Genomic DNA, 106,935 nt, shown 5'->3' with positions numbered 1-106,935 from the left:
GAGCGGGGCGGGACTCGGGGCCGGGCTGTGGGAGCGGGGCGGGGCTCGGGGCCGGGCTGTGGCCGTGTCTGTGGGAGCGGGGCGGGACTCGGGGCCGGGCTGTGGGAGCGGGGCGGGACTCGGGGCCGGGCTGTGGCCGTGGCCGTGACTGTCTGTGGGAGCGGGGCCGGTCCCGCCCCTCACGCACCCGCCGCCCGCCAGGGGGCGCCCCCGCGCTCCGCCCCGTGACGCGCCCCGCGCGCGCCGCCGCGGTGCATGCCGGCCGGCGGCGGGACCATGGCGAGCGATTTCTACCTGCGGTACTACGTGGGGCACAAGGGGAAGTTCGGGCACGAGTTCCTCGAGTTCGAGTTCCGGCCCGACGGTGAGAGCGGGCGGGGAGCGGGCAGGGCCGGGGGCGCCGCGGGCGCCGCGAGGGACCGGGCCTGCGCTGCGCGGGGCGCGGGGCTCGGCCCGGCGGGGTTTAACGCGCGGCCTCTCCCCGCAGGGAAACTGCGCTACGCCAACAACAGCAACTACAAGAACGATGTGATGATCCGCAAGGAGGTGAGTGAGCGAGCGCTGGGTTTCCGTGCGGGAATGTCCCGTCCTGGGGTTGGATTTCCATGTTGGAATGTTGTGTCCAGGCGTACGTGCACAAGAGCGTGATGGAGGAGCTGAAGAGAATCATCGACGACAGTGAAATCACGAAGGAGGATGACGCGCTGTGGCCGCCTCCTGACAGGGTGGGCCGGCAGGTCAGTGCTCGGTGTCTCCTCTTAACTGCTGTTCTGATTTCCATGGGGAGCTCCTTGGGAGCATAACGGGCCTTGTCCCTCAAGGCAATGTTGTTTGCAGCCAAAAGGGAAACAAACTCGCCTTTAAGATCTGGGCACTGACTCAGAGGCATCTTAGTTGTGGGAATTAATATAATTGACAGACCTGCTGCATTCAATGTGTCTGTAACAGAAATTTGTAAAAGAAAAATAAAAATCATCACCCTACTGAAATATTTCTGTAACTTATACCATAAAGCAGAAGAGTTCCTATAACCTTTTATATTTCAGGAGCTTGAGATAGTAATTGGTGATGAGCACATCTCCTTTACCACGTCAAAAATCGGTTCACTCATCGATGTCAATCAGTCCAAGTACGTACCCAGCTTTTTTAAGCTGCTGCTGTTTTTATTCAACAATCTGTATTAAACTTACTGGTTACTGGGGACCTCTCAAGGTACAGATCAGTTCCTGGGGGCACCAGAGCTCAGTGTTGGCAGTGTAATGTACCAACTGCCTTTAGATGTGGCATTACCTGTATGTTCAAACTCACCTTGCTGTAGGAACCCTGTTAGATTTGTTATAGCCCAGACTGACCTGCCTGCACCAGTGTCTTTGGAAGAACCAACATTCCTGCATTTCACCTAAGCTGAAAGGACTGGCTCTTGGGGGGTTATTTGAAATCCTAAATGCTGTTGCTACTTTGCTTTCATGAAAAAATGCACACATGTTAAGACTTAAAATGTGCAAACTTGGAGCAGAGAATGTTTTATCAACCAATGTAGAATGAAAAAAAAATCTGTTAATGGCTAGGGCACCTCCAGAAAGTCTCCCTACAGGCTTTGGGTTTTTTTAATAGTTTATTTCTGTAAACTCTTCTGTAAGAGCATCAATCTTAAACTGCTCTTGTTTTCTTTCCTCCTGTTGTTCACTGCAGAGATCCAGAAGGTTTGAGAGTATTCTACTACCTGGTCCAGGACCTTAAGTGTCTCGTTTTCAGTCTTATTGGACTCCACTTCAAGATCAAGCCAATTTAAATCAGACAAACTGAAGTTTGTATTACATTCTGTACGGGGGAATGGGTGGGGGGAGGATGCTGTTCCAGCCTGTCACAATTTCTGGTCTGGAGCTTTTATGTATTTCAGATTTTGTTGTTGTTGGTAAAAACTATCAGTGATTGTCCTTAATAAAAGGATGAGACTTGTCTTTTTAATTTCTGAGTTGTGGTGAGAGACTGACCTCCTAAACTTTCAGTGTGGTGCACTCAGGGTGTATCACACACCCCCTCTGTTTCTCTGTCTGCACAGCAGTAGAAAATGGAATTTAGCCTGGCTCTGGGAAGTGACACTCTGGCCAGTTTTTGTGCAGCCCAGATGTGCAAACCTCTGCAGGCAGTGACTGGTTAGAGCAGACACACCTCCCCTTCCCTGTCACCTGTGCTCACCTGTTTGCTCTGGGCACAGGTGAGAGCCCTCCAGGATCTTCACTGATGCTCCCGTCCAGCTTCCTAAAGGCTGGAAAGCAACAGAGAATGTGTTTAGTGAATTCTACTCTAGCAGAGCTCTGGGACAGCACAGGTGCTGTGGGGAGAGGCTGAGGGAGCTGGGGGTGTTTAGCCTGGAGAAGAGGAGGCTCAGAGGTGACCTCAGCACTGTCTAGAACTGCCTGAAGGGAAGTTCTGGCCAGGTGGGGGTTGGTCTCTTCTCCCAGGCACTCAGCAATAGGACAAGGGGGCACGATGGGCTCAAGCTCTGCCAGGGGAAATTTAAGCTGGAGATCAGAAAATTCTTTCCAGAGAGAGTAATCAGGCATTGGAATGGGCTGCCCAGAGAGGGGGTGGATTCCCCATCCCTGGAGGTTTTTAAACTGAGATTGGCCGTGGCACTGAGTGCCATGATCTGGTAAAGGGACTGGAGTTGGACCAAGGGTTGGACTTGATGATCTCTGAGGTCTTTTCCAACCCAATCAATTCTATGATTCTGTGAAAAGTTTGAGGGGTCTGAGGCTCGCCCCAGGCTCTGCGGGTTCTCCCCACGGCAGCGTTGCCAAACTGTACCCTGCTTTCTCTAGCACCTCTCTCTGTTTTAACCAAGTTAGTACTTAATGCGATTTGAAAAAAAACCAAACGGTTAAATACCTTTTTAAAAGGTGGGAACGCCCCTTAGCCGTGCCCGCCATCTTGGCTGAGGGCAAGCACCGCTGCGCCTCGGCTTCAGCCCGGCAGGGAGCGCCGGGCGCGGCCGCCATCTTGGTTGCGGGCACGGCTCAGTGGGGCGGAGCGAGGGCCGCACTGAACCCCGGGGAGCGGCCGCGAACCCGCGGACATGGGGGTGCGGGGATCAGGGGTTGTGGGGGACAGGGTGGGTGTGACACGGGGGTGCGGGGGACACGCGGGTGGCACTGCGGCCGGACACTTGCGGCCACGGGGGTGGGTGGGACGCGGGGGTGGCCCGGCGGCCCGGCCGGGCCGCCGGGCCACCCCCGCGTCCCACCCACCCCCGTTTCGGGGTCCCCCCGCTCTGACACCGCCCCACCGGCCTCTTCCCTGCAGAAGATCGCGCTGCAGCTCCGCGCCACGCTGGAGAACATCACCCGGCTGCGGGCAGAGGGCCAGGACTTCCGATGGTACCTGAAGGTGCGGAGGCGGCCACGGGTGCGGGGCTGGCACTGATCCCTTGAGCACGGACAGTCCTCACTCAGCTCTGCGGGTTCTGTTTTGCAGCTGAAGTGCGGGAACTGCGGGGAGGTGTCTGAGAAGTGGCAGTACCTGCGGCTGATGGTGCGTGTGCCCCTGGAAGAACAAACGGAGCACAAGAACCTGCCCCTCACACACGTGTCAGCAGCAGGAATGGGACAGCTTGGGCTTTGCATGGGATAGTTTTTCAATAGATCATAGAATGGATTGGGTTGGAAAAGACCTCAGAGATCATCAAGTCCAACCCTTGGTCCAACTCCAGTCCCTTTACCAGATCATGGCACTCAGTGCCATGGCCAATCTCAGGTTAAAAACCTCCAGGGATGGGGAATCCACTCCCTCTCTGGGCAGCCCGTTCCAATGCCTGAGCACTCTCTCTGGAAAGAATTTTTTTCTGATCTCCAGCTTAAATTTCCCCTGGCAGAGCTTGAGCCCATCGTGCCCCCTTGTCCTATTGCTGAGTGCTGACTGCCTGATTGCTGTCCTATTGCTGACTCCCTATTAAAAAAAGTTTTGGATATTGTCAATTCAAATATGCCATTGCAGTGGTGACTGTTGGTGAGAAAGTATTTACATCTTTCTAAAACACCTTTCCATAAAAGTAAGATTTGAAAGCAAATTTTGAAGTAGCGTCAGAATGCAGCTGTGCCTGTACACATTTCTCTGATGCTGATGGAATGCTTCTGGAGAAATTTGGGTAATTCGAGGCAAGCTAAGCATGCTAAATTAGCTTTTGGGAACTGAAAAAAACAGGATAAAAGATAGGGGAAGGGGTTTTTCCTCCAAATGATGGTCCCTTTTTGGTTGCATGCTACTGAGTGGTAAGAATGGATTTTGAGGAATTAGTAGAACATGCCTGTATGGATAAAACATAACCATCCCCTCTTCCCTGTTTTAGTCTAAACCAGAATTATTCTTTGAGAATTGCAGCTTCTTGAATTACTAATCTAGTTTAAAAAAAGCCTTCTTGTGGCAGTATTTTAAAAAGCTGAAGAGCACTGTAAACAGTCCATTACCATTGCAGAGGCTTTCCAGGCTGCAGAGCAGTTCCCAACTCTCTCCTCGGTGGTTTCTAGGACAGCGCTCCCCTGAAGGGCGGCCGAGGCAGCGCCACGATGGTGCAGAGGTGCAAGCTGTGCTCCAGGGAGAACTCCATCGGTGAGTGCTCTCACACTGAACAGGCACCACGCACTTGGCACTTTTCCTCCCAGGTTTGTTCGGTTTAGTCCCCATTTTGGTTTGACACCCTTTGTAAAGGGCATTCCCCAGGGGTGATTTCCCCTGCACCAGTTCACAGCAGGTATAACCTGACATCACCCTCAGGAAGGAGACAGTGAGGCCTCCTGGGGAGTCCAGGTTTGTGCATGAACCAAACTCACCTGGAATGTCATTTTACCAAAGCGTGCCATGTTTTGCAAAATGGTAACAAAATGGTGCAGTGTAAACTTCAGGAGAAGGGAGAAAAATTGAAGACCAGGAAATGTTTGGTGACTTTGTTTCTTTTACTTTGTATAACCGAAGTTATTTGAAAAAAGAACCTGGTGCTTGGTTTCTGCTGAATAAAACTGAAGACATAAAGCCACTCACTTTTATACTTTTTTTTTTGTTTTAGATATTTTAAGTCAGACAATCAAGCCTTACAATGTAAGTTTGTTTCCTTTTATATAACAAGTGAGAGATAAATAAGCATTAATAGTATTTTGAGTATTTGCTTTATCATCCTCTCTGAAGAACACAAAAAGCTAGTATTGTTCCCTGTCAGAAACTGTCTCTTGTAGACTCCTCACACAGTCTCAAGTGTAGAATAATCTGACACATTTCATAAGCCAGCACAGAACTGTATCACTCAAATTAGAACTGATTACATTATGCGTCTATTAGTTTCCTTTTGAAGAGTTCCTTGTGGCAGATTAAGAAATTCTAGTTAATGACCACCTATTAAATGAGATTTTGCTGTCACTTGGGGAATCAGAGATGATAGTACTGCCTTTAAAGCAATCCATTCTTAGACTAATGCTTGTCACTGTCCTTATTAGGTGAAAACTAATGGAATTCTGACTCAATTACAGGCTGAAGACAGCGAGAAATTCAAAACAATAGTGGAGTTTGAATGCCGAGGTCTGGAACCAGTTGACTTTCAACCACAGGTGAGTGTACATTTGTGATTTGTTTCTCAGTTTTTAAGAACACTTCTCATGGACTCTACAGTGATAAAATACACACTATTCAAAACGGTTCTGGAACATCCTAGACCTCTCTAGATTCCCATCCTCTCCACAGGATTCCCATCCTCTTTTTTCTACTTGATTTGACTCCAAACTAACCCCAAAACCTGTGAGCAGCTACCACTAACAACTCTGGTATTCTTTGTGCCAGTCAAGTCTCACATAAAGCCCACCTGGGCGTCTTACTGGAACTGCCTTACAGGTGTCTCAGCACTGCTCACCCGAACTCGCCTGAGAGGCCATCACTGCCCAGGTTGGTGCAAGAGTCTTTCCCCCAGGGGCACTGTGTGAGTGCAGCATGAGAGAGAGCACCACTGTGCTCCTTGGTGTGTTACAGAGAGTGCAGGAAGTCCAGGGTGTGCACAGGACTCAGTGGATGTCCTCTAAAAAACAAATTTTCTTGGGGATTTGACGTCACCAAAGCCACATGAAATGAATATTGGCATTTTTCCATGTAAAACTGCACCAGACAAAGGGTGTAGATCAGCAGCAGTTAAAAGCTGTTGCAAAGCACACCTCGAGGTTCAGAGTTAAAGGATTTCCTCAGGGCCAGGTCAGTCTGCAGTGACTCATCTGCCTGTGCATGGTCATGCTGTATGCCCGTTAACTCCCTGCTATATTTAACCTATTATTCCAGTTGGATTAGGTGTAAATACACTGACAAATATAAACCTGTCTTATCCTTCCCTCAGACTGTGATGCTGGGCTAAGAAAAAGCCCAAAGCAGCCAATCCTACAATGAATTAGGTATAAATAGAACCTCCACTGCAGTGAGCTCCACTAGGTCTTTATCTGTTTATTTAAGTGAAGCCCATCTCTCTCTGAGGAACAGAGTGGTTATCAGTTTATCCCTGTTTGAAAGCTTTGTAACCAGACCTAGGAACTTGCACCTCAAGAAAAATTTATGGGAAAACTACAAAATGTAGATGTTTATAGCTCTGCATCCCAACTGTCATTTTTATTTTTATCTGGAGAAGAAACTTCACAGCTGTAATAAAGGGTTTAATTTAATCTAAGTTTGGTCTCTGCACTTGGAGTGTATAATTGAATCCCTAAAGAGGTCTTTTGGTGAATTTTCTGATGCCTAAATCAGCAAATAAGAATTCTCTGATGCCTAAAGGACTTTTGGAGCTCCAAACAATTCTATAAACTGCTTTATATTTGGCATGACCCAAGCCAGCCTGGCTTCTCCACCCCCTTGCATGTGGCTTTTCATTAGCACCAAACATGGCAGATGGCCACAGTATTCCTGTAGCTCCTTTTTTTTTGGTAGACATAATACAGCCACACCTGAAGTCAATTTAAAGTGGCTTAATGCTTGCATGTCTTGTTTAAATTGTACTTACCCAAAAAAGCAAGCAGAGAAAGTATCCTGTGATTCTCCGGATCTACACTCTCTTTTTAGACCTAGTACAGGTACAGCTTGTAATTCCAGTCCCGTGGCTCCTTGTTCCTTGGAGGGCTGGTGAATGGCTCCAGGTGGCAAAAGCAGGGCTTCTTTTATTTTTCTAGTGCTTGTTCTGTACTGCAGCTCTACAGTTTTGTCCCACGTTGCTGATGTTCCTCTCCACCCCAGCAGTTCCCTTGATGGGCTTCTGAGAGCGACAGAAAGGACACTGTGCCCTGCAGATCACTCTCCTCTTGTTAGACCTGACACACTCTGTGGTTTGTTTAACTCCTAAGTGCTCAGCCTTCCTCAAACCCTGAAATATTTTAAAATCACGTGGCTTACTTTGCACATTATTACACAGCTAAATGTCTGAGTGGCATTAGTGAGGATTTCTCTATCAAAAATGCAAGTGTAGATCCATTGCAGAAAACAAATAAGAAGCTTCTGTAGATTTTTAGTCATGTATTAATAAAATTCTGTAGTTAGAAATGGCAGTGTAAGAAACCTTCCTGTATGCTGCAGAAGTGGCACTTCTCTTAAAATTAATAAATCTGAATTTGTGAACCCTAAAATGAGAGCTGTTCCTGTAGACAATAAACTAGAACATCTTCCAAGGGCTGTTCTCAGTCTTAAAAAAAAAAACAACAGAAGTTAACAGTGAATAACTCTCTCCTTTGAAATGATTGTTTGGGGACACTAATCTGTTCACTCAGCCAGCTGATCCTCCTTTCACACAGAGCTTGCTTGTCACTTCTGAACCTAAATCCAGTGCAAGCTGCTCCTTCTCCTTCTAGAGTGCCTTGGATTCTGACAGTATTTAAGCCAAAATTATTAACTGTCTTCCACATATTCTTTCTGTTCTTTTCCCTGCAGTGAAGGTGTTATGAAGCTATTTTGTACGATGCCTGTATGGATCCTGAACATAAAACTGTTCAGTTGCTGTTAGGAGTAGTTGGATGCTGCTACATAAACTTAGAAACTAAAGTTTAACATTTTCTAGAATACTTGGAAATTTCTTTTTTGCCAGCAAAAATGGAGGAGCAGTATCCCCTCATTTTACTCTGGCTGCTTGGATTGAATTTTCACAGTTCACAAGGAGAGTCACAGCCTTATATAGACCTTAACTGGGCAAGAGTTTGACCATTCTTTCTACCTAATTTAAAAGAAATACAGTGAAAATTTTGTGCTGAGTTACTTTCTTTAAACATGTTTCAATGATTATTATTTACTTGGTACTACATATTTTTAAAAACTTTCTGCAAATGTGTTTGCAGGCAGGGTTTGCTGCTGAAGGTGCAGAATCTGGCACACCTTTCAATGACATAAACTTGTTAGAAAAGGTATGTGGTCTTAGTTTCATTAGTAAATCTAATTACTTACCTTGCTTTCCCCAAGTCACTACTTCCAAATTCACAGCCTGGACTAGTTTAGCTCTTCCCTGTAGCCATAGGAAGGTCACAGCTGGAGAGAGAAACTGCATCAACTCTGAGCAGCACTCACAGTGTCATTTTAGAAGTATGTACTTGCTAACTTAGCAGCTGGCAAAGGTAGAAATGTTATTTAAGTCACCCAAGAATTCCAGAGAGCAGGAACCTGGAATATTCAATGGCTGGGGTTATGAGAGTGGTGACTGGATTTTTCTAGGAAGATCCCCACGCACTTTCCCATGCACAGAGATATTAAAAGGTAATACAGACACTGTCCTTCAAAGCTCAGAATAATGACACCAGCACTGCAAATCTTCCTTGGCTGTGAGCAGGAATCTCAAGGTCAAATCTGTTCCCTGGTATCCTACTTGGCAGGGATCTGCATGTCTGCTCACCCACCTGACCAGGGTATTGTAAATGACAGATAATCCTTTCACCTGCCATGGCTGCTGTCTTGTCCACTACAGGCTGTGGACTACACATGAAAAAACCTTCCAACGTTATATAAATAAAAACACTGAGACTGGAGCTTATTTAATTTCAGGCCAGTGCTCTTGCTTCTCTCACCTGTCAGAACTCGGTGACTGCACAGGGTGTTCCACAGAAATCTGCCACCCAAAATTTGAGTAACATTTCGTTTCAGTTTGAATTCCAGTCTGTATGCACTCTCTCCTGTGGTAACACTCTGAAATCTTACTTCCTCCAGGACTGGAATGACTATGATGAAAAAACAAAGGAATCTGTTGGAATCTATGAAGTTACCCATAAATTTGTAAAATGCTGAAGTTCATCTCCCAAATAAATCTTGCCATGCTTACTGATGGAGGAGCTGAATCCATCAGATGCATTTTCCTTGGAGTTACTTTTCACATGCCTGCACTTCAGAAATGGAAACAGACCCATGAAGGTTGGAAAAGACCGCCAAGATCACCGAGTCTGACCTTTGACCAACATCACTAAGTTGTACTTGCTGTTCCCAACATTCCCTAATAAAGTATTTTCCTCAGAGCACTTGGAGATGGCCTCAGTGCAAACTGGAAATAGTACCTACATCTGACTGAACTGTGCCATGTTCTTAATGCTTTTTTAAAATATATATGGATGTGGTGGACTATAACAACTACTGTATACAGTGACTACTTAGACAACTTACAGCCCTGAGGTTTGTAAGAAAATGGCTGTGTGTTATGAAGGGTCTGTGTTCACTGTTCAAGGGAACAGGTACACCTTTAGTAGCTTTCTGCCCCCTCAGTAAGGACACTGAGCTGAGTTTACTGAGAACACTTCCTGAGCTCGACTGCTGTTGACATTTACAGAGTCACAATCTTCAGAAAATCAAGTTATCTTTCCAAGTATGTCATTAAGTAAACCCCTTTTTTAGTTGAAGACAGACTTTGTACTCCTTGTGGAGTGTGCTCATGATCTTGCCACCTGTTCTTACGTTTGAAAACAAACAAAAAACCCCCAAGCCACCAAGCAAACCCACAAAGGAAAAAAAAAACAAACAAATTTTTAGTGAAACCTTATTCAGACTTTTCCTGATACATTATTTCCTTCATTTTCCCAAATGATCACCTTCCTTTCTTTGTTTAAATGAGCAATAACAATCATGATAAGTTTTAAAGTTAAGTTTTAAAATTAGGCTTTTCAAATGAAAGGAACAGCATGTTTTGAGATGCCAACAGCCCTGACTAGGGAAAGTTCACAGGCCTATTAGAAGTTCATTACCTGTTAAAAGTATTCCTCTCCTCTTCTAGCACTTGCAGTTCATAATTCCAAGATAAGCTATTGCTTCCACTGTGATAGAGGAACAAGGCACTGGGAGAGCCTGGAAGCTGAGCTATCAAAAGGGAGAGTAAAGGCAAGGAGGTTTCTGAGCCTCTGAACCTGACCTGTCCCACCCAACCAATATGCTCACACTTTCTGTTCTGCTGAACAGCTTTGGTTGCCCAGGACAGGGCTGTGCTGAAAAACATGAGCTGCATTAGTTTCACACAGATCACAAAGGCAAGTTCTACTGTGCTGTTCAGCCCAGGAGAGACTCATCTTTCCAGAAGAAAAAGAGTGGAAGTCAAGAGGCCTTAAAAGGCAGGAGTTAAAGTTACACATTTCATGTGAGTGCAGAATGCCTTCAGCAGTGTTCTTCCCAACCTTTATAAAAACATGAGCTGTTGATAAAGGGACTGCCCATGCTGTGTGATTTAGATATGGCAATGAAAGAACTTGGTGGTTATTAATAGACAGCTTTATTAAAATACAGTCTTTTCCAGACAATTTAACATCCCATTTGATGATTGCAGATCACTTAAGGCCTCCCACTTCATTTTTGTTTCTCTAGAAGTTGTTAGAGTGGAAAGGCTTCAAGCAGTTGAGGCACTATCAGTTCTGATAAAAATTCAAGTTTAAAGAGAAAAGTAAGTGTGACAAGTTAGTAAGCAAGCTTACTGCAAGTGCAAATGGAACCACTCATGTTCAAAATGATGGCTTTTTTTAAAATCTTAACAGTTTAAGAGTAGTATCACAGTATTGATTCGAGTGTCTGAACACTCGTGGAACACAGATGTTCCAAGTTCATAAACTCTTTAATTGAGATAATGTGTTTGAAGAACACATGGATCTGTTGAAACAGATGGAACTGTTACATCATTTTACATTGTGAGTGCTTGTATTTCTTTAGATAAAAATTTCATAGTGAATCTGACAGGATTCAAGTTCAATGAAGATACATGGAGCCAATTAAGCTGGGCAGTCTCAGTCATGCTGAAAACTGATGTCAATTAGACATAGTCTGCATTTTGTACTGCAACTGTGAAGTGTTCCAATGTCTTTATTGCCTAACTACCAATTTTCTTGCCCTTTAAAACATTAAAGATATCTTCCAGTGACTTGTGTATGCACTGAAGGAATTCTTTACCATTCCTGCTTGGGTAAGAGGAAACATTACAACCTATCCAGTCATCTTGTACCTGATACCCTAATCCAAAGCCATCTGCCACCACGGGGCCAAACCCCCCCAGCTGCACAGCTGGGCTCACCAAGGTGCTGGTGGAAAGGATATTGTGGTTGATCTGAGCATAAGCTTGGTCTTGATAGAAATCAGGCAGAGCGAGGCCTCTGGACAAGGCCAAATAGCGGAGGCCGAAGAGATGGCGGTCAAACCCCTGCCCTGGTAAAGGGAAACAACAGGAATTAGAGATGGGTAATTCTTGGGGGAAATTAACTCATTTATGTTCTTCAGACACAAAAGAGGTCTATGGAACTGGGGTTTATTTTTGTATTCGCAGGAATTCTCTTTCAGAACCCAGACACTGTGCACTTCTCACACACACACCCTGAGGGAAGAGGGTTTCACTGCAAGCCTTGACCAGGATCATGACAGTGCACAGAAGTGCAATGCTAACAGAAAACTTTAATAATACATCACATTCTCTGATTAAGTATTTATCAGAACATATGCAAGTTGTTTAAAGCAGAAAAATGTTTTCCTAAAACTGAAGAGGAAGAGGATCTTGCATCAACAGAAGGAGGCAAATTTTAGACTCTATGGGGTAATGTTCAACAGTCTGTTTTACTGAAACAATACAAGTTCTACTTCTGGGACAATTAAAAAAAAACACTTTGAAGAATGCCAGGAGTAGCCCAGCCAAAAAATCAGTTTGATTTGGAAATGTTAAAGCCTTTATCCCTAGCAGGGATACAATAGTAACTCCTCAGACTTAAGCCATAGTTCTCGGTTGCCTTGGGGAGTACAAGTATTTACCAAATCTTTCAATACCTCAGCTTTTGCCCTGAGGAGAAAAAAGGTTAAAAAAATCCTGAACACATTAACAATGATGTGGAAATCAGAGCTGTTCCTCTCCATCAGAAATTAGTGTTACAGAAGGCACTTTAAACTGCAGCGTTTGGCTACTGTTTTTGTCAAGTTTAGATTAGCATCAGGCCTCCATCAAAATTAAATTTGAGTGCACAAGCAGGGATGCCTGATGAGCTCCTACTTACCCATAGCAGCCTCTTTGGTCAAACGACCGTGGTATTTGGAGCACTCCACCACCAGCTTGTGCAGCTCTTCTGTGCTATGTTTGGACAGCTCCTTCACAAAAGCCTCTGAGCATTTCTTGGTATGGACAGAGGCAGGACGGATGGTTTCTGTACGGCCGTGTTTGAAAGCTGCAGTGCTGCAGGACTCGTAGGTGGCAACAGTCTGGTTGTACTGGCGAAGGAAAGCCATCTGGAAGGCCAGCTGAGCCACGGCATCTGGGCTCACCTTCTTCTGCTTCAGGAGCTCCTTGCCCCCTTCTTGGAACTGGATCATGTTAATGGACAGTGATTCTACAGCGGCATCAAATTTCTGTTTGGCTTTGGTAATCCCTGCTTTTAAGGCATCATTCAGCCTAAAGTCAAGTTTCTGCACTGCTTTAGAGGAGTCTACTGAAGCAGGCTGGGACTGGGGGCTGATGGCTGGTGATGTGGTGCTGTCTTTAAAAACCTCATTCTGGAACCTGAGCACAGCCACACCATCTCCCCAGGAATGCTCAAAATTGATTCCTGCAGCGCCATCCTTAGTTATGATCAGATTAAAGGATTTGTCATACCAGCGGTTGGCACCATCTCCATGCAGCATGGTGTGGGACAAGTGCACAAAGTCTTTAACGGGAAAATCATCTAAACTTAAACAAAACACAGCAGAGTCTACTTTTTGAAGAGCTTCTTCATTGCCATTATCCAGTAGGTTCTTTCTCAGGGATGCCCACGTATCTCGGTTTTCACTGGAGAGGTAACCAAGGGGGAACTCTGGGGCTGCACTGTTGTCACTAAGGATGTATTTCAAGTGTGCTTGTATTTCTGAGGGCTTCACCATATTTCCATCTCTATCAACAACATCAAACACATAAAAATTTCCCTTTCTCAGTACTAGCAAATGCTTTGCCTTTTCATCTGTATAAAGCTCATCCTTCTCGAGCTTGGGCAGCCGTGTGGAGTTGAAAAGCCTGAAGTACTGAGACATATCGAGGGGGTATGCATTGACCATGTAGGCACCAAACCAGGACACAGAAGAAGGCACAAATCGGATGATTTTTTTAAAGAGCTCAGTGTCACTTTTTTCTGGATTGAGGTGAAAAACCTCTGGTTCAAGATAACCAGCCCTGAAGGTCTTCATAAAACGTACAGCAGAAACAGTCATGTTTGTAGCTCGTGTGAGCTGATCGTTATATTCCGGTTTGGGATCAGGATTAAAAGACATAAATGCATTAAAATTCAAAACAACAGGCTCACGTGCTTTTAGGTACATGTCAAACCAGGGACCTGGAAATGGAGAGTGGAGAAATAGGTCAGGACATGGAAACAGCTCCCTGGGTCAGACCAGAGGTTTGTGTAGCTCTGCTGTGATCATGAATAAACACACACTGAAGTGCCTACAAACAAGACAAACACACACAGTTACTCGCCCAACACTCCTCCCAACCCCCAGTTATGATGAAGGGTACGGTTGGCTAATTGTAACGATACTGGGTTTGGAGTCATCCATATAAAGGGTTTTCTACACGTCTCAGTGATAAACCACAACTCCCCTGACACACAGTGCCATCCCCAGCACTGAACTGTGGTGCACACCTCACGTTTGGAGTGGTATGTGCTTTTAGCTACTCTGAATTTCTGCAACTCTCTGTCTCTGAGGTTGAACCTTCTAGCTGGGTTATAAGAAGGGCAATGGGTAGCTCAAGGACCTAATTTGCAATTTTAATTACAGGTTCTAACAGGTGAGTAACTAGAATTCATCCATGGTTTTAAAACCACATCTGTCGCCATCACGTAGCCTTTTAACCCTGGACTGAGTCCAGGGTGGAGGCAACTATACATACTTGCAGAAACCAATTTCAAGTGGAGCAGGTCCTCTCTGATGCCTGAAGAATAATAACTAAACATAAAGCAACAGAGACACCCATTAGTTCAGAGACAGAAGGCAGCATACTGATTAGCACTGAAAACCAACATAAAGCCACCAGTTAAAACCCTGGATGCTGTTCAAAGTGAATGGAAAGGTAGGTATAACAAACCACACAGCAGGTTTTGTGAAATAATCTGGTACTCTTTACACAATTTCTGGTAGCTAACACTTTTATATGAACGAAGAGCAAGGATAGAAGGGCATTCACTGGGCAATGTGGCAACTTCTGCTTCTGCAGGTATTTGAGTATTTCCAGCTCTGCTGGTATCTATCCAATACTTCCATGAGCAGGTACTTGTATATGGAAGTCAGTGGAAACAGAATAATAAAAAAAAACTATCTGCATGCTCTCCCTCTCCTAATGTGTTTTTCCTCATTCTCATTTTCCTCTTCTTGTCGCTCCTTTTCTTTGACTCTTTAAAAGAATATGGTTTTGTAGTTTTAGGGGCTTTTAAGTCCAGAGCACTGACCACTTCTGCCTCCCAAACTCAGTTATATTCTCTGACCACTCTCCTTCTTTAGAGTTTAGTTTTCTTGCTAAATAACGTGGAATTATTTGGAAATAATTGCTTAAGTGAGTTACTAGATAAGCTCCTCTTTAACCTAAACCTAAACACACAGCAATGTAAAAAGGTAAACCATACTGACTGATGAAAAATACCACTTTTCCAGTATCTATCTACCCAGAATTCTGGTGTATGTAAGTTAGATGATGGGCATTCTTCTTTCCATCCCCCAGAATTTGCTCAAATACAGTGTTCACAGGATGTTATTGCAAGTTTATGGATTACTCAAGCTTTGCCCTATTACATTTGTAGCATGATGAGCTGTTACCAAGCACGATGATCTACAGATTCCTTCAACACCCAGCAGACCAACACACCTGTAATGTAACTAGTATGTTTGTTCTGATTGTCTTGAGCCACCAGCTGCTCATGTAGCTCTCTGCCAACTCCCTTTTCAAAGGCATGAGCCAGTTCTTCAGTTTTCCTGCAGCAATCACAAAACAGACAAAATGCTGTCACAGTCCTACTTTTTATCTGCATCACTTGGCTTTGAAACAGCACATGACACTGCAGTGTGTGTTTGTCCGTACCTGAATCGGTCATCACTTAAAAGTGGTTTCTGGGCGTTCAGGTATCTCATAATTGTATCTTCTAGTTTGGGAACAGGCAGCCTGAAGGAAGTGGAGCACAGATACATGCACTTTGTGAGAAAGAGTATAAATGAAGCCTGAGTTTCCTACACAGTTGTCTTTCTTTGCCTCCCTTCTTCCCTGTCCTTCCTAATACTATTACATACAGTATTATATGCTACTATGTATATTGTATATATGGTAAATATATCTTTGCATAACATTTATGTGTCCATATTATCCAAGTGCCTCATAAATTTCTTGTGCAAAAAGAGAAGTAGGGGAATAGATGGGCACTGGTCAGCAAAGCATAAGATTCTTGGAAAACAAGACAGAAAAGCAACTTGACTTGTTACAGGTGCTGTGGTGATGGGTGTTAACCCCTCCCAGGGTACACAGCGACAGGAGCCACTGGCAGGAGGAGCAGCTCTGAAGGAGTATTGGGCTGCCCGCCCTGCCTTGGGCCCACCCCTCACTGCCGGGGCTGCACATCTCCTCTTCCTTACAAATGTCCCATTCCGTATCTCTGCAAACCTCCTCTCAGCCTAACCAAGAAAACATCTTTCTTACTCTGAAACACTCCTGATACACACACGGGGTTCCTCTGCGGCCGAAGGGGATGTTTCAGTAGTAGGCTTATAACCATATTTACACTTTAACCCCCAGCCAGCCCCGCTGCCCCGCCGGGAGCGGCGCGCAGGGCACGGCCCGGGCCGGGCGGGCACCCCCGAGGCCGCCGCTCCCCGCCGTACCTGGGCAGGCTCCTCTGGTAGTGCATGGTGGGCACGATACTGCGGTGCAGGAACTCCGCAGCGCCCGCGGTGCTGTACCCGCGCCGCCCGCGGCCCGGGGCCACCCTCAGCAGCTGCCGCGCCGCCATCACGCCTCAGCACCGCCAGCACCTCCCGAGGCCCGCCCGCTCCGGCCCAGAGCCCGCCCCGGGCCCGCCCCGGGCCCGCCCTCAGGACTTGCCGCGCCGCCATCAGCGCCTCAGCGCCGCCCGGGGCCCGTCTCACTCCTGCACAGCTCCCTCCCGGGGCCCGCCCCGCTGCCGGCACTCGCAGCATCGCTTCCGCCTGGCCAGTCCCGCTGCTGCCTCGCTCCCCTCCCGTCGCTCCCCTCCCCTCCCGTCGCTCCCGCTCCCCTCCCGTCCCTCCCGCTCCTCACCCGCGGCTCCCACCGGCGCCCGGCGCTGTCCCGGGGAAGGAAGAAAGAAAAAGAGTCATTTCCCTCCCACCCCGTTATTATTCTATTTAGAAAATCGATTCGATATCAATGTAGCAAAGTTATCAGTGTGTTGGAAAGTGTCTGGAGCAGGGCGGTTCGATAACATTCCTCTTTTACATATGCGTTAACAAAATTTTCATTGATGAAATTTACACTAATGAAACTTGCACTAATGAAATTTGCACTAATGAAATTTCCATCAATGAAATGTACATTAATGAAATTTGCATAGGTAAATAATAAATGCAATATTAAATAATAAAATTGTTAATGCATTAATAAAATTTTCTGCTATGCTCTTGCTTTGACAGCGCTCTTGTTCAACGTACAGACTCCACTTATTTTCCCTCTCTCTCTTTTTTTTTCTTTAATTGTATCCATATATACTACTCCCTGTGCAGGATTCAGATCCTGCCCCCAAAGAGAGCAGTTTAATATCACTTCAGCTTTTTCCTCATACCTGAGTGTGTAACCACAACACTGTATCATAGTTTAAAATGTAATATTGTGAACACACAACTGTTGTGGAATATATTCCATTAAAACACCAAATAATACTAGAATATCCCAGAAGCTGCAGAAATGCTCCTGTGAGAAAGTGTGGCAGGGTGAATGGTGATGGTGGTGTATTTTTATCAGATACTCACCAGCAGAAAAATCAGTGCTGGGATTGAATGCGGACACAGCAAAGGAAAGGAAAGCAATCCCCGTGGCTTAGTCTCATAATCCTCTGAAAGTAAATTGGCCCTACTCTAATCAACATAGTGGTTGGAAGAAAAGTGAAATTGTTTCACTTCCAAGACAATAAATGCCGAATGCCTGAGGGTGTCCTTGCGTGTTTCAGCCTGTGGCTGTTTTCTGTTCGATGTGTGTCTCTTACGCTCCTCATTCATCCTTTTGTTTGGCCATGGAAACGAAACCCCCCAGCCTGCTTTAGTTAATGAAGCCCAGTTTCACCTAGCGTGCCCTGCTGTGATAGTCCTGTTCAAAATGTTACCTGCCCTGCCCTTTAGGAAAACTGCAGTCCTGTTCCTGTTCCCTGACTGAGTGCTGACTCACAGTGTTCCCTTTCCGGGTTTGGGTGTCCAGAGCCCAAATTCAGAGACTGCATAACGTCCCTCCTTTCTCCCAGGAGTGTCACTTTGTTTTGAACTAGTCTTGTTTTAGGAATACTACTGCATTCTGTTCTAATTTTCCAGAGCCCCCTAATCTTCTTCCAGGCTCTTAATGATGTAGTTGATAATAGGATTGTTGGTATTAATTTGGAACAATAATGCCAGCTGCTTGCTTGGTGGCCATTGGCAGAGGGGTGACCTTGCAGGTCAGCTAAGCAGAACTGGAAGTGCTTTGATCTGATCTGCACAGAGCCAGATCTGTCCACCCGAACGAGAGGAGCCAGGGAATTCTCTGCCCATGGGATGCTGATATTCTCCGCGGAGCAGGGAGCACAGCATGGCGGTGGCTTTGGATGCAATCCTCGCTCGGATCAAGGATGTTTGTAAAAGGAATGGGTTGCTCATTCTCTCCGTGTTGTCCGTCACCATCGGCTGTCTCCTGGGATTCTTCCTGAGGACGAGACGACTCTCCCAGCAGGTAAGAGTGGCCCGGCAGCAGCACCGCGGAGAAAATACCACCCTTACGTAACAAAACATATGGAACTTGTGCAACTCCAGCGTGGGCTTTGGAATGCAAAAAGCACATATATAGACTTGCTAAATTAGTTTAATTTTCTCTGGTTGTTAATCTATGCTGCTCTTTGGGTCCTTTCACACATTCTCAAGGAATACATTAGCAAAAGGTTCTGGTCTCTAAGACACCTGCCGAGTGTGGCATAAGCACATTAGAATGTTGCAGGTATGGATAACAACAGTGGACATTTGAGCCAGATGAGATGTAGCATCTAATATAGACCTGCAAAAACTGGCAGTGCAATATATTGGATATATGTTATTTAGGAATATATACATCTAAAGAAAACACAGGGAATATTTTTCAGCATCAGATGCACAGAGGTGCAGGTGTTTTATGACACCAATGGCATTTCATATTCATAAATTTAAGATTTCCCATCGTTAGCAGACCATGTTACTGAAGTCACCTGGGGATCACTTCAACCAAGCCCCCTGTGGGGGCTCATTTCTGCTCTGTCAGTCGGACAGGCCGGACAACAACATGCATTGCTGAATGCATTGTCTGAGCACAAAATATAAATCTCAATTATGAAATATGGCATTTAGTAAATGTGACCAAACTAACCAACTCTGTGCTCTGTTACTGCAGACTGCTGTCTGAGCATCATTTATGTCCAAGCAGTAGCTTCATACACATCCAGGAAAACACATGAAATGCAGAATGAAGCAATATGCAGAGCAGCCAATTAACAGCTGTCCCCAAGAGATGGCACATTTCAGTGCTGTCTGCCCTGTAAAGGAACAAACCATGTAGGGTGTTTATTGAATACATATTATGTAATCTAATTAATTTTAAAATTGTCTTTTGAAGCCTGCTGTCTTTGCCACCTTATATACAAAAGCTGCAGATTTTACCAATGTTATCTGATCCCCAGCCTTGTCAGCACTCATGAAGGCAGTTAGTCTTTAGCTCAAAACAATAAGCATCTCTCCATGTATTTCTAGGAAATTAGTTACTTCCAGTTTCCTGGGGAGTTACTGATGAGGATGCTGAAAATGCTGATTCTCCCACTGGTTGTCTCAAGGTAGGTGAGCACAATGATATTTCCAATAAGTTCTGGAGTTTCCTCAATGAGACTTGTTGCCACTGTTTCAGTTGTGACTGAATTGACAGTGCCAGAGACATCCCTGACTGCCTGTTGTACATTTGTATTTATAGTGGAGCCATGAACACGTTTTTTAAGCAATAGGATCATTCCTGCAATACCTCATAGAGGTATTATTTGTTTTAAAATTAATGTGTTCTTTTAAATAATTTTCTTTTTCCCTTGTAATCGAACGCTTTATCCTTTAAGCTAACTAGAAATTAAATATATGGAATAAATAATTCACCTTATCAAAAAACCTACCTCAAGGCTAAGTTATTGAAACAATATACTGCACAAGTAAGATGAAAGAGCACAGTTAATTTGTCGGTCCTGCAGTATTTTGAGGGATGTGCTGTAGTGTGATGAACACTGAAAAAACCCTGTATCTCCAGTGAACCCATACATGGTTGGCTTCAGCTGGGAGGGAAAGTGATTTCTTAGTACATTAAAGGCAGAACCTTTAACGGTGCCACTTCACTGGCAGCAGAATTAAAGATCCAGATCCTGTGCTGATGGATGGTCCATGGCAGTTTTCTTTGCAGGGGGAGGGCAGAGCTCAGGGCAGGTTTGTCTCCCTTCTGAGTCTGTTTTCCAAGCACCTACAGTCACGCACACATCCAGCATTGCTGGATGGACAATGCTGAGTTGTGTGCCCAAAGCTTAGGGAATATATAAGAAGAGATGGAGAGTAACAAAGATAACTTTACCAGACCTGAGAAAAAATTATTGCAGTATTTGGTGCCTTTCCTTTAAGCCTCAGTTTCTGGAACCTTATACAGACATCAAGACCTCATCTTCTGCTTTAAGAAAAAAAATGTTTGTAGTCTTCAGATGGCTGAAAGTTGCTGAAAATTAACACAGCTCAGCATTAATTTTATTTTTTAATAATCTACCTTTATATCTGCCTTCTCATGGTTTTTCAAAGAACAAAGCCAAGTCATGGTGCTTTGTTCATATGGCCACAGAATCACACCTGGTTCTGTTCCAAGCAGCAAAAGAACATCAAGACAAAACATGTTAAGGGATTTTTTTTCTTTTGAGAGGTGAAAAGAGAGTTTTTCAAAGAAAACAAGAATCTCACAGGTGGAAGTGACGTGGTAAGGAGGAGAGAACAGGGCTGGAGCAGATTCACATGCTCTTCCCTAAGTGTACAGCTCTTTAAATCCTCTTGTATCTTTTAGAGATGTGAGGAAGAGCTGCTCTGGGGTTACCTGCAGATGTGTCAGGAGGGAACCTCTGAGCCTGACAAGAAACTTTACAGACCCTCAGATGGATTAACTCTCCTTGCACAACAGTGTGAATCCCTCTCCCTGTATAACAAACTATCACTTGCTATTGTACACTGAAATGTCAAGAAAAAACTAGTCCAGATGTAATTACATGCATTTCATAAACTCAATAAACTTGTGCTCTGTATTTTTATCAATCTGCATGAACAGTCAAGCTACATTTCTTTGTGGATGTGGAATATTCTCAGCCTGTTCTGCCAGAGCAATGGGATTTAAATTCTTTTAAATTACTCTCTATTATTGTTTACAAAAGCCAGAGGTACAGCACCATAAAAAGAGCTCTAAATATTGTTCTCCTAGTTGAGATTGATGCAAGTATTTCCATGAACACACAAATAAAAAAATTACTTGTAAAGAAATAGAAATAGAAGGAGAAATAGAAGAAAAAGGACTGAGTGCAAAATACCCCATGTCCAAGTCCAGAGTTTCTTTTGAAGGGTTGTAGCAGAACTGAAATGTGGTAACTCTGTGGGTCAGAAGACTGACAATAGAGTAGAAAATCTTGCACTTACAGCCCCCTAGCACAAATCCAGCCTTTCACAGAAAATTTCTACTCTTCCTCTTGACTTGATAGTTAGAGATAAAACAGGAACTTTGCAGCTTGTATCCACTGGGAATGAGGAAATTATTATATAGTCAGGTACCTCTGAATTATGTTTATTTTAAAAGTTCCTTGGAAGCAGAAGAAATCAGTTGAACAACAGGAGACTGTTTCTTCAGTGTACAGTTCCTTGTTTTATTCACCTCTGTCCCAGCACCTGGAATTGCTGTATCCCATAGCTCCCATGCCCACGTCACCCATGGTCTCACTTTTTCTTTTCTCACAGACAGAACAACCTTGGAAAAACAATCACCACCCACTCTAGCCTGCCAGTTTGAGCCCTGCATGAGCTTTGGGGTTTGTTGTGGCCTGGACTTTTATTAAGGATGGGAGCTGATATTATTTCAGTTATCTGGTGAGATAAACAAGCTTCACAGCATCACAGAACAACTCTGAATTAAGTTTATTTTAATTGCACCCATCCTCTGCCTGAGCTTTAGCCCTGCTCATACCTGTCAGTATTCCCCGTGTCTCATGTACAGAGCTTGCTTTTCTCAGTGATGAGAACAGGTACCCACACAGCAAAGGATGCCACTTCTGTTAGCAACAGAAATTTAAAATTCTGTGACAAGTAGTCTGACAGTTTGTGCCTGCCCAGGGGATGCAAGATACAGTGGGGTGTTACAAAATGTTAGACCCTGCAGTTACCAGATGCACAGTGCTTACTGTATGTGTAAACATAGGAGACTACTCTTAACCCTGGGAACGGGAGTATTGAGAGCTTGGAGAGAACAGGAGCCAATTCTGAGTTCATAGTTACACACTCAGGCAGTGCCTGAGCTCTTATTGCAGTGGGACAAGGAGATGTCCTCAACAAGCCTGGAAGATGGGTTGCAGTTTCCTGACTCTCTCTGGGACAGCAGCTTCGATCCTCAGTTGACAACTGCAATGCAAATAGTGTATTTTCTTCCTTACATGTGGAAGGTTTCAACACGTATCTCAGGTTTTCTGTCAGGCACACATATACTTGTCCCTGGCAGAGGTGTCTCTCAGTGCATCCTGCCCCGAGAATTCTGATATTAAAAAAACACGGGGCCGGGTCTGCAGACAGATCCCACTGCTCAGCTCTGTTAAACTTTACCCTGGCACCTCCTGCACCTGCCGGCGCGGGCGGCGGCTCGGGCTGCGGTACCGCCCGCGGGCACCAGGCGGCTCCGCTGGGACACCGAGGAGCGGCATCCCTGGGACTGCCGGTACCTCTGCTGGGATCCGACATCCCTGGGACTGCCGGTACCTCTGCTGGGATCCTGCATCCCTGGGATTGCCGGTACCACGGCTGGGATCCTGCATCCCCGAGGACTGATGGTACCATGGCTGGGATGCTGCATCCCTGGGATTGCCGGTATCATGGCTGGGATCCTGCATCCCTGGGATTGATGGTACCACGGCTGGGATGCTGCATCCCTGGGACTGATGGTACCACACCCTACCCAGAAAGTAATAAACCCCCTACACTCTTTCACTATGGTTAATTATAAACTTAAACACACAAACACACAGTTCCTTCACCTGCTTCCAGGACAGTTTGACTGGCAATGATACCCTTGTATCATTTTAGGTTCTCAACTTCCTAAATGCTTGAAGTTGTCAAATCTGATATCAATGTCTTTGTGCTCTGAATGATACAAAAAACCTGGGGGAGGAATACTCAACTTTCCCACTATTATCTTCTCACATTTGTTAAAGGTAATATAGACCCTCTGACCCCCTCCTGTCTGTGCCAGCAGTGCCAGGCATGGTGCAGGCTGTGGCACAGGCTCAGCCATGTACTGTGCCACAACCCATGGGATGTCACCTCCCTTCAGAGCATCTTTGTCCTTGTGCCCATTCCCTGCCCCACTGAGCTCATCTCATGTTACCAGCTTTGTACTGAGCAGTGCCCAGTGGGCCAGAAACCTGATTTTCAGAAAGCTGAAAAGCTGCATTGACTGAAGTTTTTTGGGGAGGCCAGTATTGAAATTGTTATCTGTTACCTTGTTTTGCCTGGTGTTTTAAGATGCTGCAAACTTTGACAGAAGAATTTAGCCCTGCTGAGGTATTTCTAATGCTGCTGTTTGGTGTGGGGTCCGTGCAGTCGGCAGAGAGCTCACCTTCACCTCTTCCTCTCTGTTCACACACAGCAGTGCTGATGAGCCCACAGGGCAGGGGGAGTGCTGGGTCCGAGAGCTGCCGAGCTCTGGGCAGGCAAACCCATCACGGGCAGCAGCCCCAGCTGCAAACATGTGCTGCAGAGCTGGGAGGAGGGCTGGGCAGGAGGCAGGGTTTGCAGCCCCTCGCTCTTTTCAAGCCCACTATAAGCCCATACATGATTCCTCTCCTGCATTCAACCAAACAGTTTCACAAACCTTACAGGTCTTAACTCTCTCTTTTGGAGCCTTCCATCCCCTCTGTGTAATTTCAGAGAAAAATGAGTGTTATCAGTAAGGCCTCTCACACACAGAGGGTTTGACTACACAAGCCTTGCTTCTTCAGAAAAGCAGGCTGAGGCCAGAGTTACACAGGTTTACACCAGCAGAACCTACTGAGGTTTTTGTTCTGTATGTCTACCTATATATGTAATAGAAAGCTGCATCCTTTGTTTCAACACCCTCCTTATTTATATGCTTAAGCTTTTAACTGGCCATACATACAGGGCTGAGTTTTCTACGACTGTGATTAGCAGTAAGCAGCGAGAGTGTTTGTGGGAAAGAATTGTCAGGACAGACTTCAACTGTTTCACTGTCGTAACAGGCTGGTTATCCTAGTGAATATTTCCTTTGGAAAAAGCAGTTTGCTCTACTTAAGCTTAGCATGATTATTTCATTTTGCATTTAATTATCATCAACCATTTTCTAGATATTTAAGAAAAAATGAGTAGTGAAGACTTGATCCTTTTCCATGTGTGGATCCTGTTAAGGAAATACTGTCCTCTTTATAGTCAAAGCTAAAAAACTGATTTGACCTGTATTTTTTAAATTATAAAGCTTATTCCTCTGAGTATGTTGTATCAGTATGTGATACAAGCAAGTGTATGGGAATAAAATTTTATATTTGTTTGAAGGCTCGTTTAGGGGCAGTAATAAATATTGGTTACTGTAGTGGTTTTGTTGATGAATTAAATACGATATGCTAAATATAGAATTGTCTTTCTTTAAGGGGATTCCTGTCCATAATGCCATCAGTTCTGGTAATCCTTCATCCTTCTGCTCAGATTCCCAAGTTGGTGATTCTTACTCATGCTGTTAAAGCCCAGTATTTAGAAACTGTTTTGTTATAATACTCTTTTCCCCATATTTTTTTCACAACTCTCTGATTTGGAGAACACCGTGGCATTTTTACATCCTGCTAACATAAAATGTTGCTCAGTGTGTTCTAATGGAATGCTGCTGTTGTTTGGCTGTACTGAGCCATACCAGATTCTGCCTCTCAGAACTCACCAGTTACATCTGAAGAGCTGACAGTTGTGTAAACCGTGCAAGAGGGATGGGGATGCTGTGGGTGCAGGATGGAGGTGCTGTGGGTGCAGGATGGGGAATGCTGTGAGTGCAGGGTGGGGATGCTGTGGGTGCAGGATGGGGAATGCTGTGGGTGCAGGGTGGGGATGCTGTGGGTGCAGGATGAGGATGCTGTGGGTGCAGGATGGGGATGCTGTGGGTGCAGGATGGAGGTGCTGTGGGTGCAGGATGGGGATGCTGTGGGTGCAGGATGGAGGTGCTGTGGGTGCAGGGTGGGGATGCTGTGGGTGCAGGATGGGGATGCTGTGGGTGCAGGATAGAGGTGCTGTGGGTGCAGGATGGGGATGCTGTGGGTGCAGGATAGAGGTGCTGTGGGTTCAGAGAGCTGTAGCCCCCAGCCCAGGAGCCAGCCTGTGCAGGGTGGTGCTAGCCCTGTGCTGGAGGCCATGCTGACAGGACTTTGTGCCTGGGCTCCCTTGCCAGGGACTGATGGGGCCACACAGCTTGTGGACCTCAGAGCGAAGGCACAACCTTCCATCATGATAATAAACCAGTGCCTGGTATGGTCAGGATGATGTCCCTTCTGAAAGAAAACAGAGATGTCCAAAAGACTATGAGATCTACTTTTCTTATGTATCATTATATTTAAATGAAGAGGGCAGCCAAAATTAATTCTCCCAGTAACACTGGTTTTATGTGAATGACAATTTGTGCACCACTATTTCTTCTTAGAAGTCTCTGGTCCTAAAAGGTACTTTCTGTGTTGTCTCGATAAATTCATGTAATTTACCTGAAGACTGAATGGGAATGGATAGATAACATCAGCTTCTGGTCAGTTTGGGCTTGGTCTTTTCTGCTCTGTGTGAGTTAAACTATTCTCTCTGGTCATTATTTTCTAAATACCAGTCACTGTCCTTGTCCTTGTGCAGGATGTGGCACTTGGGGACATTGTTTAGTGGGACTTGGCAGTGCTGAGTTAACAGTTGGGCTTGGTGCACATTATTGAACTCTGGACTTTTCCCTGTGTTTCACCTGTGATAGAAAAATATTGGCACTTGGGAACAGGCCTTTCCCAACAGAGGAAGTGTGCTGGGTTAGTATGGGAAAATAAGGAAAATGTGTGGAGTACCTGAAGGGTAATATAAAGTGTCCCGTTTCTGCACTACTTGTCATGTCTGCCACACAATGCAGATCACAATAAAATACATTTCACCCAGTGAGAACAAGCTGTTAGCCCTTTCCTGGGATGTATGATTTGCAGTCCTTACTCTGGAGAAAGTCATTCCAGCGATGTGAGAGGGGATAAATGTATTTACTTTCAGAGTGAAAAGCAAAACTGCAGGTGGATGAAACTGAAAGAGAAGGATTACCCAAAGGGAAGAAGAACTAGTCAGAAAGCAGCCTCACTTGACACCATTATAGTACTTTAAATTCTCCATGTTGCTGTTGCATTGCAGAACTGATGTCAGATTACCCCAAAAGTCCTCCTTTGGGATTGCTTCAGCTTCTTAGTTAAACCTTATGAAGAATCCCTCCCTCCATGTCTTCTTCAGAGTTTTCTCCACATTATCACCTGGAACATCATCAATGTTCTTAATTGTATTAAGAAAGATTGAGTCTAATGGTGAGATTAAATAGTGTTTTGTTGTGTTTTCTTTCACTTGTGCAACCTGAAGGTCCAAACTGTTCCAGTGGAAAATGACAGGTTTCAAACATGCATGTGGTAATGGCAAAATTGGACCAGCTCAGCACAAATTATTTAAGGATCTAGTGATGTGGTCACAGAGTGAATGGGTGTGGAAAGCACTGAAGTGGTAACAAATGGAACTGCTTGTGACCTGCCAGAATGTTCCTGTTAGTCCTCTGAGAGCTCTAAAATACTTGGTGTCTCACAAAGGAATGGGAATGACATGAGGAGCTTGAGGGGCTGGCTGGATTCCTTGTTTCCTTAGGACAAAACCAGCCAAATAAATCTGACATTTGTTTATAATCAAAATCTGTGCTTTGAATGCTTTTGCTCTTTTCTTAATCTAAAAAACATTTGAAAGAGCTGACAGAAGAGAAAAATCAAGTCTTATTAAGATTCTTGGCTCTTTCCACCATGTGAAGGTGCATATCCATAAATAGATAATTTAGTTTTGTTTGCATCCTGATCCTTGCATTTAGGAAATACCTTTTATTTTATTAGAACAGCTAAAGTCAACCAGCCAGCCTGGACTCTGCACAGACAATACCACAATCTGTATCAGTCAGTGACCAAAGGTTGCAGTTCATCCCTCCAGCACTCAGAGATGTATCCCAGCAGCCTCACATGTGCAGGTGACAGAGCAGCCACTGGACATCAGCCTTCACTGTGTGCTGCACAAAGTCCTGCCTTGTTTACACTAGTCCAGAAAAACAGATTTCCTCCTGCACACGCAGCAAATACAACACACAATGTGAATTCCTGGCAGGATTTTTGCCATATGTGTCAGTTTGTCATTAATAGTTACAAGTGTGAGATGATAAGGAAAAGGAGATCTCAACAATTTGGGTGAAAATAAAACTTACTGTTTTATACAGCAATTTGGAAAGCAAAATCTCAAAATGTTGCATTTTATGATGTATTAGAAATGCAGATTGGTTTCTTTCTTTGCATTCAGCTGTAAAATTAAACACAATCACTGCAAACAGTGTATTGCAGACAGTGAGATCTTCTAACATTTTCCATCAAGAGGCAGATTTTCCATCAAGCCTGACACCTTTGGGCTTCCACTGCGCTTTATCCTGAGGCTCTGAAAGTTAAGTCACATTTCAAGTGCTATTTGTGGCTGCTAATCTAACCACACAGAAACTGCTGCAACAGTCCTGTTTGTTTTGGTGTTTGGCGATTTTTTGAGCTTAGACATTATTTCATTTACATAAAGTTAACTGAACTTTTAAAAAGCTTCTTTGCTGCTACTTGATTTGCAAAGGAGATCTTAGTAGCCCCCTGGATCTCCAGGAGGGTTCCAGGCTTCTCAACTCCTTTGAAAATTGTGCTGTAATGCTATGAAACCTTTAATAATACCTGGCATTGTGGATCACTGCCCTGACACAAGTGACAGTGACAGCCCCTGAGCTGTGCTCAGATCAGCACCAGCCTGTCAACACTCCATCAGCCTGCTGAATTGTTGGAGCCTGAGGAAAATCCACACAGAGCCCAGGTGTCGTTTTATTGCCTGTCTGGAAGGTACAAAAACACACCTGGGAAGGGGGTTCACCTCTCTGAATGGGTTGCCCCAGCAGTCTCTCAGCCATGTGCCCAACATTCACCCAGTGCCACCCAGTTTGGGGGGTGAGCATGAAAAACAGACCTGCAACACAGACCATGTATCAGGGGGAAGCAGAGACAGGGATGCTCTTCCCACCACTACCATGGTCACCTCTCTACTGCAGCCCTGGCAGGAGCTTTCTCTGCAGGTATTTTTTGTGTTAGAAGAAAGCAAAAGTATATCTGGGAAAGAAAAAGTCATTCTGAACCCTCTTTCTCACTGCTGAGGTAATTTTACTGGAGACTAAGAGCAAAATCAAGCATGAAGCTGTAGAGGGAGCCAGAGAAAGTTCCCTACCTCATTATTACACTATTATTTCCTATGTTGCAAACTGTTGCTCCATAAATGGTGCCTCCATGGAAGTGAAGCTTCCTGGTACGAGAGCACAGATGGTAAAGAGAAGGAAAAGTGTGACAGTCCAACGCCATACAGAGATCACTTTGGGTATATCTTTCTTCACTGTAAATGGTTTGTCTTTAAATAAAGTGCCTTAATTTCTCTGCTTCCCCATCTGTAAAATGGAGATGCTGCTTTCCTGCATGGGAGGAGGCTACATCAGTAGGGCATTTTAAGATGATTAAACGGTCTGTGCCATGGAAATGCACATTATTATGATGTGGAGAGTTTCAGGCAGTGACCTTGGGAGCAGGGTGAGGGCCAGCCCTCCTGCAGCATCAGGGAGGGCAGCACTTCACCCTCGGGATGCTCCACTGTCACACAATCATCGCTAATGTCGCTGCTGGAGGCCCTTCCCAGCCCCACTCCCTCAGGAAGGTCTTTTTCAGGGATGCAATTACAAAATGAGAATGGGAGGGAGGGACGGGATGAATGAAAACAAACATCATTCTAGGAACAGCGGCTGGTGCTTAATACTTGACCATTACTTCTTGACAGGATTAATGTCTTTCTAATCACACTAATCCCTTCTGATAACTTTATCCATAATCCATCTATTTCAAAGCAGCATCCAGATGGCTTCTGGTGGAGAGGAAGGCAAAATAAACATGTGGAATGGGGTCTCAACAGCAGCTTCTTGTATTTTCCCCTCCTGGAGATGTTGGTTTCGATCCTGAGACAGGCCAAAAAATGGGCTTTTATTGGAGAGCAACAGAAAAAGCTGTGGAATTGCAGTGGAGATAGAAAGTTCTATTTTACCTTGGAAATAAAATACCTCATAGGTACTCTGATGCTTATCTGTGACAGCCAGAACAAGCCTAGAGGTGCTCAAAAGGGTTTAGCTACTTGTTTGCTTGGGACTAATTAGATTTCCAAGATATTGGAAAGAATTCCCTCCCCCATTTACATCAAAAATTCTGTATTAGTTTTGGGGGTTTTACCCAGATTTCTCTCAAAGCAGACATGAAACTTGTTTTGTGATATTACCAATATTTTAAACAATGTACTAACTGACTCTATATTTTTAATTAGTCACATATCCATTCCTGGAATTGATGAGGCTCCCCCTTCCCTTTAGGATTGACAGGGTTTTTTCTATACAAGCTAGAAAATGGTGTCTGAACATGAAATTCCAGTTTTATGGTCTTTTTTTTTCAGACTAATTAAATGAGATACACTGTAATTATTCAGAAAAGCTGCAGATTGTTTTTTATTGTCCTAATCCTGTTTTGTCCACTTGGCAATCACTACAACATGTTATGTATGCTACACATGAATCACACATGTGGAAGCTGCTCAGCTACACAGCAGCTCAAATGATTCTAATCTATGAATCAAATATCTGTCCTGTCAGTTCCAGCCTAACCAGACTCTGAGGCTTGACAAGAATTGAAGGTGGGCTGTTTCTCATTCCAATGTTTTTCATGAGAGTCCAGTGGTGGAAGCCATGGGGATATCTTTGTTCTGTCTTAGAAGAAGCTTGGAAGTTGTTAGGAAAGTTTGTATGTAGCCAAGAGTATCTGATGAAAATTAGAATTAAAGGGAAAACCTGAACAAGACACAGTGATCCTAATTTAAACCATCTGGAAGCTTATTCTGGCTTTCCTATGCCCTAGGAAAAAAGAAAAGTATTTTTTCTTATAATTCCTTGACTACACTGAGTGAGTGTTAGAACTCTAGAGATCAACAGTGAGAGATTTTGTGATATAACTGTGTATCACTTGCTTCATACAATAACTGTGATAATCAACATGCTTCCTAATCTTTGTGTCTTCTGTCCTGTGCTCTCTGACATCAAACATACAAAAAGTCAAATGAAAAACAGTGATCATTGTCTCATTTAAGTTACAGGCAGTTCTTTCTGGAATCACTCAGGACATTGCCTAAAATGACAGGTCTGGTGTTACCCCCCAGCCTTTGGAGAACTGGTTCCAGTGGTTCCTTCCCAAACCCGAGCACTGCCGTGGGAAAGGCCGGGCTTTGCCTGAGCCCAGCCCTCTGTCCGTGCTCCTGCCACACCACAGTCACCCCAGTGCACCTCACAGTTAATTACTTTTGAGGACTTTCTCATCACACTGAGCATGACTTTATCTGGTGACAGGATAATCTCATTACAGATGATGATCTTGTTAATTAATATCCCCAAGACAGAGCAATCTCATTATTAGCCCCCTCAGGATTTGTCACCTAAGAGCCAAGGTGTGAGTAGATTTTAACTGCACAACATCCTCCCAAATCCTGAGGCCCTGCACCCTGAGGCTGCAACCCTAGAGGCACAGGAACCACTGGGCATATTTAATTAGGATTTCTGTCCCTAAGTACATCTGAAAACACTTCTCAGGTGAGCAATCGAGACAAGGTTCAGCTCTCTGTTCTGCAGGACAAACATGACGCAGTGGCATCGAGTGCAACAGGAACAGTGTGGCCTCACCACCCTGGCAGTGGCCTCACCACTCTGGCAGTGGCCTCAGGGCAGTACCAGGAAGGGAAATGAGCAGCCTGTCCCCTTGGAGTGCCCTCCCCAAGGGATGTCTCTGCCTGGTGTCCTCCTTATGAGTGACAGACCTGCTGCTCAGTGGTCAGGGCTTCGTACCACTGATGTCATTGTCCTGCAAAGAACACTGAAAATTATTACCATGGAAAACACTCAGCTAGTTAAAAATCAACCTGAAATTAGTTTTTCATCCTTTCTTTTCCCTGGGAAGGTTATGTGGGGATGGAACAGTGCTGAAGCCCAGCACTGTACGGGTATCTACTCTGGGCAGAGCGAGCTGTGGAATTGGCTCCGTGGCCTGTGAAACCTCAGCCTGCAAGAAGAGTTCAGCCTAGAAATCTAATCTGGTTTTTGACAGGAAACTAATACTATTTTTTTTAGATAAATGTATTTCACTCAACTTTTTAATCAAAAAAGTGGTTTAGAATATTTACTCTTCTGTATGGACCCATCCAAGGAAAATTCCAAGGAACTAAGTATCACACTAAGCATCATTCCTACTGCTGTATTTGTAGTATGTAGTGCTGTGTTTGTGTGTACACAGTGCTTTTAGACACACAGAAAGGCAGAATTTTTATCAAATGCAATGACAAATAAGAGCACAAAACAAGGTTACTAGAGAGAGAGTTCCAGAGATGCTCATTTTCTGACTGATCCAAAGCACAGTTACATCTCTGCTCCTACAGTGTTAACAAAGCCCAGGCTGGATGAGAGACTGGCAGTGCAGGAAAGCAATACATTTTCTTAATTAATCTAGTGGATAGCAGGAACCTGAACACTAAATCCACCCACTGGATTTCATTAAATCTACTATAAAGGTTAAGCTGCACTTTAGCACTGGCTCCAGACAACCTCACTCAGCAGAGGGAGGACAAGGAGATCTCAATCAAGGAGGTGCAGCTCAGTAAATGCTGATGAGAAAAGGCCTGCTTTGATGAAAAAACTGGACAGTGGGACACACCAATTAGTAAATGGAGTGTTTTACTTCAGCTGCACTTTCCCTGAGCATGCTTTGCTTTGGAGAGTTCACAGAGAATTGTTTGAAGCTAAATCTCAGTTTAAAGCCCCAAACAACACTGGTGTCACTGGGAAGCCAAACCTCAGACTGGAAACAGTGTCAGGGTCTATGTCAGAGCAGCCTGCAGCAAGGTCTGGGGCCAAACAATGCCCTGTACCATTTGCTGCAAGAGGGTCAGTGGGAGCTAAAGCACTTGGTGCAGAGTTGGAAGGCTTGGTACTGACAAGCTGTCCAAGCCAGAGGATGGCCACTGGTCTGGCAGTGGTGGGCATGGAGGGTGGGCATGAAGAGGAAAGGAAAGGTTGAGTGACCATACATACCATTTTCTTTTCTCCCCACTGTGCAGCCACAGCTGCCATGGAGGAGGTTCCTCTGCACGCCATGCACTGTCCCCACTTAGGCTGGAACACTGAACCACAGTCTGCTCCCCAGTGTGCCCCTGGTGAGGCAAAGATATATTGTGCTTTGAACTGATTTAGAAAGGAAAAAACCCAAGATATTCTTTTAGGTAAAGAAAGGACTGTATGACAAAATTGCCCTTGGTGTTTTTAATTTCCAAGTTGTGGTCCTCCCTCACGCAGGAAGGGGCGAGGGGTTTCATCAGGTTTCCCTCAGAGGTCACTTCAAATCTGAATTATTCTATGATTCTGTAAAATTATGTGTAGAGTTTCACACCTAAGTCTTCATGACTGACCAGTGCCACTGCTCCTGTGGACTGAGCCATCACATCTGTAGCTTATGTTAAACTGTCCCCCAGATTTCAGGGGACAAGCAGTAGGATTTAGTCCCCACAAGTTCCTTCAAGTAACCAGGAATTCACATGAAAACTGGAAACACTCTTTTAGGCACAGAGGATACAGTTCAGTGCTACTGGCAAGCTCCTGAAAGCACTGGTGTGTGGGCAATCCTGAGAGGAGCAGACAGACTGGAGTAACTGGGAAATGAGGCTTCCAGCTGTGTCAGTGTGGTGCACAGGGTAACAGTTCCTGCTGTGTCTCCTCTCTCTCCACAGCCTGATGTCCGGGCTGGCAGCCCTGGACGCCAAGACCTCCAGCCGCTTAGGGATCATCACCGTCACCTACTACCTGTGGACAACGTTTGTGGCCGTCATTGTGGGAATCATTATGGTCTCCATCATCCACCCTGGGGGAGCAGCAGCAAAGGAGAGCACTGAGGAGGGGGGAAAGCCCATCATGAGCTCTGCAGATGCTCTGCTGGACTTAATCCGGTAACGACATTCATTCTTTCTGCTTCCTGAATGTAACAAAGGCAAAACCTTAAATATAAGGGCTGAAATCCACCCTTTTCAGAAAATAATTCTTAAAAATGCTGTTAGAACTGCTCATAGCAACTCTCAGAAAAAGGACATGATTAGAAAGACCATGTTGTGTGGTTATTTTGTTTGTTTTATTTACTGTTTCTGGCAAAAGGGATGGTTGTTCTTTTAGAGCAGCATTAGGGCACTGCTGGATTTTGTCAGGCTGGCCTGAATATCCCTCCTTGTCCCAACATTCCAGGTGCTAGTGGGATTTGTTTCCTCACTGAACATGGAATGTGCCTCAGATTTATTCTGCTCCTGCAGAAAGGCCAACCCTTGCCTTTGTTTGGTAGCTCCTCAAGTCGGTGACCTCACACCACAGTGGGCAAGGGCTTTGGGGCCAAGTGTGTCTGTGCACCACAAAGAATTGTCTTTGAAGCTCAACTTCCTGAAATTAAAAATGTTTCACTGTTTGTCTTTCAAAAACCCAAATTCCTGATCCTGACAGAGTGTCAGCACACAAAGTACTTTAATTAGATTTACTAGGACCTCAAATCAGAACAAACTGGGAGTAAAAGCTTATAAATCCATTTTTCCTCCACCAATTTGCACTTAACCAGGCCACCTGTATTGTATCAGTGTCTTACTGAGAAAGGGACAAATGATTTTAATCGTGGAGCAGCAGCTGAGAGCACTCTCTTCTGTAGCTTTCCACAAAACCACCATCTTCATCTGCAAAGGGAAGATGCCCCTTCATGGCAGCTGTATCTCCCCAGTGACTCTGCCAGGATGGAAATGTGCAGTGGAATTCACATTATTCTGTTTCTGCTCCAGACAGGAATTTAATTCCTAATTCCTACCCCAAGAGAAAGGCCCTGAGCAAGTTACTGGAGCTTCAAATCCCTTACTATGACAGAATAGCACAGAGAAGTAAAAGAGGATCTAAGGAAAGTGTAACCCTGCTGGTTGTCTCCACAGTGGCAGAGTTTGGAACCCATTTCTGGTGTGCTGGGCTGTTCTCAAGGCCTCTGTGTAACACAAGTGGGACACCTGGTGCAATGTCACTTCCAAACTGACCCTCCAGCTCTGTCTGCAAAGGGACTCCCTCCCAACAGGTTCCCATCCCCCTTCTCACACCACACAACTGCCTTCTGAGACTCAGAGTAAGTTTGTCAGGCAGATGAATCAGATGGAAAGTAATGGCGGTTTTTAAAATCTAAATGAAATTCTAGAGTATTGTATTTGCATAAAACAACCAAATCTGTGACTGGCACCCAGGATCTGAGTTACAGCCTCATCTCTTTGCCTGTCTGATTCATCCCTCGACACCAGGGGTGTGGTGGGGAGCTCTGGAACTCTTCATTCCACTGAGCCCCACTGCAGGTAAAATACCATGTCCTGATCTAAACATTTGCAAATTTCTTCTGTAATTTCTCTCCCTTCAAACATTTACTTGAGCAAATGGTAAAGGCTTGCACACACATTTCAGGTATTCAAGTTTCCAACCAGCCATGTGCTTTTTAGCCTGCAAAACCTTGAATTCTTGACTGGTTTGGGCAGGTGCCAACAGTGACAGGTCAACAAGCCACTCTCATTACCAAAGGTTAAAAAGAGATAACAAAGCTCAGTCTCCTCTCGCTGTGCTGAGCAGCTGTCACAGCTGCAATCCCTCCACCCCACGTGCACAAACGGATGGGTTTTATTCCTCCACTACAGGAAAGAGCCACGTTTACTAAATAAATAAATAACTATCCCAACTGTGGGGAATGGGCTTCCAGCCTAGGCAAACACTGTGGGTGAAATTCTGGCTCTGCTGAAGGCAGTTGCAAAACTCCTAAATATCTCTGTGGAAGTCTGGATTAAATGTAATGATGTATCTGCTGGTTTGAGACAGAAAAGCTGATCCTTCAGCTCAGTGATAAATCACTTCCATTCACAGCTGGACACCATCTCACTGGGCCCAGATTGGCTTATCTTCTCAATTCATTAATTTCCTCTCAGTTTATCAATTGCACATGTGCCCAGAAGTTTACACAGGAAACATCTGGTATTCTGCAAATCAAGAATGTACAAGTGGAGAGATGATACACGTGACATATTGTGGGGTTTACCCTGAAAGCAGGAGTGTTGGCACAGGGACACCTGTGGTCACCCTCACTGACTTCAGATCCGAAGCCACATTATTATTTCTTGTGCTGTTATAGATGACATCGTCAGGTCTAGAATTTTTGGTGGGAAGGATGTTTCTGGAAATTGAATTTCTTGAATTTTTGAGTGAGGATTTTGCTTTTAGACATGGTTTAAGCAGAAATTAAAGAAGGTACTGACTCAACAATAAATGAAACAGAAAAACCCTTGTGCAGACTGCCATGGTTATCTCAAGCACCTGCAGCACTAATCAATAACCACATTATCATTACTATGCAATATTTTGCAGATGGTGCTTCTCTGTATGGTTGTCCATTACGTTAAAATAACCAAACCATCAGTAAGCCCTGTAGTGTGTGTGACTCGATGAGCAGGTGACAGTGACACTGTGCTCACAATTCTGAGATGGCCCTAAACCTCACATCAACCAGGAAATACATAATCTCCTCAACATCCTGAATTTCATGCCTCAGGATCTGTATTCACAGGTGAACCATCTTTCCCCACTCTAAACAGCAGAACTTGAATGACTTCCTTTCAAAAGGGCACCCCAGGGGATTGGGGACAAGACCTGTGGATGTGAACCTGACCCTCCTGATTTCCCCTCGGTTCATCCTGGGCAGAGGCCACTGATGCAGCACAACACAAGTGTTTCAACATTAAATTAGTATTTACACCTAAAATCTCTGGTGCTGCTCTGGCCTTAATATCTGGATTCCTGCTGTGCCCTGATGCCCCTTCAAACCAAGCCCTGTGGAAGATCCTGTGAAGGAGCTCCCCCTCATCCCTGTGCAGGGGATGCTGCTCTGAGGATGCTCCTCTGCAGCTGCCACTTTACCCCCACATTGCGACAGATGTACAAATCTGCCCTAATTTTATTCAAGGGTCCAGGTGCAAGAACTGCAAGGCCTGTGAAAGTATAGTTTCTTCTATATTTAAAGCTATAAATCCTCAGGCTAAGGATCATCTTGTTCTCCTTAAGCACCTGGTGCTTTATACATTTTTATGGATTTATTCTCATAAAAATATATATTATATATTATATATTTATACACATATATTTAAAAATATATTTGTTACCATAAAAATATTTTTCTTCTATATTTAAATCCATAAATCCTCAGGCTAAGAATCATCTTGTTCTCTTTAAGCACCTGAGCTTTATAAATTTTTATGGATTTATTCCCATAAAAATATTTTTATATGCAATATATTATATATTATATATTTATAAACATATATTTAAAAATATATTTGTTACCATAAAAATATTTTTCTTCCATATTTAAAGCCATAAATCCTCAGGCTAAGCTTTATCTTGTTCTCTTTAAGCACCTGATCTTTATAAATTTTTATGGATTTATTCCCATAAAAATATGTTTTATATATAATATGTTATACATTTGTAAACATATATTTTATAGATATATATTTGTTATAATAAAAATAATTTTATTCCATATTTAAAGCTATAAATCCTCAGGCTAAGCATCATCTTGTTCTCTGTAAGCACCTGAGCTTTATAAATTTTATGGGTTTATTCTCATGGTGTGCAGCACTTCTGTGAGGTAGGCAAGGACCACTTTCCTTTCCTACAGGTAGAGAACCAAGACATATGGAAAAAGATTACCTCCCTGAGTATTGTTCAGAAAAATCTGTGTGGGCAGAGGGAATATTCCCAGCTCACAGGACCCAGTTCTAAGATTGTGCCTTTTGGGCTCCCCAGTTGCAACTGCAGTGAATCAACACACAATTTTACCTTCCTTTTCCTCTGTGAATTATTGAAATTAACTTTGTACTATGTCCCCAAAAATAAAAGAGTGATATTTTATTAGCCTCTCATCAGTTAAGGAATTAAGAAAGGCAAGATATAATGTTTTAAGTAAATCGGACTTCAAGAATTTTATTAAAAATGACAAAAAGGGACACACTGACAGGAATAGTGTTCAATTTAAACTATTTTGTTTGTTTAGTTCTGTAGCATATATTCACCTGACTAGGAGAACAAAAATGCCTATAATCTGGGGACAAAACATTTGTAAAACTAGATCTCTGGGTCAGTTAATATTTCATAGAATAGAATCACAGAATCGATTGGGTTGGAAAAGACCTCCGAGATCATCAAGTCCAACCCTTGGTCCAACTCCAGTCCCTTTACCAGATCATGGCACTCAGTGCCACGGCCAATCTCAGTTTAAAAACCTCCAGGGATGGGGAATCCACCCCCTCTCTCTCCATTTCCCTTTGCTTCAGAAGGGGCAGTCCTGCTGCAGCTCAAGTCAGATCACCTGCATTTGCCAGCATGGGAAACCAAATGTGGATCATGAGATAGAACAGGCGAGCAAACACCACAGACATCCCGCAAGGAAAGAAATCCCAGCAAAACTGGTGTGCCCACCCTGCTGGTTCATACAAGGCTGGCTGCAAATCTGGCACCAACAAGTGCAAGGTTAATACACGTTTAGTTTTTCTCAAGCCTTGCAAGTTTATTCAGTCCAAAAGCTCCAAACAGTGAATTCAGTCAGGATCAAATCCCACTTTAACCCACGACAAATAAATTTGTACATTTCTGAAGCTCCCTGGAAGGAGAAGTCAGAGCATTTTATCACTGAATACCCAGGAAGGATTGCATCCAATTTAATAGCAGGTACCCGGACACTCCATCTGGCTTAACCAAGAGAGGTTTTATTTTTATACCATTAAGAGTTAGAAGAGGATATAAACACTGTAGAGGATTTATGCTTTCATGGGAATCCTGAGCACTCTTTAAAATCACTTCCTTTCCCTTTTTTCAAGCTAAGGACTATATATTCTATTTTATTGAAATTGTGTTTCTTGAAAACGGGGCAGAAGAAAACAAGTATCTGCTGTAGTTTGAAACAAGTCCAGGCTGTGCACTACCAGAAATCACATTTTAAAACATTTACACCTGCACACTGAGTTGTATATACACACAGTAATATATTTCACAGTGCATTAAATGATCCCTACATTCACATCTTTTGCCAAAAGCCACTGTGTACTATGATAGAAATATTTATCTGTCCCTTATGGAAAGAAAACAAGGTTTTACTCATTTCAGGTTGAGTTTTCTTTCACGTCCCCAGACCAGCCTGAGCCAGCACTGCTCTGAACTGTGACCAGATGGTTGCTCCTGGTTAAAAAGAGTTCAGTTGGCACAGAGCCTGAACCTCAAGTGTTTACAAAGGACTCTGAAGCCTCTAAATATGGGGGTCCTATTTGGCAAAACAAGAGAAACCAACATGGAGAAAAGATAATTCCGTGATGAAAGCAACAGGGGGGAGGTGTGCTATGAGGCAGATTCTGCTCTCTGTCAGGAGGCCTTAAGCACAGAGGGAAAGGTGCAGGAGTCAAAACTCATTTAGGAAAATTTCAGCCTTGAAGGGACATAAATTGTCCATCTCCTCACAATTGGTCTGGACATCATCCAGTGCAAACATACACCTGCTATGAAACAACTCTGCCCTGCCAGTGGAAGGCCATCAACCTTTTATATGATCCAGCCTTTTCAGGATTCCTGAAGGTGTGATGGCCTTGTGCTTACACTCCAAGGAATGGTTTTCTTAGAAAGCCAGAGCCCTGTTGGGGCTGTGCCAGGACCTTTTCTTTCAGAGGAACCAGAATAAGGAGGTTTACCCTCTCCCACTGGAACTGAGATGCCATGCAGGCCTCAGGACAGATGAAAAGTCCATGTGTTTGGCAAACTGTTCCACAATAGGAATTTGCTCTGATCTTCAAAACAGACAAGCAAGACAAAATGGCTGAGACCTGATTAGTGATTTTTTGCATTCTATTAATAATTTTTATCATAATCATGAGGAATTAAATGCCTCATTAATTCTGCAAAAGCCTTCTTTGGTTCTGGAGGAGGTAGCATGATGAGTCCTGTGAAATGAGATGAGGCACTGGAGCTGGCTACTGACGTGCAAGATGCTTTCTCACAGGGGCCCTGATATGAGTCATTTGTTCAGCCTTGCTGGATTAAACTTTGCCCTCACTTTCAGGAGTGCAAGCCCTGCTGGAGCCCCCTGACACCAGCAGGAAGGGGTTGTAGGTGTGTATCCATCTGACCAAGGGCAGCATTTGTGGCTCACATGTAACAATAGTCAGGAGTCTGCAGTGCTGCTGATGCAACCATGCAGAGGACAGTAGAGCAAATGAATCCTTGAGATTAAGATAATGCCCCTGAGAAGGACCTCACTCAGCCTGTAGCAAGTGGGAAGCACAGTGCTGTTCTTTCTTGGAAAAGCTTGGAAACTTTCCAGTTGTCATGTGAAGCTATTCAGGCTCTGTTTTCACTTTCTCTGTACCCTGGCTGTGTAGGGTGATGGGGTAAGGCCTCAAACACTCAATGTTAGAATACTGTCAAGTTTCCAGCCTTAAAACAATGTTCGTGCAAGCTCAGCTACCCCAGTTCAAATCTGAGAGCAGTGCCCAAAGCTGCTTCATGCCCAGTGCAAATATAGGCCAATAAATATTTTGAGGACACGTATGTAGCAAAGCCCCAGTCTGGTGGCTTTAATTCCAGAGCGTGGGAGACTGCAGCCAGACTGTCTGCTGTGGCAGGGATTAGGTGCTGATAACATCAGAGTCTGAGAGCAAAACCAGATTGCTGCTGCAGAGCTCAGTGTGCCAGAGGGAATGGGTGCTCTGAGTCAAGGAAACATCTGCTGTACCTGGGGCTGCTCCTACGCGACAGCCACTGGCCTGATTTCCTACTGAAGAGATCTGCTAAAGATGAATGCCCTGAGTTAAGAGATGCTGTAGTCTAGACTCAGAATGAGTATTTCAGAGACTCAGTGGTTTTACTGTAACCAGAATTGGGTCTGTTATTCGTAACAGAAGTTAAGCAGGAGACATGGAATGGGCTGCAGTACCAGTAGCTGCAAGCTGATGTTCTGGGGATAATTCATCCCAGTAACACAGCTGAGCAATGCTGGTGTTTGTATCACTCCTGTAGTTCCCAGAGCCAGCCACCTTCTGAAAGAGAGGGAGAGGGCTCCCATGTCCTGGGGGCAGTGCCAAGGCATCGCCTGAGCTGAAAAGTGACTTCCTAGCACAACTCAGCTTCCTAAAGCAGCTGAAATTTAGGGGAGCAAAAATGGTCACTTGTGTTACTTCAGAGGTTAGTTGCTGGGAGACAGTAGGGACGGAAAGAGGACCTCCTACTTCTGGCAGTGGGAAGGTGCTGAGTAATCCTGTGTGTTCTGGGGAGCTGCCCCCTCAGACCTGCTGCTCACACCAGGTGCTGTCTACACCTGATACAAGCACTTTGGATTTTCTCAAAATCCATGGCTACCAAAGGGCAGAACACACTGTCATAGTCGTCTGATATTCCATACACATACGTTTTTAACTGGATACATCTCCATCTGAATCCCCTTATCCCACACAGAGTTGGGGAAGGCCTCCAAACTGCACTGGTGGAATGCTGAGCCCGTGCATGGCAGCAGAGCCTGATCAGAGAGCGTGTGTGCTGCTGCCACAGCAGATCCGGGCTGGGCACCCCGTGCCAGCCGGGGCTCAGCAGCTCAGGGCTGCAGCACGTTCACTGACCTGGCACTGAAGTTTCCTGCACAGTCACCCTTCAGCCTGTGTGCAACACTCCTGCCCTGTCTGGCAGAGTTCCTGAAGCAGAAGATGCTCTGGGAAGCATCTTTCAGGGCAGGCAGACCTCATCACTGTCTAGAACTACCTGAAGGGAAGTTCTGGCCAGGTGGGGGTTGGTCTCTTCCCCCAGGCACTCAGCAATAGGACAAGGGGGCACGGGCTCAAGCTCTGCCAGGGGAAATTGAAGTTGGAGATCAGAAAAAAATTCTTTCCAGAGAGAGTGCTCAGGCATTGGAATGGGCTGCCCAGAGAGGGGGTGGATTCCCCATTCCTGGAGGTTTTTAAGGTGACCTTGGCCGTGGCACTGAGTGCCATGATCTGGTAAAGGGACTGGAGTTGGACCAAGGGTTGGACTTGATGATCTTGGAGGTTGATTCTATGATTCTATGATTTAGCTGTTAATTTTTTATGTCACCAGAAAGCCTATGTCTCAGTTTCTGTTTTACAACCATATCCTTCTCTTAGACCTAAATTTATCTACGTTTGAAACCAGCCTCGCTCACTGTTATGCACTAGATTTAATTCCCTACTATTATGTGAAATTATTTCTGCTAGGAATGCTGAATTGTGAGCTGAGGCTGGAGACAATGTTGCTTGTACTAGAGAAATGAATCCCAGATCACTCCAGGTTTCCTGCTCTGTTATTTTGTGTGCTGTGTCTCGGAAGCAATCTGAAAGTAATGCTGGAACTTTAGAGTTGGTTGATCTGCTTAGCTTTCCTAACTGAATAATCACAGTAGCACTTAGAGGTGGTGACAGCAATGATTAGTTCAGTCTGAATTATTGCCTGGTGAGTGCTGCAATACCTCTGGTTCAGTGCAGGTCAGTGACACACACAGTGCCTGCTCTGGGCAGAGACACAGCCTCACTTCACTGGTACCGGATCCATGCGGGTGCATCTCCATCCCATCCAGAGCTGCAGCAAAGCTGGCAGAGATGTGCAGGGGCAGTGTGATGGCAGGCTGGGTGCCTGGCACAGAGGTGGGCAGAGACCAACAGGCTGCAACACACTGCTGCAATTCTGTGAGGAGTTTGGGCAGTGCAGGTGCCTGGCTTGGTGCAGCCGGGCTGGCAGCTGAGAGGCTCCACCTGCCCTCCCACCTCAGGCACACACTAATACTCAAATCCTCCACTACCACTCTCATCTCAGTCTCTTGTTCTGAAACATTCCCAGGAAATCCTTGCCAAACATCCAGCTCATGGCTGGGAATACCAAGGTGCAGCAAACAGATCCCTCAGGGAAGGATTTCTCCAGGTGTTCCTGAGGAGGCCTGACTGAGCCAACAAACCCTCCCAGCCATCCCCCAGCTCTGGGTGACAGTCTGATACTTTCTTCTCATTATTTGTCTTTAGTCCATTCAAATTCTCATCTACCAATTGCTCTCTTAAATGTTTTTAATTAACAAAACTCAATTTTGGCTAATACTGGATTTTCTCAATCCAAGTAAACCAGCTTAAAATAAAAAATAAGCCGAGGTTCTGGCAAAAACATTCAGGTCAGCCTTTCACTGGATAAATTGTGTAACTTTGGTAAGGCTGGTCTCAAAGACTGGATCACAGTGCATAATATATTAAAAAACATTGGGAGAATTCCAGCATCTAGTATTAAGTGGGTAGTTGTAATTCCTGCAGGATAAAGAATGATAAAGAAACAAAATGCTTTAATCCTCTACAAATTTGTCTAACATTTAATCTAGCTACTAACCATATGATATTTCCTTTCTCAAGCAGTCTTAATTGTTCCTAATTCTACTAATTAGGACTATAAGGGAGAAAGTGGAGACCATCAGCAATTAAATTCATGTTTCTGTGTGAAGCCACAGCTCCTACTGGAGGTGCATGTTCAGAGCTGTGCAGGAATCCTCAGGGTGGATCTCTGCTTTTGGAATATTTCACACACTCACAGCAGCTCAGAGCACAACCATCACACTGACACTGTGCACTCCTGTAGCACCTTTCAGCCCATCTTCCCAAATCACAAAACAAAGGTGATTTAAGATTAATGAAGCCTCTAACTATCTGGAAGCAGAATTCCCTTATGCAGCACAGCAAAGCAGTAACCATTTCTTCAGCTCAGTCCTTCCAGTGGAATGAAGCTGTGCACACACAGCATTCTTTTCACCAAGTGCCCACTTGTGATCATTTCCTCATAGAATCATAGAATGGATTGGGTTGGAAAAGACCTCCGAGATCATCAAGTCCAACCCTTGGTCCAACTCCAGTCTCTTTACCAGATCATGGCACTCAGTGCCACGGCCAATCTCAGTCTAAAAACCTCCAGGGATGTGGAATCCACCCCCTCTCTGGGCAGCCCATTCCAATGCCTGAGCACTCTCTCTGGAAAGAATTTTTTTCTGATCTCCAACTTCAATTTCCCCTGGCAGAGCTTGAGCCCATCGTGCCCCCTTGTCCTGTTGCTGAGTGCCTGGGGGAAGAGACCAACCCCCACCTGGCTAGAACTTCCCTTCCCCTCCTGTGGAAAGATGGCCCAGATGGCCTTTGAAGGTCCCTGTCTCTGTGACTGTGTGGCCAGAGCTGCTGCCCTCTGCTCTCCTGTCCCTGCAGAGCACAACCCCCACCACACTGGGCTCTCACCCAGGGCTGGTACGATGGAAGATGCTGCAGGGCACAGCACAGAGCCCACTGCCATCCCCTGGGAATGCCAGGTCAGCCTGCAGGAGCCTGGTAACCTGACCTGTCTCACCTGCCCTGAGGTGAGGGAAGGTCAGGACAGCCAAAGAAGATTTACTGAAGTGCTGCACATCAACCTCATCCCTTGGCTGTCAGTAACTTTGCCCCACTGCACCAGCTGTACCCAAATTACCTAAGGTGCCTTTTTGTGACTCATCTGCTCTCAAACAAAACCATCTTATGTCAGTCTTCTGTTTCAATCATTACACAGCACTGCTACCCTTCAATCCTCTTCCCTCTGTTTTGACCTAAAAGGGATAATTATCTCTTTGTAGCAATTGCTCTCAGTGCCTGATGCTACTGATGCAGCATCTACCTTGTACTTTTAAGTGTGACCATAATGTCATATTCTGAGCCCTTAAAACAGGAAAAACATTGTTTTTCCTAAGCCAGTGCTGCCCAGAGACTCCATTAGCAGCCAGGATGTGCTGCTGGTGCAGAGAGGATAGCAGCTCTGGACAATGTCTCCATCAAGCCTGCATTTAGCTGGATTTGTACATAGCAACTCTCTCTGGAACAAGAACAGGCTCTGCACATCTATTTCAGTGTTACTCTGTTTGGGGGCTTAAGCAGGACTTTGAATTAAAAGTAATTTTGTTGGAGAATTCAGGAGTTTCTCCCTTCATATGTATACGAAAGCAGTTAATTGGGTCATGGGCTGTCACTGTCTTCTGCCCCCAGGTTCAGAAGCTTAGGGTTGGAAATGAATCAGTCCTGAAAATGATCCTATCAGAATCATCACACAAATCTTGATCTCAAAATGCTGTATGGAAATATATAGCTTTTTAGATTTTTTGCCCAATTATATTTTGATTCCTCTTTGAAGCCTGTAGAGGGTGTGCTCTCCATTTTAAATTAGGATTGAGTGTCTTTCTGCAAAGTAGGAATGTAGCTCACTCTGAAGTTATAAACTAGCTCCAGATATTATTGGGTGAATTGTTACAGACTGAGACACAGAGAAAGTCAGAAAAGGTGACATATAGAGCCCCTTTTGGAATTAAGTGTCTCACTGCAGATCTCTCAGCATTTGGCCACTGTCTTCCTCTGTAGCTCAGCAAAAAGGAGCTGTTGGCCTCATTCAGGGTCTCACTCTGAATTCTCTGAGCCATATTAGAGTAAAATGTAGCAGAGACTGTACAGCTCTAAGCTCAACTCTTTGAATCAGGAGTGAGATCCTCCTTTTAGAAGGCAAACTTTCCTTGACCAAACCACTGCAAAGTTTACACCACTTACCATTTCAGTGGTGAGAATGTATCAGGGGTACTACAGTTTATGAGTTAACTCACTGGAGTGCTCAGAAGTCCTAAGGGAGATTAAGCACCCAGGGGTCTCAGGAACACATCCCTGAACACTGACTGTGTCTTGAACAGCTCATTATCTAAGTAGGGAAGACAAAATATGGAATAAAGGAATATTCCATGCCCCAGTCAGTAGATGGGGGAGGGAATTATAGTGACTATATTGGCCCAGTTACAACAAGGAGACTGTGGCAGAGCCACAAACTGAGGCTGGAGCTCCTGGGTGTCTGTCCAGGTATTTCGAGACAAGTCCCAGGACTTGAGTTCTGAGGAGCTGTCTCTGGGTTGAGCCTTGCTCCCTCGGGCACAGCTGGATGGCACGAGCAGCTCTGCACCCTCCAGCCCTGATTTATCATGGGAGGCCCAAGACACTGAAAACAGAAGTTGGTTTTGGTTCCACAGAAATTATTCTTCTGTTTGTTCATTTTTAGGAACATGTTCCCAGCCAATCTTGTTGAGGCCACATTCAAGCAGGTAAGTGGCTATATTCCTTTTCCTGATGAAAGAGATGAGCAGCATGATGGAATGTGTATCCTTTGGAACACAATCCAGACACAGACATGGCATATTGCTTCAGATCCTGTCAGCACCTGGAGCAGTTAGGAATTAACAAGGCCCTTTCCAGCAGCCTCAGCAGCCTTGATATGGGAAGGCAAAACAAAGAAGCACCAAGTGCTCCCTGGAGTGAGAAGGGCACACCTGTGTCAGCTCCACCTCCCCCTGAGCAGAGCTGCAGTGTCTGTAGGAGCCCCCAGTAACACCACACAAAGGAAGAACAGGACACCACCTTCAATTAAAGGAACAAAGGAGCATGTTTGTGAATGATCTAATTACTCAGATTGTAATTTAGCCAGAAAACCTCATCTAAAAGTTCAGGGTGAGCAGGAGGTGTGGCTGTAGTTATTTCATCCGGGGGAATAGTTGATGGAAACCCTGCTCTGGTAAGACAAAGAGGAGGGCACTGAGAACCTGCAGGGAGTCATTCCCAATTATGTCTTATAGGGAAGCAGCTCTGCCAGGAGGCAAAGTGTTTGCTGCTCAAGGGTCTGACCAGAGGAAATTCTGGTTTTGTTATGCTTTTCCAAAAATTCAACTGCTTTTACACATTTTAGCAGCAGAGGGACAGGAGCTGTCATTCTTTTCATGCTTGTCCCTTTAACATGCAGAAACAGAGCACTTAGGAGGTCTCATTAAACTAATAATTCCTGCTGGGATATTAGAATAAAAACTGTTTTGTTTTCTTTCAGTATCGCACCAGGAGTATTCCCATCATTAAATCCAACAAAGCCTCATCGGAAAGCACCACTCATCGCATCATAATCTATGGAGTCCAGGATGAGAATGGATCCAATGTCCAGAACTTTGCCTTGGATATCACCCCCCCTCCTGAAGTGATTTACAAATCAGAGCCAGGCACAAGTGATGGCATGAACGTGCTGGGGATTGTGATATTCTCTGCCACAATGGGTAGGTTTCAGACATCTTTGGTTTGTAACAATCTAAGTATTCATTTAAGAGAGAAAACGTTGGGGTTGGACTGCTTGGTTTATTAATTCAGCTTTTTATCTGTTTCTATCTAAACTTTGTGGGGAAAAAGGGAAGACTGTTACAGACCTGTGTGCCCAGCCTTCCAAAGACAAATTTTCAAAGCCATTGAGGACTTTTGTTCCATTCAGTTCTGTTTTGGTTCGTACACTGACTTTTTTATTGTTTATTTTTTTCTCCATTATTTGGAGCTTTTACTTAGGGATCGCTTTTTGCTGGCTGTAGGAAACACTGACATAGTGTGCCCAGGGAAGGCAGGAATTACTGTGCCAGGTCAGACCCGTGGCCCCTTTGCCAGCATTCTGTTCCACTCTCTGGAGAGCAGAAAAATCCCAGACAAAGTTTCAAGTAATTCAGAAATAAACAAGTCCATAGCACACTTTCTTTCCAAAGCCTGTGAGGTCAATACACATCTCATGCCCAGAGCTTCAGGTGCTGGTTTACAGGATAAGGGGCTGCAGGTGGTGCAGGGGATCAGGCTGGGCCACCCCTGGCTGAGCTTCCTGGCTGGATGTCCCACCCCTGGGGCTGGAGGCAAAAAGAAACCTGTCCCAGACCAACTCCTTGGCTGAACTTCCCCTCACCAGGCAGAAAATGACCTTAGCCCTGGAACCTGCCCTGTCTGCTGTCCTGACCACTCTTAGTGCTGTTTTTCCACAAGATTAGTGAGAATATGACTGGCACTGTGAGAGCCCAACTCAGATAACGAGCCTCAGGGATGCCTTGAGTAAGTGAGCTATGAAGATATAGTGGTTTATGAGCTTTAAATCTGGATCTTATTTGTTATTATTGAAACTTCTTGGGTTCTTTTTTGCTCTCCTGCAATGCTGAGACTTATATACCATCCAGCAGCTTGTCACAGTGGACTGTAAGAGCTTCTGTGTGGCTTGTTTATTCAGTTTAACTTGCTGGAGGAACTCATTGGTGCCATATGTGTTATATTGTGTTTGTGGATTTGGAAGAAGAAATTTAAACAAACATGTCCTAGTTAATCATAAAGTTCTGATGTTTTTTATAAGAAAATGCTGATCAAATTTTCCTTATGTAAATTTATTCTTGGAAGTTAATCTGGTCAGCAAAACCTCTTTGCCTGTGTTTATTATGTTTCATACCAGCACAAGGGGTCAAGATTCAAGCCTTGAATTAGCAGATTTGCCTCTGGTTTTTTTTAGTTTCTCCATGGATGGTATGGATGATATGGATGGTATTCCATACACAACCCTGCTGGAAACTGGCTGTGTCCCAGATTGTAGGGTTTTATAGTGAATTTCCAGAGTATAATGTCACCACAAACACTGTTCCAGCCAGAATGTTGGATATGAGTGAATGAATTAACTACATGTACTTATTAGAACCAGGGGCAATTTTATCCTTCTGAGCACAGAGGATCATTCATTGTGTTCCCAGAACTGACTGTGTGACTCTTGCTTGTCCCCTCATCTTGCTGGGCTGGGGCTCCAGAGAAGGCAGCTGAGAGCTGGTTTCCTCCTGGCTGATGCACAGCAAACACAGTCCCAGCACTGTCATGTACAGCACAGTCCTGGCTGCACAACCTGGGACTGGGTCAGCCACAAACCCACCTCAGAACTTGGGGACTGTTTCAGTCTGTCCCTTGAACAAAGGATGCAGCCAAGCACTCATCACCTGCTTCAGCTTTCTGGACCACTCCCCAAAATGAAAGCAATGAGACAGAAGACATGTGGCTTCAACCTCTATGAAAGAAGAGCATCCTTCTCAAGCTTCTCTTTAGTACAAAGAAATTTATATAGGCCTTGGTGCTTTGCAAGTTTTGATCACTTTGGCTGAGTCTTATTTGCAAAAAGATCTTTTTACACCAGAGGAAAACAGAACTTGGATGGGTATGAATTCTTCTTACAGCTTCTTTAAGGTCCTTGAACAGCATAATAGCATAAAGGGGCAAGCATTTAGACTTGAGCAAAGTGACTTTTCCTGAAGCAGGAGGTGAATTGTTTAGTGATCTCCGTCCAGGAGTCCATCCTGTGTGTGAAGGACTGGCCTGCCTTGCCAGGCATGCAGTGAAATGGGCAGTATTGGACAGGCAGGGTGTAAAGCCCTGCTGTGACACAGCTGTGATCAGCTCCACTGCCTCTGCTCACACCGTGTACAGGGATTTCTGTCAGCCCTGAGGGCAGTGGTGAGCACTGAGACACCTGACCTTCCTGTTCTTGGCGGAGCACACATTATTGATTCGTTACAAGGAAAATGCTTGCTCTGAAACGAGCCCTGGGACTCGTCCTGCAGACAGGAGGCCCAGCCCTTCCCACGTCCCAGTCTGTGTCCCCAGTACCCACATGCCTGGGCAGCACAGTGTTGGAAAGAGCAAACTACAGTTATTCCTGTAAAATTTTAAAAAAGGTATTTTTTTTGGCATTATACAGATATAGAAAATGAGACTCTTGTAAACTGCCACTGCCCATTTAATGTCCTCCAACACGAGCAACATGCCTAATGAAAGACTGCTGTTTTCTGACCTGAACTTTACAGCTGAGATGAATATTAACACACTTACAAACATCTTGAATGCCCTATTATTGTGCAATCCCTGGCCAAAGCAGCTGACAGGCTCCCTCCCTGCCCCAGCAGGGAATTGCCCTGCAAGGCAGACGTGGCTCCCAGTGCAGCTGTGGGGCCAGAGGCTCCTGCCCAGAGCCAGGACTGGGCACACCCAGAGCCAGGGGCAGCAACACCCCCCTGGCCGCCCCTGTGCCCCTACACAGCTCCCCTCAAAGGCTGTCTCACTGGGTGCAGTCTGTTTTGAAGTGCTACCTTGAGCAATTAACTCCATCACTTACAATCCTTTAGGGGAGGGATGGCAGATAATTAACTATAGGACAATGTCATCTATTTATATGCCATTAATGGAAACTAACACTGCCTGGAGAATACACTGTTAGATGACACACCCCAGTATTCATTTCCTTTCTGAGCACTGGGTGCACATGAATGGATTTTATTTGTTTTCTTCTTTACTTGTTAGTCTTTATAGCAACTTGTCTTTTTTCCCATAAATTTGCATTTCCTTACCCTCCCCAGATCTGCAAAGCCTGACTGATTATGAAGGTTGATGGCAATTATGTAGACAGATAACTATTAAAATAAGATGGAGCCTTCATTACCAACTGCCCATTGCCAGAGCAAACCTCAAAGCCTGGCTTTGCCTCCGAAGGGCCCCATGGGTGCTGTCTGGTTGTACACAGCACACAGGGCTGAGGCAGAGACAGAGCCTGCGCTGGGAAATGTTTCTGTTTTTCTCCCATGGATCACTCAGAGCAGGCAAACCCTTCTCAGTGCTCTATGAAAGATAGTTCAGGACACAGGATTGCTACCAGGGGCTAAACCTGCAGCAGGGAAGTTTGTGCCTCCACAGGGAAACTTCCAGCGAACTCCCAAGGAAGAGAGCCTGACTGGAGCCACAGGGCTGTGGGCCTGGCTCCCCCACAGTCAAGGTGAGACTTTCATGTCTCTGTACAGCCTGAAGGTCAACATTCATCCCATCATTTCCCACTTGGTTCACTTGGAGTTACAGCAGGGAGGGCAAGCACTGGGACTTTGTGTGAAGGCACCTGAGAAGCTGAACCTGAATTTGATTTGATTGCAGGTATAATGTTGGGGAGGATGGGGAACAGTGGCGTTCCCTTGGTCAGCTTTTGCCAGTGTCTGAATGAATCTGTCATGAAGATTGTGGCAGTTGCTGTTTGGTAAGTTACTGTTTTAGTAAGAAAATCAGTATTTTTTTAAAAGAGCAAGAAAATTTCAACAGAAGTGAATGCACAAAAACCTCCCAAACTTAATTCCAGGGAAATAAATGAAGATGAATGATCCTGTTTTGCATGGCCTCAAATTGAGGATGCAACATATCCTGTTCCTGGATCATACTGTCAATTTGAAGGGCACCCTCGATGTTACTCCCGAATAACAAAATATGGCATAGCTGGGTGGGGGTGTGCTGTGTGCCCTAAGGGCACTGCCAATCCTGGGGCATGCCAAGAGGGATTATAATCCACCCAGCCCACACAGAGGAGAAGCACAATGAGACACTCCAGCTGGTACTTCCAGCCCTTACAGCACTGCTGCAGGCCCAGCCAGACCTGCCAGCCCACCTGCCCCAAAGATCAGAGCAACAGCAGGGGACTGACAACAGCAAAAACTACCAGCTGAGCTCAGCCTTTATTTCCAGCTACCTTTTAATCTACTCTTTTGGCACCCATGGCTTTGTATGTAGCTGTGCACAGAAGCACAACAGTTTTCATAAAACACCTGTCCAAATAGGTTCAGAAACCAACTATTCTTCTGCCTGTTCATCTGCCCCAAATCAAACTCCCAGGCACTCCAAGAGCATGTCCAATGTATGTTGATGTTTCTCCTCTGTCTTCCAAAGGCAACATAAACATTTACTTAACAGCTTCCAGCTAAAATCCATGAAGGGTTATTATGAGCACAAACACATGAGCAGAGCTTAGGATTCATTCCTCTTCTTCCCGTAACCTCCCTGCCTTAAGCTGAGAAGTTAGAGCTGCCTTCTGAACCAAAAGATTTTCAGGTGGTTCCTGACCAGCACCATAACCCAGCTGTGCTGGGGAGTGCCCACACAAAGGACTGGTCAGCCCAGTGCCTGCTGTGAGAGAGGGACTTGTTCTGCCAGAACAACAGGACCCCCCCAGGCTGCTGGGACTGCTCTGCTCTCACTGTTCGATGGAAGGGAGCTGCCTGCTAATAATGACTTTCCTTTTGCTCAGGTATTTTCCCTTTGGAATTGTGTTCCTAATTGCTGGCAAGATCCTGGAAATGGATGACCCCTCAGCCATTGGGAAGAAGCTGGGTTTCTATGCCATCACTGTGGTGTGTGGCCTGGTGGTGCACGGGCTCTTCATCCTGCCAATGATGTACTTCTTCATCACCAAGAAGAACCCCATTGTCTTCATCAGAGGGATTCTTCAAGCCTTGCTCATTGCTCTGGCCACGTCCTCCAGGTATGAGGCAGTTCCTAGGCAGATGAAATGAAGTATTTGCTCTTGGGAGCAGCTCCCTGTCGCTGTAGTGGAGCAGGAGCACCTGTATCTGAACAATGGGCTGGGCCCAATTCACTGGTATTTTTAAAAACACGTCTCTCCACGTTTGGAAGTTCTGCAGGAGCCATTTGACAATAACATTTGTTACCTTTTTTTCCCTCAGTTTGAAAAGTACTGGACAAAAATGTCTTTTTTCTTAGAGTACTAGAAAGGAAATAAGGCTTTTTCCATTAAGAAAAATGGTGCTTGTACAAAGTTAATATATATGAGGGACACACAGTTTGTCCAGGCTTCATTTTTTGATATTAGTTGGAAACTCCTATTTCAGTCATGTGGAAACATTTTATCCTTTATACTCCTCTTAGTCTTTGTTTCTTGGTACATTAAGAAAAGAATAGTTGGAAGCTGTTGTCCAGCACTGGGAAAGGATTCAGCTGTGCTGCTCAAGGAATAACAGTTTGCATCCTTTCCAGGGAGGATGTACAGAGTGGCTGAACAAAGGTACAGTGACAATGGGAAACAGCCTGTGAACTGGTTATGGAATTACTGCCACCATGGATAAACTGGCATGTGAGATGTGCTTGAAAGGGCTGGAATTGCCTTGCATGGAGTGGAGGCAAGAAAGACAATATAACATTTCTGTGTAGCCAATAGACAACACAGTTCCGTGACATCTGTGGCTGCAGGAATGTACAGGATTAAAAGAGAGGAGAGGAGGGAATTATTATTGGAGTACAGAAGGGACTGGCTTTCCACTATGTTTTGTTTTACAAGGTGTTTGCAAACATAACAGTTTGCCCCAAAATGACCTATAAAGAGCAACACACTGTGAAATACAAAATGAAGAAAAATTACATGCTGGGTGATGGTTCAACTCTAATTTGGGTTAAATAATTAAAGCAAGTTTCTTTTATTAGAACATAAAAAGTTTGTAGCTTGGGGTGTTGTCACATCCCCAGATTCAAGTAGGATGCTAATTCTGCACTCAAAGATGTTCGTGCTGGGAATGCTCCATCAGGCTCACATTTGACACACTTTATCTGCCTTGCTCCTCTAGGAGTTGTTTCTGAAGAACTCTATTGCTGACAACTCAGCTGGTTTATTCTCTGTCATTCCATTCGTTCTCTTTTTTGTCCTAAAAGGTGATAACATTTCCTAAAAATCTAATCTGAGTATTTCTCTTTTTAGGAAAATAATAAAAGAGGAAATTTTGGTCCTTGTTTCATCTTTAGCATCTATAGAAGAGTTTGTCCTTTCCTCTTCTCGTCTGATAAAAAGCAACAAAAATATCCAACTTTTCCATGAGTATGGATACCTTAACAATGAGGGTTTAATAAAGACTTGAGAGATCAGCACATTTCAAAAACATTATTTTTCCTAGTTTTTTATATTTGGCTTCCCCATTGCATTTTTATTTTATCACCAATTTACCAATCCTTTCCTGGTCTGGAAACTTTTAGGGCTTGTGCTTTTTTAAACAGGGATCTCCCAGTCCTATCAAGGCAGTTCATTGTTTCTTCATTGGATCTTATCTTCTTACTTTGTCTGTAACCCTGAGACTACCAATCCACTTTAGAGGCACCAAGTGCCTCTTTGCAGTTCATAACATGTCAAGTCCAGGTTTCTTGTGTTGTATTCCAGGGTTAGAAATATTCCAGTGCCTGTGACATCAATCACAGGAAGAAAACAAAGTCACACATGACATGTAGTCACCAAAATACACACTCAGATCTGCGAAGGGATGCGGGGTTCTACACACGAGTGCTGATGTTACATTACTACTTGTCAGCACAGCACTGGGAGGTTTCAGAAATTTTAAATCAGTTATTTTTCCTCTCAATTCCAAGCATAAGAACATGCACACTGTCCAGCAAATGTGACCCAGCTCTTCTCAAAGACCTGCACATCACAGGCTGTCACTGCACAGCTGGACCTGTGGGCAGCTCCCACCACACCACTGTCCGTGGCTCACCTTGGGACTCAGCTCCTCCCAGGAAGGAGCCCCAGAGCTGTGTGGGAAGGAGAGTTGGACAGGCATCAGGCACAGCTATAAAGCCAAACCCTCAGCCTGCAGAACTGATGACAGGGAAGTGTCTGTCTCTGCTGAGCCTCTTCAAGGTAACCAATCCTTACCTGAGATTTCTTTCAGCCCCAGTTCCTTATCCCAGGCTGAAGTGAGTGCCCATTGACAGCAGGGATTCCATGGGCAATGCAGATTCCTCACAAGCCTGTGCTGATTTTGGCTCCCCTGGGCTCTGATGCCCAGAGGAGAGCCCTTCTCCGGGGATATCGAGTGCTTGGGGACAGCTGTGCAAGGAATAAGGACGTACTTATAGGCCCACAGAGGGTTAGCTCTGCTCCCGCACCACCTGGCAGCTCAGCCTGTCAAGAACCACCAGCAGGACTTGCTACCAGATTTAGTATCTTTAGTGATAGGAGTTCAGCTACTCCCAAAGCTAAGGTGAATCTCAAGGAGCAGCTCTGAACACACGGATCTGGGGCTTGGACATGTTTGATGGATTTAGCTCCGTTTGTCCCTTCTTAAGAGTGTGAATATTCTGCAAATCCAACACAGGCCCAACATGGTTTTTAATGTTTTTCTGCTCAAATAGCAGTGCCTTGTCTAGAGAGAGCTGAACTTTTCACCTTCGTTACAGGGAAAGGAATGGATACTGCACATAACTGAGCTGCTGCCAAAAGAACATGCACAAATAATTGTGGCTGGACAGGAGAGCTGCTTCTCCTGACAGTCCACACATGTGTATTTGGTTAAATCAGACTTGCCACAGGGGCATTATATAACACTCATCATGTGGGTATTGGATGCTCAGATCATCTTAGAGGAGAACAAAGAGTTGGTTTTAAGAATACTGATGTGTTTCTTGGAGATACTTCTGTGTCAGTTCATGTCTATATCTAAAGATAGAAAGGAAACCACAGATCAGTGTGCTGATACTCATTTCAGATACTCTGCACCTGTGGAAAGCTTGTTTTCAAAGCTAAAAATCAAACTACAGGAAGCAAAAACACCATTTACAAAGCCCAAGAATGTACCACAGGGGAGCCTGAAAGCAGCCACCTCATGGCAATGGTTTTACTGACTCTGAACAACATTTCAACTCATTTCCCTTAACAAAAGGTTCTGTACCCCATTCTCAGTGTCCCTACATTTCTCCAGAAATCCCAGTTTTCAGGATTCTCTCCAGTGCCTCAGTGAGGGGAGTGCAGCCAGTACAGCCCTGGGGGCTCAGGCTGCACAGTTGGGGGTTTCTCACTCACTGCTTTTGTCCCCCCATGTCCCCCTTGATCTTGTCACTTCTTACCACTCTGAAAAAGCAGCACTTGGCCTACAGGCAAAATTCTTCTTGATTTGAGCTTTCCTCATTCCAATGGCAAGAGGGAATTTTGTTTTTCTAGGTCATCTCTCCATATCATTAATGAATTAAAGCAGCATCTTTTCAGCGGTACATCCCATCAAAAGAAACAATTTTCATCTTCTCTGAAGGCAAATTATAAACCACGAGTTTTTCAAGGGTTTTGCTGCTTATGAAATGCTAAAATCTTGGCTATTTCAGAGTGTAAATTAAAGGCAGATTTAGAAAAGGGAGATGAGATCAGTTTGTTGATTTTTTGGAGCAAATATCAAAATGCATTTGAATGATAAGATAAACAGAGCAGGCTGAACAGCTGCTCCTCCCCAGTGACTGGCTGTCTTTGTGGCTCACACTGGTAACAGCTTGGCCTGATCCAGCATTAGCTTATGCTCAGTCCCTGCAGCTGCAGCATTTTATCCCAAAATTGAGATAAGACTCTGAAAATGTATTTTTAATTGTTATAGTTGGTGCTGGGAGAAGATATTTCTCGCCTGACAGCTTTGGGACAGTTTTTAAAAGACTTAACAGATTAAGATCAGCACTTTAGAGTGTTTTTTCCTCCTAATAAATGCTAAATGTCAGCCTTTCATGTTACTGCTCCACTGTTTAACACTAAATGAATTAGCTTTCAAGAAAACAAACTTCATCTAATTTAAGTGAAGAGATAAATTATTTATTTGATATTTTTTATAATATTGAAATTATATATTTATATAACTCAAAAGTTATAGTAGGAACTTTTATTTCATTGCCACCTGTAAGTCACCAACAGCCAAAGCCTTAAACGAGACATGTATTATTCTGTTATGTGTCAGATGATACATTTTGAGTAAAAATGAGCCATCATTGAACAAGACAACCTCTCCTGGGATGCTTCAAATCATCTTTGTCACCTGTATTCAGGGAAAGTTCATTTAGATGAAAGAGATGCTGAAGGTAATCAGGGATGTAAAGCAGCAACATGGTAAGAGAAGACTTGGAAAAGTCTGACCGGGTCGGTGCAGGCTGAGGGGGCAGAGCTGATTTCTGACATGACCTGCAGTAACAGCTGATTGTGCAGGGAGAATACACAAAGCACATAAAAGCAACTTTAGTGTAAATTGACTGGGGTACATCTAGATAGTAAGTTTAATTTCTCATCTAGCAATGAGTTCTGGAAAGCCTTTCAGTAGGGTCAGTTAGCACAGACAGTTCGCTGGCTCCAAGATGCAGTGCCACAATTTTGAGTGAAACTCTGCAGTGGTTGCCTGCACTAGGAAGGCACAAAAGTCTCTGACCTGGAAATTTGTTTTCTTTCAGGATCTTGCACAATGTTTTTCAGCACCATTGCACTTACATTCTGCCTGTGTTCTTTATTAGTATGGTATTTAACAAACCACAAACCCATTGCCTTGTCATGTGCCCTAGAAACTTCACTTCTACAGCACAAAATTCAAATGAAAGACACACCCTGACAGTGCACAGGTTTAAAAGTTGAATTCTTGCAAAAACGCTGTCACACATTCTGTTTACAACAATGGAAACAGATACACATTTTGCTGGCTGTGCCATTTGTATTATGGGATTGTTTTGCACAATCTTTGTGCACATCTCTACCAAACTGGAACATGTCAAGCAGCTAAAATGTGCACACTTCACAGCTCAGCTCTCAGAAAAGGTTTAATATTCTGGTATGTCAGAGTGTGGGCAAGCTGAAAAGGACTTGTAATCTTATCTTTTTCTCCTCTTTTTGCCCCAAAGAAATTAGACAGGGGTTTGTTACAGAAATGACTGAGGAAAGACTGTCTTTAAAAGCAAGTAACTCTCCACAGCTGAAGTAGCTGCAGGGAAGGAAGACAATGAATAATAAGTTAAATATTGATTCTTGGCCATGCCTATAGTTAGAATCCCTAGAAGTGCTCCTGGTCTGCTCCCAGTTGCAGCTACACCAGGTGTTCAGCTCTACATTATCTGTGAGCTCCATCCTCATCCTTTGTTTTATGAATATTTTATGGTAAACAAGACACAGAGAATTTCAGTCATTCACAAATGACTGTGTGAAAAATTACAGTCGTGCCCAAGAGAGAAATGACATCTCAATGACTGAGTGCCATGATCTGGTAAAGGGACTGGAGTTGGACCAAGGGTTGGACTTGATGATCTCAGAGGTCTTTTCCAATCCAGTCGATTCTATGATTCTATTCTGTGATCTTCTATTTGGGGGGTTACGTTTTGCTGTGTTTGTTTTACAAAGTAAATATTGATTAGATATTATAACTGCCTGAATGAAGAAGTTTAATATACCCACTTACTAGAGGTAATCCCCTGCCTGCAGAAGGTTTGCTACAACTCATTCCCTCCCAAGGAACAAAGACAACCTAGCGTGTGCTCCCCTGCTGTGTTGCAGCTCAGCCACGCTGCCCATCACGTTCAAGTGCTTGCTGGAGAACAACCATGTGGACCGTCGGATCGCGCGGTTCGTGCTGCCCGTGGGGGCCACCATCAACATGGACGGGACGGCGCTGTACGAGGCCGTGGCCGCCATCTTCATCGCGCAGGTCAACAACTACGAGCTGGACTTCGGGCAGATCATCACCATCAGGTACCCCCAGGGGCATCCCTTCCTCACTGAGTGGTTGTTTCTAAGGCATGCACAGCTCAGGGACTGCACAAAGAGAATTTGTGCTGGGGCTGCTCCATAGATGTGTGTGGGCACCAGGAAATGTGCTGCTGTTGGAGGGTGACTGGGTAGCTTTTACTTTTAGGCAACTCACTGATCACTTTGGGATTGGCACATTTTTCTCTTATTGGTGTTTCAAACTGTATTTTGAACTTCAGAATTGTTTTCAAGTCTGATTTGCATCTTTACATGAGAGGAAAAGGTTAAAAAATGCAAAACTAGAAGTCCTATATCAGATAACAGGGAACAGTGTGTTAGGAAGCTCTTGGAGGATTAGGGGGAAGAGGGAAGGAGAACAGGTGCCACTATCAGGGCAGGTTTTCATGAATACATCATATCACTCAGATGATTTTTGAAACATCTTCTCTGGTGCTTGTTAAAGCAGAAAACTTCATAAACAACGATGCTCTCAGTGGGTACAGAGTGCTATGGATGTGTACTCCATCCTTGAAAGGTCTGTAATGGATCCAAAAGACTAGAGGATCCAGATGAACAATTATTGCCAGAATAACTCCAGTGACTGCCAAAGAATTCCACAGGGACTGAAACCTGTAGGTTTCCAGCAGGGAACAAATGATTATAAAAACATTTCTCATAGTCAGAGCCTTGTGCAACACATTTGAGATGTGCTTATCTACCCACCCACTGACCTCACTGCTGCCCCATTTACACCGCTGGGCCTTGCCCACCTTCTGCTGGACCTGAAAACCTTCATGGCAAGAAGAACAGAGTCCTGAGACTGAGCCCACGTGACAGCTGAGGTTTGGTAATGGGCTCCTGGCAAGGCCTGGTTAGACCAGATGAAAAAGAAATAAATCGTGCCCATATGAGCTCTTGCTTCAGGCTCGTGCTCTGTTGGAATGACCCTCTGCTGAAATTTAGTCTTTTGTGATTTGGAATTTGGAGATTTTTTTAGGCTGTGATCCCAAAATACGGCCCAGAGCATGAGCAGACATTACATACCCTTTGAAGTAAAGAACAGTAATTTTAAAAACAAAGGAGGGCGATGATAAATGGAAGAAGGGAAGTTCTAGCTGTCTCTGAGCAGAACTCTATTTTCTCTCTTATTTTCACTCCCCATCTTAAGTGCTAGTACACAAGGACCACACAGAAGTGAAACAGTGGAATGAAAATACAAATAAGGATTGGAAAAAATCCAAGAAAGAAAAAGAAAGTCTTACAAAAGAAGAAGGCAAACAGGAAATCGTGGTGGACTCAGTACCTTCAATAGCTTAAGCCAAACTCTATTCTACAGACCAAACCTGCCCCAGATCTTAATGCTTTGAGTCCTGGAGATTTAAAAATCAAATATTCTGAGTGCCAGGGTGTTTTTGCCAGAGGGGAAAAAGTTTTAGAAAAATAACCAGTCTACTTTGCTCATATTTTGTAAAATCCCAGTTGACAGTTTCCATCAATGTGATTATGAAAGCAAAGGTGTAGCAGAGAAAGGGAGTAAAGATCCCATTTCCTTCATCTGAGCATGTTATAGAAAGAAACATCTACATTAAGGTGAAAATGAAATGGAATAGCAGACGAGCCTGTCTGTGCAACATTCCTGGTTTTGCTCCCAGTTAAGTCATGAGACCTTCTGGCCTGAACTGCCCTAAGAGGCAGAAGCAGCCCTGATCAGCCAGTCAGTTCATAACACTAACAAGAGCTTTTAATGTTCATTATAGTTATCTCTCTCAGCTACTGAGTGTCTGCCCCTGCCTGTCTATCTGTGCTCTATCACAACACTACTAGGATGCCATGCAAGTCAACTTCTTCAAAGTGTGGTTTTAAGTCTCTCTCATTCCCCGTCACACCCATAGGCAAATGTTTGGGGGTTTTTATTGCAGAAAAGGGCTCCAGTTAGAACTACTGATGCTGCTGTGCTGGTGCACTGTACAGCTGTAAGCAAGACACTGGGTATCTCTGTGTCTCAGTTTCCATATGGGTGAATACTGTTACCCTCATTTTCCATAGGAGGTTGATGAGATTTAACTGCTTGCCAAAAGCTCCAGCATTCTGGGCTGATGCATGCAGTAGATTATCCATGTATACACATTCTGTCATCCTTTTACAACTGTCAGCCTTTGGTTTTTGTCTTTCTGCTGGATGGCCTTGCTCTTGGAAGTGGCTGTGTGGGTGGAAATGGACACATACAGTCACTTTTGCTCGTGGAAAAAGGAATTAAGTCCCTCCCCTAAAAATAACATTATGAAAGAAAACGTTAAGCCTGCCAGGTCCACTCTTGCCCTTGTCTCCCATTCAGTTCTGTCTGCCTGGCTGAAAAAATGGTGTGAAGGTCAAGTGAAAATAGTTTCCAGAAACTGAAGATGTGCATCACATTCATGCTTGCCTCAAGTTTAGATCCAAGTATGCAAAGCCCTGTGCTGTGCAGGGCCCTCACCTTGGCCCAGCCTCCTCACCCTCTGCCTGAGCTCTCCGGGATGGACTGACACCCAAGGCAGGATTTGCCTGGCACAGGCCCTGCCCGTGCTGACTCCAGAGTGCCTGCTGGGGGCTCTGGGCACGCAGAGATGGGCAGTGCTGGCAGACTGGTGGGATGCAGTGCCCTGTGCTGCCATGGCCACGAGGACCTGACAAAACCCAAGCCTGGCTGGGCCCTTTGCTCTGCACTGTTGGTATTAAGAGGTGACAGAACTGCCCCATCACTGCCAAGGCTGCAGGGGTTGAAGGTGTGAATTTAGCCCTGGGCAGACAGTCTGGCCTGTTCTTGCTGCTCCTCACCTGGTTTCTGTCCACAAAACACTGGCACTTCCATGCAGGGGCTTGTGTAGGAAGGAGTGTGGTTTAGGAAAGCTCCTGTAGGAACACGGTGTGGTTTCCTGCAGAGTAACCCGTCACTGATAAAGCCTATTCCTTCCTTTCTTTGTGGCAGCATCACAGCTACAGCTGCCAGCATAGGAGCTGCAGGCATCCCCCAGGCTGGGTTGGTGACCATGGTCATTGTCCTCACCTCCGTGGGGCTCCCAACAGACGACATCACCCTGATAATTGCTGTGGACTGGGCACTGTAAGTAACATTCAGCTTTTGAGGTCTCCATTGCGGCAACTGTGCTAAAAAGGCACATGGTCTCCAGGGGTGTAGTAATACAGAGACAAATAAAAGGTACAGGAAGTGATTATGTTGTTTGAAATGGTATTGTGGCCTCATTAAATACTCTGTTGATGGGGACGTTATATTGAAAAAGAGATGGGCAAATGAGAGAGAGTCTGGATGGGGCTTGGAAATATGACCTGCATGGAAAGGCTGAGGAAGTGGAGTTCATTTAGTCTAAAAGGCTGAAAGGGTCACCACATCAGCTGTTATATAGATGGGATTGTCCTGAAGAGGACAGTGGCCAATCCTCTCATTTACAGGAGGGGAGCTGAAGAAGGAGAACAAAGTACCTGTCTTAAGTCAGATCCCAGGAAAACTTTGGAGTTATTTTTATCTAAAAAGATCGTCAGGCAATGGAGCCATGACAGAGTCAGCCTGAATGGAATACTTGCCATGCACTGCATTAGGACTAATAAAAGCTTTATTTTATCACAGATCCTGAGGCAATTCTGCTCTGATTTCAAATTATTTTTTATTTAATCTATATAAAATATATCTCATTTAATACAATGGAGTTTCATCACATGAAGGTTCTGGGTAAAAATGTATTGGAAGTCCATTCTGTTTTAGATCCTATTTAATTAAACTTGGAGCCACCTATTTTTTTTGTATGAAGAATTTTGAGAAAAAATATTTCCTGTTCAGTATAATAGAATATTATTATTACATCAATAGGAGCCATGAGTCTTGTGTGGCATGAATATTTTAAGAGTGTATTATCATAGCCTTTTCCCTCTATATTGCTCAGTTCTCGCCCAGCTCTTGCAACATCAACATTTCAGTTTTTCCAGTAAGTCTTCCAGTGTATATGGGAATTATGCTTCTTTTTGTCTTACACAACTTTTCAAAACAACAGAGAAAAAACTTTTCAGGCTATAGTTCCAGATGGTATTAAAAAAGTGAGCAAGGAACAGACCCAATTTTCTGTCTTTTGCAGATGACCTTTCAAACAAAAAGTATTTTTCTGTATTTCGGCACTTGGTGGTTTCAAGAGCCTGCAGATGCAAAGTGTCAACATGGTTGACATGATGAATATTTTCAGTATTAGTTTTGGAAGTACTGGAGTATGAAGAGTGCTTAAAGAAGGCTGGTTAGCTGCTCTCACAAGACTGAAATACCCATTACTATGCCCTGCAGGTATTACAGCTCCTTTAGGTAGCCATAACATGGATGTGACCCTCATACTTTTAGGTAGTGCTTAGAGACGGAAAGAAGAAAAACAAAATATTTCTCAGCTGATTAAACACGAGAGAAAAACTCTGCATCTTTAATAATGTCATCCAAATCCAAAATACCACTGCAATGTTAATTTGATGATTAACCAAGAAAAAAAAAAGTCAGTGTGTAACAGGAACATGTATCAGTATGTGCTGTAACACTATTTTTCCCTGCTTAACGTATTTTCTTCATGGCAAATCCCAAAATCGGAACAGCAGGAATTAGAAAAAATGGATTGAGCAAACAAGTGCAGGGCTGGGGCCTGGAGTCAACAACCACGTCCTGGTGTAGGCTGTGGAATATTAGTGCTGAAATTACTTGCATTTCCATGTACAGTTTGGTGAACTACACACACAAATGAGCTTTCATGCAGGATCTTCCATGATGATTGAACAGGCAACTACATAAACATTTATATGCACCAAGTACCTGCCTAAAATGGTTGAAAAAAATCAGCACAGAGTTTCAATTCTTTGCTATATTAAGATACAGGATCAGAAATCCGGGCAGTGTTGATATTGGACTGTCACTGACTTCAATAAGCCAAACATCTGGTGATTTCTGAACCTCCATTTTATAACCTACATTTATAAACTAGGTTACTAATATGACACAGTTTTCAGATGTATATGTTTTTCTTGGAAAAGATGTGATTTCAGAATTAAAAGCTGCATCGTCTATTTGAAATCTCATCAATTTTAACTAATAGATTCCAGGATGATTCCAGTGTAGCACTTGCCTACAACAGCCACTTACTTTTGTGGATTTATAGGCTGTATTTTAATAAATTTATTTTTTAGACAGTGGGCAGAAGGTAAACAGGGAAGAAATTCCATACATGCATAGGTGAAAAATAGTTAAACTGTATATATACAAAGTAGTGTCAAGCATAAAAATTTAAACTGGAAAGGGTAACTGAAGATGAAGAATCTCTAAGAGCCACTGCACGGCCACCACAGGAGCCAAAGCCACCACAGGAGCCAAAGCCACTATGGCCTTTTCAGGAATGAACATGATTTAAATATTGTCAGTGCCTGCTTGGTTGTGAGCATAGTTCTGTAGCAATCTCCTAAATAATTTTGATTGTATTCTGCACATTCTACCAACACAATAAATCTTAAGCAGCATTTTGGTTGCTGAGATTGGGACCTTGCTCACTGATAGAAGGTACTGGTTGTACTGGCTGGCCTCTACTTACAGTGAATTATGAGATTTCCAGCACCAGGCTCCAAATCAGGGCACATTACTGGACCTTAACATGTAAACTCAAACAGCATTGCAGTCGTGGCCTGCTCTGTTACACCTTTTGGTGCCGAATCAGGCCTGTGTAGGGAGGCATCACTGCTCCAGTTAACTCAGTTACAGAGTGAGGTGAGTGGCAGCACAGCACACTGAGCTCAGAAAGGGCTGGCAAACTCAGATGAGCTGCTCAGTAACTGGTGCCTGCCCCTTGCCAAACTCCTTACTACCATTTCTAAACTTTTTATCTCATAAAACCAGCAAAACTGGCCTTCAGCTGTAACTGTGGCAGTGATGCAGGCACGGGAATGCCCCCAAAGAGCCAACAACTCACCGTAACTATTTCATTTTCCAGGGACAGGTTCAGAACAATGATCAATGTCCTGGGAGACGCACTGGCTGCTGGGATCATGGCCCACATCTGCAGGAAGGAGTTCATCAAAGATGGTGACGAGGTAACCATGCCATGAGCCAGGGTGTGCCAGCATGTGCCATATTGTGGCAAAGACCCTGTCAGCTCCCACACTTGGGTCACCTGGTTTATAAAAGGTGTTTCAGAGACAGGACAGAATTGGGCGAGTGCTGCCCAGCACATGGGGTGGAGGGAGATCCTTTTCCCTGAGGCCATGTGAAAAGCCCTGGAGCCCAGGCTGGCAGCCAGCTGTGTGTGGCACCCTGGGGCTGGCAGCCAGCTGTGTGTGACACCCTGGGGCTGGCAGCCAGCTGTGTGTGGCACACTGGGGCTGGCAGCCAGCTGTGTGTGGCACACTGGGGCTGGCAGCAGGGGAAGCTGCTGTGCTGTCCTGCCATGGCATGTGGTGCTGCAGCTGCGAGTCCCACACTCAGGACCCAACTCCTGACTGGCCAGTAATGGTCCTTCTTCTAAAACTGTGACCAGCAGCAGAGCAGGGTGACAAATGTTCCTTGACTACTTGTGTGGACGGGGAGGTAAAGGTATCAATGAGTGTGTATACCCATAATCAAGAAGCTCACTCAAAACAACTCCCCAGGGTGTTCCAGCCTCTGTGTCAGCATCATCTGAAACCACCACTGCAATAATTTTCTTTCCAGACTAGCACAAGCACATTACTCCTTTCTAGACTTCATTCTCAAGCATCTTCATGCCTTCTACATTTAATCCAAGTCCCTCCTTACATCTTTGGTTTTCCTTTCTCTGTATCTTATTTCTGAAGTGTCTTCCTCCTTCCACTCCTGTGCATTTTCTCCTTCCTCTCTGGCATGCAGCACTGAGTCCTTCCTTGTAACAGGAACTCCTTCTCATGCCCTTCCTTCAAATCCTGGACAAAGGAGACTCCTAATTCCACAAGCCCATGATGTTTGGAGGTGCTAATCTCCAGTCGTTTCAGTTCATGGCAGACTCTCACTACCTTTCTTCCGTAACAACAGAATAGTTCACACAAGAAAGTTTCTTCATCATAACTAATTTTCACATGGTGTGTTTCATTTCTGTGCATCATTTGTAGTATTTCACACTATTAGTTTTATTTCTACCATTATTTCTCCCATCCTACAGTCATTCTGGTCAATCCCATTCTCATGCCTTCCTGCAACATTCATTTAAAATTCCTACTCTTTCAAGTTGTACATGGAAAGACAGGCTGTGTCCTCCTGCAGGAATTACTGATGACATAATTAGACCTGAATATTTGGACTGCACACACAGCCAGCTGCAAACCCCCTAAACACACAACCTGCTGGTAAGGTTTGTATGTCGTTCCTTACAAAGCCAGAAGTGTAGTCTGAGCTCCTGCACAACACAGGCCTCCTGATATTTCATTGCTCTATTTAGAACTCAGGCAGAACCTAAAAAGAGATGTTTCAATAATATAAAATCCCTCCTAAGGGATTATTTAGTCATCTGTGATGAGATTTTTTTTCTTTGAATCATGCTCTATAACTGTATTAGAATATACTGCTGGTCTGCCATACGTTTTGGCTGCATAATTTGTGCAGTTAGTAATGAATACCCAAAGGCCATATTTTCTCAGCTGCAAGGCCACGTCTTTTCTCTGCCAGTATTTACGTCTTATTTTCTCCATCAGAATCTGGTTTGGTTTAAAGAACACTTCAATATTTAACCTATGAATCTGTGAATAAAATCCTCTTTATTTCTTTTGAAACGGTGCAAACTGAAGAGACAGGTGTCAGTTTATTGGGTTAGATAAAGGGCAGAAGGCAACAACAAGTGACATAGTGATCTCAGTAACTGCACTAAAGAGCAAGCACTGCCCAAAGCTCAGCATTGAGAGTCCGTACCTTGTGACCTTAGCCCTGGAATTCTAGGCTCTATTTACCCTCCTTCTATCACTTTGCCAATGGCACACAGTTATTACTGTGAGCATAAATCAGAGTTGTGACAGAATTTGTGTTTTTACGCAGAGACACTTTCCCTTTGTGCAGATGGTGCAAAGATGCCTTAGTGTATATGAGAAACAGGTCCTGGAAGTCTGTGGAGGCTCCAGATAATCCTGGAGAATGGAAAGCAGCCCACAGGCTTTCCAAGTAAAAATTCCCTTCCTGTTGTATACAGCAATCAGTGGCAGTATTCCAGATCTTAATGCTTTTCACGTAGGTGCCACTGATCTGTGAAACTAAGCCTGTTAACGTCCATCAGATTGTGGCCTACCAGAGGAATGGCTGCGTGAAGACCATGAATGAATCCCGTGGACCAGAAACAGGGAAAGGGTTTCAGCACCACATACCTGTACAAGTGGAGCAAGAAGAAAGTCCAGTGGAGAATCACACTAAGAAATCCAACAGTAAGGACCACTGCACTATTGAAATAAATGAACTAGAAACAAACGTGTAACGGCTGCACTCGGTGGTGTCTCACACCCAGGGACCTGATACCCATCTCTACCTCACAGCTGGGAGAGGGACTCTCTGCCTTGAACAGGAACACGTGGAATTATCGCCACCCTGCTTGTACTGGAGCCAAGAGACCAGCTGTGAACGTCAGGACAGGCACACGGCTCGCGAGAGACATGGGCTTCTGTAGGTGGAAGATTTAATACTGAGAAAATCACTAATGGACAGCTACTGTTTTATTCTGCACTCATTTGACTTCAATTAGTATTTGACTCCTTTGGCTTCTTTTTTAAAAAAGTTTTTTTCTATTTCACCCTTTTTGATTTTCTAATCAAAGCCTTTTTTTTTGGTGAATCTCAGTAATTATGAACACTGTATTTATGTACAATTTTTACTATGTGAAAATGTTTCACCAAAATTGCTGAAAATACCAATTTTGTCTAACATTTGCTAAATATAGAGTTTGTGCTTAGCTTTAGAACAGCAGTAAGAAAATCACATTGATTTCCTGGTCTCAAGGGGTTACATCTATCACTACATAACACTCCAAGCAGAGGGGAAGCCAAGTGTGCATTTGTGCATTAAAGGGCATTAAGGGAATTCTGTTGGGCAGCCTCCAGAGCCAGGCATTCAGGTGTGATACACAAAGAATTCCTAGGTCACTGCAGAGCACAGTTTGCCTTCCAAGTGCCAGATTTATTAACCTTTTTTAACCTAACTCTTCAGTTCAGTCAGACCCATGCACATGCAGTGGCAGAGGCGATGTGAGCCCTAACCCATGAGCACTGGTGCTAATGTGTCCTCTCCTGTAACCTGTAGGCTGTTCCACTGTAAATATGGACAAACTCAAAGCTCAAGCTCATGATCCATGTCCTGCTTCCCAAGGCAGGCTGAGCTCAAACTGGAACCCCAGGATGCTGGGTGATAATAGGGTGTGGTGAGGAGTTTGCTGTGAAAAATGCCTCATTATTTCTCATAATCCAGAGGCTGATCTACATGAACAGTTACTCCCTTTCCACTGTCTACTGGACTTTCAGTTACAATAAAGTCTGCTGAGTATGTTTCCAATGTTTGTGATATAGAACATTTTTAATAAACCTGCCATTTAAAAACAGTCTGTCTGTGCACTTCTACTATTAGTGTCTTCTTAGTTCTCTGCCAAAATGGAGAGTGGAAGTGAGGAGACCTTTTGAAAAAACAGGATTGGATCCTGAGATTACACACCAGTTCATACCAATACACTTGACATGCTGTATTTGGCTACTTGTGGCACAGAAGCTTCAGATAACATGTCTGGTATCCCAATGTGCTCCTCTCATCAGAGAATAAAAATAACCCAGTCAAAAAGGAGACTTTCTGCATTCACCAGAAGCAGAAGTGCTTCATGCACATGATTAGTGGTTTTCCTGGGATGTGCATATTCACTTCACCTCTGAGGGCTCCTGTTCAGACTCTTTCTTATGCCATGCACTAATTACTCTCCTCAGAGCACTGTGGCATATGCAGTTTAATTATCAAATAGTAAAGCCAGAAAGCACACACATACCTCTTCTTTGTCTATAATCCCTCAGAAATTGTCTTAATTTGAAAATATGTACAGTTGGTAACTATTTTTCTGATTTGACCCTATAGTGAAAATAAGACAGAACACAAAGAATAGGGAAGAACTGAGATGACTCAGAGCAATTTGCTCCTGAAGTCCTGTACTGGGCCTGCTCTGCAGGGTGTCACTGAGTGATTTGGGAGAGCTGGGGCTGGTCTGTGCCTCTCTGAACACGCAAAGCACTGACTGACAAACCCCACAGCTGATACTTCTCGACAGCACTGGCAGCCCCAGGAGGTCCCCTTGGTCCCTCCCCAGCTGTCCATCCCTCCTGCACTGCCCCTCCTCCTCTCCCAGCTGTACAGACCCAATTGTTTATGAAGCCAGACAAAGAATCAGATGAGAAGTATTTTTAATTCAAACCAGTTCACATATGTTTTTAGCACAGTCCCAACAGACAGTTGTGTCAACACAAGTGAAGGGGTGACACAGGGACAAGATCAGGCAGCCAGGGGTGAAACAGGGCAGGGGCACACGGAGAGGGCAGGATCTCTGCCTGCTGACTCTGCCCACACAGCAAACACAACATGAAGTTTCAGCTTCACACAGGCAATTACAGCTACAGGAAGTGAGTGTATAATCCTGCCAGTCATCTATCAGTTTACAATTATTTTGTGCAGACAGAAATGATGAAGAGAAAGGCCAAGGAGATCCAAGATTTGGAATAAGTAGTTCCAAACTGAGAGTTTTTGAAGAGTCTGCCAAGCAGAAGGTGCTGCTGGCCTTACCAACACCCTCTTCCCCAGCCACCTACAACCTCTGGCTGTCTACAAAGTGCAAATCCTTCTGCCTGCTTGCCTGAGACAGCTCTCTTGGTCTGACAGCCTTCAGCACAGTCACACCTCAAAAGGTCTAAGTCAATTCCAGTGCTTAAGAAGCTGCAACTTCTACAAGGAGAACTTCAGATGAGAGAAAGCAGCAGAGACCAGAAGAATCAGCCAGCTGGGCTGCACAAGTCCTACACAGCAAAGAAAACCACAATTCTGCCCATCGTGCTCTGGCAAACAGATAATGTGGAAGTCTCATGTGTGAAGGCAAATACTTATGGAATCAACAAGCTGTTTTATAACAGCTTTCTGCATTCAAAACCTATTCAATATCCAGTTTTGCTTTGTAATTCGAAATGCATTAATGTTTGGATCTTTAAAACCTGAGGTTTACACCAATATGTGCCTCCCATTCACCTGGGAGGAAGGCAGTGGTCCAGTGTCTCACCTGATCTCTATCATTTGTGGTATGAAATGCTGCTCCTAAAAGGCACTGTGGTTCCTGGTTCTGGGATATTCTGCTTAGTGCATTGTGACCTTGACTGGAGCATCTGACTGCTCCTCAGGCACCACTGTGAGCTGGGGAGGGGAAACACTGAAGTTATGACAATTTTTCGGGTAAGTTTTCCTCCCTTTAGCTATTTTCTGTGTCCCACGGTGTGTGCTGTCAAGCAGGTTGATGCAGACTGCAATTAGGAGAGCAGTAGGTTCCATGACATATTTGTATTCATGGATCTGTTCACATTTTCCAGCTATAATCACACTTCCTTCCAACAAAAATAACAAAGCTGTTGATTATCCAGTTAGAGTGCAAGCTCTCTGTTGGTAAATATGTTTCTCCTATTTTCTTCAGAGCATAAAAACAAACATGTGACCTTTATAGCCTCAAAACTTTTATATTAAAAAATCAATCAACCAACCAATCAGTCACTAATTAGAACAGTTTGAAAGGATTGTTTTCAAGCATATGTGGAAAGAACATATTTCTTAACTGGCAAGATACAATCTTATTTTGAAGTTGCCTCCCTCTGCTAAAAAGAAAGGGAACTGAGCCAATAAAAGTATATGCAAGGCACACTGGGGAAGAGTCTTGAGGAGGGAGAGAAGATAATTAAAAAGGGAGGTGCATTATACACAGCTATGGAAGAAATAATTTGGGAAGTAACCCAAATTAACACATATTTATCAGAGGCAGTTGTTTTATGGTTGTTAATTTGCAGCTGCATTGCTCTGATGATACCACTGAGAGGGAAGAAGCCACACCAGATTGTTGTGGCATAAAACATTATTAAAGACATATTTAAACAGGTTCTTGCCAATGCCAAGGAAGTTTAGAAGTTTTAATTGCTGTAATAAATCCTTGTGCAAGAATTAGAACTGGCAGAAAGAGACACAACCAGAGCACTGACACATCCCAAGAGTTTCTGGCTGCCAACCCAAATACAGAAATTTATGAAACTAATACAGTTACCCATTTTCTCAGACAGCCTTAATTGATTCCACTGAAATGACTGAATTGCAGATAAGTTGATTTGTGCCACCTGAATATGCATCCCAACATACAACTAAGATGGTCTAAATAATTAGCCAAAACATTAGCTTGTAGATGCCCCCTATGCTTTACCAGGAACTCTGAAGCACTTAGAAAACCCAGTAACTCCTCAAGGTCTCCATTTCACTAAATCTGTCAATTCACAATAAACATTACTTTTAGTCTCTTTGTAACAACAGCGAACTGATTTGTAACACTTTCAAAGCAGACAGAAAGCTTCACCTTCCAGCCAGATGGACAGTCTTGGACATGACCTCAGTGCTTCCTGTGCTTTCCATAAAAATGAGGTAACTGCCAGCAGAAGGTGGTTGATGTGTGCAGGCAAAATGTGCAACCTGGGAATTGAATTTGGAAAAGTCAAGGTGCCTTTGATCTTGCCCAGCACTAAGTACTCCCGCCTGTGCCTCTGCTGAACGCCCAGGTGTGTTTTTGCAGCAAGGCAGCTCTTTCATTACTGACTCAGGGACAAGGAGGAATTGCTGCTTTTCCCCTCCAGGCACGGAGCTGGCCGAGATCACAGCTGAGCACTGAGCACAGCGGGGAGAGAAAGCAGTGAAAGTACAACGAGGAGAGAAAGCAGGGAAGGTTTTCCTACAGGGGTGCTACTGTTGTCTGTCCTGCAGTGGGAGAGCACAGCCTTTTGCAATAATAATGGCTGGAAAATATCTGACTTTGCTGCATTTAAAAAAACCCAAATTTAATGTACCCATTCACTAACTAAGGACTGAGCTGCAAATGAAATACATGTATTGAAATTCTCACTTTAGCCTGTGATTTTGCCTACAGCTAAGGAGGGGATAGATGCTCAAAATTCCATTCCTCACTAATTGCTTTGGAGCATATACCTGTGGAATTTATAAGAGGGTTTGTCCCACAAAACCCCAAATGGATGAGATCAATAGAACAGGAAGGGTGGTCATTGCTTAAGGTCATTCCTTACTCACTGAGACTTCTCATGTGATCTCATGGTCAAGTAACCACAAGAATGCAGGGTTTGCTTCCCATCTATAAACAGAGAAAAAATCCTTTTCTGGTTCAACAGGGTGATGCATGGCAAGGATAAATGAGCTGAAGACTGAGACAGTTATGTAACACATTGAAGAGGACTCATATGATTACATTGGATCAGCCACTTCCATCTCTCTGGAAGCTCAGGATCTCTATTCACTATATTCACAGAATTGCCAGGCTTCTGTTTTAAGGGATAAAACCTCACCCCTTATAAAGTAGTAACAGTTTCATCCCCATTGCCTAGAAGATGATATACAGAAGTGGATTTGGCACAGCTGAGATTCCTGGCAGATTTGTATCACAGGATATTTTAGACATTTTACAGGCTGTCACCATAAAATCAGAGCAGTTTGTTACTGAGACAGTGGTATTTTGGGGAATGGGCACAGAAGGCTTTGGAAAGACAAAATGGGGAGTACTGATAGGTGAAAAGGAAGAATGTGCAACCGCTTCTCCTGCAATAGAATCAAAGCTCCTCTCCTGGGTGGCTCCAGAATGAGAAGGTACCAACATCTGGAGGTGTAGGGAGGGAGCAGGGCTTCCCTCTCTCTCCTCCCAAAGCTCCTGCTTGAGGACGGCCCCTAAAGGCAGGTCTGCAGGGATCCACAGGGATCCCCTCCCAGCTGCCCTTCCTTCCAAACCAGCACAAAGCATTCAGGCCAGCACAAGGACAAGGAAATGCTCCTGCAGTCATTACACAGACTTCCCATTTCACTGGGAATTACAGATGTGCTCAGGTCGGTCACAGCTGTGCTTTTCAGGTGCCATTCTAAGAGTTTTTGTTCTGCAGGGTACAGAGTTCTGCATCTGCTGCTCTAAAGCAATCATCTTCATCACACACAGCTACCTGCATTTCATTTAGGAATTAAATGCATATTTCTATATTTCTGCACACAACAGCTGAAAGCCAGGACTCGACCCACCACATGAAACTCACTGTAGTTAATTGTTGCTTTTGAACTTTCCTAATAAGGATTTAGTATTTCTAGCTAAAGAAAGAGGTATTTTAATAAGATGGAAAAAGCAGGGGAAGCAAAACAAGAAGTGTTTTATGTTCAGAGATATCTCACATTACATCTGCTACAAATACTGTATGGGCTAAATGGCAAAACCAAAAGAAAAACGAGACTGACCTTGAGATGTTTCATTATGATTTCATTGCTTCTAGTGGTTTTATTGGGTTTTACCACTAGGGTATTAAAAACATGTGGAAATTATACAGAAGTAAGCCAAGCTGAGCATTTTCAACCATAATCTTCCATCTTTTTTTTTTCCATTTAAATACTTTAAATGTTTCTTTAATTTAATTTCATGAGATTTCTTGAAAACAAACTCAAAAGATAGAGATTTGGGTACTCTATATTGATAGTTTAAACAGCCAGTGTATAATCTTTGCTTTAGAATAAATCATCCAGTCCTCTGGATTTTTGTTTTGAATAGAAGAAAGCATTTCTCTGACATGAAATCCTTCCTAACCAAATACCTGGGGAGTGAGGAATCAGAATGGACAGGAGGGTGTCAGTCCAGCACTGTGGTTGGATCTACCTCTAGCAGGAAGTTTGGAAAGGAAGTTTAAAAGCTCTGCAGTTGGGAGAATTTCTCCCTCTGAGCCATTGTTTTCTCAGTGGTGCTCAGCACAGGACTAATGCACAGCTCCATAAATTTCACAAAAGGTATCAGAGATGATCTGCATCCCAGACAGTTCTGATCGTTCCAGCTCTGAAAGCTGCTGGGAACAACCTGGAAGACTCACTTTGGTTGTTTCTACCTGGTTTGGCATTGGAAGATTCCCTTTGGTTCTTCATACCTGCTTTACAGAAAGAGTAGGAACAACCACAACAAGTCTTGCAGTGTCAAATCATACAATCTGTGGATGATGAGGGTGCAGCAACTCTACTGACTTAGCACATCAGTGAATGCTTTGAGTTTTACCCCACTACTGCACTTGAATTAAATAGACCCAAGGGGAGAGCTCTAGAATGCTCTACAAGTAATCAAATTTAATTTTAATCCTTTATAAAACATATATATCTTAAGATTTTTTAAAGCTAATTTCTGTGATGACTGTCAACAAACACACAATTATATCACAAGTAATAAAAGCATAAGTATCATTACTTTCTTGTATGCAACTGGAGCTGGGAATACTGAAAATCAATATAAATTTTTATCAGAAGCAGCACTCTCAGCAGTATCATAACCATATGCTAAAAACAGATTCTGGAACTTTCATGGGGAAAACTTGAGGTAGCCTGTACAACTGTGCATTAAAACAGTGTCTGCCTGATTCAAAACCATTTAAAGAAGGGCTTTACTGATGGACTGTTTAATGTCCTTGGATACTACTGAAGAATTTTTATGGAAATACTTCGTATACTGGATTATTGGAACACATTTATCATCCATTGCCTCCACATACATCTCACAGCTGGCTGACTTCACAAAAGCAGCATGAATCAGAGCTACAGGGCACACCAATATTTTCCTCACTAAAGGAAATGGGGTTCTTTAGGGAATTTACTCACTGTTCTTGCATTAGCAACATTATAAACCAACTACAATGACCTTCACAAATTAATCCCCTTAGAGAAAGAAGCATCTTGAAAAAATAAGGCTGAATTCATATTATATAAAACTCTATATATGTTTAAGTTGTTAGGACAACTTCTCCAAAACCTGGGAAAAAAGACTCACTAATATTCCAGCACAGTGAAATCAATTAACAGGATACTGGACTATATCATAGAACCTTTCCAAGAGACTGCTTCTCATCAGAAAATACTATTTGTAAAATATTTTATTGTTTTACTATTAAATAAGAATAAATCTGCTTACATTTTTGTAAGTTAGTGGGCTCAGTCAACACGGTGGCAAGCAGCATCACGAGCTACACTCACTGATCATCAGGAAACACTGTCAAGAGAGAACAATCATAAAGTTCTGATCACACTCCTCCTGCCTCCCTGCTCTGTGTGGATCACTGGGAAGAAGAAGAAACAGCAGCGGGGTCCCAGGAAGGAGGATACTTTCCATTCCTATCCACTTTGTGAGTGCAGGTCCACAGTCTCCCTCCTGCATGCACCTAATCCCTGCTCAGGAACAGTCCCCACTGTCCCTCTTGCACAGCAGCACAAGGGGAGGAGGGGGTTTGTAGGACAGAGGTCTCAGGAGCAGCCCTGCCAGCCCAGCTCTTCAGCACCTGCAGCAGGTGGAGGATCCTTTCCCCAAACGCCCTTTTAATGTACAATCCTGCAGGATTTATGAACTGCCTGTCCCAGCCTGTGGCAAGGGGTGCAGCTGCCAGCCCCAGGGAGCAGCCCCACAGGGACACTGTCCCACTGCTGGGGACACTGTCCTGCTGCCAGGGACACTGTTCTGCTGCCAGGGACACTTCCACTGCTGGGGACACTGTCCTGCTGCCAGGGACACTGTTCTGCTGCCAGGGACACTTCCACTGCTGGGGACACTGTCCTGCTGAGAGGGACACTGTTCTGCTGACAGGGCCACTGTCCCACTGCCAGGACTGCCATCGGTCCCTCAGGAGCTGCTGTCACTCCCACAGTGGGGCCCTGTCCACCCTCCCTCTGCCCCGATACATCCCCATTCAAACTCCATCCAAAGTTTTCCTTTGGAGGTTTGTTGTGATTTGTTTTTCACAGAATCACAGGATAGTTTGGGTTGGAAGGGGAACATGAAGATCATCCAGTTCCAACCTACCGGGTTTGGGCAGGGACACCTTCCACTATCCAAGCCCATCCACGCTGGCCTTGGACACTTCCAGGGATGGGGCAGCCACAGCTTCTCTGGGCACCCTGTGACGGTGCCTCACAGTAAAGAATTTCTTCCTAATACCTAATCTAAACCTCCTCTCTTCCAATTTGAACCCATTCCCCCTCTCCTTTCACTACATGCTCTTGCAAACATTCTTGTCCCATCTTTCCTAATTAAAAAGCCCCATCTTTCCTAATTAAAAAGCTTTTTAGCTCATTTTTCCTCAGAAGAATATCTACACAGTGCATAAAGCACAGCTTTCTCGTTAAACACAACACCCAGACCCACCACCACAGCGGGTGTGGTGAGGGAGCCCCTCACACGCCACAGCGGCGCTTACCCCTGCCCGGCCCCGCTCCCCCGGCCCGGCTCCGCTCCCCCTGCCTTGGCTCCCCTGCCCTGTCCCGCTCCCCCTGCCCGCATGGCCGCGGTGTTCCCACAGCTCACCTGGGGGACCGCCTGCTCCTTCCTCAGGGCTGTCACCGGCACCGGCCCAGGAAACCTCGGCCCTGTCCGGCCGCACTCCCCGCAGCGGGGCCGGGGCCGCCCTCACAGCCGGCGGGGTGGCCGCGCTCCCCGTGCGGCCTTCCTGCTGGAGTGAGGCATTCCCGATGGAGTGGGGCATTCCTGATGGTGTGGGACATCCCTGCTCGTGTGGGACATTCCTGATGGTGTGGGATCTTTCTGCCCATGTGGGACATCCCTGCCCGTGTGGGACATTCCTGGTGGTGTGGGATCTTTCTGCCCGTGTGGGACATTCCTGATGGTGTGGGATCTTTCTGCCCATGTGGGACATCCCTGCCCCTGTGGGACATCCCTGCCCATGAGGGACATTACTGATGGTGTGGGACATCCCTGCCCATCTGGAACATTCCTGCCCGTGTGGTACAGCAGGAGGAGCCCCCCAGTTGTGTGTGTGTGGAAAGCAGATGAAAACAGAGATCCAGTCTGACTCCTGGCCCCTCACAGCACTCAAGGCAGTGTGTGGGGAGATAAAACCCGGGCCCCAGAAATACCCAAATAACAAGCCCTGGGGGTCCCCAAGGGGAGCAGTGTGGGGCAGGGGTGAGGGGAGGGCAGGGAGGGGTGCTGGGTGCCCCGTTCCTCCTGAGGTGATGGCCATGGGGCAGGATCCCCAGGGAATGGGCATGAGGGGCAGGATCCCCAAGGAACAGGGATGAGGGGCAGGATGGCTGCAGAACGGCCTATCCACGTGGAGACACAGATGGGCTCTGTGCCCACCATCTGAAATAAAAGCTCATTATCCAGGGGCTATTTTGGGCACCTGATTAGTTCTTTCTAGCTGACATGCTGCATTTATACTCCTGTTGCTGTGAAAAATCGTAGCTTGGAAAAATCCCATTTCTCCCCATTTTGTGCAGTATCCTCTGTCAGGAGGAAACAGGGTTTTTAAAAGAAAAACAGCAAATAGACTCAGTCTGCATACAGACCACGCAGGAATACCAAGCATGTACAAATGCACGCTTGGGAATAAAGTTGCCAACTGAATGTTCTAAACTTCAAGTTTTCGCTGTTCATACATCTATTTCAGTCCTAAAACCTCCCTCTTCTACTTCCCAAATCCAATCACTTCACAGGAAGAAAGTTACATGAAAACAACATTTGTGTTTCCACTTTGTGGCCTGAGGAAATGCCAGGTTCCCAACTCTCACTTTCACTAAAGAAAATAATAAAATTAGAGCCTGTTCACGGGGTCCTGCTCCACCCAAGGTCTGGGCTGGACCTTTGGATTACAGGTACCACCCACAGTCAAAAAAATATGTGGGCTTAGTGCTGTGGATTCTGACTATTCCTCAACATCTCTCATGGAGCCTTGTACTCCTTTAAAAGACAGAAATAACCTCCCATTTTGGTTTGACAGTATTATGTCCAGTGTCATGGGTGCTGATGATACCAGGTAAGTGAGGAGTCAGGCCTGTGGTTCTCCCTCATCAATCTCTTACACAACAATCAAAAGACATTCCTCTTGTGGAGTTTCAGGGTTTTACAGGGGATGAAAATGTCTTGTTTTTTCTGCTGGAAAACATTGTCCTATTTAAAGGGCAGGTTCAGCATGCATTTATTTTGAAATAAACTCAGACAAGGGTGTCCTAACTCTGCCTGGTCTACATGACACACTCCTTCAGCTGTAGGTGGTTTTCTGTTTCACCAAAGACTGGCCAAACTTCCACTGGTGTTTGTTGGAGATGGCCAAGTGACTTGAGCTACGTTCTGTAAACATTTTACATAGGAATCTATCCCAGCAGTCAGTTGGAAGGCTATTTCACTGCTCAGCTGTATAGCTGATACTCAAAAATATGGAGTTTTGCAGTTTTTTAAGGCCAAGCTTTTAATTTTTTCAGGAAGAAATCTTTCCTTCTGTGATTTATGATTGTGTTGAATTGTCTAAGGTAGGAAACAACAGCTTGAAATTGCTGTCATATGCTATGGGAACCCAAAGGGAGAGTGTGGAACTAGATCTTCTCCAGCAGGAAAACAGCTGGTAAGAAATTAAGCCAACTGTGTTTCCAAGTAAATCCTGGAATGCAGGATGCAAAACAACACGTGTTCCACCAGAAATCCTCAAAAGAAAAGGCCCTTTCCTCAGGCAGATTAGCTGCCTCAGATGAACAACATTATAATCAACTAAGAAATTTGCACCTCTGTGGATCTTCTTCTCCTTGGTTTCCATATTTTCCATGATTCCAACAGGAGCTGAGAGTACTCAACATCATAAAACAGGTGAGGCTTTAAGAGAGTATGACAACAGGCACCATCTCCAGAGCTGCACTAAACAAAGACATTTCTCCTGACACTTAACAGTTTTCTCCCAGGACAGCCCACACTCACTCATCTCTGTTACATCATTGGTCTCCTCACTCATGACTCTTCATGTGAATAAGATACACGGTGTGAAAAATTCAGCCACATATATTACACTTTATACTGTCACTCCATCCTCTGCTCAGACCTTCAGAGACATCCACACAACTGCCACGTGGGCAAACGAGCAAACAGAGACTTTACCAAAGCTCTGGAAGGCACACAGACAGATTTTATATATATATATATTCACAAGAGCAATTGTTTTCTCTTAAAACCTTTCTAAAACAGGAATATACTGCGGGCTTTGGCAGTAGAGATAAAATATTATGGGATCCAGCCTTACTTTGTTTTTCTTATCCAAATATACACATTGTTATAAGAGAGGAGTAGTTGCATCCAGAATTATTAGTGTTGCTTGATGACCAAAATGCCTCATACGCTGCTCCACACATGAAACTACTGCAAATATTCATCTTGCCTGATCAACAACAGCTTCTTTGGGGTGGAGGAAAAGAAAAGAAGCTTATACATGGTTCACTTAAAATGCAGTGGCAAAAATGGCATTTGAAGGCATGTGTTGAAAACAGTCCCATATTGTTATTACAGATGGAAACAGGGAAGGAAGAGAAACAGAAGGAACAAAAGCCAGCTTTTGTGAGTTCCCAAGCAATCCCTTATGATCCTGGGTCTTGTATAAGATGATTTGGAAGCTTTGGAAAGGCATTCAGGGTCTCTCCCTGAATAAGGCACTGTAACACACTGTCTCCGTGAGCCTGGCTCAGTGCCCTGACAGTTTCTGCCTCACTCATTGCACGTTTCGCTAAGTGTTCTCTGTATATCTATAGAGATATATACACATAGACATATATGTAATTTTCCATATGTTTTCCTGCAAAACAGAAAAAAAAAATTACATAACGGAATACAGAATTCAGAATAAGACCAACTTAGTACCTGCCAACATGTCCCACGTGCCCCAAACTAAACCAATGCACTGATTTTGAAGTTATATGTACTCTAAGTCTGCAGATACAAATTTCTTCCCTCAAAAATTTCATGCAGCCCAGCCTGGAGGTCTAATGTTGGAATTTTCAAGTAGCTTCTGCCCCTTTCAAGTCCCATCATCTTTTAAGCCTATTAGCACCATTCCCAGCAGTTCCTTGTGTCACTCTCTGTGACAAAACGTTGATTAGGGAGAAAGCCAATTTTTTTTCCCACTCTTAAAGTTTAATTCTCCAGAATTAAAGAGTAGTCCAGAACTTCATCATCTTTGAACATAAGATGCCTAAGAGATGCATTAAGCAGATCACTATTCTCATGACAAAATGCATATTATCCCAACATCATTCTCCCTTCATTTTTTGTTCTGCAGTTGAAAAGAGATTCAACTACAGGGAATATTCTTCCCATAAGAAATATCCCAAGCACAGCATTATGTTCCCACTCCAAGTGGTCAGTGATTTAAGTACTGCTTGAGACAGATTGTACTCTTAAGGCCATGTTTAACAGACAATAGGTCTAATCTTACTTTAATTTGTCTGATTTTTTTAACCTACTTTCACATGGTCTTCTGCATCAGTAAGTTTCACAGTTTGTCCTTTGCTTTCCTTTTGAACTAGTTGCTTAAAAGTTATCATTAAATACCTTCTCAATTTTTTGTTATCAGCATTAGTAAACAAGGGCCTTTCTATTTAACTATTGTGTCTGCTGTGGTTGTAAGCAGAAGCCACTACGACCAGTCCACTGCCTCTGATAAAACAGATACATACTGACTGCTTCATTTTACAAAATAATGTTTTCAACCTTTTTTGATTTGCAGTGCACAGTCATGTTTTAGTGGAAGTCTCTGACTCCAGGGCTCAGACAACCACTTGTTTTGCTTCAGTCATATGTGTAAATTGGAATTATTTACACAAGAGCCTCAGAATTGGGTCCTTGAACTACAGTTGTTACCTCCCACATGGTGTGACTGTGCGAGTTCACATTTTATCTCAGTTCTTCTTCCTCTTCCTCTTCCTCATCTTCCATTTCCTCTTCCGAGTCATCCTTATTCTTTGAACTGTTGCTGAATTCAAGGTTCCCTTCAATATCCAGTACCTGTAGGTGCTTTAAATTTTGGAAGGTACTTTCTTTCAGTGCTCCAACTGCAATCTTATTAAACCTGTAAACAAACACAAAGGACCTTCTGTTAAAATAAACCCGCTTTTTATAATCAACACAGAAATGAGGAGACTGGGAGGGAGCCATTCTGCAGGGTTACTCTGACTTTACCTGACCCAAGGTATTCTGACTGTACCTGACCCAAGTTACTCTGACTTACAGTGACCCACAAAGTGCTCTGGAAGTGCTGACTCCTCTGAATGGGGGAAGGAAAAAAACCATTATATTGGAATTCCTCCCCCCCAAATTCTTTCTTTTGCTGTTCTGCTTTCTCCTTCCCAGAGAGGAAAGACATCTGCTCCATAGCCCACATTTCAAAGTGTAACTTGATTTTTCATGAGATTCTCTGTCACTCCTTTGATAGTTTAATTCTTCACCCACAAAACTCAAACTAGTGGTACCAAGTATTCCTTAGAAACAAAGCAGCACACAATAACTTTTCATCTGTTATTTGGGTTTCCAGGAATACAAATAAACTAATCTGCAGTTTAAGAACCTCTCACATACACTGCTTGGTCTGTTACTCTTGAACACACTTAAAATCATATTCTGTCTAATATTCCACATGTATATTATTGTTTCACAGCATTGCAGTGATTAATTGCCTCCATTAAAAAATACGACTTAGCTTGGGTGGAGTTGCCTCCTAAATATGTTAGCAAAACTGTTTTGCAAATTCCTTTCTTCTTTATATAGAAATATAGAATGTGGTATGTGGTTTCTGGTTCACATCCAAGCATTCACTAAAATCTCATAAATGTGAGCAGCTGAATAGACAGACTGCTCTAATTTACACCAGACTTTGTAATTTTATTTGCTTGGTATGGAATCATTCATCCAAAAAGGTATGCTCCAGAATTACTCAGAACTACAGGGCTGCTGAGTTGCACACAGACAAAATAAGACCATATTTAGTCTTGTGCAGACTAAGCTTTTTGAACACATCCATTGGATCAGTTTAATCAAATATTCTATAGGGAGTCATATATTACTTCTAATAAATATTTTCAATAATATGCCATCAGGTTAAAACTGAATATGTTACTGGGGCAGCTTCTTGCTTCAGTTCTTGTGGTGTAAAGCTCTGCTTGAATCAGCTACCTTGCTGTGAGTTTACATTATATGCAAAAAGGGTCAGTAACTTTCACCTATAAAAAAAAAGTGTCCTCATCCCACTGACAGAGTTGGGAAAAACCCAGCAAAGCTTCTAATCTGAGTCACGTAACTGACACAGGCGTAACTCGCCCCTTGCTGCTGCCAGAACCACCCAGGGAACGTGCACAGCTCTAGCATCGGGCACACTCCCCTCACTGGAGGGGCATTGCTTCAAAACCCAGGGCCAACACACCCAGGCAAAGCTGAGCTCCTCAAGGGGACTGCAAACCTCTGGCTCACACTAGTATTGGAATATGACATAATGTTACACATTAATTTCCCAGAATTACTAATGTGCCCAGTCCATTCTAATAAGCACAGAAAAGACAAGCTCTGAATAGAAAGAGTTTATGTGTATCCATGTCTTTGCTGGGTAGATGAACACGGTTTCATCACATATTATTATAAAACAAAATTGATTATTAAGAAAGCATTTTCAACACCTCCTAAAAATAAGTAATTATAAAGTGGACGAAGAAGAAAAATATCTTGTGTGTTTAAGTGGAAATTTGACCTTACCTGAGGTAAATCCCCTTTATTTTGGGTGTGGATTCAAAAGCATTCTCTGAAACTGTTGTGATCTTGTTGTTCTGGAGATACAGATACTCCAGAGATTCTGGCAGGCCCAGTGGGATAGATGTCAGCTGGTTGCCAGCCATGTCTAGTGACTGCAAGGAAGAGACAACAAGGGGTCAAATAAATAACAGAATTTAAATACTAGAAACACTCCAGAAGAGACTTAAACTTGAAGTTGTATTTATTACAGCATAAATCAATTTAATCTACTTCTAATTTGCATCAAGGTAAGTGTGGCCAAGACAATTCTGCTCTCACACTGCTATTTAGCATCCTGATTTCACACCAGACATCATGCTGGTTTGTGTCAGAGCTCCAACATTTCTTTATCTCTGTCCCCAGGCTTTGGCCCATGCCTGCTTTAAGTAAATTAAAACCAGGCTGGGTTTCAGATATGCATGAGAATTCCTTGGAAGCTGCTACTGCAAACACTTCACTGGCTAAGGTACTGACTAGGCAGTTACACATAAAAACATCTGGATATATTCTAACATGGAGAACGTATGAAGACATCAGGACTAAAGGTCATTATCACTTCTCTGATTAATTTTATACAGGCAATGGATCCACATAGAAGTGTTTTGTTATCCTGTATTGTAGCATTTTCACAGCACCAAGCTGATAGACCCCAGTTACACACTGTTCAAAGCTACATTTCTGCAAACAGCTGTCATGATTCCAGTGTTTTTATTCCCCACATAATGCCAGTCTGGCAAAGAATTGTCACAGAATCAGAGAATCAGTTAGGTTGGAAAACAGCATTAAGATCATTGAGCCCAACTGTTAACCCAGCACTGTCAAGTGCAATGTGGAAATGTCTTGTTCTGCAGTTGCAGAAAGTCCCCAGTGATTTCCATGGAAACAGCAAGGACTGAACCTTTGCTAAGTACACGCAGGACCAGGATCTTACGCGATGGTTTATCAGTCCAATGCACTCCAATGCACCAGCTCAGAAACCAACTGCACAATTAAGCCCTTAATGATAAAAAATACTCAGCTATAACTATCATGGAAATAAATAACAAACAGTAACACTGTTCCACAAAAAGCACCAGCCAAAAATGCACCATTAGTCCCACCGAATTTTACGTGTGTGCTGTTACCTGACCCTTGTTTGCTGCGGGGCAGGTCCCACTGCAGAGCCAGTGTTGGACTCAGCAACACATTAATCTGGCTTGACACTGAGGGACAGTGGAACAAAAGTCTCATGAAGTAGCTGTGAATGGGCCCCAAAGCTCATTCTAATCAACAACTCAAGATGCCCAGCAGGTCTCATGACCCATTTTTTGTTTGAAAATAAAACAACCTACATTTTATTAAGGTCCTGCAGAAAAGCAATCCCAGCATCTGTAATTCTCAACAGCATCTTCCTTCCAGACTACTTTTCATGTTAGATAAATTTACATGCACACACACAGAGGTAAGTGAGGCACCAAACAAATGCAAAGTGTATTATTAAAGCCATGGACCAAATCTGCAGCTGATGCAAACCAACAGCTCTACAGACACTGTTGCTGCATTGCTGATTCATATGCACTGAAGAACAAGCTATTGTTTATTTCCAGAAACAACAGAAAGGGAAATGTTCACACAGATTAGTGTTGGGATTGTCTGAAAACCCAGTGGGGGCCAGTGTGACATATGCTGCATGTCCCTCCTCCCTGATCTGCTCTGGGATGTGCCCACTTTGCCTGCACAGGGACCATGTGCACCCCCAGTGGCTGCCACATGACATCGGTCATACCTCACTGCAGGAAAAGGGCTGTTGCCTAAAAGGAAATGCAGACAAATCCTTCAGCTGGCGTAACAATTCTGAAAGGTCATTTTGCACAGCACAAATGTGATTGTTTCAGCCTGCCTTATGGTTTGTGTTTAACTTTCTCCAACAATTAAGCAAATGAGAAGACTGCTGATTGAATCCAGACCTCCTAGCTGCTATCCAGGTGCCTCAGCCAGCTGAGCTGCTAAATCCCACAGCTTGGCCTGTCTGACTATAAGCTGCTGTGGGGGCTTTGAGAATTAAGAGTGTTTTTGTTTATGCATTCCTTCCTCCTGCTGTCTCTATTCAGAGCTGATTTTAAATCTTTTGGGAGACAAGCTATTTGAAAGGCCTAATTTCAGTTTTAATGACAACATTCACTAATGTTTATCTGGAAATATAGGACACTGTTAGGGTTCAGAAACAAAGCTGTCTACATTTTCCAGAATGAGCAGTACGTGGAGGGCCAGTGCCCTGGCCAGCAGTGGGAGGTGCCCACCTCTGGCACAACAGCACATCATGTCTGTCTAGAAACAGGTTGTGTAGCACCTCCAGTGCAGGCCCAAAACATGAGGACCAAGCACATCTAGTGATGGTGTTATGCAATTTGGCTTAGGCAAAGGACATCAGCATCACTCAAACAGTTAGAGGAGGTGATGTTTCTACCTGGAGACTGCTGAGTTCTCTCCAAGCTCTTGAATAAATTGAATTTACTTTCAGTTTATTGTTGCTCAAATATAGTTCCCGCAGCTTTGTCATCCCAGACAAAGTCCCTTTGGGGATGATGCTTATCTCGTTCTCCTTCAGCTTGAGGACCTGCAAGTTCTTTGGAAAGCCAAAGGGCACCGTGTGGAGATTGTTTCCAGAGAGATCCAAGGACTTTAGTTGCCTCAGCTTACGGAATGCCTCCCGATGGATCTGGGGACTCTTGAGCTTGTTGTAGCTCAGGTTCAGCTCTTCAAGGAAATAAGTGGTAGCAAAGTCATTCCTGTTAATCTCAGAGATCTGGTTGTGAAGGATCATAAGTGTTCTCACGCGCCGGGGCAGCCCGCTGGGGATCCTCTCCAGCATGTTGTTGTACAGGTGGACAGTGTGCAGCTTCTTCAAGCCCTGGAAGGCTGAAGGGTGAATACCTCGGGCTCTTAATTTGTTATTGTGGAGCAGAAGGTACTCCAGGTTCTTAATTTGGGTCAACACATCTCTGTCAATCACCTTAATTGCATTCTTCTCCAGGTGGAGGAGGACGATGTTTCGAGGTAAACCACTTGGGATTTGTGAGAGGTTATTGCTGGACAGATCCAGATACTCAAGACTAGACAATTTCCTTGGGAAAGCAGGAAAGAAAACATTCTGTATTTAGATTCTGCAAGGTGAAATGACAAACAGCTTCCTCTAGGATTTTACAATCTTTGTTTTATAGAGTCTTTTTACCCAGCACAGCTCCCACTACCGACTGCCCCTTTTTGTCTCATGATATGAGTGATGTGCACAGCAAAATGGGGAGCTCCTGCATTGCCATGAGGGACAAGGACCAGGCACTGCCACTGCTCCCCAGCCACACAACCGGCCAGAGTCCACAGACATCCAAACTGCCGCTGGGCTGAGGCCTGAGATCAGTTTTGCAGTCACTGTTCTCACCACAGTGAACAAATACCACAAGGAGGATGCCATGGGAACACCCCCAGAGCACAGAACTCTCAGTTTCACAGAAACAAAGCCTGAGCGTGAGTAATTTCTGTCTCTCTGAAAGTATCTATTGATGATGAAACGTTCCTCTATGAACAGCAGAAATGCTAACTCAGTGTCCCAGGCTAAGGGAGTGAACTTCTCCTGACCCTCCAGCATTGTGGAAGTGAGTCAGGGCTAGAGCTGCTTTGTGTAAGCTACTGAATCTGGATTCCACAGTCTCAGTTGAAGCTAAATTAAACCCTCAGTTCAACCACTTATACCAACTGGATGTGGCTCAATGGTATTATATGCCAGGACTGAGCAACCCTGGATTCCCTTGTATTTGAAGGCAGTTTCTCAGTTCAAATGAGCCTTTCCATCTGCACTACATAACCCACTGCAGATGAACAGGAACTTTCAGGAAGTGTGAGAACTAATGCATTACAGAAATTACCTACTAGTTCCTACACTGCTATTCACAGCTATCCAAGCATCCTCTGAATGAACAAATACACTCTTCGGATAAAGAACTTCATTACTGCAATTCGTAAGGTTTCCCCAGCTTGGGAACTTCTTAACAGAAATTATATGTCCAACATGACCTGGAGGTGGACTCAACACAGATAGAGTGAACAACCGAGGGAGGTTTCAGGGAGTGGGAAATGGAAAAGGAAAGCACAGTTTGATACATTATCATGTCTGGAGATAAGGTCAGTTTACAGAACCATGTTATGGGCAGGACTCATTATGTGCTCTGGATTTTCAGGTAAAACAAGGAGAGCACTAAGAGCAAGCAGAGAAAGAACTGTTAACTTTTTGAAGTGCTAAGTCCCAAGCTAAATTTAAGCCAGCCAAAGGCTATTTCTGTTGCACTAGTCTGTAGCAAAGCTTTTGTAGCCATCTGGCTATTGAGCAGCACCACTGCATCCCTGCCTGCTCCAGGAATGCCCTGCCCTGGGGTGCAACTGGGCCAGGGGAATTCACAGCTCTGTGTCTGTGGCTGCCTTCAAGTCACCGTCACAGAAACACAGAAGTGGCTTTAGCAAAGATGAAGGTCTGGCATTAACCTCCAGTGAACTGCCCTAGAAATTGGAAGGTCCCAGGTGAGCTCAGTTTTGGTTTGGAAGAACAGACTGGCTGTCAGTGCTGTTCTAGGTGGCTTTCCCCAGAAGGCCCTCAGTACCTGGGGTGTCTGGGGCTGTGGCAGTCAGGGCTGGTGCAGTCTGATGTTCAGTGTTGTGTCTTTGTATACAACTATTCTGCAGCCACTGACCCACACTTTTGCTTTTGAACAGCAGCACCTGAATCTAAGATTTAGCAGCAAAAAGCACAGTGTCATTCAGCTTTTAATAAATGTGCTATATATGGTGTCTTTGTTCAGTATCTGCCCGACTGTACCAGAGGAGGCAGAAACAGACACAGAGGCCCAAAGTGCACATCTCAGTCTCACCAGAAAGTTTCGTTGTCCATTCCTTCATTAGACAGGAAGTTGTTCTGCAGGTACAGCTCCCGCAGGCCTGTAAGTTCACTAAAAGCTCCTTTGGGAATCTTCTCCAGCTTGTTGCTCTAGAGGCACCAGAGGCACAAAGCAAATTATTGGCATGAACCAACACAGGACATTCAGGTTTTGTTCAATTAACACCAGGCAATTCAGCTTCAGAAGGACTAGACATAAGATACTGCAGTGGGCATTATAACTCTGCTTCAGAAATAAATACAAATACTAGGCTGGAATATTACAACCTATTTTTATTGATTCCCAAGCTAAGGAGGTGGAATTCACCCTGTGCCTCCCAGACAGTTTCGTTTTGTATTCATAGTCCTTCCACCTATGTGCAAATGAATAATGTAATCCAGGCAACTCCTGGAGTTTGCTCAGAGTTTCAGGGTCTTGTAAGACAGATTTCACTGTAAAGAAGGCTTGGTTGGCAGCTGGGAACCAGCCATCCTTCCAGCATTAATGTCATTCCCAGAGGTACAGTTCCTGTGTTTAATTACTCCTATGGCCTTAGTGTGGAGTAGCCAGCAGGCAGACACAAATGAAATACAAAACTACACAGGAATTCTAGGAAATATAAAAGGATATATAAAACACTGACACTGAACTTGTGAAACCTCCTATGATTCGTGTACACACAATAATGTGATGGGCAGCCTGGACCAGACTCATGTGCCACCTAATACAGATACCACCACAGATAGATTTGGCTGCATGTCTCAGTGAAAAGTAAAAGAAAAAAAGATCTGTCACATCTGAAGTAGAGCTTTTGGACACTTTTGGCTCACCCTTGGCTGGCTCTCATTTATCCTTGTCCTGGTCTTTTCCCAGTCAAAATACCAAGGCAAATGTAACTACTGCAACTGTGCACTTGCAAATAAAACACTAATTTCTCTCCTCATCTCCTCTGCCCTTAACATGACTGGGACAGCAGGGAAGGAGATGAGTTCAAAGCATAATCCTCCAAGTCTGAGATCCCTGTGGAGACAATGATTACCTATAAATGTCAAAAAAAGCAGGGGACTAGTAAGTTCAGACTTTGCAAGGAAATTCCAGCAATTTAAAGGATCAGAATCTTTGCCTTTACTTCTCTTCAAGCTGGAGAAGCCTGTTCTCTAGGAGACTTTAACAGGAATTCATGGTGAAACCTTGGAGGGAAAAGAGAGCTGGGAGGCAGCAGAGAACTGCCTAAGTGCAGGGGCTGATAACAGGCTCCAGCCTAACCATGTCCAAGGAGCTGTCAGCACTCGGAGCAGCCGGACCCAGGGCTCCCACCACTGCAGCTCTGCCACTGGAACAGGGCTGGGATCTCCAACACAGGCAGCAGGAGGCATTTTTATCAAAATCAGATGACATGGAATTAAAAATGCTGGAGAGTAGTTAATATCATAACTTGTGCTATTGCACTGTTGCTGGAGAAGTTGTAGCAGTAGAGAATCCCTGATCCAAACTGTGTGGTCTGAGTTGCCAGGTCAGTAGCAAACAGGAGTCACTGATGCTGGGAAACAGTGTCTGTGTGAAATGAGTGAGAGAAAAACCAGGACCTGGTGAGTAGGGGAAAGCAGCACCCTGGCAAACTGATGGGGATGCCACTCACTGGATGGCCATGGAGAACAGTCACCTTCTTGCTCTAACAAGTAATAACATCATTACATGCAGGGAAGAGACTGACAGTGCAGCCACACAGGCATTTGCAACCCCTTCCCCTGGAAACACAGAAAGGCAGTTCTGTCCCCTGTGAGCATCCTGGTGTTTTGCAGAAACACACTGATCCTCATGGATAAAGCAGGAGGGTCATGGGAGACAGCTGCTGTCGAGGATACAGCAGAGAGACTGACCATGGGCCTGGGGATGTTTCCAAGTGCACTGCAATGGCTTGGCTGTGTGGGCTAGATCCCACTCAGCACTTGGTCACAATCCTAAAGGAATACAAAACATACTGTTGTTACCTGTAAGTGTAATTTATACAGTGCTGGAGGGAGATTCTTTGGAACATACTTCAAGAAATTGCTGGACATGATGAGTATCTCCACATTAGCAGAGCCATTGAACATATTGTCAGGTAACCCAGCGTCTGAAAGTTTGTTGTTATGAAGATACACAGATCTGTTGGAAGGAGATAAAAGATGAAGATCAATAGAGAGTGAGATCTGGAGGTTTTTGTGTACTCAGAGAAAACTGGCTTAAAACTAAATTTCAGTATTTTCTTCTTTCCTTGAGTTAATTAGATTTGGTTTTAGAATGCACTCTTTAATTTAGCAAGGGATATAGATCCAACACCAAATGATTGGTTCCAATACTCTCTGAAATTTAGGTCTATTCAAAATCCAAACCTGCACATGAAAATAAAATTTCAGTTCTAATCCTACTCCTAGACCTCCGAAAGGTATAGGATAACTGACAGAAAGCAGATTTACCCAGTCTGGAAGAATTTTGGGTTTTAATGAGCCTTTTGGACTGAGAGAAACAGGGTTTCTTATCTCCCTTTGCCCTTCTTACTTTTAACCTTTAATATTCACAGAAGAGTTTTTCCAATCAGGTTTTCAAAAATGGATTCATCCATTCTTAAAAAAGGTTTTAATTCCATGCAAAACAATGTACCCCTATGAAGTTATTCCTGTTTTTCACTGGCTCAGCTACTAAATGAATTCATTTTTACTGACTTTGATTCCCTCTCCCTTTCCTGTGTTTACCCCAAGATGCAGCAGGCAGCTGAATGTGCAGAGCCAGGTTAAAACTGCAGCAGAGCACAGTATCAAAGTGTGCTTTTTTAACTTGTTCTTGGATTGTCCACCAGCTGCAGAGAACTTGGCAACATCCTTCTGGAAGGAAGGAAAGGCTCAGTATGGAAATACAATCGAGTGATCACACACTCCAGGGAGTTCAGAGCCACAGTGGAAATATTGTTTACCCTGCATGGTCAGCTGTACTTTTAACTCAGAAATATTGGCCTTTCTGAAAACCTTGCTTTCCAAATCATCAGTCTGAGACCATGAACTCTGCTGGGGGCAAATACAACAACAGGAACAACTGCGTTAGGATTTTGTATCAGCAACTTTGGAAATCAGTGAGTTACTGTTCTCATTGAAATTAGTGTTGGTACAGGAGAGTGTGAAAATCACTTCAGAAGAGTCAGCAATTTCAATAGGACATCCAAACACAGCAGCTTCAGCACTTCAGATTAAGGAAGAAAACACATATAAATCCAGTTTCTTTCATCATGAGATACTGCCAGAAGTCTGTGAGTGACTCAGCCCTTTCAGGTTCCAAGAGTCTAAGAGACTAAAGGCCCAGGAAGGGCAGAGGAGCTTCAGCTCCTGACGAGTTTGGTGGGAACGGGGAGTCCTTCAGTTCATCCCAGGACTGGACTGCTGGATCAGCTGCCATTAACTGCTTCCAAACCTGGCTGCCCCAATTGCTCCCAGCAGAGTTTGGGATGTCTTTGCAAGGTTTGGATGCTGCAGTGCCCATTCAGTCCCCTTTGGAAGAGCCCCATCCCCCAGGGGGTGGTCTGTGTGCACCTGAGAGGGGCCAACGGGCTGCACTGGCCCCAGATGGGGAATCTGCAACCAGCAGAGACTGACACCAGATCTGAGGGCAGGAACCACTTGTGAAGGTGCTGAAGGGCTGAGCTTTAATGGAATTGAGTTACTCTCAACTGCACGGAGTCCTGTACTCTCCATTCCATTTTATTTTTTAAAATTAATGGACTACAATAAAACTAGAGATTTCTAAACAGGTAATCTCCATTTTGAGAAACTAAAGATGTTCAACTTCTAACTGACACACAAATAAAGGGGGGACAACTTAATTTTATATACGCAAAAGTGTCTGTCAGCTTGTAAAAGCCCTTGGAATGTGTTTGTTTGAGAGATTATTTGATCTTTCATGCTGATAATAATAAACAGCCAACTTCTTTCCAAAAAATACAAGAGGGCAATAACAAGGCTTAGCCATGTAGTTCCTTATCACTCACCAACTGCATCAAAGCAGTGGCAAAACATTGTTATTGTTTTACTTCCCAGGCCCTTACCTCAAGTTTGGTTTCTGTCCAAATGTGAGCCCATATATCTTAGTGAGATAATTGGCTGCAAAATCTGCACTGATCAAGGCATTTGGTAGGAATTTCGGAGCCACTGTTAGCTGGAAAAGAAATATACAGGCAAGTTCCAATTAAATGCAACAAATGTTTTACCCAAGTGTTAGACCTGCAGCAAAACACTTGCAAATTTATCTTCTCTAAACAGGCAAAAATAAATAAACTGAATGTGGACTGCATGAACAAAAACAAATTGTCCCCACTCACTAATCTCTCCAGGAAGGAGACAGAGTTTTGCTCTAAGATATGAGAATGTTTGTTTTGGTTGGAATAGTCCTGTCTCTTTTTGGTGGAAGAAATCAAGAAATTGTTATTCAGAGAGCAAACACTTTGCTTATTATTGTTCCTAATTCCTCAGCCTGCTGTGCCAAGAAATCCCAGCCCACCTCACAGTGACCTACTGCTTACCCTCTTCTGAAGGGATGTTGTGCAGGGGAAGTGTCCCCTCAGTGTCTGTTCCATTGCACCCATTTACAGGGATCTCTGCCACAGAGGACTTGGGTTCCCAAAGAACAGGAATGCACCTGAGCCAAAGGATGGGATACCCAATGGGACTTCCAAGCAAAGACCTACTGTATAATGATACTTTGTTCTACACATAAGTGATGTATCAGGAAATACAGAAAGGTCTGTCCCCAAAGCTCAATAGCTGACCACAGGTGTAGGACTGACTGTGTTTGCCCTTGGTCTGTTGCTGGTTTTAGCAGGGATTTTGAAAAGTAACGCTGGAAACACGAGCATCTGATCAGACTGGTGGGGCCAAAGGGGATGACTGAATGAAGCCCAGTTTTACAAAGCATCCAGAGACACAGAGCCAGGCTCACTGAGTGGCTGTTGACAGCAAAGTCATTCTCCCAGAAACCAAGGACACAGGCGACAGTCCAGGCTGCAGGAGAGCGTTCTGGGAAGGGTAGACCCAGAAGATGTATGCATTAAGTCCTTGGGAAACCAATTATTAACAAAACAGTGTAACAGAGAGTCCTCGAGGACAGAAGCAGAAGATATTGAGTGCAGTATGGACATTCAGGAGGGCTCTGCAGAGAGCTTTTCTAGGCAGATACTGGATCCTTTGTCAACTAAAGCTTTGAGGGCAGGATGGGAGACTGGGACAGTAGAAGGGATCTGCCTTCTAGCTTAAAGTTCATGGAATCTGTAGAGCCTCTTCCTCACAGCTCTGTTGTGTGAAACAGAACCTGGTCCTTTCAGCCAGCAAGGCACAGCAAGACTCACATGATGAGAAAACATATTTTTCAAATTTTTATTACCATAAAACTTCCATTGGTTATGAATAATACTGTAAAACCAAAACTATTTAAAATATGAACACTGTGTGAGAGAACAGACACTTTACTGGAGAACTGCCTAACCCAAGCCTTAAACTATGTATTTATCTAAAAGGTGCCTACACCCATCTAGTGTGTCCAGTGGCCACTGATGAACTGCATCCATGAACTTCCAGTTTACTGGACTCATAATACAGTCTTTTCTTTTAAAAAAAGGAAGTCCATTATTGACTGTTTTACAGCTGTCCCAAAACCTCCATCCTTAACCTGCCTTAAACATTTAATGGTCACAAACACAAAAAAGATCTTCCCCACAGATGACACCCCTATCAGTATTCCCAGATGGAATGTGAGCAGTGGAATTAGGCATTCTGCATGTTACTGCAGTGGCCACACTACTGCTCTTGGTGTTCCTGGCAACCTCTCATCTCCTGATGCAGGAGATCTGGTGTCAGGGAGCTGGAGAAAGACTCTTAACTCTGACTAGGAAGGTCTGACAGTGCCTCAGGAACAAGTCTCTACTGTGACATAATAATATTGAGAATTCAGACACAGGAAACAAGAGTTAATCATTTTCATACATGGTGGCACATCAAAGTTTTTCTCCAGAAACATGGTCAATTAGGTCATAGCTTTATACAAAACAAAAGGCATGGCTCAGACATGTGAAATGAGAGACATCAGAACCACAAGAAAGAGGAAGGAGAAAGAGAAGTTTCATCCCAAAAGTTTGCACTTGCTCAGAACTTTGCTTTGGCATTCCAGCACCTGGTCATGAGACTGATTGCACTGGTTGACTGCTTGAAGGATTAATGCTGGGTTGTTTTAAGTATTGGCACCAACAAAGTTGGCTGAGTAGCTTTGTCCAGTTTATTGCCCAGCAAGCAGCAACCTGCATTTCTCCAGCTCCAATTCCCTTCAGCTTTACTGCTGGACCTTCCCTGCCATAGGGCAGACACTGATTCTCCACTGTGAACCACTTAATTCAGATGGTTAATTCAAAAGTTACTACCAGTTTTGAAGCCAGTTTTCTTGCTTAGATCAAGCTTTGATACAAACAGAAGTGCTGCATCCAGGTGAATCCCGTATCACTTTGGGGATATGGGGAAATGTAAAACCTCCTGTGACCAAAACCACCAGCTTGTAGCAAATGATAATGACAGGTCAGGACCTGGTCTGTAGTTTGGTGGAATGATTTCTTTACTATATGAGAGATACAAGATATAAGAATGGAGTGAAAAATTAGAAAGGAAACTAACAGGAAACTACAGTATCCCTTCTTTACTTGAAGGACTTGTCACTCACAAGCCACAGAAGGCTTTTAGTCTATTACATTTCTTTTCTCTGACCATCTATGCCAGTTTAATGAAAGATGATCCAGCTACATCTGATGGGATCACAATGGAAGATAAAGCAGCATTAAGATAATCCATAAAACAAGGAGCAAACTACCAGCAAATCCCTGCTCTCCTCCAGACACCGCAGTAACCTGACCCACAGTGTTTCCTGCTGCAGAGGAGATGCAGTTTGAAGCCAATCTGGTTTGTCCTGGCTTGGGATTTATAAAGAAATGTGTTATTTTGGTGGGTCCACAACTTCTCACTGTAACTGCTTCTGACATTCGCTGATGTTTGCAGTTTCTTTTGGGATTCTTTTTTCTCTGCAGTAAAGCCAGAAAAACCAAACACTTTGTTTTGTCACATGGGGAAAATGGGAGTGCAAGGTTCTGGAATATTAGTCACAGTCTGGCTTGTTCCTTTTTATGGGGTTGTTAACTGCCAAGACTGTTACATGGAAATGGTGCTTGAAAGGAAGAAAAGAACACAATGTTACTGTGCTAAGGAAAGGGTTCTATTCTCAATCACTCCATACAAAAAATGTATGGAGTGATTCTGGATGTGTCTTGGCCTGCCTGAAACCTGAATGTGGCCACATGCATTTAATCAAAACATCAAATGGTCCCAGATTTTAAGAGGATAATAAAATATATATAGAGACATAAATATATATAGAAAGAGGGAGGGTGGGATGGAAGGACAGGATTTTTGTAGACAAAGAAGCTCTGTCTGATGTTTTAACTTATATTTTTCTGTGGTATCCCAGTTTCTTCTGTAACAAATATTTGTGGACAATCACTGGGGATAAAGAAAGCCATAATGGGAACCACCCAGCTGGAAGGGTATGTGAGAAGCTATTTCATTTCCTAGCCTTGGCAGGAAAGATGGGCTTCTGTGAAGACATCCAGCTTGGGTCACCAATAGGAAAGCACCTAAGATCCAACCTAGCAGGAAAGGGAGTCAAGGAAAACTGGATACCCTTTGACAGATCTTGGTGGCTCAAACACAGGTACTAAGACCTGTTTGTTCACAGGTTTTCCAACAGCCTCACCTGATGAGATTCCCTCAGTGTATTTGCACACAGGCAGAAACCAAATCTGCAGCAGATGACCCAAAGCCTGCTGAAGACAGTGCTGATTTAGGTATGCAGGGGCTCCCTGTACCCCCCTACACAAGGAAAACCTTCCACAAGTTGCATAAATAAGTGTTCAAAATACACCTGCATGAGTAGCCTCTAAATTTTTCACGTACTGATTGTCTTGACCTCAGATGAACCTGCATTAGAATATCACTTTAGCACATTTTGCTTAAAGAGTACATACATTTTAAAAGAACTGACAACTTGCTCATTTAACTTTCAGAACCAAATTAGAAAAGAACTTTGAAAGGCTTCAGAGCCACTTACCTTATTGTTTGCCAGGTACAGGTAATTCAGATTCTCCAGATGTTCAAATGCTTCCTCTGGCAGCCCTTAAAAAGAGGAGTAACTCATCAGTGACACTGGCACCCTCCTGCCTCTCTAGAGAAAATACCAGGGGGCAGCTTTCTCTCTCAGGCATCTTTCATGTGAGATTGAACTACCTTTTATTGCCACTGAAATCTGACTCAGAGCTACTGTTGTCATTTCTTTAAATTAAAAACCCCACCATGATAAGAGCAATGGAAGACTGTTAGGAATCCTGAGCATACAAGGCTTGTGGCCAACCCCCTGGCAGGGGTCAGGTACAGAGCTGTGCAGACCCCTGTATGGCTGATTATTGGTGCCTGCAGCAACTACACTATCTGAGAAGTTTCTTTTGTAATTTGCTTATGATTCTGCTAATCTTCTTTCTTGCAAGGGCATAATCTGAGGTTGCTTAATGAACAGGTCTGATGTATGACTACATTGCCAAAATCACAGCAGTATCTGCATGTCACGACCCTGCCCTTGTCCTGCTCCCATATGACAGAAATCCACACAGTGACCAGCTCAGAGCTTATCCTCCCCCAACAACTCTGAATTTCCAGCTGAGTCACTCCACATCCAGCTGATCACACAACCACAATTGCTGTCACAATGGGAACACTGCAAGTGACACTTTCACCTGGCACTCAGATAACCAGAGCCAAAGGTGAAGCTGTTTCCCACGTCACAATACACTGAAAACTCAGGGCTGCACTGAAGCTTGTGAAAGGAACATGAAAGCCCAGAGGTAATAATGTCAAAGGCTGAACCTACTAAGCAGAGCCTTCCCTGTGCCATGTAAGAGTGCTGTGCCTTGGGGCCCATGGATAATATTCCCACATGCTCAATAAAGACTGTTCTCCGTCACTGCAGTAAGGAAAGCAGGAGCATTCAGGTCAACTGGGTGATGCACAAGTTAACAACAATTACATCTTTCATATCCCATATCAATCTCTCCTACTATTTACTCCAATTCCACAGTTTCTTTTGCTTTCCTTACTAACTCCTTGTCAAGTTTCTCTAACAAACATATGACCAAGCAAGGAAAACCTGCCTATAAAAATCCATATGGATTTAGAAGGGTAGAAATGTGCTTATTTGCAATATATTTTTGCATTTATACCCAATTCAAGAAGGACAGAACTGGATTAAACTGCACTGACTGACTGACTGGACTGAAGTACAGAAGGTCAGTCAGAAGGAAATCATTGAGCACATGGAGGTTTCTGGTTCCCAAGTGCATTGCATTGAAGAGCCTGTGGGGCCAGAGGGAGTTTCCTGGACGAGGAGCTCTCACGCCACAGCACACAGTGCTGCTGCCAGGTCTCCTCCTGGTTCAGCAGGGCTGCATTCTTATACTCTGAGTCTTGTGTCCCAGATGATAAAGTGTCTCCATGATCTGTGTGATGGCCAAAGGAGCGAGGCTTGCGGAGAACTGCTCCAACCAAGTCCATCCATCACTCTGTGGCTTTCCTTATTTGCAGTCACTGGTGCTCTGGAGGCACAGGCTCTGTCCACTCCATGGCTCTGCCAGCTCACCTTTTGAAGTCAGCCTGTTGTTTTGCAGATTGAGAGTTTCCAGCCTGTAAAGACGAGCAAGCTCTTCTGGAAAGATTTCTTCTATTTGGTTATTCTAAGAAAATGGAGAGTATTAATCATCAGCAAAGTCATCCAAGAAGGATCCCAGTAAACCCAGACTATGAACTCCAATAAAATCTGGAAGTGAACCCACCATGCCAAGTCACTGTCAATACTTCTCACTGTGATAAGCCAGACTCAAATCTCAAAACCAAGACATCCAAGCCCAGCAGCATTTGAAGACCTGAACTTTTGCTCATCTCTAGGAACATTTGGTAGCACTGGTAGCAGAGAGTGAGATTGTGCCTGGCAAGGCCCATAATCCATCTGCCAAAGCCAGACCTCATGGCCGCAACACAGCAATTGCTACAAGGTTGGCATGGTGGATTTCCAAGTTGATCACTTCTGCTATTCATGGGTGGTTTTAAAAGCCACTCATCACAGGCAGGGAGTGTCAAGCTGGGCTCACTTTCACTAGTTGCACTGTCGACTGCCATTAGATTTTCATTTATGTGCTGACTAACATTTTGACTGTTAATGAGCGACTCTAGTTTTAGCATCTCAGGGACCAGTTAAGGTCCTGCTGTGCTGGAAGCCAGGCCAGTGTACAGAAAGTGACAATTGCTGCTCCAAAAAGCTTCTTTTCTTTTGGCAGCAGAGGCAGGAGCCATGGTTAGCACATGCCTGGGACAGATCTGCCGAGGAAAGTGCCAGCTTACATCCAGCTGGAAAGCTTTGAACAAAATCTGCATTTCATCCATTGGACAGATAGGAGCAATAAACCAAAAGCAGCTGGTTAAAGACCAGGCATTGAAAATCCTGGAACTGCTGCCACTGCTCAGAGGAGGCACAGCCACAGGGCTGCTCTGGCCCTGCCACACCTTCAGGTGTCAGAGCGCTGCCAGGGAAAGGACCCCTGCCCAAGTGCTGGTCATGGGGATCAATTAACTAACAGCAGAGCATGGAAACCTGCTGGCAGTCCAGGACATCCTGCTTCTTCTACCTTAAGCTGGACTCTCACAACCTTATCCTGATAAGATATGAGGCCTCTGGAGTGGAACCATTTGCTGCAGGTGTGACATCAGTGTCCCAACCACAGGCAGAGCCACTGAGGGTGGGGGATGGCACTGGCTGTGTTATCCTGCTGCGTGCAGAGTCCATGTGCTGTGGGAGAGACAGGGGGACAGGGGCTGGCCCTGCTTCTGGGCTGGTTCACTGTGTCTGCAACACCTGAACCAACAGGCAGCACTGCCTGGAATATTCTCAGCAGTGAAGTAATTTAGCCCATCCTTCTCAAAGACACCTCAAAATCAAAGGCCTTCACCAGAAATTGTAATTGTTAGTTTGGACAAAAGTTCTTCCCATGAAGCTGAGAGAGACTAAGGAGAAAAATTTAGTATCTTTTCTGCTCCCTGAATCAGAGGGGAGAGAATTGATGCCGATAACCAGGCGCATCCGTCCAGTTCGAGAGTACCTGCAGCTCCCGCGGGGCAACGGCGGCGGGGCTGGGGAGGAGCGGGATGAAGGGCGGGACGAGGGGCGGGAGCGGGACGAGGGGCGGGAGCGGGACGAGGGGCGGGAGCGGGACGAGGGGCGGGAGCGGGACGAGGGGCGGGAGCGGGACGAGGGGCGGGAACGGGACGAGGGGCGGGAACGGGACGAGGGGCGGGAACGGGACGAGGGGCGGGAGCGGGATGCGGGCACGTCGCGCTCTTACCTGCAGGGAGAGGTGGTTGGTGAGCTCGGGCAGCAGCAGCGGGAACTCCTTGAGGTCGATGCCGCCGCAATCCACGACGCCCTCCTGTGTGCAGCCGCAGTCGCGGGGGCAGGCGGGGCCGCGCTCGGTGCCGGTGCCGGTGCGGGCGGCGCAGCCCAGCACTGCCAGCATCGCCAGCAGTGCCAGCAGCGCTCGGCCGCCCGCGGGCATCGCCCCTGCGGGCCCGGGACAGCGGGTCAGCGGGTCAGCGCCGGGCCACGGTCCGCACCGGCCCCGCTGTCCCGCCGCGCCCTAGGACCCGCAGCGCGTCCCGGCCCCGCAGCCCCCGCGCCGGCCCCACCTCCCCCGGTTAGTCAGGGCTTTTGTCATACTGGCAAGCGCCAGGTGATTCCGGCGACTTTATGTAGTGTTAGTTCTGTGTGGCTTCGGCCGCACTGCTCCTCACAGTGTTGCTTAGGAAGAAACTCTTCTCGTTATTTAAACAACACAGAGCCTGGACAAGAGTGACTCTCGGAGGGGCTGCTACACGTGCGTGGAACAACAAAACCTCACGGTTACTGAAAACAAAACGAGCTTCCTATGGATTTTGGACAGTGCTGACCTGAACCTAAGAGGCCTGGCTCATGTTCAGCGTTTACCTTTCTGGCAGCAGATTAAAATAACGCAAACAGAAGTTGTATATCTGCTGGAGCAGCCAGCTGGCCCTAACCCAGCCCCCTCGCTCCCATTTGTTGCCCTTCTCAGATTTCAGACATCAAGGTTTGCGGTCAGGGCTGGTTTTGGCTTGTCTTTTACCCTCTTGGCTATTCTAATCAGAATTTGACAGTGATGAGAAAGACTTAGTTAGGCTGATCTTTTAAGGTGAAAAGGCACAATGGATTCATGCCTTACGATAAGTACTTTGTTCACCTCTGCCAGCCCAGATTTCCCCTTTGCATCAGAAAGGAGAACCTCCCAGAGCCAGACTGGCAGCTGTCAGAACTGCACATCTCCACTCACACCCACTGGGCTTTGCTGCTTTGCACCAGGGGCTCTCACAGACTTTGGGTGCTTGGGCAACGTTGACTAGATCCTGCTCTCAGCCACAGTCATGCAAATCTTGAATAATTTCTTTAAACACGGACTTACACTTGAAGAAATGGGAGCAAGTGGGACTACAGGGCAGAGCATCCCGAGACATGGATGGTTTTGCTCTGGTCCCACTCTTTGGGTGATTTGAAGCATTTAACATTGTGTGCTTCATCCCTCTTCGCCCTGCTCCACTATTTCACAGCTTCCATATCTGTCTTAGCTCAATATAATGAAATTAATCTCTTTTATACAACATTCCTTGTATGGCGGCTACATCATTATAGTGAGATCATAACTGGCCATGTTAGTATGGCAACAGTGGATTAGTGAAATCCTTAGTACTGGGTGACCTAATCTCAGAAAATATTTCAGAAATCTTAAAGAAAATAATCTCAGAAAGTACCTCAGATCTCTACCAAAGTATTTTCCCTACATATCACTTTACCTTTATAGATACTAAAGAAAAAAATCTTGTATATGCAGGTTATAACCAGCCCTGCTGTAACAATATCAACACTGTTCCCATAGCACAGTTACATCGTGGTTGGTATTGGCATCTATATATTTGCAACATGCTGACTTTTCCACATAATTTTTAACATATTTTCAGTCGTTTAACATGGAATATTCTATCTATTGCACAACAAAATTGATGAGGGAATCTCACCCCCTTGCCATCCATATGCAGGTCTGCTACAGTGCCTTTGGAGTGAATGCTGCTGTAGCACAGGGAGACACTTTGGATACAGGAACATCTGTGCACATCTGGACTGCAGACATTAAAACCAGCCATGGTTCTGATTTTTAGTTCAAAGAAAGTCTGAGGTAACTCACTCCATTTCAACTTATTCCCATGATCCTGATCCAAAGCGTTATTCACCCTCTCTAAAGGAGTAGCTCAAAGCCCACTAGAAACAGTGCTCTTCCCTTGCTGCAGGTGGGCTTTGGATCGGGTCCTGCCACCCAACGACTGCAGTGACCCTGAAACCAGCTCAGGAGGTTCTGTGGCTGCATCTTTCTGAGTCCAGACAGCGCTGACACCTGTGCTTGGTGCCCCACAGCACCAGAGGCAGAGTGCTCTGAAAGGCACAGTCTCCAGAGATACTAACTGAAACTTCAGTGTGAATGTTTCTCAGTGATCACAGCTACCTCAACAAACAGAATCCCTTTCAAAGCATCTCATCTCTGTTATCTATTATTGCCCACACAGATTCCCACTGAACACACACACACAGATAGGAAAAACACCCACTGAAAGAGAGGATTCTCCTTCAAAATCAACAGGTTAACTGAGTTTGTTACACTGAGTATCCTGCTATAAGCTTCAGCTGAAAGGCAGACTGCTGCTGCAGGTTCTGACAACCCGGCTTTTAAAACAAATAAAGTGCTGAAAAACTCACCTTTGCTGTCAGGAATCAGCTGGATGAAGAACATTCCTCTTGCCCCCACAGGCTCCCTCGCTCATGCCATGTCAGTGACATGCACTGAGCTCAGAGCAAGTCTCCCCTTTCCAAGCCAGATCCTTTCCAGATGTGAGCAGCAGAATCAGAGAGAGCAACAGGCAACCCTCTACCAACAAGAGCTTCCTGCACTTCCCAACGAAATCGGAGAGGAATTTTCCAAAGTCACCATATGGGAAAATGTGAGCAGGAAAGAGGAAGCAGCTATAGCCTGAATATAAAGACTTGGGAAATAAACAATCTCCCATTACTTTTTGTCAACAGAGTTTGCAGGATCCGTGAGCGATGCCAAAAGCCAGCATGCTGGAATTGGCAGGGGAGCACAGAAACGGTGTGTGCTTCTGCATCTCTCTGCAGGAGGCCGGGGCTGCACTGGGACTAGGTCTCTGGTTTTAGCTGCATTCAACACCAAAGCTGAATCCCAAGTGGGAATGTCCTCCCATTCCCTGGGGGTCTGGTTCAAATTAGCTAGGAGCAGACAGAGCAGCAGTTTTTCCTGCACTTCATCTCCCTCCCCTTTAACTCTCCCTGGTTTTCAACTCATCAACTCATCTTCAGGGACCAGGGATCGATAGGCTGAAACAACAGATGTCTTAGAGGCAAAGTCCCCAAATCTGCTGTAATACCCCATGTACCCCATCTCTTTTTTATCTTCCAAGCCCCACATTACGGCACTAAGATCAGAACCTTCCACCTCACACACACACACACCCTCCAGCCCAGACGCCTCACATTTCTTACTTCCCCCCTCTTGGAGAAAGCACAGAAACACACAGTTGATAACACAGTATGCTCCAAGTGCAGCAATACTTCCAAGAAAGCAACACAGCTTTTTGCCCCTGACAGCAGTTACTGTTTGAAATACAAAGCCACCTGTTTTGTGAATGCCCCAGCACTCCACACAGTACCTCCACCGAGCTGCAGAGAATCTGTCCTCACCAACAACACGACCTTCTCCCTGAATTCCAGAAAAGGGACACCGATTCTTTCCTCTCCACTCCAGCTGAACTAAAGTCTAAAGCAATTAAGTTATTTCCTCCCTCTCTCCATCCAGGCTTATATCAACTGGAACTGATCCCCCCCTGTGCCACGTGGAACTTTCAAAAGTTAAGAGTGGGAAGTGTGTTTTTACTAAAATAAAAATAAAAACAAAACCAAGCTGGCTGTGTTTTCTTAGTGATTCAGAGATGCAGGACACATTTTCCTGCTACCCTTTCTGTATCACAGTACCCTGAGTCCATAAAAAATGTACACAGTTTTTTCAAGGAGGAAAAATAACTCTGCTCATGTTTGGGGCCCACCCCATCTCATCCCAGTCTGCAGAGAGGAGGAGGAGGAGGAGGCAGATTAACTTGCTCACTGGTGATGCCACAGCAGACCACAAAGGCAGGGGAAGTGAGCAGCATTCACCCTTCACCAGAAGGGCATTTTTATCTGGGTTTTTGTTGTGCAAGTATAGCAATTAGCTGTCAGGAAGCACCAAGAGGTAGCACAGGACATTTTTATAAAGAGGGCACTGTGCCTCCTTCAGTGGGGAAGTCGAGGCTCACAAGTGTCAGAGCCAGCCCAGGATTATCCATGAGCACAGAGCCAGGACTAGACACCAGGTATTATCCCACGTGCCAAGGTAACATACAGTTACACTACACTACAAATTATCTATATAGGCTTTTTTTCCCAAGCTTTCACTTCTTCCACATCTTATCCTCCTACATCAACACGTCCCAGACTCACAGTCTCCTGTCTCCAGACCCAGTGCTGCATTTCCATCATCCAGCTGGTGTCAAGTCTATCTACAGACATTCTGACCCACCACTGAGCCAAAGGCTGTGCCCTGCCATGGCACATGGGCTCAGCAGCCACTGCTTCTGTTCAATACAGCTTTCTGGTGCTTTCAGAGCAAAGACCTCCCACTGCAAGGCTCACAGCACAGAATGAGCTGCAGGAAACATTTCCAGCCAAACTCGGGTCTTGCACATTCCCTGCTGCTGGGTGTGAGTGGTGGTGGCAGCCTACACGAAGAAACATTCCCAGGTTTAAAAACTGGAGGCTCAGTTTAAACTTTGGTACAATTCCTTGTTCAGATCACAGATGGCAGAGAACCAGGTCCTGGGGCAGCTGTGACAGAGCTGTGCCACAACACACCCCAGTGCTGTTGCAATGGGCCTGGCATGGTGCAGGGCCCAACCTCCTGCACTGCCCCAGCAGCAAAAAGCCCCAGTGGTGGTCAAGGACAAGCTTTGCCAGCCTGGGCTCTGAGACTGCAGAGATGCTCTTGTAGACCTCAGCATCAGGCCTTGTCCAGGGCTAGGCTGCAGGAGCCAACACATTCCATGTGAGGCCTGCTCAGCCCTGACTTTGCAACTACTGCCACTGTCCTAAAGAGATTACAGGCTAAATTTAGATGTGATATGATTAACTCAAACAACAGGCACGCCAGTCAAAGAACAACATGGCAAAGAACAAAAGGTATAGGCAGAGCTCTGGAAGCAGGAGCTCCAAGAACAGGCTCCAGCTCACCTGTGATCAGCACGGAGTGAGGCACGAGGCATTCTGGGGTCAGGTTATAAAATGGTCTTTACTCTCACCCTTATTTATCTGCCTAACACTCCACAGAAACACTGGTGTTCCCCAGTGCTCGCTGCTTTGTGCTGATATTGCCTTTACTGGAAGGGAGAAAAAAGCCCACTAAAATTCTTTTTAAGTAACTTGCCATCATTTGCTTCAAAAAACGAATAATCAAAACACATGGAATAAAGGGGGGTTTGTCTCCAAAGCAGGAAGGGGAGTATTTTTCAAACCCAAGAATGCACAACAGAGCCTGGCCATGAGCCTATTGGCATCTGTGTCTTGATCCCAATGAACTTTAAGATGTCTGTTCTCCCAGAGGACGTTTAAAAAAATTTTAAAATCCATGACTGCTTTCAATCTACCTGAAATATGGGCTACAGACACAGCATATTTTGTACTTGTTTTACACTATCCATGTTCCTTTTGGCCTGCTGCAGCATTAGTAGGATATTTCTGTTCCTGTATCACAGTATAGAACTAACATTTCCCAGAAAACCCACCCAGGGCCATATAAAGCCATCTGCTTTCAAGTTAGCAGTGAATTCTTCCTACAGATACAGGAGACAGAACAGCTCACACTGTCACTCCAACAAATTACACTGCTGTTTATTTAAGTAATAAAGGCATTTGTTCCAAACAGTTGGGGCTTTTTCCAGCATTTGTTCTCCACATGTGGTTTGCTTCCTCAAGTGTTGATTTTTTCATAGTTAAGGGACTTTTCCCTGCCTTTTATCCACCAGGCTAATTGCATTCTTACTCTTTTCTGCCTAACGAGGGCTGACATGCAGCTTGGAGCTCTGTGCAACAGGAAGCCATGTATTTCCTGTTCCAAGGAGGTAAGAGTTTAATCTGACCTCAGATGAATTGGACATATGGGAAATGAACAAAACCAGCCTTGTGATTATGGGACTTTTCTCTATGCTGAGAGGGAAGATATAGTCAAGTCTCCTTATCCCATTCTCCTGCATCCTGAAATGATCTATTGCCCCAAAACACAGCTGTTTAGCCCAGCTGCCACCAGCCATGCTCAGCTGGTCACAACCTCCTCACCCCTGTGCTCCTCACCAAAGGGATCCCACCAGGATTTGCTGTGCACAGGTAAAGCCACAACAGTGCCACCTGCCAGGCTGTCCCTTCCCCCCAAACACCTGCAGTTCTGAACGCCTGTACCAGACAAGGATCACACTCCCAGGGAGTTAATTCCAGGGGGAGGTTGGGCCAACACCCCAACCTGCATCTGCAGCCCCACCTCCACCTGGGCTGCCTCAGCTCCCCTTGGATACACTTCATTTATCCACACAGAGCTCTCCTGCAAGGACCCCAAACTCAGAACTTGGCAATAAATTCCCATTTGTTATCCTGATCAACACAGAAGCTTAGATTTCTTGAAGCAGCACATTTTCTTATGAAAAGGAGTTTTCTCTTAATGACTCAAACTAATTGTAAGAAGAGCAGCAATCACACCCTTGATACCATACCTGTTTTCAAACTTAAGTGTATTGTTCTGCACTGAACCTATTTCTGACCAGGCAAAGCAGTAAGGCTGAAACAAAAACTCAAGTAAAAGCTTAAAAATAAAAGCTGTGCTCCAAAACCAAAGCATTCAGTCAAATTCCTGCAAGCCAGATCTGCTGAAACAGGTATCACTCTGCTCACTGGCTCCAACCCTGACTAATCATTGCTTCTCTTATAGTAATGAGACACATTTTACAATTTTCTTTATCCTGAAAATTCCTATTTGCAAGAATTAACACAGATTTTACAGAAGTAAAGGTAAGATACACCTGTCAACCTGAGAGCACCTCTGGCTGTCAAATGATGAACACATTTATCAGGCTGGGGAACCCCCAAACCAAAGGGTATAACCAGAGCTCATGCAGGAAGAACAACCCTCCCCAACATTTCAGTGTCTAAGGCTGACAATTCCCCTCATGTGACCTGCGTGTCTGAGAACACCTAACCCTGTCATGACTGGCCAGCTCTTGGTATCTCTGGCTCCCTTTCCAACTCTGCCCCCAAGGAATCTGTTTAGCAGAACAGAATTGCAGCAGCACAGAAACTTCATTAAAGAGGCTGATCTAAAGCTACACAGGATTTCAGCCTGGGAGCAAGAAAGAAAACCTTTGTAAAAAGATTTCTAAAGTGGTACAAACTCAGGTAATGCTTTGAATTATGCAAAAAATGAGTAACAGAACTTAATAATGTCAAAGGCTGCTCTGTACCACAGATGAACTGGGTAAATTATTTCTATCCACTGTGAAATTTATTTATTCAAAGATATTCTAAGACTTCAGAATGTAAACGGATTTTTAGAAAAGACCACACACCCCCCTCACTCCCAGAAAAATCAGAGAACAAATTCTATTTCAAAATTACTCAGCAACTTCCAACACAAAGAAGGGGCTGAAAGTGAAGAAGTAATGCAAGACAAATGTCTAAAGAAGACATTAACTGGTAGGTGTGATAAATATACAATTTTGTCCTTTACTCCCTCTTCGATTAAATCCTGCAGAAGTACAGGAGGGCCTGGTTCTCTCAGTGCAGGCCGTGCTAACCCTGCACTGCTCCCTCTGGCGACTCCTGCCGGGAACTGACCCACCTGGGATTGCTGCTCCTACAACCAGACCTGCACGTGCTCAAGCCCGAAAGCCCCGGGCCTGTACAAACCCTGAGACTTCTCTGAAGGCCAAAGTGTCACACTTGGATATTCTCTCTCTTTTGGTAGCAAACAAACTCCAAAGTTATATTTGCACATTTTTTTTCTTAGTATTGCTGTGCAACTTTTCCCCCACATTAGGAACCCTGCCCCAATCTGCAGTTGAGCACATATTACTTAAACTATTATTGGCATGGACTCCTATTATCTACATTAGCTTGTTTACACTTCAAAATTCATTTGCCTCTTTAATTAACAGTGGCCAAAATATGTTTGTGTTCAAAATTCTTGAAAAAGGCCTGTTCTTAGCTTGCATAACAGACATCTACTCAAAGGCTTTCAAAATGAGGAACAAACTGTTTTCAGGACAGAATTACTGCTGCAATCCTGTAATTCCCCTTTACATTAACCCACAAGCCAAATGAACTTAGAAAAAAGCAGGGGATACATTGGGAAATGTGGTTTTATTGAGAGCTGACACTGCTTTCATTTGAGACTTGACTCCTGCCTACTCAAATCCTGTGGGAAAGGCAACAAAACTCCCAAGAGGAAACCTGATTCATATGGCCAGGTGGTATTTTAAGAAGTTTACAGTGGAGCAAGGCCAAATCTGTCCTATTTAACAGAAAACTAATGCCTTGCAGAAGAAGATGAAGAGTGGGGTGACAAATGTTGCTCCATCCAGGTACTGAGGCCTAGGGCTGAGCACAAGAGTTGCAGGCAGGTCTGAACACTCCGGCCTGGACAGTAAGAGACAGCTGAAATTCAGTATAAATGAAGCATATGGAGCAATAACTAAAAATATTTCAATTTCACAGTGCAGTGACAAGCACTGAGCCAGCAGGAAATAGATGAACCCCCAGTTTTAAGAGATCTAAGAAAACTAGTAGTGGTCAGAAAAGCAACTGGAGAAAGAAAAATAAAGGCAGAAAATGCTCTTGTATCGTGAAAGGTTTTCACCAGGACAATGGGAATGCAGCACACAGGAAGGACACCTGGAGGGCCAAGAGCTTACAAGGGTCTCTCCATGTGACACAGTTAAAGAGAATGTCCTCTTGGAGCTGTGAAGCCTGAAGGTGACAGGGCAAGACCATGAACACCAGGAGTGCTCTGAAGCTCTTCATGGTTTCCTCCAGTTAAAAAAAACACAACAATGCCTCTCCCAAAAAAACAACAAATCAACCCCACCTAACATGAAAAAACCCTGAGAGGTATAAAACTGTAATGCAGAAGATAAAAAGG

General features: G+C 44.5%; 5 protein-coding genes and 1 long non-coding RNA gene across 13 annotated transcripts; 3 read left to right on the top strand and 3 right to left on the bottom strand.

The window, feature by feature from the left end:
* The first annotated feature begins 226 nt into the window (after window positions 1–226).
* MAGOH (mago homolog, exon junction complex subunit) lies at window positions 227–1,968 on the top strand. The gene is made up of 5 exons (XM_071565032.1): window positions 227–364; window positions 488–546; window positions 627–737; window positions 1,047–1,129; window positions 1,693–1,968. The coding sequence occupies exons 1-5, from the start codon at window positions 256–258 to the stop codon at window positions 1,790–1,792; spliced, it is 462 nt and encodes a 153-aa protein (XP_071421133.1). The 5' UTR covers window positions 227–255; the 3' UTR covers window positions 1,793–1,968.
* Window positions 1,969–2,983: 1,015 nt separating this feature from the next.
* On the top strand, window positions 2,984–9,612 carry CZIB (CXXC motif containing zinc binding protein). Its single transcript, XM_071564722.1, has 8 exons — window positions 2,984–3,085; window positions 3,307–3,390; window positions 3,478–3,534; window positions 4,527–4,608; window positions 5,063–5,094; window positions 5,520–5,597; window positions 8,340–8,405; window positions 9,199–9,612. Exons 1-8 carry the CDS (start codon window positions 3,080–3,082, stop codon window positions 9,274–9,276), a joined length of 483 nt encoding a protein of 160 aa, XP_071420823.1. The 5' UTR covers window positions 2,984–3,079; the 3' UTR covers window positions 9,277–9,612.
* On the bottom strand, window positions 4,727–9,191 carry LOC139676129 (uncharacterized). Its single transcript, XR_011698602.1, has 3 exons — window positions 9,060–9,191; window positions 8,446–8,526; window positions 4,727–7,378 (listed from the first exon to the last, which is right to left on the bottom strand). It is a non-coding gene; the product is annotated as an uncharacterized lncRNA (long non-coding RNA).
* Window positions 9,613–10,719: 1,107 nt separating the features above from the next.
* On the bottom strand, window positions 10,720–16,485 carry CPT2 (carnitine palmitoyltransferase 2). The gene is made up of 5 exons (XM_071564720.1): window positions 16,327–16,485; window positions 15,536–15,616; window positions 15,323–15,429; window positions 12,492–13,796; window positions 10,720–11,658 (listed from the first exon to the last, which is right to left on the bottom strand). Exons 1-5 carry the CDS (start codon window positions 16,452–16,454, stop codon window positions 11,327–11,329), a joined length of 1,953 nt encoding a protein of 650 aa, XP_071420821.1. The 5' UTR covers window positions 16,455–16,485; the 3' UTR covers window positions 10,720–11,326.
* A 1,667-nt stretch (window positions 16,486–18,152) lies between these two features.
* Window positions 18,153–67,240, top strand: SLC1A7 (solute carrier family 1 member 7). 2 transcript variants are annotated; one of them, XM_071565367.1, is made up of 11 exons: window positions 18,153–18,394; window positions 19,438–19,517; window positions 33,118–33,333; window positions 45,563–45,605; window positions 46,379–46,598; window positions 50,296–50,395; window positions 51,434–51,667; window positions 57,467–57,661; window positions 60,624–60,758; window positions 63,658–63,757; window positions 65,938–67,240. In XM_071565367.1, exons 1-11 carry the CDS (start codon window positions 18,254–18,256, stop codon window positions 66,130–66,132), a joined length of 1,659 nt encoding a protein of 552 aa, XP_071421468.1. In that variant the 5' UTR covers window positions 18,153–18,253; the 3' UTR covers window positions 66,133–67,240. The 2 variants fall into 2 exon arrangements, with proteins under 2 accessions (XP_071421468.1, XP_071421469.1); XM_071565368.1 differs by having other exon boundaries at window positions 65,896–67,240.
* A 10,508-nt stretch (window positions 67,241–77,748) lies between these two features.
* PODN (podocan) lies at window positions 77,749–102,515 on the bottom strand. 7 transcript variants are annotated; one of them, XM_071565376.1, is made up of 12 exons: window positions 101,375–102,515; window positions 100,407–101,042; window positions 97,936–98,150; window positions 96,180–96,273; window positions 94,602–94,666; window positions 90,511–90,620; window positions 88,427–88,583; window positions 86,430–86,545; window positions 83,978–84,635; window positions 81,496–81,644; window positions 79,615–79,822; window positions 77,749–78,550 (listed from the first exon to the last, which is right to left on the bottom strand). In XM_071565376.1, the coding sequence occupies exons 2-11, from the start codon at window positions 100,438–100,440 to the stop codon at window positions 79,648–79,650; spliced, it is 1,773 nt and encodes a 590-aa protein (XP_071421477.1). In that variant the 5' UTR covers window positions 100,441–101,042; window positions 101,375–102,515; the 3' UTR covers window positions 77,749–78,550; window positions 79,615–79,647. The 7 variants fall into 7 exon arrangements, with proteins under 7 accessions (XP_071421477.1, XP_071421479.1, XP_071421478.1 ...); XM_071565378.1 differs by having other exon boundaries at window positions 100,407–100,934; XM_071565377.1 differs by having other exon boundaries at window positions 100,407–100,690.
* Between the last annotated feature and the right edge of the window lie 4,420 nt (window positions 102,516–106,935).

The sequence above is a fragment of the Pithys albifrons genome, chromosome 10, assembly GCF_047495875.1.
Source record: "Pithys albifrons albifrons isolate INPA30051 chromosome 10, PitAlb_v1, whole genome shotgun sequence".
NCBI classification, from domain to species: Eukaryota; Metazoa; Chordata; class Aves; order Passeriformes; family Thamnophilidae; genus Pithys; species Pithys albifrons.
This window is presented reverse-complemented; position numbering and strand designations above follow the sequence as displayed.

Bases quoted from the DNA above. Each gene is read 5' to 3' on its own strand.
- MAGOH (XM_071565032.1), top strand. From the start codon at position 256: ATGCCGGCCGGCGGCGGGACCATGGCGAGCGATTTCTACCTGCGGTAC. The intron at 365-487 runs GTGAGAGCGGGC...CTCTCCCCGCAG, and splicing joins GTTCGAGTTCCGGCCCGACG to GGAAACTGCGCTACGCCAAC. The intron at 738-1,046 runs GTCAGTGCTCGG...TTTATATTTCAG, and splicing joins CTGACAGGGTGGGCCGGCAG to GAGCTTGAGATAGTAATTGG.
- CZIB (XM_071564722.1), top strand. The intron at 5,095-5,519 runs GTAAGTTTGTTT...ACTCAATTACAG, and splicing joins AGACAATCAAGCCTTACAAT to GCTGAAGACAGCGAGAAATT. The intron at 5,598-8,339 runs GTGAGTGTACAT...ATGTGTTTGCAG, and splicing joins CAGTTGACTTTCAACCACAG to GCAGGGTTTGCTGCTGAAGG.
- CPT2 (XM_071564720.1), bottom strand. From the start codon at position 16,454: ATGGCGGCGCGGCAGCTGCTGAGGGTGGCCCCGGGCCGCGGGCGGCGC. The intron at 15,617-16,326 runs GTACGGCGGGGA...CACTTCCTTCAG, and splicing joins TACCAGAGGAGCCTGCCCAG to GCTGCCTGTTCCCAAACTAG. The intron at 13,797-15,322 runs GTGTGTTGGTCT...CTCCATTTCCAG, and splicing joins ACATACTAGTTACATTACAG to GTCCCTGGTTTGACATGTAC.
- SLC1A7 (XM_071565368.1), top strand. From the start codon at position 18,254: ATGGCGGTGGCTTTGGATGCAATCCTCGCTCGGATCAAGGATGTTTGT. The intron at 33,334-45,562 runs GTAACGACATTC...GTTCATTTTTAG, and splicing joins GCTCTGCTGGACTTAATCCG to GAACATGTTCCCAGCCAATC. The intron at 50,396-51,433 runs GTAAGTTACTGT...CCTTTTGCTCAG, and splicing joins ATTGTGGCAGTTGCTGTTTG to GTATTTTCCCTTTGGAATTG.
- PODN (XM_071565376.1), bottom strand. From the start codon at position 100,440: ATGTTCTTCATCCAGCTGATTCCTGACAGCAAAG. The intron at 98,151-100,406 runs GTGAGTTTTTCA...CCGGGCCCGCAG, and splicing joins GCTGATTCCTGACAGCAAAG to GGGCGATGCCCGCGGGCGGC. The intron at 90,621-94,601 runs GTAAGTGGCTCT...TTTCTTTTCCAG, and splicing joins TGTACCTGGCAAACAATAAG to CTAACAGTGGCTCCGAAATT.